This window comes from Vigna angularis, chromosome 11, assembly GCF_016808095.1.
Source record: "Vigna angularis cultivar LongXiaoDou No.4 chromosome 11, ASM1680809v1, whole genome shotgun sequence".
In the NCBI taxonomy this organism is placed as follows: Eukaryota; Viridiplantae; Streptophyta; class Magnoliopsida; order Fabales; family Fabaceae; genus Vigna; species Vigna angularis.
In genome coordinates this window covers 6624683-6768861 of record NC_068980.1, presented here as the reverse complement: position 1 = coordinate 6768861, position 144179 = coordinate 6624683, and the positions used below count along the sequence as shown (strand labels likewise).

The following is a 144179-nucleotide window of genomic DNA, read 5'->3' as shown; positions in this document are numbered from 1 at the left end:
TATGCAAATACTTTTAACAGAGTGAATGTAATATAATGACTTATTGAATAATGTCATAGTTAAATTTATTAAACATATTGATGGACATGTTGATAAAAAATAAAATAAATTTATAAATATACTAGCTTATAAGTAAGTACAATTTTGTCTTTTAAACTAATAGTAAAAAATTGACTTAAATTTAAAGTTTATAATTTATGATAATAATTATTTAAAATATATTATAATAATATTTATTATTTGTTAGATTTATTGTGTCACATTTATTAAAGATGATGTTGAGATAAAGTGAGGCAAAATTTTGTTATTCTATATCTATTTTTAAAGAAAAATTCATTTTCATTTTCATTTTCATATTCAAACTTAACGAATATGAAACTTTTGTATTATCTTTCTTTTTACGAGAGTATCCAATATACACTCGTATACATGTGTTTCTTTTAACGATTTCAATATTAAATAATTAATTTTTATAAAATAATAAAAATGTCTTACAGAAACATAATATTATAAAATATTTAATATTAAATATTTAAAATTAAATTATAATTGTGTATCTTTCAAATTAAAGTATTATATAAAATTTTATGAGACCAAAATATTTATTAAATTTGCAAAGTTCATTAATTAAAATTGATAAAGTTTAAAAATATTTTTAAAAAGCTTACTAAAAGGACATCGATAATCAAATTTAAAAATGTTTTAAATGTTTCTTTCTTCTCGGATTGTTTAAATTGCAATTCTCTTCCTTTAATAATAAAAATTATAATATATCACATAAATGGAATTGAACTTTAAACTAATAATAATACTTGAAATTTAACATAGATATTTTGTCTTTTGAATATGTTGGATGATGATAAAATTTTTTAAGACAATAATATTAAATTATTATATTATAGTAAATATTTTTTATACAATTATAGTGATAGGATTACCCTTATGATAATGAATTATAAAATAAAAAATATATATAAAAACATCAAAATAATATTCCACAACAAATAAAAATATTAAAAAGAAGTCAAATATGTGTTTTATATACAATTTGATATATCACTAAATGAAATTACACAAAGAAAACCAAATATACAATTAAGAGTATGATAAGATAAAAAATATCCTATTAAGTAAATTTTTTAGATATCAAATTAGTCAAGTTATTAAGAGATAATAAAAATTGTTTTAGGAGAATGAAAAAAACTTTTTAAACGAGAAAAAAGAATAAGAGAATAAAAAAATAATTTTTATATTGTCTAATAAATAAATAATTTATACTATTAAACACGTAAATTAAGATTTAAACATTTTTATGTAAATAATTGATAAATAAAAATATTAAAAAAATATATAATTATTCAAATATTAGATATAAAACATATTTAATTTACATATATGATCACAGCACAAGAATTCTGATAGAATAAAGTATACTAATGTGAATTGATTTTATAATAAAATCAAACAATTAGTAAAGAGATAAAAAAATATGTAACTAAATGAAAAATATTATATATACTTATCTCGATATCATATTCAATTAAAAATTTAAATATTTATATTTATATCTATATTGTCAGAGCCCATTTAAAACACACTCATAATTCGTTTTAGTGGAGTTCACGTGTCAAGAGGAGAGCTCGACACTCAGATGACGGACGCCAGGTGTCAAGCGAAGAGATCCGGAAATCAAATAGTGGAAGGTAGGTGTTGGCAGATGAGCGGACGCTCGTTTTTGACGTTGGAAGGAAAACTTTGAGTTTTCAGAAATCCACGCCATTCTCTGCATGCAACCTCTCCTCCAAACTCTGGAACTTCGTTTTCTCCTCCTTCTCTCTAAAAGCTCTCCCTTCTCTCTACCAATTCTCACCCTTTCTCTTCTCCGATCTCCGTTCAGCCACCGTAGAAGTACTTCTAGCGTCAAGAGCTTTCAGATAAACAGTTCGGTTTGTGAAGCTGGGCTGGTAAGTCCTTCTCTTCACTCTGTCATTCGTTTTCTTAGACATGTAAACCCAGTTCTGGTTTCATGTGTTGATCACCATTCTCCAAATGAGTGGTTCTGAGAGTGTTTTGGTTTTACTTGGTGTAGTTTGAATTGTCGAGCGTTGACGGTAGAAGAACCTGTAGTGGTGAAATTGTATTTCTGCCTCTGGGAACGTTTGGTCACGCTCAGAGGTAAGGGAAGCTTATCTAATTTAATTTATATGTTGATGTGATGCATGAACGTTCGTTGATTTGATGATCGAAAATGAAAAATGATTGAACTATGTTCTGATGCATGAAATATATGAAATTTCTATGTTTGGATGGTATGAAGTATGAAAATGGACTACGATATGAATGTATAAAGTTATGAAACTATATGTTAAGAAATGAGTTTGAATATAAAGGAATTCTGAATAGGAAATTTCCCTATGATAGTGTACGTTCGTCACTGAGCGGTCATTGATCGTTCGGTAATTCAAGTAAACTTGGTTAGAATTGGATTCTTTCTTTTGGGAAGAATCCTAGTTGAGGACGAGCGTCTTCGTGTTGTAATACTATGCTTGAGCGTTCGGCCAATCATAGTTGTGTCTTGGTATTCTGTGATAAACTTAAGTATATATATATATATATATATATATATATATATATATATATATATATATATATATATATATATATATATATATATGTATTTGTATATTTTAGTTATTCTTAAACACTACTCAAATAGTATCTGATTATATTTATCAAGCCTATTCTCTATAAGTTTAGTAGCACTTGGTCTTATACCAAGTGTTCGTTCTAAGCAAGTGTTTGGTCTTACACCATGCACTCGTTCTAGTTCCTTAAGGCAACTTCATAATAAGAGCGTTCGTTCAAGCCCAATAGGGTTCGCTCACTATTGTGTTCAGTCTTTGACTGACATTCAGATGTTTATTGGTGTTTAGCTACTTCAAAGGCTAAGTATATTTATTAACGTTTGGTTTCATCATGTAAATTCTTATAAGTATTATTCTTTGAAGTATCTGTATTCATTGGTTTTGGCTTAGAGTTTTAGCAATTGACATCATCTTTGAAGTGTTCATTTTGATCTTCCAAGAGTCAGTTTATTTAATTGACTCACTTTGTAAGTAACGCTCGTTTTAGTAGATCTTGTTATATATGATCTTACTCGGTTTCTTTCTCAACCCGATGGTAACCCTCTTTGATCTTAATTCGTTCTGGAACTGGAGACCTATCGGTCTCACTCTAAGTGTTGGTCTCGTTCTGAGTTTAGCGATTGAACGTTTGGCATTTAGTACCCTTAGTGATCCTTGTACAACTGGTTAACTTGAGATGATTGATAATGAAAGATGAAGAGAATGTGATATGGATGAAATGTGTTGATTTATGGACGAGCGTTCCGGGGAGGAACGACTCATGAATGAATATTGGAATTGGTAAAGTATGAATGTGGGCATGCTAAGCTGGCGGTTCATCCTGATTTCCGTGAGTACTCGTCCTCATGTAGAGGAGGGTAGGTCATGTGTGGGAACGGCAGGAGGTCCTAGTCCTTAGGGTTACTTTGGACAGATAGGACTAACCTTGGGTGGTAGCTGTTGAGGGTATCCCAGTTACTACATCACCCGGGTGCACGAACGTCGTAGCTACACAGATTTCATACAGTCCGGACAGTCAGTCTAGTATTAAGCTTTGCATGAAACGTATGATGAAATTTATCTTGTGTGTTTGATTGTGTGAAATGTATGTTTATACTTGAATTAAATTACATAAGCTTACCCTATTTCCTGTCTTGTCATGTATTCCCGTTCGTTCGTCTTTGTCATTGCGATAATCACCCTGTGGGTGGGAGCAGAAGGAGAAGAGTTGCTGGAAGAAGCATTGGAAGAGGCGCTGGAGGAAGATAACTTAGTAGAGGTAGAAGTTAAGACCAAGCAGTAGAACCCTTTGATCAGAATTACTTATGACGTTCGGTTTTTATTTTTTAGTCTTTCTCTAAGGTCGTTCGGCCTTAACCGTACGCTCTGTTTAGTGTAAGATTGATCTGAGTTATTATTGAATATGATTATTCTACTATATAGTTTTAAACTGTATTTTTAGGATGTTACATATATCTTATGTGAATTTTTTATCAAAACAAAAATAAATTTAAAAAATATTTATGAAAACAAGTATATTAGTCATCTCTACATACTACCTTTTATTAAATTACCTATATGATATTTGAATGTGTGTCTGAATGGGAAAAATGTATTGAAAATCCTACTAAATATATAAGATTGAATTACAGTTTTGTATCCAGAAAGTGTTAATGAGATTGTAGAATAAGACCTATTATAAAAAGTTTGATAGGTGTAATTGCGCGTGAGTAAGTGGTAGGGATTAAACAGTTCCTTATAATTAAATATGAAATGAATGGAAATTTCTGTCACTTGTTTATGATTCAAAGTGACATAGATAATTTGTACTATTTTAGAAAATCATTAAAAGGAATTAATGTAATTATATAAGAATTTGAATGTGAAAGGTAAATTAAAGGAGGGATGGTGATATAGATAATGTGCATGTATGTATGATGATGGGGGCGGAGCAAAAGAGAGTGACGCGTAAGGTGAGAGACTCGTCAAAGAGATTCGTTTGGGAATTCCACGTGTCAGAAGAACAGAGAGTGGTGGACGAAGACCGAGCGAGCTAAGGTAAGGTTAGCTGACTCCGTGTTTAGTTGGTTTCTTCCAAAAAGTAAAACATAAAGGAATGGGTAACCCCCATTGCCTGCACCCACACACTCACTTCACACCGCACCACACCACACCGCACCGTAGAAAACTTCTCTCTCTCTCTCCCTCTCACTCTTTCGCTCTCGCTAGGGTTTTCTTCCAATCGCATCTCGAATCTCGATTTCGCTAAGTCATCGCGCAATTCTCCATGGAGGTAACACCGTTTCGATTACTCAGCTGTCTACTCTGAATTTTTCTCCTTTCTCTCTTTTTCTTTTCCCACGCCCTGTCCTTTTCGATTAGGGAATCTTTCTCTTCCGAGACTCTTTGATTTGATCTGATTCCCTAGGAGTGCTAGTTGATTTGTTTCGCTGTGTTCCGAATCCTGTAGCCTGGCGGCGTGGGTTGTCAATTCGATTGGGATTTTATGTCCACAGTTCTTGTTGTTGTATGTTTGTGTCGATTTCAGCGGGGTGTTGTTTTGTAGGGTGCTGGGATGGAAGGGAATAATATCAGTGATGACAGTAATAAGTCTGAGGCGCATTTGACTTCCGCCGCTGCTTTTGTGGAGGGTGGAATTCAGGACGCTTGTGATGATGCCTGCAGCATATGCCTTGAAGCCTTCTGTGACAGTGATCCTTCCACGGTATGGTGTCAGTTTAATTGTTATGGTCGTGATTACTGTTGACTGCTTGTAAACCCTAATGATCAGGCTATTCTTATACCCTTCTTGCAGGTTACCAGTTGCAAGCATGAGTTTCATCTTCAGTGCATTCTCGAATGGTATTGTTATTCGGTTTCGATAATTAATTCTTTTTGAGTCAATCATGGGGATTAATGTTGATTGGGCTGGGCTGGACTTCGGTGGTAATGATGGGTGTTTCACTTATTACTATTATTATTATTATTATTATTATCATTATCATTACTATTATTCTTGCTGTGAATCTCTATTGTTAAAGCCGCTGCTATGTTTCTTGATCAGTGATTTGGGTTCCTAAAGTAAGGAATTTGTATGACTGTATTTTCTGCTGATGTACTTGCAGAAGGGGCTTATTAATAGAGTATTTTGCGGATATGTTTGTCTATTTTGAAGGAAAATATGCGTCTGGTGCTCAATTTAAAATAAGCTGTCATTATCAGCTGAACGAGAGAGTGTCATGAATTATTGTTATTTCTCTGAAGTTGGAATGAAGCTTTCACTGTTGTGCAGGCTTGAAAATTCCAGCGCTCGAGTATGTCAATGCCAATGACTCTCGGGGCTTATATCAACAACCAATTTCATATTGTTCCTTCAAGTCATTATATCGCCATTGTTTGAGGCACTTTATTGATCTATGGTTAGTCAAGGTTCTTGGAAATATCAGATGAATTTTATGAACAATAAACCAGTAGGGCCTGAACTTGACTGGTTTACAATTTGATAACTTTTAACAGTGTCCAAGTGATAAAAGGAACTTATTAATACTGTCCCAGAGTAAAAACTCCAATCATTATACAGTTGTTACACGTAAGTACAAACTTGCTTAGCTACTAGATCAATTCGTTGTTGTCCAAGTGAAAATTTTCCGCTGAACAAAGGAAATGTTTTGGGCAGTCTTCCAGTCTGTTATATGAGTTACTGTTGACTATTGATGCTCTGATTTTTGAAGTCTGTAGATATGGACATTTATAGCATGCTCCTGTTAGGCTCACAAATATGTTATACACGTAATTTCATGTTTCTTCCATGCCTTGTGGTTTATTCTTTAATTTCATGTACATATCCTGGTGAAAAAGAAATGTCGGTATCAAGGGAAAAAAACATTGGCTAATCTGTGCCCGCAGCCACAATCAATTGTTACGTAAATCGCTTAACAATCTTTGGAGGAAGACTTTGTATTCAGCTCTAACTTTTATCTTTTAGGTGTCAAAGAAGCTCCCAGTGCCCCATGTGTTGGCAACCTATCAGTCTCAAAGATCCAACAAGGTTTGTAGTTTTCGTGATGTTCTTAAATTCTTGTTTATTTATTAATCTGCTTCTGTCATTATTTGTTTTAGAGATTTATTTACTTGCTTCTCTGCTTTTTTTATATTTGCAGCCAAGAATTACTTGAGGCAGTGGAAAGAGAGCGAAACTTTAGGATCAATCCACCTAGAAATGCCACAATATTTCATCATCCAACACTGGGGGATTTTGAGTTACAACATGTTTGTAGTCTACTTATGCTAGTTTTGAAAGTATTTTGAACTGTTATCATGCATTACGGTGATTTTTGGGTTCTCATGCAGTTGCCAGTTGGAGCTAGTGATGCTGATCTTGAAGAGCGTATAATCCAACACTTAGCTGCGGCAGCAGCAATGGGAAGAGCACGCCACATTGCTAGAAGGGAAGGGCAGAGAAACAGGTCATCAGCTCAAGGTCGCCCACACTTTTTAGTTTTTTCTACTCATCCTAATTCGCCTCCCATGGCTCCTACTTCTTCCTCTCCATCTCAGAGGGGAGATGATGAAGCAACTCCTACTATTGCTGTTGCCAATCTGTCTCCATCTCCTGCAACAGGAGAACAATCATCACAACTGACTTTAGTTGCTCCTGTTCAAGCAGAGCAGGTCTCTGCTTCAGGATCTGGATCTAGTGCTCTTGGTACAGAACATCAGGGATCATCGTACAACAATAGGTCATTTTCATTTTCGGTTTTGAATCTCTAGATTATTTTTAAATGTTTATAAATTCATAATTGCCTTGTATTCTATATTTAGAAGTTGTCAACTTTTGGGTCTGAAAATTCATACAGGAGATCTCCTAATCAGTCATCTCCAAGTAGTCAAGACAGAGCAGGCCCATCAGAATTGCAGTCATTTTCAGAGTCTCTGAAATCTAAACTGAATGCTGTGTCATCAAGGTAGTAGACTTTTGTATGTTGCATGTGGATCTGGTAAAGTACAATATTCTGCCATTATAATTTCTATTTTTTCTCGTATTTCAGGTACAAGGAGTCAATTTCCAAGAGTACCCGAGGGTGGAAGGAGAGATGGTTTTCTCGTAACAATGCTATGTCTGATATTGGATCTGATGTTAGGCGAGAAGTTAATGCAGGGATTGCAACTGTGTCCCGCATGATGGAACGGCTGGAGACCAGAGACAGTAATAGAAGCAATATTAATTCAGCTCCAAGTAATTTAGAGGATGATTCAGTTCAAGGACCTAATGATCAGGCTTTAACTGGCACTGAACGTCTTTTGGGAGACAATAACACAAAAGCTTCTTGTGCTGCAGGTTCTAGTTCGAGTTAAGCATACAGAAGGAATTGCAAAAACTGAGATTTGTTCTGTCTAAAAGGTTAGATTTTTATTAGACTAAAATTTATTTAATGTGAAGTACTGACTGAAGATACATGTTTTGATCGCACCTTATCAGAACTATTTTTTGTAAAGTAATTACAGTCTCACTCATTCTTCAAAGATTTTACTTGCATTTTCTTCTTGGCTTTCTGTATTTTTAATCTTGGTCTGCATTCTTTCCTATAAAAAAATATATGTTGTTATAACCCCTTGAGATTTTGCTTTTGAAGCTTTCTGAAGGAATCTAGATTTGAATTCTTGTTTTAGCTACGCATGGAAGAGATTTTGTTAGTTCATTTTTATGGAATTGAATTTCCCTCTCATTAGTCCTAATTATCATTGTGGCATGCACTGGTTGTTTACCTGATTGATTGTTTATAATGTCGTGCTGATGAATGTTTCTACGATATCAGGTAGAAATAGGATTGCCCATTGGGGATGTGAAATTCCATGGATGTGATGCATTGCCTATTGGCTGGCGCAGGCCAGGCAAGTGATAATCCATTGGCCTGCAGAAGAAGACCTACAATTATGATTTTGGAAATAAAGAACTTGAAAAGGCTGCAGTGGTCTCTTTCGTTTGAAACTTAGGAACCTATATATGATTGTATATTCACATTGTAAACTTATTTATAGATATTTTTCAGATAATCTTTTACATAAAGTGCTATGTCCTCATGTGTTCCCAAACTCAACGACAATTGGGGGCATTAAGTCATACTCTGAAATTTCTGTTTGATTGTGAAACACGATCAGTATAGACTTTGCATAATCGTTGTTAAAATAGCGAGCATTCTTGGTAGGATAGGCCGATTTAGTGAAAAACAGAATGGGTGTTTCTTTCTGCACTTCATAAAATTCTTGGAAGGTGTTTCAGAATTTTATGAAGTGCCGGCGTGAGGTAGGTTTTTGAGAAACGAGTTGCAAAATTCACAAATTCTCATTCAAATATCTAGCACCTTTTCTCTCATCTCTCACTCGCTCAAACGCAATTTCTCAAGAGTCACTATTTTGAAGTATTGTTTTGTTCCGCGTTTCGCCTCTCACAACTATCTGCTTTTCTTTCGATTGTCTGTCCCTGTGCCTAAGCTTCTCGTTCCTTGTGTTCTGGAAGTTCTTTTATGGTTATTTTATGCGTTTAATGCCTGATATCAGTATACATTTTCTATTGCAAATTAATCAGAAATAGCTATGTTTATGATTTTTCAAAAGTCTTATTGCTTAGAGTAAAAATAAGAAAGAAACAGTAAAATAAATTTAGTAAATTAAATTAGTTTATCTTTAAATTAAAAAATAGAGAAAGAGATTTTGCAATACAGTTAATTTAATTTATAGTGTAGTGCAGACTATTTTGTTTTACATCTTATTAGCATTTGTAGAAGTCTTGGAAAAAAATTATGAAATCTTTTATAATATGTTAGTAATTATTTTTCAGTTTATATTAATGAAATATACTAGTTTGTATGAAGATAGTTTTTTATAATAAAATATTTACACATATACATGATAAAAACGAATCTTTAATAATACGTTACATTTTTAATTTAACTTTCTGTAATAAAAAATATCTTTTTATTGCTTCATCCAATTGTTTCCTTAACTCATTTCTTCACCATATGATCTGTATGGTTGTCTGTAACGGAAGAAACACGGTCATCTGGTTTTACCTCTCCATCGTTGTCACTCCAGCATACAGGGTTTCAGATATTTTGTTTACTCTTTTAATCAAACATAGATAAAAGGAGGAGATTAGTTTACACGGAAAATTCATTAAAATTGTTTTTTTTAATGGATAGAAAGAGACGTATGCTGTCACATAAAAATGGAAATTATATGTGAAAATATTTAACTTAAAAAAGAGGTTTAGTTTACTTTTACTTTTTCTCAATTCTAACATAATGATATTTTTACCTCTATAAAAAGACCACTTAATATATTACTATTTTAATAATTTTCAATTTAAGATACTAGTATATATATATATATATATATATATATTACTAAAATAGGCTGACTGATGAATATCGAAAGAATATGGAGAAACTTGGAGGATCATTTATAATTATAATAACTTTGTAGTGCAAGGGCATTTTGGAGAATCCATGTTGCTCGTTGTATATTTTAAGGCGTAAAACCCATTCGGTCAAGTCTGAAGTTAGAAAGGACAAATAATTTTTAACAAATGGTTATGTCAAAGGAGTTTCATTTTTTTAATATTATTAGCTGAAAATAAATAAATATAAATTTAATCATTTTCATAAAATTCATTAAATTTATTATACGAGAATAGTCAACTAACAGATATTATACAAATATTCTTTAAACCATTGGATAGACTATCCTCTTATAGACATTTCATGTTATGAAGTAACTAAAGATAATGACTGATATTTTAACATACTTTTTATTTGATATATCCATAATTTGTGAAATTATTTTTATTTACTCTTTTAAAATTAATTTAGAATATAGTGGCACCGACAGTTTTGGATGAAATGTGAGAATTGGGATAGTGCACGTGCCAGATCACACCACACAACAAAAGATGTTGTCGTGTGTTAGTGGAAACAAAAGTGCTCTAAACCTCGCAAAATTCACTATTCGAGTATAAACATTATGACAAATAAACTAGCAAGTGACTATTGTTTAAATGTTCTTTATGCTATTCAAGAATATGCCAATTCACATTAAATATATAATACATATGTATTATGTATAACTTTTAAAATGAATAAACAAAAATATTATGGAGTCAAACTCACGTTTGCGAGTGTTTATTCCTCCCAACACGAATTCATTCAATACAAAGGAAAATACTCTAATAATTTGAAAATATAAATGAAGAAACAAAAAAAAAATAGACCATCTTCATTTATTTCATTTAAAGAAAAAGGAAAAGAGGTTGGGATCCACGAGTATTAATTTTCCACTTAATCTAGTACAATTTTAAAATACCTAAAATTTTCTTATTGTACTTTTTTATGTATTTGTTTTCTATAAAATTCAATAAACTTATCTGTCAATATTGATAATGAATTAGTCAATGATATTAAACTTATTCTAAAGTCATGTTTGGAATTGAAACACACACTACACATGTCCACTAGAATAATTTTTTAATTTAAGAATCGGGATGCTTGTGATAATATTTTAACGTTCAAGTCAAATATGCGTAAGTAAATGATAAATATAGTATTTAATAAATTAAACGGTGAACAATATTACTTATAATATCTTTATAAGATTTTTCCTAGATAAATCTAGATTACATAAATCAAGATGGTAATTTTAAGATTTTGTTAACTTGATTTATTCATTTAATTTTTCATTAATCATATTAACTTTATTCAGAAAAACTTTAATTAATCATATTAATTTTATTAAGAAAAACTGATATAATCTAAGTATACATCGTTATAACTTTTGATTGTATTGAGATAATATCGTATTCAACTACCATAATAATTTTGGTACTGCATAATAATACAAGTTATATTTTTTAAGTGATTTATAAGAATAATGAATCATTTATAGACACTTAAGTCTATTTAGATTATTAATGTAAAAAAGAGTAACTGGGTTATTAGAGAAAATAAATGATTACATAAGAGAAAGCAATAGCATGGGAAGCCAAGTGGGCACCACCAACATTAACTACACTCTAACAATTTCTTCTTCTTCTTTAGTACGTAAATATCTTGCCCCCTCCAACACACCATAACTTAACTAGTACCTTTTTTTTCTCCTCATCAAATTTTCCAACAACACTGTTTAATGTCAATGTTCCAGCTGGCTAGTGGACCCCATTATAATGCTGTCCGATTCTTCCCTTTCCAACCAATACAGAATCGCCACGTGCTCACCCGCTTCCCAATGCAACCGACACATTCACTTGCGCTAATTTGCTATGCGCTAAATTCTGCCGCCAACTCTTCCATTCCAATTTCACTGCCTTTCGTAATAAGAAAAAAAGAAAAATCACGAGTTCGATCAGAATAAAACCACCGGATTAAAGAAATAAACACTTTTAAACTCATCCCAAACATGGCACAGTTTGTGTGATTAGCGTACAAGTTATTATGCTTCGGGTTATTTATCCACCAGACCGAAAACCAACAAAGGAATCGTACAGTTGCTGCTGCTCCTAGTGAAGTGGTGGTCGGGTTACTCTCAACCGCATTCCGGCCATGGGTCGCCGCATCTATGGCGTCTCCGACCTCCGTGTCTTCTACACCGTTGCCTGCATTCTGTGTGTTTTCCCTCAGGCATTAACGGCGCGAGACTCTTCTCCCTCGTCACCGACGGCTCAGATTAACTCCAACTCAATCTTAGTTGCTCTTCTGGACTCGCATTACACAGAACTTGCAGAGCTTGTGGAAAAAGCCATGCTGTTGCAGAAACTAGAGGAAGCCGTGGCGGCAAACAACATAACAATCTTCGCTCCGACCAACGAAGCTTTGGACCGGAATCTCGACTCTGATTTCAAGCGCTTCCTTCTCGAACCCGCCAACCTTCACTCCCTCCAAACGCTTCTCCTCTCCCACATCGTCCCCAGCCGAATCGGATCCCAAACCCTAATCCGCCACGTCACCACTCTCTCCAACCACCAAATCCGTCTCTCCGAAAACCTCACCACCGTCGACCAGGCCCGTGTTACCCACCCGGATGCCATAACCCGACCCGACGGTGTCATACACGCCATCGACCGCCTCCTCTTCCCCCGCTCCGTCGAGGACGACTTCAACCGCCGCCGCACTCTCCGTTCCATCTCTGCCGTCAAGCCCGAGGGAGCCCCGGAGGTCGACCCGAGAACCCACCGTCTCAAAAAGCCTCCCCCACCGGTGAAACCTGGCTCCCCGCCGGCTCTTCCGATCTACGACGCCATGTCTCCGGGACCTTCCCTGGCTCCGGCGCCGGCGCCGGGGCCGGGTGGACCGCACCATCACTTCAATGGCGAGAAGCAGGTGAAGGATTTCATCCACACGCTCCTCCACTATGGTGGATACAACGAGATGGCGGACATTCTCGTGAATCTAACGTCGTTGGCCGTTGAAATGGGTCGTTTAGTGTCTGAGGGTTACATTCTCACCGTTTTGGCTCCGAACGACGAAGCCATGGCGAAGTTAACGACGGAGCAGTTGAGTGAACCGGGTGCGCCGGAGCGGATAATGTATTATCACATTATACCGGAGTATCAGACTGAAGAGAGCATGTACAATGCAGTTCGAAGGTTTGGGAAGGTTCGTTACGATACTCTGCGGTTGCCGCATAAGGTGGTGGCGCAGGAGGCTGATGGGTCCGTTAAATTCGGGCACGGGGACGGGTCGGCGTATTTGTTTGACCCGGATATTTACACGGATGGTCGGATCTCGGTTCAGGGGATTGACGGGGTTTTGTTTCCGACGGAAGAGGAGGAGGAGTCGGAGCGGGTTAAAACCACTACCCGTTCGGGTCAACCCGCTGCAAAAGTTGTTTTCAAGCACAGGAGAGGTACGGTCCACTGTTGCCTTTGTTGTTTTTTTTCTTGTGCTTTTCTCTGGATTAGGAAAAAGGGAAGAGGTGATAGCGATGTCTTTGGCTGTCTGGATTTCTTTATTTTTTGTTTTTCTTTTTAAAGTGTTTTCTTTTATTGTGTGGCTGCTTTTGGTTAACTACATTGATTGGCTCACGTCGTTGTTATTTTTAGTTTTTGCTGTAGAATTGAATTCGGAAAATCCTGTTGAAGTTATGATTTGGGTTTAGTTTTGGCCTTGTGGGATCTAGGTGGGACTGGAAGAGTTGAAATTTGTTCTGTATTAGGTTGGTTTCTTTTGGGGTAGAAAACTAAATGAAGACATGTTTGTCTGGGATATCTTCAATTAGACATTTCGTGTCGGGTTTGTGATTACATGTTTGGTTCCAGCCAATATGATTCAATTCACGTTAGATATCATTTAGAAGCATGGTTTAATTCCAGCTAATATGATTTTAGGTAACTGATTATATAATTTTGGGATATGAAGTTGAAGCAACTTTAAGGAACTTTGGTGTTGCATAAAAATAACCGAGTTTTACTACTAATTTGTTATTAGAATGATAACATCCATAAATAAATCACGTCATATCAAAATCAATTCTATTAAAAATCTACTTTTCAAACACTCCCAAATTGTTTGATATGATAAATGAGGAATTGATGATTCTTGTTAGACAAATGCAGGGAATGGGAATGGGAACTACTTCACGTTATGATGGGAGGACTGTATTATTTGCTTGTTGTTACATTTCATACCATGCCAAACTTCTTTATTTTTGCCTTCTATCGTTAGATATTTACATGTGTGAGGTGAAGTTTCCTAAAGGTGAAACAGACGTTTTTTTAGGAGAAATTAAGGTTTTTTTGTCTTGACTTTAAATAAGAAAAGGGTTGAGAAACCCAGTGGCGGGGTTAGTGAATGTATTAGAGTTTTCTGAGTTGCCTTTGATGTGACTTTTTAGAGTAGAGTAAAACGTAGCTGTTGCTGATGAAGATTTAGGCCTACCAAATAGTAAATGTGAAATATGCACAAAATTGGTTTGCCTAGCTTTTGCATCTTCCCAGTCAAGTCAATGGCCATGTGCTACGACCATGTATATTTTCATATCTTTCCTTTTAAGCAAATAATGCTTGTGACTCTCTGAGCACGACCTACATCCTTAACATATCAAAATGTAAATTCTATAGTCAAATGATTCTTTTGTTTTTGTGGGGGTAAGTTATTTATACACATCTCTTTTCACATGCTAATCTAAATAAAGCAACTGTTTGTCCAAGGTTTGGTTCTTTTTGTCGAAACTGATTTCGTGAAATGTCATGTGCAGGAAAATTACTTGAAGCAGCATGCTGGATGCTTGGAACCTTTGGACAACATTCTAGATTCACCTCTTGTCAATGAAGAAGCCCACATTTTTCTGGCTTTCTCTAATCCTGAAAAAAATGATGTGAGATTTCAACTAGATAATTATCTTATTAATAGGATCTTATTCAGTGGAATGGTGACAGCATATATAATTTTACAAATGAGTTTTCTTTCTACCATATGTCTATTTACACACTGCTTGCACATGCTTTGATGCAGATCCAGTGGAAATCCGTTCAATGTAAAAAGTCAAAAATGAAGGCCATCTTTTGGTTGAATGGGATGTTGGCAGCTGCTTTGGGTGTGATTTTCCCACATTTTTGTCCATTATTTTCTTTTGTGCTTTTGAGTCCTTGAAGTCTTCATACCATATAGTGCATATATGTACTTAGATTCAGCTTCAATTTCATAGGTGGTTGGTTTGTTGTGTTGCTGGGATGAGAAGGTTTTCTGCAAATAATCAGGGAATTTTTCTTTAAGACATGTGCCCATTCAATAAGTAGTTTTACTGAAGAAATGGAAATGCAATAATAAAATGATTCTTTACTGTAATCTGACATTCCTTGCCTGCGAACTTATATTTTTCTGTTCTCACTTTCTTCCTTTTCTATCTGTATGAGCAAGACCATGATATATATATATATATATATATATATATATATATATATATATATATATATATATATATATATATATATATATATATATATATATATATATATATATATATGTGTGTGTGTGTGTGTGTGTGTGTGTGTGTGTGTGTGTGTGTGTGTGTGTGTGTGTGTGTGTGTGTGTGTGTGTGTGTGTGTGTGTGTGTGTTGTAAATAGTTTTGGCAAACCATTTTTTCTAATCCAATAAGTTATCATACTTAATCACCATTACCCTCGTGTTAAAATAACAGCTATCCAAAAGACAAAAGTGATTCTTCGAAGTTTCAAAGGGACTCAAAAGTTTAATTGGTTGACGGCATAATAATAAGAAGATGATGACATAATTCTTTATAGATTAAAATTAGTTTATGTTCAGGTTAATTTATAAAAGTTTTGTTATTTAAATATTTTATGGTGTGTTTACTTTGGAAGAATAATTTGGGAGAGAGTGAGTAGATGAATTTATTGTTGTTTTTTAGTGGATTTGGAGGTAAGTGACAGTGAAAATTAGTGTAAAATAAAAATAATTGTTTAATTGATAAAAATTAAAGATTATTAAAATCTCTCTAGTTATAAAGTAATATAAAATGATAATTGTTCATGTTATATTCATGAATAAAAATGTTTATAAAGAAGAAAAATTAAAAATTAATTTTAAAGATATAAAAAAATTGTAATAGTGTAGTGATCGTTGGTGGGCAAAGGCATAAGGGAGAGGAGGATTGTTCTAGGTTAAATAAAATTTTACTACTGGTGGATGCACTAATGTAGGGTAAAAGAAGTTTTGTACATTAGGTTTAAATAATATTTTTAGTGGGTTTGATAAAATTTTTTACCTTATTTTATAAACATTCATAAAACCATGGATGCAATTAGGCTTTTGCGGTTGGTTATCACTTCTTTCTCCCATGTTGTCGCTACCATGTCTCTTTTATATGTTACTCTTTTTTTCCAAGCCTCAATTGCCCATTTCTTCTCTTCTCTTTTGTTAACGCCTCCACCACCAACCTTGGAACCAAACACCAAAACGCCAAGCTAGGCTGCATCCTCCACCTTCGTTAGTGTCCACCATGAACCTTAGAACCTCCACCTTCGTCAAAGATCATGGCGCCTCCACCATCATGCTTGCAACCCAAACTTTACACCCACTTTAGAACCGAATACAACATCCAACATCCACACCAAAATGCCATGGAATCGAATACAATGCTCAAGAATTGAATACACCTATTTTGAAAATTGGGGAACCGAATAAAGAGAAATGGGAACTAGATACATGTTTATGTGTTTTTCTTCCTAAGCCTGGAACCAAATACACCTCAAAAAAATTTCATCTTCAACCAATGTTCTTCGTCTTCTTCATCTTCAAACATGGAATAATGCACAATGGCCAGCTCAATGTGTTTTTCGTATTACCAATGCACTTGTAATTGGTTCTCTACTGGTTAGAATCGAATATGTCAATGTGTGGAATTATAAAATAACTAGAGGACAAATGAGAGTTTATACCCTCCATCCCTCCAAATCTCACCACATTCACAGGTGATGGAAACCTTCTCCATCACACAATTTCCTGCAAATCAGTCATTGTATTTCTTTTAAAATGAACACAAATTTCACCTCAATTCGTCACTCTCAAAATTCGTTAACATTAAAGATGGAATTTAATTTATGAATAATTTTACTTTAGTTATAGGAAAAATTAATTCATTTTATCTTTTATTTTCTTTCTCTTGAAGACATTATTAAATAAGACTTTAAGTAGCATATGATACTTAAGATGTCTTTAGTAGAGAAAAATGTATGTAATGCCACTTGACACCAAGTTAATCCTAGCTAGAACACAATATTTTTTAGCTATAACATAGACGTATGTCTAAGCTAGCTCTACTAAGCTTACTAGTACTCACGATATGTAACACATGAAGTATAAAAATTGATTATGATCGTATAGAGGTATAGTAATTTTTTTTAACGAATAAGAAACTTTATGTACTTTATAAGATTAGAAAACTTATAAGAAGAGATGAACTTACAAGGACATAAAGATCCTTAACGGTCTTTTTGGTACCTATTATTAAGGGGAAAGCACAAAGGACTAGAGATATGAGGTCAAACAAGAAGAAATAAAAAAAGGAAAGAATGAAGGAACTGAAACTAACAATGTAAATTAAATATATAGATTTTTTTTGGATCCACATTAATAACAAAAAAAAAGTATTGAATTATAGTATAAATGGATATTTTCTTTAGTTGGTATCAAATTTGTTAAAAAAAGGCCTAACATTTTTATTCTTGAGCATCATTATATTAAGAGAGAAATAAATAAGGATACATAAACAATATAACATGGAAAGTTCAAATGCGCTTAAGCCTTTGATCATTGACCCTAAGTATACCTGCAATCTCTAGAACAAGAATTTAATTACACCTAACAACACTCTACTACAAAATTATAAGAAATGTCAAACACTAGCTCAGGTTGTCTTAAACTTGGGGCAAGAAACAACATAGACTTATAATTCATTATATAGTCACCAACATTCACTCCCTTTCTTATTCTAAGAGATATGAAATTTTTACAAAATGCATTATTTTCATCATACACAACAAACTCCACCATAATTAAAATAGACGCATTTTTATTGTCTACATTAGTAATCATACTTCACCATAAGAAAGTATCATCACTTAGAAATTAAATCATTCTAAGAATTTCAATACACCCTATATCAACGTTAACTAATACACGTGCATCATTCCCATACATCCTGCATTAATTTATCCAATATCTCTGTAAAATTACCACAATAAAATCTCATTTTAACATTGTCCAATCAAATACCGTCACGTATTAGAGTCCTCCAATCTCATATATGACCAACTAAGAGCTGTCACTTTATCTCTTTCTTCCTCAAACAAATATGAAAACACAACTCGCCTTCACTCCACAACTGTTGTCGAACCTCACGGTGCACGCCACAAAAGTCATATCCATGAGCTTAAACTATGTTTTCGATGTGACTTAAAAAATATTATATTTACATTAATACTCATTATCATATCTTACTTATCCATTTAAAAACTCAGACAAAAAGAAAATTTATTGTTCAAATTTACTCACAACTTGCACTTCAAAAAGCCATGCAATTTTTTACATCAACATTTTAAAATGTTAGCTACACAACATTAACTATACATATTTTCATTTATTTTATAATTTCTAATGAACATATAATAAATTCATGTTATCATCACTCAAATTTATATTAAAACATATTTTTCTTTTTTATCAAATTCCCCTACGACAAGCATATGATTTGTTCTTTTTTTGGTAGAAAAGGGCTACAAAATACTATGTCATGTTTTTCCTTTTAATGGTAAAAAACTTTCAAAGTTATTATTAATTTAATAAGTAATTATGAAAGAATATATATATAATTAGAATTTTTCTCCTAAACCCTAAACCTTAAACCCTAAACCATAACTCTTAACCCATAAACCCTACACCCTAAACCCTAAATCATAACCCTAACCCCTAATACATAAACCCTAAACCCTCATCAATAAACCCTAATCCCTAAACATTAAATCCTAAGCCCTAAACCATAAACCCTAAACCATAAGCCATAAACCATAAACCCTAAACTTTAAACCTTAGACCCTCATCCCTAAACCCTCATCCCTAAACCATAAACCCTAAACCCTGAACCCTAAACCATAAACCCTAAACCCTACACACTAAACCCTAAACACTAAACCATACACCATAAACCCTAAACTTTAAACCTTAACCCTAAACCATAAACCATAAACCCTAAACACTAAACCCTAAACCATAAACCATAAACCCTAAACCCTAAACCTTAAACCATAAATCCTAAATCCTAAACCATAAACCATAAACCCTAAACACTAAACCATAAACCCTAAACACTAAACCCTAAACCATAAACCCTAATCCCTAAACCCTAAACTCTGAACCCTAGACCCAAAACATTAAACCCTAAACCCTAGATTTTAAGCTTAATTCAATCCCACTGACTTTTAAGATAATGTTTACATCATGTTTATATATTATGAAATTTTCTTATCTAGTTATTATGAAACTTCAAACACATGTCCCCCACGTCAAAACATATGGAGCGTGAAATTATACAATGATAGGTGGTCTAGTAGCGATTCGATAACAAATGAAAGAATATATTCAATAATTAAGAAGCTTCGCTAGGATAGACTCTAACTCATGATTTGATACTAAGTTAAGAAAGAAACTTTTAAGCTTCACTCAATCCTACAAAACCGACTAAAATCCAAATTTTAACAAGTTGCATTAAGTTGGTTTTAAGGTGTATAACAACAATGTTGTATTTTATTTTTATATCATTTGTACGTTACATATAAAACTTTTTTAATCTACTCAGCATCATTGTTATTATACGTTTAAAAAAAAACTCAATAAAGATGATGTATTTCATGCATTACCAAAATATAAGAATAAATTTTATATGAATACGAGAAAATTCATTTTTGCATGTAAATTTAGGAACAAAAAATATACTTAATAATTTTTTAAAAATATCTTTTTATATAATAAATGAAAAATATGCCATTAATATATTAAATAACGTTTTAAATTATAACATAATGACTGAATGTACGAATGAATACTTGTTACTTAAATTCTTATACTTGTTATATTAAACATCTATTTTGCATAAAGGTAAATACCTGTTTTATGTTTTGTTTATCCAATCTCTCCAGAAATTTTTACAATCGCCACAAATATTCCAATAGAATATAAAGTTACAACTTTTGGTATTACACAATACTGATCAAATTGATAGATGTCAGGTTAAGGATTTACTTCACACACCTAAAAAAATATTAATTTTCGCAATTTTTAATAAATTTCTTAATTTTTAATAATGCCTTAAAATATCACTCACAACAATCAATCTTCTGTCTTTATAATAAAATGATAATTTCTTTTTTCAACTTATTTTGTCGTGTAATAAAATATCAATTTTATTTTTTCTATATTGTTTTTAATCTTAACTTTTGTATTTCAAACATATAAAAATATTTTCGTTTTATATAAATTACAATTCTATTACATTTTTTATAATTAAAAACAAAATTTAAATAAAAAACCTACTACTAAAAGTTTAAGGTAGCAGTATTTAATATGAATCTTAATCAATGAACTCACCTAGGATGACATGGTCTAGCCTAATCAAATTGATTGTTAGCAACAATTAATAATATCTATTTAAAGCACAAGAAAAAGTCAACTTACCATATGAAGATGGTAACGAATTCCTGTTGTTATAAGTTACTCATTCACTAGGGTATTGCAAAATTAATCTTCCCTTGTAAGTATTTAATATGTTCAGATGAGAGGAGGACTAAACATCTTAGGATGATAAATACACCTCTTTTTGTAGATATTGACTAAATTTATAAAAGATTTTGATAAGGAATTGTTGCATTGAATAAACATGAATATAAATATATATAAATAATATTGAGTTTTTAGATTGGGTATGAAAATGATATCAGGGTGACAAATAAATTTATCTTTGTGAATATTGTTTCAACACGTTTATGCTTTGATGAAATTTTTTTGCATTGACTAGACATGAGTATAAGTATGAGTAATATTTAACTTTTTTAATGAGTATGAAGATGAAAATGATGTACTTAGCTGCTCGTCTTCATTCTTATACCTACCATCATATTCATTTTTGTTTAAATTATTTAAATACTTATAATCTATTAAATAATTGTCATGAAATTAATTTAGATCTCAAAGATTTTTTTTTTCTTATACAACATTTATGCAATTAGGTTCAAATGATGTATCTCATTATTTTGTCTCATATTTGAATATTTATATTCTTTTAGTTATTATATATTTTTTTCACATGAGAATGTTTAAGTTCTGAATTTAAGTGTTCAATGACATAAATATTATATTTATTAAGTACGATACAAAACTTATATTTTTATTCTCTTGTTATTAATTTTTTTCATTTGAGGAATTTTTTTGTTTCATTAAAATAATTTTTTTATCTCTCAACAGTTCGACTAGGTTGATATTTGAATTTTTTTTTTTAATTTTTGTGTTTCATATTACCATATCTTTAATTATATATTTGTTTTGTTTTGTGTGATTTCACTTCATAGTCTAACAATTTTTTTTTTCTAAGACACATTTGATCATTGTTTTTAATATTTTTATTTGTTACTTATTTTTATCATGTAGAATACTGTTTTGATATTTTTATATAATTATTTTTATTGTCTAAATCATTATTATAAGTTTAATTTTATCAATATAAATTGTATAAATAAATTTTATTTACTATAATATAATAATTTAATGTAATTGTCATTAATTATTTTTATCATCATCCAAAGTTTAAAAGATGAAAAATCTGTCAAATTTCAATTATTATTAGTTTAATATTTGTTCTTTGTATGATTTTGATCAAGTGATATATTATAATTCTTATTAAGTATAGAAAAAAGAAATTTAATTAGAATTCAAAAAATTGAAGTAAAAAAACATTAACTTTTTAATTTGAATATTTTTTCCTTTTATATATTTTTTTAAATATTTTTAAATTTTTTCAACTTAATGTTTCTAAATTTAATAAATGTTGACCAATTCTCATAAAAAAAAATTGTATTCTAATATAAAATATATATAATTATAATTCTTTTCAAAATATTTAATGTTGAAGAAATGAAAATACACTCCTTTTTCTATTACATATTTGATAATATTAGGTACCTTTGACATAATTTTTTTATTTATATTACTAGGCAGAGATAAGGATGTGACAAAAATTTTATACTGAGAAAGATAAAGACGATTTTTTTCTTTCCAATAATGAATACGAGATAGCGAAACTCATTCCTTGTTTTATCATTCTTAGATGAGACCTTAATATACAAAATTTATATTATTTTTTATTATCTTTTTTCCTAACTTATTTTTAGTTCAAATACTAATTTTTTTATTTTTTATAATTATGTGACTTTGATTTAATCAATATGATATTATGATATAATTATAATTTTTTTAATATTTGAATATTGATGAAAAAAGTATGTATGCTTTTAATATTAAATCAGTTATAATATTATGTCACTACAAAAATAATATATTTTAGCAGAGGTTATTTTTCGGCGGTTTTGAAAACCCCAAAACTTTTCGACGATTTATAACTAAAACCGTCGCTAAAGTCTTTTTTTTAATTTTTAAAATAAGTTTTAATCCCTAAATATCTATTCACCCTCCCCGTGCCTTCATCATTTATCTTATTTTCCTAATTTTTCTCCAAACCCTATTTCCTCGCACATAGTCATTTTCCCAACCCATTCCCTGCACCATCTTCGTATTGTTCTTCTCTTACTTGGGCTGAGCATTGTGTTCGTCGTCGAGGCATCGTGGTGTTCTGGCGTGTTCTCCCTGGGAAATTAAACTATAGATTCGTTCATGCGGCTTAGAATCCTGGCGAGAAATCTTTCTGATTCGTTTGTCTCCTATATCTTATTCTCGAAATTTTAATTTTGCTTTCTTCCTTCTTCCATCTACTGCTGTTTACTACTTTCATATTTGTTTGGTCTCTTTAAAAGTGTGTGTTATTTACTTGTATAATTTTACCTACCTCAACCGCATGTCTTTCCTGCCTTGGCTTTCCCTTGGAACCCCACCCTCCCTCGCGCGCTTCTCTTAGAGATTGGGAGACCATTAAATCCAACGATTCCTTGCTTGGACTCATGTGCAGACAGTTGGAATGGCAGTGGCGAGGGATGCGAAGGAAGGAGAGGAATCCGATGGTCTGAGAGGCGTTCTACTTTTTCGAGGAATAGATCCTCCAAGACACAAAAAGCGCCATAGAAGAAAACGGAGGCGATGCCAAAGTTGTTCTGATTTAGGGTTTATCTTCTCGCACAATCCAAAGTTGCGCTCACCACCACTGGTTTAAATTCTACACCTTCTCGAAAAGCCCTTGAAGCATTGGCGACGTCTTCGTCGTGGTCTCTCTTGCTCACACTAGAGTCACTCTTTGTTCTCTATCGCTCGTACCGCGTTGTGTGTCAAAAGGGATTGGATTTGGTCGTTGACTTCTGAACGCGGTGAGAAATCGAAGGTTGGAGTGAGTTTTGATTAATGTCGGTTTTTGTTTGTTGTTATATTGACCCAACTTTGCTCTTTGTTCTTTAAAGTTTAAAATTTGCAATTTCAGAAACCCTAGGTTGGTTTGTTCGAATCAGTTCGAGGTCCAATCGCCCTCTGCACCAGGTAATTATGAATTGGTTATAATTGGGTTAGTTTTAATTGGATGTATAATATTACGAGAGCACATGTTGTTAATCCCATCAATATTTTTCAAATGGAGTGCCCCTTTGGACTCGTGACATTGAGGAGGAGATAGTTCCTCTCTGCAGGTAAGTTCAACTTCTTCTCCAGTTCTGGAATTTACACACCAGCTAATTACATGAAAAGTGATAAAAAAAATGTATTTGATACAGAGAGCTTTATTTATTTGTGTTCCTCTAAAAATCAGGTTTTGTGCTTCGCCCTGGATAACAACTCTTTAAATATTTTGACAATAGATGTAAGCTTTATAGTGATGTAACTCCTTAGTATTTCGTTCAACATAGTAAAAACTGAAATAAAATATTATAATACTCACATTTTGAATTCCCACCTGATCCATGTATGGCCGTTTACAGGATATGTGATGGATGCACAAGGAAGTCGTTGCCATGCAAAACTTTGACTAGCTTTGCATCCTAATCTGGGGCTACAAATATCATAATTAGCTCCTAATCTGGGGTCTACAAATTCTTTGACCAGCTTTGCATCCAGAAGTGGTTTGGCCTGATCAAAGCACAACTTGGTTAGTATCTGTCTTTCTAAAGTTATTAGCATATGCAACATATACTTTTGTAATCCGGTCTTCCCTAATTAAGAATCTTAGTTGAAAGTAGTGCAGAAGATTGTTGAGAAGGTGAAGAAGCCAAGGATTTGAGTAGAGAAAGTGAAATATTGGAGGAAAGGGAGGTTGCTAAAAAGCTTGCCAAGATAAAAGAGAGTAAGCTTTCTTAAGAGCATGGTGACAGTAATTTCTGGTCCATGAAACATTTCCCATAACTAAAATATTGATGGAAGCTGTTCTGGACTTTTTTTAATTCAAGTAAAATTGTCTTGCTATTTGGGAAACTTAGAAACTAGGCATGTTGCTATATAGTAGAACAATGGTTGAAATTTATGAGAACTTGTCACATACAGGGGCTTTTTCTTATCTCTAGATTTTACTTCATTGCTGAAATTGTTGGAAACTGTAACTGAATGACGTTGTATAGGTGGCAAGTCTTCTGTCCTACTCGATGTCAAGCCTTGGGATGATGAGAGCGGCATGAAGAAGTTGGGAGAGGTTGTCCGCAGTATTGAGATGCCTGGTTTATTGTGGAGCACTTATGTTCAAAGTTTCATAAACTTTTCTCCCTCAAAGTTTCATAAACTTTTCTCTCATTCATTCTCAAAATTAACTATCCTTTTGCTACTTTCTTTACTTTTTTCCTATAAATTTGTCAAACTCTGCATAACCAGAAGAAGGTCAGAACATAGAACTTCACCAATTTTCTGGTTTAATATGTACTACATTTGGATTTGCCTTCGAAGTTTTCATTTTCCAACAAAGTGTTGTCATGCCTTTTATACTTTGAGAATGTGTATTCAGAATTTTCAAACATGTCAAGTTCTAACTTATATTTTAGTGTAACTGTTACTCAGACACAAGACTATTCAACTTTTATATAAACTTTATGCTGATTTTACTATTTTTGAGCTCACAAGAAATTAGTTTTGTGTGGTTTTCCATGTGCTAATACAAGTTCAATTTGCTATAGCACAAGTTGATGTTGGTCTTTCCTTGATTATGAATTGCAAGTTAGGAAGTATGTTGAGAAGATTGGTTTGTGTTTACATGATAAAGAAAAGAGGATTCTGCAGTGCAAAGAGAAGCATTGGGCGAATGCAAACAATCTTTTATTATTATTATTGCTGTTTTGTTATTATTATTATTATTTTTGGTTGAATGTAGGGTATCCTTTAGCGAAGAGTCAACAACTAATTCTTTGAGGTACTAAGATTTATTTAAGAGCCGACAACCGGCATCTCCCATCAGTAGTATTCCTTACATCCATTTATTATTTTTATGTTATCTATGATAAAAATTATGCTTATCTGTTCTTATTCAAATTACATCAGGAAAGGCGTATGGTTTTGGGATTTTGATCATCAACAAGAATATCCTATTCAAATTACATTATGCTTATTTATTTTTGTTTGACCATTCTAATATCTGACATGAGTAAAACTTGTAGCAAATCTTGACTGAATATCCTATTCATTTAGTTCTTTTGTTGGACCAGATTTGCTGAGATTTCGTCCAGTGATGATTCTGGTGAAAACAGCCCTGACATTTCTGATCACAAAGAGAAAGTGGAAGAAGTTGATACTGTTGTAAATGATCATAATAGCTCAAATATCCTTATTGAGTCAGGTATACCCTTAAAATTGTGGGTGAAAAATCTTATGTGTTTTTTCAAGCAATTATATAAACCTCGTCCCTGTATTTTGCATATCATTTCTAAGGCTATACCAAACTAGCCCAGATGCTTTAATAGTTGGTTGGTTGGATGGTTGTGTTCAACTTTAGTTTTCCTTTTGATCACCTGGCCACTTGGAATTGATAAGTTGCTTGCTCTTATATATTTTTATATTATCATTGAGTTTGTATTTTATATTCCTTAATTCACAGATACAGAAAGAAACTGTAGTTTTTGACCTTGATAAGGAGGATGATGCACCGGGACATCCACTCAACCAGGAAAATAATGAGTATGTGTCTCAATCTACTTCAGTCAGTGCATCTACTAAAGTTAAGTCCAGTAATCGTGGTTCCCTTGTCCAGGCTACTATATCCACATTATTCAAGAAAGTGAATGAAAAGGTAAGCTTTTGAAACTACTAGCTTCGAAGAACAATGTTAAATTGTTTGTTCATCCCTTATTCATTTTATAAGTATATAACATTTGAATGCGTGCATTAGTCCCCCAGTTAATAAAATGGAAGAAAGTTAGGGCGTGGAAAAGGATAAAATGGAAGAACATTAGAAATTTTAGTCATTTCTTCTGGGTTGTACTGTTACCTGTGTTTTTTTTTTATATACCAGTGCACACATTTTCTCTGCATTGTTTGGCATGTTTTACGTGATTCATCCTAGGTCTTTTTTGATTAATATATCCTAGGCATTGTTTGGCATGGTTTTAGTCATTTGATTAATGTTCCCATGTGTGAACCTTTGTCAACATATCCTCACATCTATGATCTGATCCATGCAACAAACATCGAATCACTTATAAAGGATGCCTCTGCCAAAAACAGGTATTTTCATTCTAAAGTGCTAATTTGAATTCACAGACTTGGCTTTCTTCTACATTTTTGGGGTCATGATGATGTGATTGAATTTTTGTTTATGAATTTTAAATTTCAATTGATGCTTTCAAACATCTGTTAACATGAATAATTGGATAAAGCGTTAGCAAAAACTTGCTACTACCTTAATTGACGTGTAGCTTGTTAGTTTCATCATAGTTTTGTACCAAAGTCAAGAATGCATGTGTATACAGTCATGGTTTTACTACTTAATAAACAAAAGATTATAGTCAAATGTAGTTCTAAGTTGCAGATACTAACAAAAAAAGTGAGAACATTTGTCATATTGTATCATCCTTGCAAACACAACTGTTCACATAAGATGAACTCACTCTGATTGCTTCATGATTTCATTGCAGATGTAACCTTATTGATTTGATGGTGGAATTGGATCGAATTTTACTCCCAGAAGGAACTGTGGTGGTGAGGGATACCCCTGAAGTAATTGAAAGAGTAGCTCGTGTTGCACATGAAATAAAGTGGAAGCCCTCTATATAATAAAGAACTCAAATCACACGACAGGAAAAACATTCTAAATGCAACCAAGACCCTTGGAGGCTCTAATGCTCATCCCACTAACATAGTTGCGTAGTTTAGGTAAAATTTCATTCTCACCGTTTCGGTGGATGAGGATTTTAAGGTTACATAGTTGCGTAGTTTAGGTAAAATTTCATTCTCACCCTAAACATTCTAAATTGCATTTTTTAAGATATATAGTTTTATGTACAAATAATGTATTAAATCTTATTATACAAATTTAATGTATGAAATGAATTTTGTTTGTTCAATTGAATCTGTTTGTTATGAGAGTATAATGATTATAGATTGATGGAATGTCATAATACAGAAAAATAGATTGAATGAATATAAATATATAGATTTTTTTTTAAAAATGATTTTCCGGTGGTTCTGGAAAACCCCAGGTAAATATCGGTGTTTTGTGAAAACCTCTGCAAGTAACGGCGGTTTTGGAAACCTCAATAATTACTGGCGGTTTTTGTGAAAACCCCTGCTAGTACCGGCGGTTTTCAAAACCGCCGGTAATTGTGACGTTGTTTTTTCCGGTGGTTTTTTTAACCGCGGGAAACAGATTTAGGGGGGGTTAAAACCCCCCGATAACGTAAAAAATAACCCCTGGTAAAATTAGACATTTGTATAGTGTGTTCTCTTTATTATGAATTTAATTTTTTATAAAAATATTATTTAATTAATATTTTGAACAGTAAAAAACGTGTATAAAAGATTAAAAAGATGAAAATATATTTGTAATCTTCTTTCAAATTACACAACCTATACAATCTATAATACTATTTCAAGTAACATAATTTTGGTTTAGATTGTGTAATTAATTATTGTTATAGTGCTACGGGGGAGTGTGAGAAGAAAATATAGAGTGAGAGAAAGAAAAGCAAATTGTCTTAAAACGCCAATGGCAATAGTACAATGGTAATTTTAACGAGTGTAGCCCAAGCGAATATCAAAGTCAAAAGCATTGAGAAAAGAAATTGGGCCACTTCACTAGCCCAACCCAATGTTAATTCCTCATGCATCTTTCAACCAAAAACAGAAACCTCAAAAGAAGTAATTGAAGTCCCAGGTTTATGTTCATTTCTATTTTTATCAGTACTTTATATAACATTAACCACCTCATGTTTATTAATATAATATTATAAGAAAAAGGTTCTCAGAATAAATCTCCTTAATCTAGACTTAACCAGCCCATATGACAAACCAGAAAGAAATGAACACAAATATTTCACTTAATATTGGTAACAAAATTCTTTACATATGAATAATACTGGTTTAGTCCAACTAATAATAATTATATACATCTTAATCTTTTATGTATATATATTTAACATATTTATAATTTTGTGTTATTATTAATATAATATGTTTTTACACTTGAGACATATATAAAAAGTAAAATAAAAAATAATGAATGTGAAGAAGTTGCAAAGACAGGTGAAAGAAAGAGAAGAATCGATATATTCCCTTATGTTGGAGGGATAGTGTTACCTAGAATGAGCTTGTACCCTAAGACACATCTAGTTGTTAAGGGCTCCCAAGGGAATCATTTGCCCTCTTGTGGGAGAAGTTTCTATTGTTTATGAAAGAATGAAAAGTCATGTGGTAAGAAGAGATGACACAAAGGCAACAATTAATGAGGCTCATCAAATAAATATTCCCTTCATTCTTTCAGTCTCTCTTCAAAATCCTTAAAGCATGTTTAGTCTTATTTCATACCCAATTATCAACACCAAGAATCTCACTTTCCTGCCATTCCTCACATGGAACATTTTCTTTCCATCCACACTTTTCAAACTTCCTCTAACCAAAAATATCACCAAAATATGAACCATAAGTAGATACCATGTTTTCTGTCTTTAGTAATAATCACCATTGCCACATTTCCTAATAACCTCAATTTCACAATAATTTAGGTGGAAACATTCCTGATATTATATACCCTTTAAACTATAACCTACTAAATAAAGAAAATGTACTTAATATCACATTAAATATTAATAAAGAATTAAGTAATAAGAAAAACAAAATCTATAACCATTAATTTTTAAAACTTCATGTTGGAACTTGTCTCCAAGTGTCTTATATATAGATAATTGGTCGTCAATCTTCTTAATATATTATAGTGAGAATCTAAATATGAAAAAAAAGAAATTATAAACATCATAGTTTTTAAGAATTTGTGTTAGAAGTAGTATTATGTTTTTTATATGAATAATTTATTCTTTGACGATCAATCTCTCCAATATATTAAGTAAAAAGAAATCAGAAGAAGTTGAAGGCTATTTATGAGTAATTAATTACCGATTTTACTTTGGATTAATTTGAGTGAAGCTTTGATTATCCTGTGCAGGCATCCCTCTTAATATCTTGAATTCAGGACCATTGATATGTGAATAGGACAAAGTCAGAGTTGTTAAGTACAGTGACAGAACTGACAAGTTAGAAACTTGAAATCAACAACACAGAAAATTAAGCAGAAGTGATTAAGAGTAGATGATTAATGCTAAGTAACTAGAAACTTGATTTTATGGAAATGGTAGTAAGTTATGTGAGTTACATGAAACAAAAATTTATGGTGAAAATGATTATGTTTATGGTGTAAAGTTAAGTAGGGAAAATCGATTTGAAAAGACACGAAGCGTGTTTTGAGGAAGAATGCCATGATGTATGGCATCTTTTTGACAAAATGATGTGGCTTGATTTATTATTCTACGATTTTTTAGGCTGTTTGTACATTTTTGTGGCAACTATTTCAAGAAATTATACAAAAGAGCTGTACTTTTCTGTCTCACCCTAAACTTTGCTTCCATCTCTTTCGGATTTTACTAAAAAAGTTAAATTATATATTTTCTTTTAGTCTCGCCTTTATTTTTTTTCTTTAATTTTCTTTTCCATTTTTTTCTTTTAATTTACTATTTTCTTTTGTTGGTTACATTTTTTAATTTTAGTTATTATAAATTGATGTTTGTTCATGTATTGTACTCTTGTGAGGATATGCAGAAAGTCCATACTGTGAAAATCATTAAAAGGGTTGAAATGTTCGAATAATTGATAGTATTAAATATTATTAAATCAAGATTACTCCTAAATGTTTTTTATTAGTTAATAAATCATGATTAAAAGTTAGTCAATCATAAATTTATCTCAAAATTTATAAATATAAGAAAGATAAAAAAATATAAAAAAAAATCATTTCAATTAACTTTTAGAAAACTTAAAAGCAGACTTTTTTTCAGTTTTTAAAATAAAAACTTATAACGTTTGAGTGGTTCTACTTTCATATTTTTTTGCCATTCATGATGTTATATTCTTTGTAATATATCTCATCTTACTTCCATATTATTTTCATTATTTAAAAAATATAATTTTATCTTTATAAAATGTTTTAATACATTAAAAGAATACAATCATATACATCCTAAATAATAAAAAAAAACAAAGAGCAAAGATTCTCTACAAATTAACCCTCACATTTTGGTTGTAGTGGAAGAAAGATATTCTTAACACCCAAAGTAGAAGAATCTGAAAAACTCAAGATATTAGTATAAATATAAACAAGTTGGATACGATTTATTGCAATTGGAAGAACATGTAAGTCAAGATATCAAAATACATTCCTCCTAGTTGGTTTGCTTAAGATATTTAACAAAAGTTAAGGTATTTGTTATCGCACTACAAGAATAATTGATATTACCGACGATCCTAATTCATCGGTAATGTATTAAATTCGTCAATAATTTTCGTTTACCGACGGTCAAAATATTGTCGGTAAAAACGTAACTTTTACCGACGGATATTTTAGCCGTCGGTAATTATCGAAGGCTTTTGACCTTCGATAAAGCCGTCGGTAATTATCAAAGGTTTCTGGCCTTCAGTAAATCCGTCGGTAATTACCGCGATCTGGTTCATCTTCTTCTTCTTCTTCCTTCCTCCTTGTGTGTCATTTTTTTTTCGTTTTTATGAACTCCGCCACCAAAAAAGCATCATGGCAGTAACAAAATTTCCAAAGAATCAAACAACCAATTTATTTTCAATAGTTAAAATCATAGGAAATCATGGAGAGTTTCTCTGCAATTCTCATATTTGTAAGAGAAATGTTCCTAATCGCAAAAATCAACTTTGCAATGGATCACCGGAAAAGTTGAGCTTGTCGGATAGGCTGAAAAGTGGACAATGGTGGATTGCAACAGAGCAGCGGTGGTGGAAAGCAGCGGTGGTGGAGAGCAGCAGTGGTAGAGAGCAACGGTGGTAGAGAGCAGTGATAGGAAGAAGTATTACACTAAGATGGAGAGAAATGAGAAGGAGAAATGAGTGTTTGCCACATATATTGGCACTGGATGTGAAACTGGGGCCGAAAATTTTTCGTTTTTTTACCAACGGTCAGAAGCCTTCGATAAATCTGTCGGTAATGTCGTCAAGCGAAATAATGAGCGGGAAAATTCCCGCTCTTTTTATCGACGGCGAAAAGCCTTTGGTAAATCCGTCGGTAGTGTGCATACCACTTATTGACGACCAAAAACCTTCGGTAAATTCGTCGGTAATGTGCATGTCACTTACCGACGATCTTACCGAAAAATTTTGACCGTCGATAAAAAAGATAAAAAAACCGTCGATAATTTTGTCAAAATTAAAATATATCGACGGATATTTATCCGTCGATAAAAATCCATCGATAAAATTCTGTCGGTAAAATATAATAAATTTTGGACAAAGAAAAATAAAACTTTACCAGTTCTCTTATTTTAAGTCTTTATATACTAATATTTTCTATTTTTATTTAAAATTGTGATTTTTGTTGTCTAATTAGATTGAATATGATAATTTGTCTATGATTATCTAGTAGTTTCTATATAATATGCAGATAAACAATAAAAGTCATGTATGATAAGCATAAGTCTGACTATCGAAAAAGAATCCCAATGATTCGGATCAAATTCTTACACATCTATTAAAAAATTACATAAAACCCATTGGAATTAGTATACTCTCTTAATTAATCCCCTAGCTTAGTTATTTCCTCTTTTAATTTTATTTTATAATTGTTACTCAATTTTCTTATAGGACAGAGATATATTAATGAAACATGAGTAGAAAAGAGTACTTCAACCCTAATACTCGATCTAAATTAATCTTTGCTTGATTATTTATACGGAAACAATATTTTTTATGTTATATATTTGATATTGTTTACATATTAATATTTAATTTCATACTTAAAATGTATATATTAAAGATATGTTAGATATATGAAATTGATTAAAAAATAAAATAAATTCACAGTAAGCATAAATCTTAATTTATAAGCTAGTTGTATTTATAATTGTATGTGAATGAATTAGACTTAAACTTTAAATGTTTTTTATTAAAACAAATATGACCTATTTATTTTTGCGATAGGATTATTTTAGGACATAGTCATTGGTAACGTCTTATCGAAATGGTATAAGGCACGTTACGGACAAAAGGAACAAGAAAATGCTCTTTAGATTCTGTATAATTTTTACAAAGATCATACCTAAGGTCACAATCATGGGAAGAAACTCTTAAATTTTATTTTGAAGGTATTTTATTTATAATTAGGTACAAAACAAAGACCTAATTTTCGTGTCTATGAATGAGATTGCATATGATGCTTCACAGAATACTTCCATGAAGTATATCCATCTTCCAATGCCTACAAGCTAGTTGGCCCTTCCACTATATCTACATTAACTATTTCCTTCTCTAATCTTTCAACCATTCAAATAACTTTCTGATATTTCAATCCACTACAATCGTTGCTCCTTCCCCACCAAGATAAGGAAGAATTTAAGAATGTTTTTGTTTTAAATTATTTCCCCCAAAAATCTTTCTTTCATTCTTGTTTCCTTAATTGTTTTCTTAGTGACAAACCTTTATTCCTCAAAGAAGTATTTTGAGTTTTGCGTCTCTCAATTATGTTGACCACTTTTTGAAAAAATTGTTGTTCCTCTCCTTATGGCCTCCATTTCACATACTTTGCTACTAAATTCCTATTCCATATAAAAAGTTCCTTTTCAACCAGTACCCTCAGTAGAGTTAAATTCAAAAGTTATAACACTTTCACACCCTCGCCTACCCCTATATGCTTTTCAATTGGAAAAAAATATATATTATCAATTTTAGAAAAATCAGAGAAAATAATGAATTACGCTAAAGTAAAAAAGAATATAAGAATAAAACATCATATTATTTTGTTTGAGTAAAGAGATTCGACATCTGACAGTCCAGTTGTCGAGATAACATCTCTTATTGAAGGGGGGAAAATGCATTATTCCAGAATCAAAGCTTCAGCGTGTTCGCATCACACCTACAAAATCGCACTATTCTAATCAGAAGACAAAAATATTAGAATAATATAAACTAAAAGCTTACCTATTAAGCAGTCCCATGTAAGTTGTAAAAATGGTATATAATTGTTTGGAATTCAAGTATTAATCTATGTTCCATAATAAATGAAAATAAGAAAGTCGAACATCATAAAATAAATTCATAAACTCAATGCATAATATCATCAAATTCATATATTAGGTCATCCCAAATGGATAAATTCTTTGAGATTAATATATGTATCGTTTTAATACAAGTTTGGTTTAGGTCTTGAAACAATAAAATCATATATCACTGTTGATATGTACCTCAACAGATGCTAGCCTTTACAAATTATTAGTTTCTAAAAAATCAATTACTGCAGTATAAATGAACCCAATATATAAAATCCTAACATGACTAGTATTCTGTAGTTAGGCTTATTGAATAATACTCTCTTACAAGTGTTTCCAAAATATAATAATTTATAAGTGGATATACTAAACATAAATTGCTCTCATATAGACACTTATGTTGAATAATATTACAAACATATATACTCCGAATAAATTAGGCTAACGAAAACTGTACCAAAATATTGTAAAGTGTTATTGTTATTCTTTTTTGTTAATCATAATTTTTAATGACCTACAATGTTGGGCTTCCTTATTTAATATGCTTTTAATTTTAAGAAAATTTAGCCTAACTATTTAATTAATATGTTTGACTTCACCTATGCTTGATGTGAGTAAGGAGAAAGCCGCTTAATTAGAAAATATTATTTACAAACAATTCCAAAATAAATCATAGGAGAACGGAAAGAAAAAGTAAATAAGGATAGGAGTGAATTAGAGAAAAGAAACATTTCCGATGACATGGTGTAGAATTATATTTATTAAATTTGAGTATTTTCATACATATGATTTTTTAATACCAGTATTAGTAATAAGATATTTAAATTTTTTGATTACACAATAAGATATAGAATAAAAAGGTTTTTACAACATTAAATAGTGCCCTAATTTCATACAAGTATAAAGTTTTCTACCCCTTTCTCCGAATGGTTTAATGAACTACTGCAGCTTACTCGTCCAGTTTCTGTTCATCAGCTTCTGCTAGAATAGTTCAATAAAATAGTTGGAGTTAATACAAATAAGGTCCTTGTATAACTAGAATAAAGTTAATTTTATATATGCCTTAAAATTAATATAAAAAAATAAAAAATTTATGGATGTATGCAGTTAGCAAACATTCCTGTTTTAAACACGCCTTGGATGTTTCAAATATGGTGTCTGAAATGAAACTGTATAAACAAGACCTGACCAAGGTAGTGGTGGAAACGCAGTGTACGTACACAGAGGAAGTTATTTGAGTGAAAAGAAAAGTAGAGAAAATGCAAAACACTAGGTTGAAATTAGAAATCAGCGGAAACCTGAAGAATTAAGTGAGGAAAAATGAAAATCCCACGTGTAAGAAGTTCACAGGAAAAAACATGAATATGTACAGTAAAATGTCTATTCACTTTTCTGTTGAGAAAAAAAGAAAAAGATGTCAATTCACTTTGCAAAATAGTACAGCGCAATAGAAAATCCGAGACACAAAAATGGAGAAAAGCCAATTTACAATCCTTGCTATTTCCACGGTCCTTCGACGTCATTATTATTGTTACTAAGCTTTGTTGACTTACTGTGTAATTAACACTCAGAATTATGTGATTTAGACTTGAAACCCGTGGAGGGTCAGAAATCAGAATAGACATATTGAAAAAAAAAAAAAGTGGTAAGAAAACAAGCATTTGTCAGACTATCTATGTATGTAACTAACTAACTATCTTATCTATCTTTCAGATGCATAGATTTGAATGACAAATTCTAAACATGTCTCTGATCGATGTAAGCTTTCTCATACTTACATGAGTAGTAGTAGTAAGTAACTACCATTGTGTTGTAATAAGAGATGCATTAATATCTCGCCCCCCTCGTCCGCTACAGAAAGGCAGAGAGGTTAGAGAGAATGGGTCACTCCCACCCACTCATTTTCTCAATCATAACACATCCATCCCCACACACCTTCTTTCCCCACTCTCTGCTTCTCTGTCTTTCACAAACGCGCACATAAAAACACACACCAAATATTTTTCACACTTCCCATAATCCATCTTTTCTTCATTATTCTAAACTGTCACTAATCCCACTCCACTTCACTGGTTTTTCCCGACCAGAATAGTCCCATCTTAACCATTCACATTTTTCTACACTTTCTCTCTCTCTCTCTCTCTTTCTCTCTCTATCCGCATTAAAAAAACAATAATAACAAAGTTTCTTTTCTTTATTTAACCTTTATGATTCTCTGTCTTATATTCTTCTGGGTCTTCTGTAAATCCTTGATCTAGCTTGTTCGCTTTGTTTCAGTCAAGGAATTCTCCTCTTTGATCTGCCTATAAATCTACTAAGCAAACACCAAGGACAGTCACAATTTCTTTTTTAAAAAAATGTCAATGGACATGATGGCAACCGAACGTGTTTGTTATGTTCACTGCAACTTCTGCAACACCACTCTAGCGGTACAGTTCTGAATTCTTTCTTCTCTCCTCTTTCTATCTATCTTTCTATCTCTTGTTCTCTTTCTTTCTTTCTCTTTTTTCCCTGAATTCTTTTAAGCTTGTTTCTTGTTATTATACCATGTGTTTCACCAGCTAATAATTTGTCAATACGAGTTTTGTTTATCTCTTGAATCGAGATCAAGAAACCAAAGAATTCAAGAACGGTCACTTCCCCAAGGACTTGAAATCCATCGTTGAAGTGAATTTTTCTACTGGAATGTACTTTAGATCAACGATTAATTGTCTCTCATCTTATATTTTATGGGAAACCGTGACTGGGTTTTTCTTTATAACCTCTATTTATACTAAAAAGTTCGGCTGTGGTGTTAATTTGGTTAGAGGTCAGCACTCTCATGAGTAATGGCAGAAGACAATTATTAAGCTCGAAAGCCAGAAACTTTCAATAATTTTAAGCAAGCATACTGATTTCGAAAGGTAAAAGACGATTCGTGAGCCTGAGTGAGATGTTTTACAAACAAAACGCACACACCCATAAGAAATTTGAGGGCTGTGAAAAGGTAGGGCTACTCCCAGGTATTAGGGTTCTTGTAATATACGGAGCCCTTTCCCCTCTTTTTGTTCGTTTCATTTAATTTTTCGTGAGGATATATATAGCATCGTATGATCTCACATGCTATATATGTTATGTTGTGTAAAAAGTCAACCGTTGTCTTAATTTATCAGTTCTTTTTATTTCTTGTTTTCTCTGGGAAGTACTGATAAACAGCTCATAAAATGAAATCTATACAAATCTGTGTGGTGATTTGTCTTTCCTCAGTCTACTTGGATTGATTCCTTTTCACTGAGGAGTGATGAGGTTGAAGGTGGTGTATTCTGTTCATCATGATTTGCCAGTGAAGCGTCATTTTTTGATGATCAAGGTTTTTTCACAATTTCAGACTTGTTGCTACCTTTTAAGTACTGAGACAGTGTCCTCTCTTTCTTTCTACAAGAACTTGTGGCGATTATGACGTCCAGACAAATCCATTTACGCACCAGAAAATGCCATGCTCTCTCTCTCTCTCTCACACTCTCTTTATTTTCCTTTACCTTTCTTTCCTTTCATCATAATATCTCTGTTGAGTTACTCCTTTTGAGAAAGCATTATCTTTCTTTCTTTCTCTCCTCCGATCTTGACACTGCACAAGGAGCAGTAAATTTAATCTGCTTCATGATGGTGATCACTTTTCTTTAGTCATATCTGTTTGGTAGCAGTAGTGGTTAACGGTGTTTGTGTTTTAATTTCATTTTCATGGTTTCCGTTCCAGTCATGTCATTTTCATCTTTCTCTTTCTCTTTCTCTCTTTCCTCCTCGATCACTATGAGCTACAATGTCTATCTTTTTTCATCTTACCTTGCAGTGTCAGCCAAAAAGTGAATGGAGACATTGTGAGAGTGCTAACTTTTAAATTTGCCATGTCAGTTCCTCAGCTTCCTGCTAACATGTAGTATTCAATATGCTAGCTGCGCTCACTTGCTCTCTCTCATAATGAAAGAGAAAGAAAACATTACTTCTCTCTCTTTCTCTCTCTCAACCTCACCAACCAATTTGTTTTCTTATTGCAATGCTGGTGCTTGGAACCACCTTTCCATTGAATGTGATAGCTTCAATTCTCTAACATATATATAAATACTTTAACATCGACAAGTGTGAAGCTCTGATATTAATTCGGTTATGGCGATGGTCCAAACAATTATGTACGAAACAATTTAAAACATTGAGAATTCCAATTCATCTGATTTACCCTTTTTCATTTCCCTTGTGTTTGTATATGAGAGACGCATTAAGATTACATATTCAGCTTACTTAGTTTCTAGGGAATGCCCAGTGAAATTGAAAGTGATGATATTTGTTTGCTTTTCCATCCGAAAATGGGTTTTGGCAGGTCAGTGTTCCATGCAGCAGTATGCTCACCATTGTTACGGTTAGATGTGGACACTGTGCCAATCTGCTATCAGTTAACATGGGAGCATCACTTCAACCTTTTCCTTCTCAAGAAACTCAGGTATAATTTCAAACCCTCCTGCATCTTTCATAATCATTTCAATCTTCTTCATTTTGCACTCTTTTTGCTGAGTAACTTCTGGACTTCATACTTTTGTTTGTGTGTGTGTGTGTATGTTTCGCTTAGCATCTTTCTACCGTTGCTAAGTTACAGAGACAGCACCTGAGCGTTCAAGAAGCATGCAGCAAGGAACTGGGATCATCTTCAAAATGCAAATCATTTGAGTCCGTAGACCATGAGCAACCTAGGATTCCTCCAATTCGTCGTGAGTCACGCTCGTTAATTCTTGTTTAGTTTTTGGCATACATATAACTACAAGTTAATTTGAATGAAGAACACGGGTCCTATAGCCATAGGCCAGCCTGAACTTTTCCGTTATACTCTGAGAAGGTATGAGAACACAATGATTCAAACTACGTTATTCCACGACTGGCACATGTTAATTAATGAAACCAAGCAGAACAATATGTGCCATCATTGAGGCCACATTGTTAAACTCAGTTTTTTCATGAGAGTGGGCGTCCATCTTTCTGAGTATCAAGTTTTTTGTGGTACAAAGATACCCAATTTGGCCTATATTTTCTTCATCTCTATTTAAGTGTCCCCAACCAGATGGTGACCTTTCGCAACAAATTGACCCATCCTTAATTGAATGCAATCATGTTGTGCCCTAGCTACATACTACACGTACTACTATGAAAATTCATTCTACATCTTACAGTAAATACTTCTTTATAGTGATGTTTATTATAATCACTTAATTAATCAACCAGGTATGTGACTTAATACAAATTTAACACACACACACACACACCTATTGATTTGATTAATCATAATTAAACTGAGCCTTGGTAACAATTTTGACCTCGTCCTACGTACCTGATGATGATATAATTGATATTGATAGTGGTACTTCAGTAAGAAACTTTTTGGAGAATTGAATTTGCCACTGCGCCAGTTTGTCCAACTATGGGGCCAGCTCTTGTTAAAAGTTACCAGATTTTGGTTCTTAGAAGATCTCATTTAGTGTTAACTATAATATTTAATTGCTAATCTGTGGTGAATATGTACTTAATTACAGTCTATGCAATTTTTTTGAGTATGATAAACTAAATTAATTCATTATCAATACAGCTCCAGAGAAGAGACAGCGTGTTCCTTCGGCTTATAACCGGTTCATTAAGTAAGTGATCTATCAATTTACAATGAACTATTCCTTACATTTCACATCTTCTCTTGTATCTATACTTATATTTAGTATATAGAAATTGGTTAATGTTTAAAATTAAAAGAAAAATAGTTGAATGGAAATGAGAATGACGATTCATTATTCAAATGATTGGTTAGTGATGGACATTTGGACGAAATCACATAAATACATACATTTGTGAATAAATTACATATAGTATTATGAAGAGTTATATACACATGTAAATTCTTATGACTAATAAAATTTTAGAGAATGTTTTTACATAATAATAAAAAAAAAAACTTGGGACCCTAATAACCAGAACAACATGAATGATATAGCCGGTTTTAAAACACTGTCACTGTGCAATATCTGACATATATTTCTATCTTTTTCCTTTTCATTTATCTTTAAAGATACCCTACAAATAAATAAAAAAAGTGGTCTATATATTAAATTATTCTTTTAAACTTCTTAATATTCACTATTTTTTTTCCTTTATGATAAACATGTAAGATATTGGGAATCATGTAAAACTAAGTGCATCTTTTAAAGTAATAATTTTTTTTATCAACTTTTTAAAACAAAGGTACGAAAATTTCTTAAAAATGGAAAAATAAAGAAACTGAAGGGAGAAACTTCATTTTTTTTTAAAAATGTTATGGTTTAACAATCAGTGCATGCCATTGTTTTATAGCTCAAGAAAAATGAAAAAAAAATACTATGCATGTAGGGAAAGAGAAATTTAACAAGTTATACTTTTAAATTTGTTAAACTATCTTTTTTTCTTTTAAAAAAAAGTTGAAATTGTATTAATACATCATATATCCTATTATTTTCTTAAAAAAATATTTATATAGGAAATTATAACTTGAATTTGTTAAATTACTTAAAGTTATATATAATCAGCTATAACATTTTTTTTCAAAATATTTACAATCACATCATATAAACCACAATATTTACATATATGTGTGCATTAGATATGTACTAGTGATGGTTTTCATAACATTGTGGTTGTTCCCTTGAATACAAGTGCAATATATATGTAGATATATAAATAACTCTTATTGCAGAGAGGAAATACAAAGAATTAAGGCCAGTAATCCAGATATCAGCCACAGAGAAGCTTTTAGCACGGCTGCAAAAAACGTGAGTTTAAGCTTTATCACTATTTTCCTTTTCTATTTTTGCATATGCATTCTGGTATATGAATGCACGCAAGTTTTGTTTCTGTTCTTTCCCTCTCACATGTGATGATTGCACAATAAAAAATGAGTTTGTCGTTTACGTTAACATGGTGAAGATTGAAACCCAATGCCCTCTCAATTATTGTAGAAACATTACCAATAAAGCCAATGCCTTCTTTCTCTTTGTGGCTATTGCTTTATATCAAACTTTGCTGTAGTAATGGCATATGATCATGTCCTTCCACTGCTTCATACAACGAGGGTTGCTCTTGTTTAAACAATTAATACACTGATAAATTCGAACATGCATGTAGAGCTCAGAAAATAGTTTGTTGAGAAAGACCAAATGACAAATAAAGAAACTGTTGCTACATAAATAAAGATCATAAATGAAATTCTATGGTTAGAATTATGCAGAATCTCGTGCACCAGTCGTTTAATAACATAATTTCAGTGTAACTTGTCAGTGTGTGATTTCTGCATATAGTCAGAATAAATTAAATATTAATTCTTAGAGTTCACTAGTTAGTTGAAGTAAATGAATTTAAGTTAATTTTGTTACCAGTTTAGTTGAAGTAAATATTAGTTCTAATTAATCAGATTAGTTTGACTGTCATCATATTGACTTATTTCTAACCTTATCTACAAAGATAAGTTGTTCCTAAATAACAGTACAGATGTTAATACAATCTCTTTACATCATCAATATGTTCAGTTCACAAAACTTACTTATTTTAATATAAGTTCAGTGTTTTCAAGAATGATAAAGTTAGATGAAAAAAATGGTAAGTGAGAATAGCTGAAACATGAGAACCAATGTATGATGATGTTTTTTTTTTCCTGTCCCTTTTGAAGACTCTCGATTCTTCACTCTCTCTGCCTTTTCCTTCTGTTTCACTGACATGTCTTGTATCCTGGACTTTCCTAATTCAAGTCTACAGTATAGATGTAGATATATAGTATATAACATAAAAAGATTGTCAAAAAACCCTTTATCCTTCTTAAACTGGTAGCGTTTTTTAATACCATTTGATAACTGAGAAATAGAATGGGGGCAAGTGATCTGAGATGAGAGGTTGATATCTGTGAGAAGTTTTAGCTGTTGAGAAGATATTATTGCAGGAAAAATGCTGCAAAAACATGTCATGTAGGACAAATATTTGGTTATGGAAAAATTATCTTTCCCCAAAAAAATATAAATAAAATGGCTTGGCCAAGTCTATCAGAAAGAAGCATATGATGATATTATTTTATGCAGGTATCTTTAACCTGACTTTGTTGAAAGTTTTTTATTTTCAATATGTGTAAAAATAAGTTTTACAAAGAAAAGGGCACAAGAATATGATGTAAATATATATATATATATATATATATATATATATATATATATATATATATATATATATATATATATATATATATATATATATATATATATATATATATATATATATATATATATATATATATATTTCTTGAAGTTCTGAAGAGATATGGACTATTGTGGTGTCATTAGTTTTTTATTTGTGAACCTCTTTGGTTTTTAAACTTTCTTTGACTAATTAGTAACATTACAGTCAATAGTTCAGTTCTAACTTTAACTTTATAAAGGTTAAAGCTAAAATGACTAACATCCAACCATCTTTTTCTTATTGATATACATTGATTGTGCAGCTTATGTTTTTTTTTTTTTAATTTTCCTTTGGCCATATAAAACTTTTATATGTGCTTTATAGTATCTAATTAATATATTTGAAAATAGAAAAATTCTTAAAAAGTGGTCCTGTTCAAACTCGTTATTTTTCCTATTCTTTTCTCTTCTTCTATTTACGTATATTCTACCCTTCTATTTTTTTTTTCATATGACATATAAAATCTACTATATTTTTTTCATCTTCTTCATTTTCTTTGTCTCTCTTTCTGTTCCTCATCTCACTCATTGCACATCTCATTACACAACAATGTACAAAGTATCAATATTTTTAAAATTTTATTGAAATGAATTGATAGAACTTTTTTTTCCATTGTCATTATTCTATTATAAATTTCTTTATGAAAAGATTTATGATTTTTGTTATTAATTATTATTCATACCTAAATTTTTCTTTTCAATCAGTTAATGGTGCAAGAAAATTTTATACCCAAATAGTCAAACACTTATTTTCATTCTTCCACTTAATTTAGTATGTACAAAACTATGAAGAAATTAATAGGGTAACATGGGAGAAAATAGTTGAGAAATAGAAAATTGAACGTGTTTAATAGAGGGGAAATGAGACAAGATAGAAATGAAAAATATGAAATCCATATTAATTTTTTTACAAAACAACAAAGAAATTAAGAGTGAACAAGAGATGCAATAAAAATAATGAACTAATGTTCCTAGTTTTTATAGGGATACCTTACAATGATGCACCCTCCAACTGACTTCTGGATAAATCATTATTTTGCAGTGTTTTGTAGAGTATGCACACATTCATACACTGTAATTGACTTCTTCTGGATAAAACCATCATTTTGCACGGCTTTTGTAGGGCACAAATACATTATTTGGCGTGTCGACTTAGAAAAACATACAATTTCTCTTTTAGACAGATTAACTTAACTACTGTATGAGATCACGTTTGAATGTTTGATAGGTGAAACATAGCAGAATTTATCAAACCACTTGCTTAAACCAGAACACATGTAATTAAAATCAGCACCACAGGTTTGTTTTGTATGCATGTGTTCTTTCCTTTGTTAATGATGGTATTAGTCTAATTAACACTTCCAATATCTGATATGCATTAATATGTAGACCACAAACATAAAGCCACATGAAAATGAGACTTGAATTGAAGTTGTTGAGAGATTAATAACATGTTTGGTTTCACTTTTCAATCAATGTGTGTGATTTGTAAAAGCTTATGTTTACATTAGGTGTACACTTTCTAGGTCTTATTACATACTATATATGGTTTGAAGAAATATACCTTAAATTTGTTTTGTCTTTCTGATTGTCTTGTCTTATATATGTATATATGTATATGCAGTGGGCACATTTCCCTCACATTCACTTTGGGTTAAAGCTGGATGGCAATAAGCAAGCAAAGTTGGACCAGGGAGATGCTACTCAAAAGTCTAACGGATTTTACTGATTATATATAAATGGAAGTTTATGATTATCAGCTGTTTTTTTCTGTGTTTGACCTAAATCAGTGAAAAAAGAGGTTGATGAAATTTGCCAATGATACAACTGGAATGGAGACTCTAGAGAAAATTGACCTCAGCATCAGCCTCTTACCCATATATGTTTAATATCATATACTATAACGTTTGTGTTGCCCTTTTTCTATATGATTGCTATTCTTGTGATTGCATTAATTACTGTGTTGAACTTAGGCAATTATTAAGAAAACAAACATTGTAAGTTTAATTCTGCTATAATAACGCGTCCTTTTGTTTTGTAATAATCTATTATCTTTCTCTTTTGGGTGATTGCGTCTCTGCATATGAAAGGACGATTGCAACATTTTATTCTTTTGATGATAAGCGATCGATGAGTGTATCGTCCAAGAGGACCACTTCAACAGTGCTTTTCATCTTTGAGATGTTGCAATTTGACCCTTTCTTTCGGAATATCGTGCTTCATCCATAGGAACACTCTTTTATCCATCGTGTTATTTCATCACGGTTTTCCTTTTTTTTCTCTTCTTTTTTAGACTCTTGTTCATACAATCTTGGAGTTTTGCGCTCTGGGGCTATCTGAACATCACGATTCTTTCTACCACCACCATCTAAAAAAAATACATGCAATTTTTTATTTATTTATCTTTGATTGATGCTTTTGTTGTTCTTCCTGGACCGTCTTGTTCAGTTAATGCAGTGCAGCCTTCTGAAAGGAACACCATACAGTGCAGGGGTTGCATGCATGTCTTACTCTGCCACCTTCTCAGAACAGTTTTTTCTCTCTTTTTTATTTATTTAATATTTCTATGAAAAGGAACTATGCAGAAGAGAGTGATTAACGAAAACCCCAGTTTCCCGATTAAACCCTAAATTCACAGCATCAACAATGTTTCATAAGAAAGCAATGGCAACACTATTAACTGAAGTGAAAACTTCATAAGAGACCATGATTTCATCCAAGAATAGAATCTTATTTATTTTTATACTTTGGTATAAATATTTAGGTTTATTTGATTTTTCCAGTTGTGTTTTGTGGGGCATGATTTTCATGATTTTTCTCCTTTGGCTTTGTACTCACTCAAGCTTTCTTTTCTAACAAAACAAAAATACCAAGATTTTTAAAATTTCCTTTTAGTTATATATATATAAATATTTATCATATAAATTTGTTTCAACAACAGAAGTATATTATATTCTAAGTTAAATTTAACGGCTATAAATTTCATTGCGTTTTGTGGAAGCATGTTACTTATTGGTCTATTTGGTGATATAAATTTTTTTGTATATACTATTGTACAAAATTTTACTATCCTTGTCGATAAAAAAATTCTTTAAAACATTTCTCTGGATATACTTTTTCACTGGTTAAACTTTTTGGAGCGCCTTATATCTTAATTAATATTTTTTTTTCTCATAATTTTATAACTTTTAGAAAATTTTATCTATGAAGAGAAAGTGCGTGAAAATGGTTTAGCCCTTCTCCTATTTAGTAACAATATACTTGAATACAAACTAAATTAATTATTTTCAAAAAGATGATTTAATAAAAAAAATTCACATGAAGATTTTGTTTTTGTAAACTATTATCAATTATATTTAACGAAAAAGATGTTTAAGGTTATATATATATATATATATATATATATATATATATATATATATATATATATATATATATAATGATTTGATTTTTTTTATCTTAAGTGTGAAAAGTATACAAATTTTATCGTTTCATTAAAGATCCTTCGAGAAATGTTAGCAATACATTCTCTAATTTATGAATATAGTCATTAGTTAAAGTTTATTAGAAAAAAATACAAATTTAAAAGAGAAAAAAACTCATTAAGTGAAAAATAAATTCTATTAAAGTCTGTAATTTCTAATCAATTTCATTCGACAATAGAAATATGATAAGAAAAGTACGTTTCCAATATTTCTTAAGGCTAGTTATCAATTTATATAACTTAATACAAATTGCAATAACAAAAATTAAAAAAAAAAAGAGTTCGGATATTATATTAAAAATCAGTGCAATATAAATCAAACAAAATTCTCTTATATATAAAAAGATTTATCAAATAAGTAATTACATAATTATGCACATGAACTACAATTTGTTTATTATTATGTATTTTGTCTTCGTGAAGTTGTAAAATTATTTTAACATATAATTAATGTATAGTTTGAACTATACTTTGGGTTGTATCGTATGAGATATCTTATTTTTAATTTTTCATTAATTTTTATGGTTCATTATTTATCTTGAGTAGTGTTTTAATTTGTGAATCACGCAGAATTAATGTATAGTTTTTTATTTAAACTTCATAATGTATAACCATTTCATAATATATAGATTATATTATAATTAACATATATAAATATTTCGTAACATAAATTCTATTTCATGTTTTTTTTAGATACTATATATTGTAATATAATACCATTTTAATCATCAAACTTTTTTTAGAAAATATTGAAATTCAATTTAGAACTAATTATATTAAAAACGATGAAATAAAAAAATATTAAAAAATACTTCAGTGAATAAAAAGCTCCTCAAACCCTTGATGTTTAGCTTTTTCATTTGAAGATGCCTGTAAAAATCAAAGCTCCTAATTATTAGTGAAAGTAAAATAGCGTCTACATTCATAAACTCACTGTTTCAAAAAATTTAAAAATAAAAATCCTATTCAAACTAAAATAAATTGATTGAATTAGTTTATATTAAACTTTTTGTTAAAACAAACTCTTACATTAGATAAAATAAGATATGGACATAGATTTATATATACATAAAATATCTTCGTTATTAAGAAGTTTTTTTGAAGTGATATTAAACACAAATTCATGTTAGAATGGACATTTTATCAGTATAAAAATTTATCTGTGTTGAATTTCTTTACACTTTTAAAATCCAAAAATATACAATAAAAATGAAAAGAAAAGTGATATAATTGAATGTTGAGTAAGTATTATGAGATTGAATTATTTAAGATAAGTTATGAATGTTGTAGGTAAAGATTGTTGTGAGAAATGTTGACAAGACATATATGTTTAACAGAGTGGGGTGAGTGGGATATTGTGTTGTGTATGTTTTGTACGGTCAAAACGCGCATGCTTTGCTTTGTGCAAAATCCGACTATTTTGTGATGCCCTCAATCTTTTGGGCTCATCACTGTCTCCGAATCATCACACTGCGATCCTTCATTCAAGGGATCATCGTCATCATCCACACCTTCATTTTCACAAATCTTGCTGTCATTTTATATCTACCATCAACTCATTCTACATCTAAGACTTTCAGTGTGGCTAATAATTTAAAGGTAAGTTTATAAATAAAATTTATACATATTAATAAAGAAATATATTTTAAGTTTAAGTTAATCATATAAAAATTGTTTGTAAAGTGAGATTTAACTTTATTTATACATTGTAAATTTGTTTTATTTTAGAGTTGATGTAGTATATCTAATATATCTTATATATTTTGAGTGAAACTAGACTGACAATTTAATATAAGGTGACATTATGTTTTAGATGGTTTTGTAACTATTTAAAAAAAATTAAAATCTAATTTAATTTTATAAAATTTACATATTTATATTTATTTATATAGGATTAAATATTTTTGTGTTCATTTAACTTTTAAATGAAAATTAAAATGAGTCTCTTTTCGAAATTTTAAATTAATTTAGTCTCTTATCTTTACAATAACATGAAATTAGTTCTTTTAATCAAATTTTTGTTAAATTTATTTAGAGTTTCAAACACAATTTTTAACTAGTATAGAAAAAAATATATGTCAATAAACAATTCAAATGTTTCATGAAATGCATTTAAAATGTCAAATAAATTTAACAAAATTTGATTAAAAGGACTAAATTCACACATTAATAAAATTTAAAAAAAAAACTAATTTTAATTTTACTAAAAATTAAGAAACAAAAACATATTTAATTTTTTATATAAAATAAATTTGGATTATTTTTGCCCAATAAATAATAAATTTCTCTAAAATTAGTTTATAACGATTTTGATATCATTTTAAAAAATAAATTTAAATTTAATTTAATTAAAAAGACTGAATTATAAAAAAGTTTGCTCTTTAATTTATATATTGATACATCGTCTGGAATTTTGAAGAGGAGAATTTAGGATTAAAAAGAGAAGAATTTGGTTAATTAGATTTGAATTTGAAAGGTAGTTGAGATGAGGGAAAGAAGAATATAGAAAAGGGGGAAGTGCGGAAGAGGAGATAGGTTGTCCGGTGGGATAAGGTTAAAAGTACAGAATCTGAAACGTCAAATCAGATAAGTTGGTGAGTTAATTGGATGCATGTGTGGGATGGATCTTGTCTGAAACTAAGATGCCTGACTTGACTTTACCTTCGTTTACAGAAAACAATAAATCAATGTTTCTGACCCAATTCCCACTGTCATTTCACCTATCGCCCTTCCTATTTTCACTCCGGGCCCCAACAACCTTCTCTATTCCCAATCTATATTTATTAAATTCCAATTATTACTTTCAAATATTCAATTTTTACTTTTTCTTTTTTTCTTTTTTTATAAATACAAAAGTTAACGTTTTTTAATAATTACCCTATCTCTTTCTTTGCGTCTTTACTACTTAATCTTTCTAAAACACATCAAATCTATTTTTCTTTTACGGATTTCTCCTAACTCACTCTACTGCAATATAATAGATTATGTATTTGTATTTACATATATGAAGACTTTATTAATTATACTTTTAATATAATAGATCATATCGTCAATATTTTCTTTTTATAATTATGCATTTCTAGATTATAATCTAATAGATAATTAAAATAACATTATTAAAATAAAGGATAAATAAAATATATTTTATTTCATTTTCCTTTTTACTCGTATCACTCAATTTTTAATCATGTTATTTTTTTATTCTCTTTTTCTTTCTTTTTTTCACTCTTACTTTTCATAGTCTAATCCAAAATATAAAGGTTCTCATAAAAATCCTTCTCTGGTAAATAAACAGCAAAGCAGTTTACATCATTTGATGCCCTTGGGTGTTCCATAAATAATATTCATTTTAGTCTCTTATATGAAATACTTCTTCAAAAATTATACAGATCAATATTAAAATGTAAGCCTGTTTAGTATTTAAGATTATCGATTTCATAAAAAAAAAATTATTACTCTCAAAGATGTTAATTATAGAGGATGATGCCCGTATTTAAACATGATGACATTTTTTGTTGTATTAAATAGGACTAAGATAGTTAGAAATTGTTTTAATATTTAAGTTACCCAAATATAACTATTTTTTTCATCTATATTTGAGTTCGAAGTAGCATTTTTATTCTAGTTAAATATTATCACTTTGTCTGGAAGATGTGAAGATATCAAAGTCTGCGAGTACAGTATACAAGTGTCAACAAAGACAAATAAATAAATAAAAATATCGAAAGCTTTCTATAAATGTAAATAAGCATAGTAAAAGGACCATAAAACTTTTGGATGGTATATGTATAAAGGATAAGGAGAAGAAGTACTTGTGTAGCAACTCCTGCTAAAGGGTAGAGCATGTTTACAACTAAGAACCACGTAATGCTGATCAATTAGCAGAATTTGAAAAACCAGTGGTCCTGGTTATGCGTAAGGCTGCCTCAAGTACTATGGTACAACAACAATCAAAGGGATCTGGCACGTCTTACACTAAATTGAGAACCAAGGAAGCGTGGTCCATCCTGCTCAGAACTAACAACTGTCAGACATGATTGCGGGATTACTCCAATCCATTGTAGTTCATTTCTTCCAAATATATCTATAATATTTCAATATCAGAATCAAATGCAAAAACTTAGTTTCTACCAATTGCATTTTCTTATGTTCTTTTCAACCTGGAATTGTAGGGTTTTTTTTTTTAATACAAAGACCATTACCATTTTAAGTCCTTAGTAATTATCTAGTAACACATGACATGAGGTTCCACCGTCACATTACTAAGGGAAATATTTAAATGAGGTACAGCTAATATTTAAACACATTTTGTGAACTCGGAAAATTTGTCCTTTGTACTTGTGCTATCCAAATGTAATGATGTATCAAGAACTTCCAACTATTGCAAGAAAAGACCAAGCCCGTTAAAAATAATTTCTTTCCAAGACAACTGTTACAAATGTGAATTTCTGACAGACGACGGTCTGGTCACCATAACAGAAAATAGAAAATCAATTTGCTGAGGCAAACCTGAATAATCAATCAGTCTCCACTAAAAGAGAAAAATAGGAACAAAGAATATAGTAAGGCGTAATATTAATTCACAGAATTTGGTCTAACTCTCTTTAGAATAGATATTCTCTTTACAAGGTTAAACAGCTGTAAACACTATGCTTTCATCTCTCAGGTATGTCCCTCTCCTCTTAAATGTTACTATGTTATAGTCTTCCTTCCTTAGTACTGCCTGAAGTTTTAAAGTTTCCATTGCTTGCCTACTGAAACTCCAGTTAGTCTAAAACTTCTAAATAGTAAATAACAAAAGAATGCTACCTTGTTAAGTATACTTGTAAGACTAAAGAAAAGGAGCGGTCCATTACTTACGCACCCCAATTGTGGGGTGTGAAGAGGCTCGGATGTACATAATCTTAATTTGATGCGCAGAGACTATTTCCGCACCTAAATCCTCGGACCACAGCCACATTGCAATAATCTTACCTTTGAGCCAAAATTTACCCGCTGTATTCGTGTAAGACTCTGGCGGCAATAATGTTAATAAATTGTATCTAGCTTCAATAAGCTATTCAAGCTATATGCTACGCTCATTATGTTGATACTTCAAAACTTCTTCGGTAGAAAAGAACATAGGCAGCTGAAGACTTTATCTTCTCCTTGCTGATGGGATTAACATGGCTATCATCAAAGTCATACCACTGATCACCACCTCTCTACATGAAATACAGAAAAGCAGATACAACGGATGAACATTAACAATTGCCATGAGAGCGTTTTTTTAAACAATTTACACATAATAAAAACCTTCCAAAATTTCATAATGAGATCATATTGATGTCAATCATATCCAATCAACATTTCACCATCTACAACTGGTAAGCTATTGTATAAAGGTCCAGAAATCAATCCATAATCATGACAGTAATGAAGAAAGCCGTCTGAGTTCTCAAATCATTTCTGATGTTTAGAGACTATAATGTGCTCTATACTTCTAAAAACTCAACATTTCAAATATTTCAAAACCAATTCTCATATCCCAAATTATAAGCTTAAAAAACAAAGAAAATAAGTATTAAAAAAAACAGCACTTACATGGACAAATGCAGTATAGTGCCCACCTCCCATGCTTCCATAATGGTTACTAACAGCATAAAGTGTGTAATGGTAAGACTCACCATTCACGTGGCTAATATAAGCTGTCAAGTCAAGATTATCAACAGGAAAGTCAACACATGTCTCTAGCTTGTTTTTCAAGTACCGACTGTATTGAAACCTCTTAAGATGAATGACCAAAATTTCAGGCAGTCTCCAAAGATCTAACTTCTTACTAGCTTGACGATGTTTTTTACAGCCAGGACAGTACCTAACATTACAGAAAACTGTTACTTAGATAATAGCCAATCGAGAAGATAAGTAATTTAAAAGAAGAATGGGTGTGTTCCAAGTGATAACACGTGCATAGAACTTCACAGATCAGAATAGCTGTATGAAATATTGGCACAGCAGTATTTTCTGATGGGAAACACAGTTTAGCAAAAATATTTTCCTCGCCGTGTTTATAAGATTAAAATTAGGAAAATTGACAGCTGCTCTAACTTGTACTAATTGACGGAGAAAAACACGGAGAAAAGATTAACATTGAGATTTAAGATAGATGCAAACAAATATTTAAATAGAAATTCAAATTCATTACAAAACGAGTCTGTCCCTGATCAGTCTTTAATAAGAAACTATTTAGGGTTTGAACTTTAATGGCACTAAGTATCCAACCCTGATCTGCAAATAGGATAATTTAGTGATGGTTATGATGAATTTATGGCAGTTATGAGCTGAATAAATATGCTGAGCTAATGCAAGACCCGAACTAAAATTATTTGGAAAAGCTTAAAACATAGTAATCTAGTTTAAATATCTTCCACATTGGACAGATTAACATGCTTGCCAATCAACGAGTGTACACTTTCTTAAAGGCAATAAAAACTGGCTAACTAACCACATGTCTTCTGGTCCAAGAGGTTCTTCTTGTAAGAATGCTTCAAGACACTTGTATAGAGAAACTGACTCCTGAGATCTCTTTGCTAAAAAACCAGACTTGAAAACCTCAGGCAAGGAACTACAAAATTGTGTATCATATTTCTTAATATGTTCTTCTGACCAACACACAAGCACGTGCAGTAGCCTCAACTCTCCACTTATTGCTAGAGGCTCATTCATTAGTATCTTGGAATTCTTTATAGCTCCCTTTTCATCTGTATGGTAAAACTCCATTCCTCCATCTGAAAAAGTGTCTAACTCATTCAAATTTGAACCTAAACTAGTGGTTGTGACCTCCATTTCTGCAACTTCAGTTTCCTTAGACATGGCACAGTTTTCTAAGGCCTCTTCAATTGGATTTTGAAATGGATGGAACCATTTTAGATACAAATTGCGGAGATCAGATCCATTTGTAACATTACACAGCCTAGCTACAACAGGAATTCCAAAGGCCTTGCAATTTAGAGTTCGCTTCCCATAGACAAACTGCCTGAAAAAATAATATCAAATAGAAACTTTATTACAAAGGAAATCACAAGAGTCAATAAAGAAGCTCATGTAAAACAAGTATATGGATGCGAGCAAGTCTGTGACAGTGAGTTCTAAATACATACTGAATCCAAGCAGCATGTTGTAGTGATTACGAGACTAGGAAAAAAATTATGAAATCATTCAGCCCATATGTTACTGCGTATTCTTTTATTCTTACTAAAGAAAATCAATCTTATTACAACATTGACTTACTCCTCCATCTGCTGGTTTATGAAGACAACCAAAGGCGTGTCGGCATTATTTTTATAAAATCGGTAAGCAACTAATTTGTCAGCATCTCTTATTAAGGATAATGAATCGGTAGGATCTTCAAGAAATCGTATAATGCAATTGTTGTATACCTGTACCAAAGCAATTGCATCAGACATGTGGCTTTCTACAGGATTAAAATGTATCAAGAAACCAAAAATGAAAGGGAAGTGACTTCAAATGAGTTAAACAAATATCAAAGAAAATAAACCTCCGCTACTAATAAGGTCTCATCAATCCCCAAAGAGCATGCAATGCTAAGAGCCCGGGTTAGGTCTTCAAATCTTCCATTTTTTGGAACAGAAATAGTATATGGTGATAATGAAGACATTTTATCACCACTGTCACTAACAACAGTTATAGTCATTGTCCGCATTGTTGTTGAAGGTAGAGGTAATGACAAGTACATGAACGGATCAAATGTCACAGAGACCTTCCTACAAATAGGACAAACTAATGTTGATTTATACTGACCCTGCATAAAATGATAGATGCAATCCATAAGGTAAAGAGAGTTACCATAGGAAGAAAAAAATATTAAAATAGCTCTCATGAACATGAAAAGGACACCAAATTTCATCTTCAACCGAATTAGAAAAAAAATAGCATGCTAACTGGCACGAGAGCTATCACTCAATCTAGGAGGATTTTTTATTATTCTAACCCCTTTCACAAATAACTGATATTGTGAACCACTGGTCTATTTGGACAAACTTCTCCATAAGCACTTTTAGGAGAGGAAAATAAGAACAAAAAACTGAAATAAACTTCTCCATTGGCCAAAATTAGCTTATGCACAACTTAAAAAACAAGAATTTAGAGAAGTTGAATAAGAGAACTTTTACAAATTAGTTATGTTGAAAATTCCACATCAACTAGAAGTAAGGACAATTTATCTTATATAAGTGAATACAAACCTTATTTTACAAGCCAATTTTGTAAAGTTAAGTTAAAATTAAAGTTAAGTTAAAATTAAAGTCCACTTTTTAATATGGTATCAAAGCTAGTTAGAAACCATCTTAATGAGATTTATTATTTATTTGACCTATCGGACCACCCATATATATCTAATCCCAAACTTGAAATGTCCATAATTTAGTGTGAAGGAGTATGTTGAAAATATCACGTCAACTAAAGATAAAGTCAATTTACAATATATAAGGGGGTACAAATCTCACCTTACAAGTCAATTTTGTAGAATTGAATTAAGTTTAAATTCACTTCTTAATATGGTATCAAAGTCATTTAAAGTCTATTCTAACGAGATTTGTTATTTGTTTAGCATATCGTACCACCACAAATATCTAGTTCGACACTCAAGATGTAGATGCCTCGGCATAAGGAGTGTGTTGAAGATCGCATATCGATTAGAAATAAAGACAACTTATAGTATATAAGTGGGTATAAACCTTACGTTACAAGTCAGTTTTGTAGGGTTCAGTTACACTTGTTAAAAAGTGGACTTTAAGCTTAACTCAACATCACCAAATTGAATTGACTTGAGGTGAGATTTGCATTCACTCAACACACCCCTCACGTCGAGACATACATCTCGAGCGTGGAACTAGACATTAATGGATGACCTAATAGCAGCCTGATAGTAGGTGGAATAATAGACTCAACAAACAACAAATTTCACTATGATAGGCTTTAACTCATAGCTCTAACACCATGTTAAGAACTAGACTTTAAGTCTAACTTAACCTCTCAAAACTAACTTACTGGGTAAGGTTTGCACCTACTTAGATACTGTAAATTGACCTTATCTTTAGTAATTTGGAACTTCCAACAAGACTTAAAATTAACTTCTTAACAAATCTAAGCTATTTTCATTTTTTGTTCTTATTTGTCTCTTCTAAAAGTATTTATGGAGAAGTTTGTCCAAACCAACCTAATTAAATTTGTTTGACTATTAACATTATCAACCAACTGTGGAAAGTCCACTGATAAATTGTTCATGGCTCCTTCATCTCACATGAAACCATTATCTTCATAAATGTCACCGGGCCCCCATTTCCCACAAAGAAATTAACTCTTTTTCACCAAACCAACTCAATTATTTCATATAATCTTTAACACAATAAGTGTGTAATTTTTTTAAAACAGAAGTTCTTTGAAATTAGATTTTCTGCCCAAATAATGGTACGTCTGAATTCATAAAAATTATCTTTGCAATATTATAGACACGGATCAGGCTGTAATTTCCAGAACTTGCGAATTTGGCATGACAAACACACATAAGATCTGTTACCTATAGTTATAACTAATTGGTTAAAACAGTAGTCTGAACTCTTTAACTAATTGCTTTTATTATTACACTCGTAAATGCTCAAGTAAATCACTAATTTTCCATCAAAGTTTCTAAAAATAACTACTTAACTATTAAGAAACTGAGTTCTTCACAACATGTGGGTGTATGTAATTAATTCTACATTGCATACAATGAGATGAATACATACTTGGCATACATCAACGATGACAGAATCATTGCGAGCCAAATGATTATGCCAATATTCATCAGCAACCTCTTCATCTGGTCGACCATCTCCATCCTTTACTTCAACATAAGGCTTACATTTAACACGATTCAGATCTTCGTGAAGACCATCCAACAAAAAAGCAAGAAGTTCCTATTAAGACGCATGGATATAGTTGACAATGTTAGGGAACACGAGACACCAACCTTTTAAAGCCAAAAGTGTTAGCAAAAAAGAGAACGAAAGGGCCAAATGCACACACTTGAGAATCATGCTGATTAAACCCACTGAACTGGGGGGCAAATCTAGCAAGTTTTGATTTGAATACTCTTGGTGCCACAGGGCTTGCTCCAGGTGCCCATAACTTCCTGAGTAAATCTCCAAAGGCCAAAGCTATCTCACCCTGGCAAAGAAGCATATATCAAGAAAATAAAATAATAGAATACAACACAGGTATTGAAGTTTCCATATCCCAACCAATGGCAACATAAAAAAAATTTAGATATCAAAATATTAAATTATGAGTTGGGTGAGACGAATTATTACATACATTCATGCCCAAAGGGTTTTCATGATTGATTTCTCTAACATAATCTTCCAGAAAATAATCAACGAGCTTTGGTGTATGTGCTAAGCATTGGAGGGAACTGTTCATGAAGCAAGTGTTTCCCAGGTTTTGTAATCCAGTTAATCCCAAGGAACCAGCTTCACCGGAGCCTAAAGAGAAGGTCAAAGAATTGGCATGCGTACAATCAGAATTCGCATTGTCAATAGATCCATTCATCTTCAGTGAAGCATTGCCAGAAAAATTTGCCATCTCGTCTTTTTTCCCATCCTTAGATCTAATTGAGTCTGACAACCCATAAACTTGCAACTCCAAAAGAATCTGTATATCAAGCATAGTTAACATTAATAAGGCTCATAAGGAAATCTAATCAACAACGAAAACAATAGTCTTATCTCAATGGAAGCTAATTTCATACAACCAATATTTCAGAAGTTCAAGTCACTTACGATATATTTAGTAGGACTCATGAGGAGACACTCAATCTAGACATAGTAAATGATAACTCAAACAATCACAGAAATTTAAGTTATCTTCAGCAAAGACAACAACAATAATAGCCTCTATCCCATTCGACAACATCAACTATATGTGGATCACACAATGGGACTTGGTTAAAAACCAATTTCTTAGGAACAACTTTCGAGAAATTATTGAAGAAGCTATCGTTATCTTTACGTTCCACAAAATTATGCTTTTTTCCCAAATCATTCAACCCTAAGGTTCTTGCATCGACAAGCCTAGGGAAAAGAATCAAATCTCAGCAAGAAAATTCAGAGGACAAAAACTTCTTAAATATAAAAACCTTGTGAAAATATAGGAGAAAAGATTTGTGTGTAAGAAAAATCTCAAAGGGAAAATAGGTTTTTTCTTCAGAAGACCACTAAGCATTTGCTTGTGGCTGAAACTAATATCTGAATGCAAAAGCACACAACTTATATTGCACACAAAATAAATAGCACAGGAAGTATAGCAGTAATGATATCATGTCCCAAACTATATAGTAATACCTGATATTGACCGAACCATATAAACGTGATAACATTTTACCAAAATTATAAAAGTCATATAATAAAAACAAATAAAGGACCCCAAACATGAAACACATTGCACTTGACGTAGAAGAGAGACAAACTGAGGCAACGACTCAAGAGTTAGCTCATCATGAGTTGAACTAAAAACATGTCAATTCAACTCGGCTTACTTTTTTGTGAACCAAAAATTTTGTAACAAAACTTAACTCATCACGATTTGGTGGGTTAAAAAAATTGACTCACTTAAACATGTTTTGTTCTCTCAACTTATTTCATATATTTATTACAATGCAATCAAAGTAGATTGACTCAACCCACCTATTTATGACACTACAATCAAGGTATTCACCTATTTCACCAAATATTAACCACAATTAAGAAGTGATATTATAAAGATAGTAAATGAAAAACAAAATGTTAACTTATATAATTAAACAAACAAATTAATTAAGCATCTAAACCATTCAAACATGGTTGAACAACATTCTAGTCTTGACAAATACCAAAGTGATAACCTACACATTTAAAAGTATAAAGTAATTATAATGAAAAAAAAAATTAAAGAGTTGTTGTTTGTGAGTTTTGATTTGGGTCAACCCACCTCTAACTCGACTAGAACCCATTTAACAAGCAAGTTAAGTAAGTCGAGTTCAATTTGGCCCACATTTTAAAAAAGAAAAGAAAAACTATTTTTTCCAACCCAATCTAACTCCAACCCAATCTAACTAAAACCCATAATGAGCCACATTAACTCACCAATTTGAATTGACTTTGACACCCCTAAGTATAGTGTTAGTCTAGACATCCCCCCATTTTTTCCATAGAGTTCAAAATATCCATTAAAGCATCTAACGGTCTTAATATGCAAAAACCATAATCTTTTAGGCCCTGTTCTTTTGAGTGGATTTGAGAGGATGGATTTGAGGGGATTTGAGAGGATTTGAATATAATTTTTTTTGTCGTTTATTTGAGTGAATTTGAAGGTAAATAAAAGTGAATTTGGAAATATTTTTTTTTAATTTGTCATGTCCATACAATTCTATACTAATTCTCACAAATTTTATTTCCAAATTCACCCTCATTTACCTCCAAATTCACTCAAATAAACGACAAAAAAAATTATCTTCAAATCCCCTCAAATCCATCCTCTCAAATCCACTAAAAAGAACAGGGCCTTAAGTATGCCAAGTAGCTAAGAAGTTATGGCACACAACATACATACACTCATCCCTAACACAAGAAAAATGGAATAGCTTGTGATCAAAGTATAATCTACAACTGTGAAAATAAAATACAAGGACATCCAAGCATAAACAAACCAACTTTAAACAACATATAATACTACAAACCTCCTGATCAGACTGCCTTTGACAGTCAACTGGGATCTGATTTTTGTCATTCATAAAAAACGTTATCTGGCCTGAATAGTCCCAAATGCATAACTGTACAATAACATGTTACAAAAATGTCAATTTCAAGGGTAGAAATGCATCTGCGTGTAAAACACTGGAAAGGGATTCACTTAATAACATTTTCTAGGAAAAAATGATAAAGTTAATGTGATATCCTCATAACCATGCATATCGAATTTTAAATGAATTGAGTATACCCATGTATGTAATTTTACAACGAAAATGGACTTGATCTATTTAATGTCAACTCTTAATCCAAGTGTTGGATTAATAGAATTTAGAGTGTATAAAGATCTATTAGGAGTAACTATACAAAACTTACTCTTAGAGTAAGTAGATTCCTTCACACACATAACTATATAGCTGTAAAAGAAATTTTCTATTACCATCTCTGAATCCACACTGAACATTTTGCAGGCTCTTTTAAAAAGCTCAAGTGCGTTGTCCTGAAAAGAAGGTAATAAATGGGAACAACAAATTAGAATTTGAATAATAAAAAGATAATGAACATATAAGTATCACAATTTCTTAATGATTTTTTATTATAAAAGCACTTGTATTAAATCAAATTATTGTTGTGTGTATGCATACATACATACACACATACATACATACATATATATATATATATATATATATATATATATATATATATATATATATATATATATATATAAATATATAAATGGAGGTGTCGTGTTACACTAAGAATAACTTTATGATGAGCCCAAGGCCCCTAATAAGAATGGAGGGGAGTTTCTTAAGAGAATTACAAGGAGCATGACTATAAGGGATACCTCCTCCACACCCTCTTCTCTTAATTTATGTAAAAGGGTTGAAAACTAGATATAGTATTAATTCCCTTATGCAAAATACACACATAGTAATGTATTTATAACAAAAAATCATAAAAAAAATATGGGCTAGGCCCATTTCATGATTAATACATGTTGAATATAGAGAAAAACTAGGTACAGGATTAAATTTCCTTGTGTCTAAAATACACATAGGGTAATTTATTTATAATAAAGAATTATACAAGTATATGGCAACAAAACATAAATATGATAAATAGAAGATATTGTTAAAAACAATATCAAACAATATCAAAGTCTACATTTTCCTAATTAACATAAAACACAATATATCTAACAATACAAATGTTAGGTTCCTAGGTTGGAAACCTAACTATCAATGCTCACAGTAATCAAAAGAACAATGAAAGAATGGGTTTCTGTATTGATATTGAGAACAAAGTACACTGATAGCGCTAATGGAGGACTAATCCCCCTCTTAGCCCTAGCGGAGGCATAATCCCCCTCTTCTGGCCAAAGTCCAGATTTACAAAATAATACTCAAAAACTCCCTTCTAACAATGAATAGAACTCTATTTATATAAGATCTCCCATCCTGCCTTTCCCAACTGCTCTCTCATTTTCCCGCCTTTCTTAACTGCTCTCTCATTTCCTCTTCCTTCTATCCTCTTACCTTAGATCCTATCAACAAATGACATTATATTTAACAATATCTCATAATATTTAATAATATCTAACAATATATAACACTCTCCCTCGAGCTGGTGCATATAAATTGTATGTACAAAGCTTATTACAAATCCATTATAGGTCTTCGTAAAAACTTAGTAAAAATATCTATTAATTAACCATTTGAGTTAACAAACTTAGTCTTGATGTCTCTCAATAGAATCTTTTCTCAAAAAAAAAACACAATCAATCTCAATGTCTTTGATCTTTTCGATGAAAGACGGGATTATAGCTAATGTGAAGAGCAGTTTGTTTGTTACATATAAGTGTCATTTAAGTGACATCTCCAAAGTACAATTCTTTTAAGTGACTATTTAAGCCAAATAAATTCACAAGTGGATGAGGCCATAACTCTATATTTTACTTTTGCACTACATTCAACCACAACATTTTGTTTCTTGCTCTTCCAAGATATCAAGTTATCACCAATGAAGATACAATATCTAAAAGTGGATCTTCTATTAGAAAGAGGTCTTGCCCAATCAACATCTAAATAACAAATAATTTTAGTGTGATTATTGTGATCATATAGCAAACCTTTTCCAAAATATCCTTTAATGTACTTCAATATACATATGAGGAATTAAGAAATATACTCACCACATTGACTGCAAAGGAAATGTCAAGACGAGTAGTAGTAAGACAGTTCAACTTTCCAACTAATCTTTTGTACTTATCAGGATCTGAAAGAAGCTACACCTGATTAAGTAGGAATTTGGTATTGGGATCATGGGTGTGTCAACAGATCTTGAGTTCATAAACCCAATTTCCTCCAAAATATCCAATACGTATTGTTGGATTGTGTAACCTCAATCCTCAAGAAATATTTGATTTTGCCAAGATCTTTTGCTTGAAAGAAGTGACAAGGATGTTGTTTCGTCTGTGAGATGCCATGGTGGTCATTGTCCATAAAAACAATGTCATCAACATATACTATTAAATGGATGGCGACAAGCCATGATTGATGAAATGCATGCACTTGAACGCAGTAATACTTTGGAGCTTGTCCCTCTTCCTCTTGGTAAGAAGCTTGTGGATTGTAGATGGATCTATGCCATTAAGGTTGGTCCCACTAGTGAAGTAGATCATCTCAAAGCTCGTCTAGTAGCTAAGGGATACACTCAGGTTTATGGCCCAACCAGTATTGTTCATCTTTTCCTTGCTATGGTTGTCATTTGTCAATGGCCTCTTGTCCAATTGGGTATTAAAAATACCTCTTTTCACGTTGATATGGAAGAGGAGATTTACATTAAGCAACCGCCTAGGTTTGTTGTTCAGATAGAGTCTGGTTTTGGTTTTGTAAATTAAATTTTTCACTCTATGGCTTGAAGCAAAGATCTTGTTTTCTAACTCATAACATGCAAAGATGTCTTGTTGCATGGAATAAGTAGTTCCAAGGTCGTTCCAAATTTAACGGCATTGGAGTAATACATATAATTTCTATCGATTTTTGTAGTTATGGGTCTTTGTAGCCTTGTAATAATTTTCCAGTCATCATGATCCCAATTTAGAAATTAGGATTACCCCAAGATATGGACTTAACTTCAATATGGTTTAGCCTACTCGTACCCTTCTAATAAATTGAGCCTATTGGAAATAATTTTGACCATTAAGACAGCTATCATCAAGCAAATGTGGAACAGCAGCATTACTTGGTGGAGTTGTCATGCCAAAACACAAGAGATTCCTTAGCTTTAAAATAACATTTTAAAGAAAAAACACAAACATTGCCGTGAGCAATGTTTTTTTCAAAGGAAAGGCACCCAACCCAAGGAGAAAAAGCAAAGCGGGGCAAGTCTAGGACTGACACATAAAGGAGACTGTGGCAAAGAAAGTGGCAACAAAAACACATGGCACGTGAAGCCCACTTGCACATGCAAGTGCTTGACTACTTCAATGGTGATACTCTCTAGTTGTTAACAGATCAAAGGATGGTGAATCCATAGGTGTGATCATCAGACTAATTTTAGGCTGCAATGGCAGTGACGGCAATGGAAAAGGAGGGGACAAAGATAGTGGTCATGAAACACAAGTTGGGTGCACTTCAAGCAACCTAAAAGAGGGAACTGCAACTAAGACGACAATGAAGGAATGTGGAAGTAAGAGCCCCCAATGTCGAGAGCTCTAATACCAACTTGAAAGAGATTAAATTGTATGAGAGAAAAGATTGTTTTAGAAAAAAATGATTGATGTATTCAAGAGAAGAAAAGGATCCTATTTATTATAAAAAAAAGGCAATGAAAATTGTATTACCCCAATGATGTACCGGAACATTTGCATTAAATAGTAAGGTGTGTGCAATTTCAATTAAATGTCAATTTTTCTTTTCACAATTCCACTTTGTTGGTGTGTGAAGACACATGGATTGATGCAAAATTCCTTCAGGATACAAAGGAAGAAAGTTCAATAGAGGAATATTCTTAGTCATTGTCACTTAAGAATTTAAAATATTTTTCCAAATTAGTTCTTGATCTCATTGAAGAAATACATGAAGATAGATAAAAAGTTCAGACTAATATATATTAAATATACACAAGTATATCTAAAATATTCATCAATAAACATAACAAAATATGCTAAATGGATAGGACTCCAAATTTTTAAGTGAATGGTAGAAAAAAAAAAGGAGTTACATTTTTTCTCAATTTGCTTAGGAAAAGAGGATCAGACATATTTGCCAAGTTTACAAGATTCCCCTTCTAAAACCTAAATTTGTATGAGACTAGGAACCATTATTTGAATTTTTGCCAAACTTAGGTGACTCAAATGATCATGCAAAAGCTTTGGAGGTGATGGAGCAAAACAGGACACAGAGGGAATGGTTTTTTGCCAGTACAGGTCTAGTGATTAATGTTCATCACTCAGGCGACAGGTGACACATTCTTGTATGTCAAAAAAATCATAATCAAATGTAAGCAGTGAGTCAAACTTATAAGGACAATTAGGGATATATAGAACATAATTTAAATTTAAGAAGAAAAAGAAACTTGACCTACTTTAATAAAGTGCCAGTATAAAGAACACCTGTTTTTGAAAAAAGTGATGCTATTCTAGGGTAACAAACAGACCAACTTCCCTCATTTCCACTCATCTCTATCGTCTTCTTCCCTTTCATGGTCCTTTTCACTATAGCAACACAACATAAAAGAAATTGGAGAGGGAAAAAAACAAGCAGAGAGAGAAAGAGACCTTTTTGCTTATTCGTACTCCAAATGAATTTGTTTCCCTCTGAACAGAAAGTCTGAGTTGTAAAGGATATACATCTGACATATCACTGTCAGTGGCTGAAAAGCCTTTGTCATCCTTCGCTACATTTTTTGAATCACTATGCCTACATGAAATACCAAAGCATGTGATGATGCGGATATAGACAATATAAATATTCTAGATGTCAGAAAACTTTCATCGATAGCATCATGAAAGATGAACTATTTTATTTTCAAATCCACATTTAAAACAAAAACTTGCTCGCTATAGATCTACTTATCATGGAACATGCAATGCAAGTAACCACTTGATATTCTGTACAAAATAAATAGCCAATAAAACAGAGACAAAAGGAGTAATATGACTAAAAATTACGAATCAATGGATTGAATTATGAATCATTTATACGTAGTTACTTTTAAGTTTAGGCTACATGTACCATATATAACATGGTCCCATCAAGGAGGACTTGTTCAGCATATAACGACCAAGAAAGCAACTTTGATCAAAAAGTCATGGGGTGAGCTATTGATACGGTAATTTCTAATGGTTACCATACAACAGCTATGATAGAAGATTAAATACCACTAGAGCTCTCCTCCATAAAATCCATTGTTAAAAGTGACAAGTCTGGTAAACAAAGCTTTCTTCATGTGGCACAAATAGCACCTTCAAAAAGAAGTCCTTAACTAATATAAAAAGTATGCTTAGACATGTTCAAAGGTTATGGACAACACTCTGCAAGGTGCAAACCAGCTTCCCAAGAACTTGTAAACACTCACAGAAATTCCAACTATCTTGCATCAAATCTAGCACATCTTCTGGTGAAAAAAAAAAGCAATTTGCTCAAATAATTAATGGACTTGTATACAGGAAACTCAAGCATAAAAAAGAGGTAGAACTCATTTGCCACAGAAATAGAAAAATCAATGATGACTATGTCCAAACTTGAAATTCTTTAAGTTCAGCAGGCAACGTTATTATTTGACTGTGTAATATGGAGTGACAAAAACTTTTAAAACAATTAAGCATAAATACACAGCACAAAGCTGTGCCATAAATGTTCAGAGCTAGAAGAATTCCACACAATACAAAGCACAACCCCTGCTATCTAAATTTCAAAAAGGTATGAAATCCAAACCTAGGTTGAAGTAGAAAAAAGAAGTTGCATCAGTGCACATTCTAACCTAAACATCATACATTTGAAGCCACCTATCTATCTTCACTCACCACTTCAGTGCCTGCAACCACATATCTCCAGATACCAAAGCAAAATCCCGTCCAGATACACCAACTTCGCCATTTTCACGAATGTGCTGCAAATCCTCCTCCCTCCGAAGACTGAACGCAAGATCCGAGCTGAAGATGGTATTGATAATCTTCATGGGACCAGCATAGGACGAACCAGGAAAAGAGGCATACGCAATTCCCTTCTTCTTATCCGAATCCGCAGGCATTGAATCCTGAGCATCCTTCCACCACCTGAAACACACGGAATCAACCACCGACGCTCTTCACACATTCAATCTCAATCAAACAATGCAGACAGGCTCGGATCACAGCAAAATCCGTACGAGGCACAACAAAATCAACAAGCTATCCAGTTCGATTATTCGAGGAAAAACATTAAAAATACATAAAACCGATAAAATGGAATTCAGCTTCGCCTCGATCGGTCCAACCCTAAACGTGCATTGTTAGTTCCGTTGCTTTGGATTACGGAGACTCACAGTGAGGAAATGCACTCACAGATTTAGGGAAAGTTAAATAAGGCGCTAATTGAATTGAAGTGAGAAATGAGTGGAATCTTGAAAGGGAAGACCTGTGAGGAACGAAATAGACTCGCTGGTCCTTGTGTGAGTGTGGTCGCTGAGAGTTATCGGAGCTATCTTCGGAGGCACAGTCCATTGCAGAGAGAGATTTAGAATTCGCTTCCAAATTGTGCAGATTATTTATAAAGCCAGAGAAAGCAGAAAATGAGAGAATTGCAGAGAAAGAAGTAACAAGTGGAGCTTTTGTGGAAAGGGAAGAGAAGACAAGGATGCAAATGATAATACTATTACTGGATAGGGAGGGAAAAATATATTCTATTTCGTAAATTTTTAACTTATTTACTGCCCGTCGTTTTTTTTTTTGTCAGAAAATGTTTGAACAATTAATATTTATTAATTTTTCCAATTAAATTTTATAACATCAACTCATTTATAATTTAAATAAAACTATCGTTTTCACAATAAACAATTACTAATAATCATTTCTCTTATATAACCACAAATGAGGCATTGATTTATAAGATTTTTTAAAAATAAATTCTCACATAAAATCTTTTTTGGCTTATTAATTTCCTCATTGTTAATAATTGAATATGTATTTTGTTAATAAAACTTAACATAATTATTTCAGTTATAGGTCGAAGTTTACTATTTATTGTTTAATATTTATTGTTTAATGTATGTTCTAAAAATTTAAGTTTTTGTTTTTGTTATTATTTATCTTAAATATTCATTTAGGTGTTGGAAAGATGATTTGAGGAATATATTTTTATGTTAAAATTAGTAAAGATTTGATTATTTAAGTAATTAATAAATATTAAATACAAATATCTACCTTATGATAACCTAATTACGATTTAAATATTAGTAATCACACTTTATTCTAAACTAATTAGTTTTAGTGTTAATTTTATGGTATTAGAATCATTTGACCCATCAGTAAGTAATAGATAGTGATCCTATCTCTCATATAAATTTAATCAATCGGTGATGTAGTAAATAATAATTTAAGTTGATTTTATTTAAAATTATCATACTTCACATGTTAAAATTTGTGTCAATTGTTTTAATTTAAATGTATAACATGTTAAAATTAAATTAGTTTTAAAATAAAAATTACTCAAATTTTAATGTATATCAGATATAAAATTTTACACATGAGACTTTAAGCATAAAAATAATTTTTTACTGAAGAATTTATAAAAGATATTAATGGCTAGTTTTGCACTAGAAATATTCCTTGGAAAATAATTTATGGTTACTTTGAATTCACTGAAAAACATAATGAATTAAAATAGAACAAACTATAAAGAAAATTATAAAATTATTTTAAGAATAATTTAATTGAAACGAAGACAAACAAATATACTTTGTCATTAATAAATGAAAACAATACATTATTATTTAATTTTGTTCATATTTTGTTAGCAGATGGATGGAGTTGAATCTACAATTTTTTATCTTTTTCTCCAAACTTGTTAAATTAATCATATAATTTTCAAATCTCACTGAAGAGAGTTAAACTCATATTTTCACTAATCTTTTCTTTCAACTTTACCAGTAAACTATCTCATAACTTTTATATCTTATACTTAAAATATATGAAAAAAATTAACACTTTTTCAATATAAAATAAATTAAAGAACAGTTAGCACATTAAAAAAATCATTCTAATTATGAAAATTATTTTGTATGATTAGTGAAAAAGACGTCCACATTATTGATTAGGAACCATTTTAAGTGCAATTTTGTAATAAAATAGTTACTATAGAAACAACAATTTCATTTTACACAATAATCAGTTAAATACATAAAATTATACATGGTATAAAGGTAAAATTTTAATTAATTTCTTTCAATATTTTATTTACTAATTAATAAAGCTTAATGTATAATAATAAAATTTATTTAATTGGATAAGTATTCAATTATGAGTCCAGGAAATAAGAGTTATTATAATACGACCCTAATTAACATGGGAACTAAATTAGTAATTTGAATGTCATGAATCTGAATAGGTTCAGCTAAGGTGTTATCATGCATAAAATTTAATAAATATATTATACAAAATATTAAGTTCACTTAGGATGTTATCATGCATAAAATTTAATAAATATTTAAAATAGAAAGTAAAGTTTTGAAAAGAAAACAGATCCGAAAAATCCTCTGGCACGAGGCTATGACACATAAAATGATGTTGTGGGCCTGATGAAAACCCTAACGGTAGCAGCTCGCACTATTTTATTACTGTAAAGTTGGTGCTTCACTCACCTGTTCGCGTGACGAACCAATCTCATGTGCTGATCAACTTTTCATCACGTGCCTCTTATGTTATTAGTGTCATATTCCTGTAACAATGTTTAATTATCTAGCACTTTGAAAATAAATGTTTTCCTCTTGGTCTTTCAACCTTGATGTTAACGGTTCAATGCATTCATCAACTGTTACTATCAATCTAAATATTTTTAAAAAAATTGTTTTATTTATAAATTAAATTATATATTTCATTTTTCTTTATATTTATAAAAGTTATGACAAAGTAATGATTCATTAATATCAAAAGGGCATATTAACATCTAATATATACACTAAAAAGAAAACAAAAACGATAAATTTATAAGTTACCTGAAGTTATAAGAAGAGAAAAAAAAACGTGTATCTCTCAATCATATATCTCTCAATCATATTAAAAATAAATAAACAATCTAATAAAGCTTTCATATAGCAATTTTTTTCATAATATTTATAAGGTTTAATTACACATTTAATAATCGTATAATTAGTATGAGTCAAACATTATAATTCATTAATTCAGAAATTTATTTTGGTTACGTAATAAAAGATTTTAAAATATATTGTGGATTGCACAAATTGGAAATATATTTTAAATTATATAGTTTATAATATATTATAAAATTAAAATACATGTTTTTTATTATATATTCAAAAACTTGATTGAAATTGTATAATACAAAATACATACATTCATGGATTGTCTAATTGCATAATCCAAAAATGTATTTTAAATTTGTAATGCAAATATTTAAAATAAAATCTTATTTCAAATTATATAATATGAAATATACTTTTATATTATTTAACCCAAAATATATTTTAAGATTAAAATGCACTATATAATGTTTTATACAAAATATGTTTACAAATCTAAAATATGAATATTTTAGACTATTCCAACCTTTCATGGAAACACATGAATAAAATATAAAGGTGGTTATAAATTGAATTTTTAAAATCCACTATAAATTCAATCAAATGTATAATTTATATTTGAAATTTATTTTAACTATATCAACTTGAATTTTTTTATTCTGTCAGAACCAATAAAATCTACGCATGTATTGTTTAGTGGAATTCACGTGTCAAGAGGGAGGCTCGACACCCAGATGGCGGATGCCAGGTGTCAAGCGAAGAGATCCGGAAATCAGTTAGTGGAAAGCAGGTGTCGACAGATGAGGGGACATCCGTTTTGAAGTGTGAAGCAAAACTTGGATTTTCAAAAAATCTACCCCACTCTCTGCATGCACCCTCTTTTCAGATTTCTGAAGAATCCCATTCTCTCCTCCTTCTCTCTACATCCTCTTCATCTTCTCTCTAAGAACACACTCACTTTCCCTTCTCCGATCTCCGTTCAGCCACCGTAGAAGCACTCCCGGCGTCAAGAGCTTCAGTTTGAACCGATCAGTTTCGAGTTCTGAACTGGTAAGTTCTTTTCTAGTTAGTCGTTCGTTCTTTGGTACATGCAAACCAAGTTCTGGTTGCATGGGTTCATATTCTCATTCTGAACCATTTTGGTTTGTTGTTTAATTTTAGTTCGAAGAGTTGTTGAGCGTTGAGAGTAGAAGGATTTGTAGTCAGAACGAACTGTACTTCTGTCTCTAGGATGTTCGTTCACGCTCTGAGGTAAGGGAAGCTTATCTAATTTAATTGTATGTTCGTTTGTACGTTCGTTGATAATGAATGCATGTTGCTGAGTGGTTGAATGTATATAAAGTATGGATGCTGATATGCTTGTTTATATGGAATATGATAAATTACTATGATATGGATTGTATGAAGCATGAAAAATTTATTATGATACGAATTTATAAAGTTATGAAATTATGTATTGAGAAATGAGTGGAAGATAAATGAGTCCTGGATATGAAATTTCCCTATGATAATGTACGTTTGTCATTGAACGGTCATTGACCGTTCGGTAATACTAGTAACCTTGGTTAGACTTGGATTCTTTCATTTGGGAAGAATTTTAGTTAGGACGATCGTCTTTATTTCGAAATATTGTGCATGAGCAATCGTTCTTAGTGATGCTTGGTCTTACACCAAGTGATCGTCTGAATGATGCTTGGTCTTACACCAAGCGATCGTTCTGAGTGATGCTTGGTCTTACACCAAGCGATCGTCTGAGTGATGCTTGGTCTTACACCAAGCGATCATTCTGAGTGATGCTTGGTCTTACACCAAGCGATCGTCTGAATGGTGTTTGGTCTTACATCAAACGATCGTTCTTATTCCTTTTATAATATATCTTGATGAAAATAACGTTTGTCCAACTTCAATAGAGTTTTCTCTTTACCGTGTTCGGTCATTAACTGGAAATCGGTTTATTAATGTGAATGCTTTTAAGTATTTTTCTCTGAAGGTCTTGAAGTGTATACATCCATTTAGTTCCGGCTTAGAGCTTTAGTATTTGGCATGGTTCTTTCGGTGTTCGGTTAGAACTCTCAAGGGTCAGTTCATCTAATTGGCTCACTGATCAAGTAACAATCGTTCTAAGTTGTTTCTGTTATATATGATTACACTCGGGTTCTTTCTCAAACAAATAGTAGTCACCTCTGTCTTATTCTATTCTGGAACCGGAGATTTCTCTGTCTCGTTCCAAGTGTTCGTCCTCGTTCTGAGTGAGGATTGAACGTTCGGTATCGGGTATCCGTAAGAATCTTTGAGTAAAGATGAAATTTAACTTATTGGTAATGAACGGTGAATTTGAGAAGATTGATAATGAAAGATGAAGAAAATATGAGATGAATGGAATGTTGTGGATTTGTACGAGCATTCCAGGGAGGAACGACTCAGGAATGAGAATTGAGACTTGTAAAGTATGAGTGTGGTTATGCTAGTGCTGGCAGTTCATCCTGATGTTTCGTGGGTACTCGTCCTCACGTAGAGGAGGGTAGGTCATGTGTGGAAACGGTAGGACGTCAAGTCCTTAGGGGTACTTTGGATAAATAGGACTAACCTTGGGTGGCAGCTGATGAGGGTATTCCAGTTACTACATCACCAGGGTGCACGAACGCCTGTAGCTACACAGATTTCATACAATCCGGACAGTCAGTCTAGTAATAGGCTTTGTATGTTATGTATGTTGAAATTACCTTGTATGTTGAATTGGTTGAGATGTATGTTTTTGCATGAATTAAATTACATAAGCTTACACTGTGTTTTTCTTGTCATGTCTTGTTTTGTATGTCTGTCCTTGTCATTGCAATGATCATCCGCGTGGATGTGAGCAGAAGGCGACGAGCTGGTGGAAGAAGCGCTGAAAGAAAAAAATTTGGTAGAGGTAGAAGTGAAGACCGAACAATAGGACGTTCGATCAGTAGTTTAGTATAGAAAGGTGATCGTTCGATCACCTCCCCTTTTGTTTTCATTTTGATCGTTCGGTATGAATTTTGTAAACCGTTCGGTTAAACTTTCTTAACATGTTTAGTCACTTTTATAACTCTGTTATGTAAGGCCGTTCGGCCATGAGCGTTTGCTCCTTTTTAGTGTAAGACTGAACTGAAAATATTATTATATGTAATTATTCTATTATATAGTTTATTGCTGTATTTTTGGGATGTTACATATTCCAATTTAAATTTTAGATTAAATCTAATTGAATTCGTTTTGTTAATTAAAATCATTTCAATTAAATCACTATAATATATTATTATTAAGTTCATTAAACATGGACTAAGCCAAATCAACTCAATCGAAGTTAACTTATGTTGATTTGGATTTAGTCCGTCTCACTTTTAGATGAGTCAAAGTTGACTTGAGTCAAGATGGACTTCAACCATCTTTTTCCTTAATTCGAACCCATTTTTGACTCATCTCAACCTTACAAACTTGTCTCGACCTTTATATGGGTTCACTTGTCTCGACCTCCAACATGAGCCTACTTAACTTGACTTCGACGTGACTTTTAGCTTTTACCAGTTCGACTCGACTTTTGATCCGAATCGACTCAACTCGACCTTTGATACATGCCAACTCAACCTTTGACACAGGCCAACTCGACCTTTGACACAGGCCAACTCGACTCGACCTTTGGCACGGGTTAACTTAGATCGACCTTTAGCCCGAAGTGACTCGTTTGAACTTTGGTCTTAGTAAACTTGGCTCGACCTTTGATGTTAACAACTCAACTCCACTTTCAGCCTGAGTTGACTCAAATCCATTTTTGGCTTAAGTCGATTCAACTCAACGTTCGACCTAAGCTAACTTGAATCCATTCTTTGACTTAGGTTGACTCCTCTTTACCTTTATATTGGATTTATTCATATCGATTCTTTGATCCAATCGACTTGGTTTGACCAAGGTCGACTTAGCTCTATGTTCGGTCAAGATTGACTCATCTTAGTTATTCAGGTTAGATCGAGTCACCTTGACCTTTTATACCTGGTTAACTTGTCTTGATTATTCAATATGGATCAACTTGGCTCAAATTTCGATCTAAAATGACTTGGCTCGACCTTTGGTTGGGATCGACTCGACTCGATCTTCAAATTATATTGACTCGGCTAAACCTTTGATATGGGTCAAATCAACTTGACCTTTATATCGGGTCAACTCGACTTGAATCTTTAATCCAAACTGATTCAACTCGACCTTTGACCCAAACAACTTGGTTAGACTTTTTGTTGATGTTGACTTGATTCAACTTTCGACCTGGACCTATTCGACTCGACCTCTGACCTATATCAACTCATCTTGACCTTTAAACTAGGATAACTCATATCAATTCTTCGACCTAGGTCAAGTGAGCTCGACCTTTAGCCACTTGGTTCGGGCTGACTTAGCCTGACCTTCGACCCATACCAACTTGGCTTGATCTTTCAATTTTGTTTAGCTTAGCTTGACCATTGACCTGACATACTCAACTCGACCTAAGCCAATTTGGTTCGACCTTCGTCTTGGACTGCTACGGCTCAACCTACAACTCAAACTGACTCTACTTAACCTTAGACTTAGGTTGATTTGGCTCAACATTATACCTGAATCGATTTGGTTTGATGTAGTCCTCCATCGCCTTGGGTCAACTTAGACACACCTTAATTTTAGATTTTTAAAATCCAAAAATTAATCCTATATGAGCCTCGTCCAAATCCAATTAAGAAATTGTATTTAAAATCCAAAATATATTAGATTTGAATTTGAAAAAAAAAATCTATTTAAATAGACTTAAAAACAATATAAAATTTTGGATTACTATAAGTTAGATTTCACAATTTAAATATTTTGGCGAGGTAGAAGAAGAAAAAACCTTTTCTTGGTCTAGTGTGCATAGAAATCCAATTTTGGTGAAGTCCCTATAATTCAAAGGCCCGTTTTTCTTCGCACTATGGAAGCTTTTGATAATGAGAATTTATAGTTAAGAATTTAGAGAAGAAAAAAAATTAGATAATAAATATAAACATTTTTTCTTCAAATAAAGCTTTAACAATAAATAATTAATGGGTTAATTGTTTGAAGGATGTTGTTGGAAACTTCAATATGAATCGATTAATATGAACTCTAATTAGTAAAGTAGTCATTGTCTGAGTGATGATATGTGTTAAAGGAAAAGTTTCATATGACTTTGATACAATTACTAAAGGTCAGCTTAAATCCGAGTTGAAGCCTTTTCATTATACAATCATTTTTATATTACTCATATATCACTTTTGCACTTAAGCAAACCATTTTATTTCGTGGTGGAATTACATTTTATATCTCATAAGAATGGTTAAACAATAATACCTGTGCTTTTTCTTCTTCTTTTTTGTCTATAACAATAATTACATTTCTTGAGTATTGTTTTTTCCGTATTTTTACAATATATCTACCAAACATGGTATTTTCAAATATAACTCAAATATCATATAAATTTATTATCCACAGATCATTTAGATAGTTGTCAAAGTAGCTCCGTAGCCAGCCACTTCAGATATTAGACAGAAAAGATCCCAAACCGATCTTTAAATTAAAGGTGATGCAAGTTAATGGCTTGTTCTTTTCGTTTTTTAGTGTCATCTCCACGGTGTAGGTGCCCTGTAAACATAACAGACAAGGAATTGATCTCACGTATCGTCATAATGTTCCAAATTCAAGAAAGTAGAAAAGGTTTACATCCCCATAATCTGTTATAATAGAAAAATCATGCTTGAAACAAAAACAGGAGTGCGTGAAAATTCCACTTCAACAAAACTAGGTAATAAAATTGATGAAAAGCCAAGTCCAACATCAAGAAGACAATATCAAGCCCAGTGATAAATAGGGTATAATGCAAACTTGACTAAGATACCATATACACAAAGAAAAAGTAGATAAATCTCACCACTTCCTTCAAGAATGAGTTCATTCCATATAAGGTTAATATAAGATCTGAACCCAATCATATAAAAAATTGACATCCCTTTCTATCCAAAATCTTAAGACAATAAATTAATAGATTTTCACGTTCATATGTTGTACTACTTTCTCATTTTTATCTAATATAAAACTTTAACTTACACTTGAATTCTCAACCACTTTTGTCTTTATATATTATTATCTCGACCATTTCTACCTAACACATGACTCCTAACTCTATACTTGAGTTCCTCACAGTCTTTAAACAAACCTTGCACACATAAAGACACCAACTCCAAGAAGTCTCCTTTTTACTGGATTGATTTTACCTGTCAGAGTTTAAATGACTGTTGAAATTCCATAAATTATAAAAGACTCGGAAGCTTATTAGATAGGACAGAATTACACAATAATAGATCATCAGATATCTTTAATCTAATTGAAATATAATCACATGTTAAATTTTTCAGCGTATGTAAACCTACATGTAAGGGCACATCGAATACTTAGCACTAAAGAGTGCAAAATGTGTGTGGAAGAGAGGAGAGACCAAGAACATGCATTGCTGCTAAACAATCCATAATATTATCTCTGTTGCTCAACAGAACATTAATCCTTGTCTTACTCTGTAATTACTAAGTTATATGTTAAGGACCTCTTCAAAGATGTCAATGGAGACTTCATTCATGATAGGGTAAGGTTTTTTATAGGTTTCATAGCTAGAAGCTTGTATTTGGAAAATTGAAACTAACCGGTGGGGCAAATGCAGGCAACTTTTGGGTGTGAGCAACCACAAAATTGCCAGTAGCAACAGGGCAAGATACTTGCTCACAAAAATCATGGATTTCCTTATGGACAACAAATCCGAAGTATGAAACTGTAATTTCCCACTTTCCTCCATAAATAGCTTCACCTGCATTCAGCGAATCTATTCATAATGGACTAAAAATAGTTACAGTAATAAACCATCAACTTCATAGCAATAATACTAAATAGTCTCCTAAGTATCAACATGTTTTTCAAATTAGTTTAGTAAAGTATATCAATTTAGGGATTGAACTAATGGATATTAAATACATATTACTTCATTGTTTTAAGGATTATATAAGCTAATCCTTGAGAAACCTTTTGTCTTTTGCAGAAATACTTGAGAAACTGCATTGATGGTTTACTCATAATTAAGTAACATATTAAAATGCTACAGAAGAAAGAAATAAGGCTACTGACATGGTCCCTGCTTGAGAGAAAAATCGAAGTTGAAGGAAAACATAATGAAATAAAGAAACAGAAGATAGGGATTACCAGTAGCAGCAGAAATTTTGAAGGTTACAGGCCTAGCACGAACAACAGGGTCTGGTGTGATTTCAACTCCAGACACCTTCACGACATAGTTCACATCAGCTGCATAAATTTTCAATGGAAAATTAAACACAAAAAGAAAATCACTCAAGTTCAACGAGACCATATCATGAGTAACTGGGCGCAATTAGCTGTGAATTCATTATGCATAACCTGTGCATGGAATCGAAGACAGAACAGAAGTTATCAACAAATTGGGTCCGACTACAATTTAATCCCAAAAATAAAGTGTAAAATTTTAATATGGGGGATCAATGTGATGAGCGAAAAAAATCAGAATTGAGGGGTACAATTTGAAAGAGAATAAAAGGGAGGGAGAGGAAGTACCGCAGTATCCAAAGGTAGTAGCTTGAGCGTTGGTAAATGAAAGGGTAAGGATGAATAAGCATAAAAGAAAGTTGAGCTTTGGGTGAAGCTGAAACTCCATGGAAAATGTTTTTGAAAGATATGGAATAAGTAACAGGATGCACGTCTTTCTCATACGACCTGTTTGGTTGGATATAAATTGGAAGGGGAGAATGGATACACAGTGAAAATAATATTAGCTAATTGATAGAAGTTGAAATAAGGTGGAATGCATTATAATTTTGTATTTTACTTTTTAAGAAAGCTAATTTTTCATTTTCCAATAAAAAAATATTTTATTTTTCATGTTTTTTTATTGTTTAATTAGCCTCTCAATCATTTCATTCAGCGCTTCGTTTACTTTGATTAGGTTTGTTTTTAATAGTTTAAGTATTAGAAATTTAGGATCTTAATTACTCGTTGATCTAAATTAAAGCTTAAATGAATTTTCTGAATAATCGGCTAGTAATTTTGTTCAAATGAAATTCATCTTCTTATATTTATCGTAAAAGTTGGCTTTTAAATTGTTTTGAAGTTAATTTGACTTTCTTATATTGGATGGAAAAGGAAATTCAAATGCATTAAGTAAACGTGAATGTTTGTGTAAAGGAGTGAAAGGAAGCTTATCACATAAAATAAAATCATATACTTGAAATTAAAAAAAAGAAGATCAAATTAGTAAAAAGACAGTTGCTATTTGAATCAATGAGACATTATATGAAAAGAGATTTATTTTTTCTAGAAAATTTATAATGCTTTTTTTTTTCAAATGCAATGCGAAATAACAAATAATAGATAAACTATGTAGGTAAACAATAATTTAAAAAAAAAGTTATTTTTGTTTGTTTCAATTAAGTTAAACTTTTAAAAAATTAATTCAATCAAGTCATTTCGTACTGTATAAACAAAAATTAAAGACACATCAATGTTAATTTGTATACTTATTTTAATATTTGTAAACTTTTTTAGTTTTGTTTATTTTTTAAAATTTTTAAAAATATATTTTTGTAACTTTTATTGTTGTTTACAAGTAGCATGATACGCGATAATGTTAATGTCACCTAACAATAGAGTATAATGTTAAGTGTTATTTATATTGTATTCATTTTAATATATATATTTTATTCAATTCAATCTCATTTTATTTTTAATGAAGCATTGTTGTATTTTTTAAAATTAAAAATAAATTTATTACTTTTGTTAATATTATGTTGATATTTATATTAAAATTTATTTTTTATTAAATATTTTTAATATTAATTTTAAACAAACTTTAATGATATTATTATATTTTATTTAAATAAATTTCTTTTATTTTCATGTATGGGTTGAACCAAAGGACAGGAAAATTTTAATTATTTTCATGTGCTTCTTCTTCACATGTGCGGTAAATAATTAATATCGATTGTATGTGTTTGATCTAACTTACTTTTTACATTTAAAATATATTAAACATATTTCATTCTTTTATATATGTCTTTATTTATATGTGACTATATATGTATACAATGAATTTTAAAAAGTAACCTAATAAAATGCTCTTTATTTCTTATCTTCTATTATTCATATCGCCAAGTACAAATTGATTATTTACACTATTTTACAATTAAAAATAAATTACAATCTACCATAAACATGTATTTAATTCTAATAAAAATATTGGTTCATGAATTCATACATTATCACAATTAAGGTGAAGTTTGCATAAGAACTTTAGTTTGGATCCAAAATTAATTTGGATAAGAGATCAAAATACGGAAGAGACTCTGTTTACCCATATCAACATCACATAGTTAATCTGTATACATTTTTTTAGAAAGTGTTTATTGAGTTTTACATGTGTGACTAGATGAATCCTTAACAAACATGTATTTTCAATATAAGGAAACAAAAATAATAATAAAAAAATTATGTACTTAATATAAAAAAACACCAACATAAAAAGGTTATCGCATATTATAATTTTTATACCAGATTTGTTTTTGTATATTTACTCGTGTTAAATATGATTATCAGTATTTGTGTTTTATATAAATAATTGTTTAAAAATATTAATGATGTTTTTTTAAAATATTGATAAATTCGCACTAGTACAAAAATGGTTTTTTATACCTATTAAAAAAGGCTTTTTATACTTATTTTGGAGTAGGTATAGAAGGAGGGGTATAGAAAATTTACAATATTTTATACCTACTATTAAATTGGTGTAGAAAGTTTTACTTTTTATACCTATGTTGCATAATAAGTATAAAAGTCTTATATTTAGTTAGAGAAAAATTTTCTTTTTATACCTACTGGTGCTGTAATAGGTGTAAAAAACAATACTTTTTATACCTGTTGTGGCTTTGACTGGTGTTAAAAGTAATGTTTTTTTTAAATATTTTATTTGTATGTACTACTATCCATATCCAGAGTTGCATAAGATTCAATCCCAGAATACAGTTTAAATAATCAATAACAAGTAAAATAATCAATATTGTTTTCATTAACAACTCAAAATGTAATATTTATTTAACAAAGTTCCTAACTATATTTACCTAACATACTTACTTAACATATTACACATAAAATAGTTCCTAAACTCAAAATGTAATATTGAAACATCCAATCATTTACAAATGGTTAAAAGAAATGTAGCCCACTGCTCTCGAACATCCTTTATGACATGTTGTTCCATTGGAGACGTGTCATCAAATATCTACACAATGAATAGTTTGAGTAAAGTTATAACATTAATGGCTTAAGATCTTATTTACAAAACAATTAAACGAATTATTGATTTTTTAATCTGTAGTGTAATTTTAAAGGAGTTATTCCTTGTATATACTTCTTTTAGTTTTTTATATTTCAGCATCGCAATTAAAATTTTCTTCCTTCCTATTAATTACATGAAGGATAAAATTATAAAGATCATATTATTTTGAAACTAAAAGAAATGACAGATAAAAAGTAGCATTTTTATCAAAATAAAAAGGAGAATTAAAAAGAAATGTTACGTGCCTAGTGCCAAAATCAGAGAATTAAATAAAGCAAACCTTGATTTAATTTATGAAACCAAATCAATTGAAAATGATATTTGAAAAAAATCACTTAAATGCACATACAGTTTATCAATATTTTATTGAAAAATTGGAATAAAAATTTCCTTGTTTTTTTCTTCAACCGATCTCAAAATTCAATTTTAATTCCTACAAAATTATAATTACATTTTTCATTGATAATAAACTTAAGACATGCATAAAGCAATAGTGAACTTAAGCCATGTATACAGAATGACTCACGCCAATGAAATAGTGAACTTCTTAAATTTCTGCATATTCTTTTAAAAGTTATAACAGAATGAGTAAACTTGTTAACATTTGGCTAAAAGTTAAATTTGTTTTTTCATTAATGGAAAAGTTACATTTTTAACGTTGACTGAATGTATTTAAAGAACAAAACTTGATTATCCAAATCAAGCTAAATTGATGATTAACAGAATAAAATAAAGTTGTATTTGAAATAGGATGAGTATAGATAAATATATACATGTATATATGTGCGATAAAGTAACCATATTTTGGCCATTGTAGATGCATATATATGACATACTAACCTGGTGATGAAGATTTTTAGTCTTGTCTACTAGAAGCTCTATCTTTTCCCCTCTGTCCAGAACCTACATTAAAGTACGAGCATATTCATGCAGAAAATACATTTTATTCATTTTCCAACTAGAATTTATATCTAAAGCAAATTAGAAAAGCCATTTAAGAAAGATGACTTTTATTGTAGAGAGCAATTTATGGTGTGGAGGGATACTAGAACTAGATGTTTATGAAGGAACATTACTGATATTGCTTCTTTGATTAGATGAAAAACCAGTTAGAGCCAACAATGTTGTGTCAGGAAAAGAAAATATTTTTCATGTTAAAGAAACTTGATGAATGGTTTTGTTTGTGCTGACATGAAACCTTATGAAATTTGATCCTATATATGAAGAACTGAAATGTTTTCATAGCAGTGTAAGCAAAATGACTGACCTCAAGAGCCCTGTTCTTGGCAAATGCTTCAGGATCAGCAGACAATCCAGCAGTGTCCCATCCATAGTCCCCTGGGAATTCTCCATTCAAATAAGAGGGAGTCTGAGCTGAAAAGGGTCCCAAGTATTTCACTCTGTCTGGACCATACCACAATTCATTTCTCTGCTCACTCATCAACACAGATAACACTACATATTAGTCACACAACACAACCCAAAAAAACCAAAACCAGTAAGAAAAAATATGAAAAGCACAAACAAACAAACACTTGAAATTTTGTATTCTCAACTTTCTTCACTTTTACTAACTCCTTCAACAAACAAACAAACCAACATAAACAAGGAGGAACTTATGAACTCAAAGGTTCACGTCTAAACATAACTAAGATCCAATCACATTTCCAAGATTAATTTCAAGAGGTTTTCATCACATAATTCAGATTCCAAACTAGATTCAAAGTGTTGTATAAGAGAGTAGCAATTCTACCTTATATCAACTAAACAAAGGTCTATCCATCAAAGGAAGAAATCTGAAATTTGGATCTAGAAAGGATGAAGAACCAAGGAGAATAAGGTTGTTCTGAATGGTAACCAAATTCCATCTAGCTAATGTAATAGTCAATGATTGAAAGGCCACGGTTTTATCACCGTGAGAGTTAATGAATGAGAATAAGAGAAGAGTTGTCCTACCAGCACAAAGCAACATATAAACAATCATTTTGGGAACAAAAACAACAACCTTAACGTGATAATTGAGAAGCCATACTTAAATCTAATTCATGTACATGTCTTATTCTTAATTTCTTATCTTCAACTATCTACCATTTACCACTGTGAAAGTCTGGTCCAACTTTATTTTATAACTTTAAGGAACCATTAGTACACCAAGAGGAAACAGACAGACTTGACAGCAAGGATGCGAGAAATCGACTTTGGTCATGCTTTCAATGAATAATGAAAAGAAAAGACAACAAAAGGAGGAATGGCTAACTCTGGCCCCATTCGGTGGAATGAAAGAGTAACCCAATTATTTTATATTTCCAGTAGCATTTTAATAATTTCCTGGTTCATGAAGATGCACTGATGGGCACATCATGGTTCATGAGTCACACCAAAATCTGATCAAAGTTATGTAGCTATTAGGGAAAAATTTACAACTGAAACTGCTTCCACCAATATAAGCAAGCCCAACACATTTGTTTAGAAAACTATTTTACCAAGAAGCATGGCTTACAGGATAATAAAATAAGATGGCTCAAAATAAATATGGTGAAATGGTTAATTTCAACAGAAAACATTTTAGAAGTTCAGAAGTGACAACCACAGTAGCAGGTTTAAATCTACACAAAGAGCGAAACACAATCAAACCTACACAAATAAAACAAAAACACATTCACACACACAACAAGAATTTTAGAGTTGGTTCAGGCCCTTGAATAAAAGAGTACAGCCAGAGAAACGTGGAAACTCGAGAGGCAATTCCAATTTTAGCCTCTGGATTGTCCAGCTCTTCAACGAGTGCCGCAATGATCTTGGCAACCTCAACGGAGCAGGAGGTAGGAGTATACTTAATACAACTTCCAACCTTCTTAAACCACAACACAATGCCTCAATCGAACTTTGGAAAGAATGAAACACAGCTTGCCGAACCACAAATGTCCCAATTAAAACCAAAACGCAGATTAGGGTTCTTGTGGTTTACGATTTTAGGGATTACTAGGGAATGAAGGAAGAGAAGGATTACTTACCAAATGAAGGAACTGTTGAACGCGTCACCTTAAGCAACCACAACAACGAACTTCGTGACCTCAATGCACCAAACCACACCGAGAAGGCTGAACGAGAAGGCAGAACGAGAAAACCGATAGAGAAGGCCGAACACAAACACTTCGTCAACAAACACCAATGTTTCGTCAACAAATTATGAGAGGCCAAAAGAGAAGAAGGTTCTTCGTTGAGGGAGAAGAAGAAAACGAAGTGAGTAGAATGGGGGACGATCAAACCGTACTTTTCCAGAAGCCGGAGCCCTAGAAATCATAACATTGAGCGCTTGGTGACTTGGTGACGATCAGAGAATGAGAACGGGAATTGGAGGCGGTTGGAGCGAAAGGAATGAGATTCACGGCTTATGGAGGAGGCAGAGTGGGAAGAGGAAAGAATTTGGCTTTTCTGTCTAATTGTCGAAATCTAATCTTTTTCCAAACTTCTATACCGATTTTAGCATTCATCAGGTATAGAAATTTTTTTTTAAAGTTATTCCTATACCGGTTTTAGCTTTAATTAGGTATAAAAAAATTTCTTTAAATTATTTCTGTACCGGTTATAAGTTGAACCGGTTTAAAACCATCTTTTTTGTTTTTTTATATCTAATCTAAACATAACTGGTGTAAAAAAGTTTACCTTATTTATAATAATGTCATCGTATCATTTTTTATACCTAGTAAATTTGAACAAGTATAAAAAATAGCTATAAAAAGTGTATTTTGCACTAGTGTCGATTAAATTAAGTGTTTTTTTGGTTGTATGTGATTTATTTTAAAAGTATATTAATGAATATTTATCTCGCAAATAAGTTCACCATCCACATGGTTGTGAATCAATGTATACTTTAAATATATATATATATATATATATATATATATATATATATATATATATATATATATATATATATATATATATATATATATATATATAGAGATACAGAAATCAAAGGAAGGATAATTTTTGGAGATTTAAAATCTTCCAGAAGTTCAGAAATAGCATAAAAATGAATAAATGAAAACCAAGTAAATCACATAACATATTTTATCAATATATTATCACATAAAAATTATCATTTAATATTTATGTTTGGTATATATAAAATTATTATTTATATTATTATTAGTATTATTATTATAAATATAATTTGTGTATATATATATATATATTAACATATATCATGATTATGATATTTTTTGTCATCGTTATTTTAATGGTTTAAAATTTGACTGTAGTTTTTATATTATAGAAAAGTAGATTAAAAAAAATGCTAAAAGAGTGTAATGTTTTCAAAGTCTGTAAATTAACGAGTTAGACAAACTTATTTTATTAAAGCTCACTAATATATGAGTGAGGTCAAATTTACATAAGAAATTATCAATTCGTGGTTATCTGAAGTAGTTAAAGAAGATACCTATATTTATCTCTTATTAATAAATTAACCTGAAATTGATTAGGAGACTTAATTTAATTAGAGAGAAAAGTTGACCACGTGTGCTTAAAATTATTTATTCACAGTAAGTCTAAACTTAACTTTAGAACTATTTATTTAATTAAAAAACTCAAATATTTAACAAAAAAAATTGAATAGTTTAGTAGTACATCCCCTTCACGGGTATGTACTTAGGGTTGGCCAATTGTGTCGCCAGCCTGGCCTGCATGCAAGTGTGAAATTGAGGGAGTTTTTTAAATTGATTTTAAGCTCGCAAATTGATCTTATATAAAATTGGCTAAAGGAGAGAAAAATATGAAAATTAATATTAATAAATATTCGATGTAGTTATTTGAAAGTATAACTATCATCTTGACCCACTATAAAGTACGTAGCTGTCAACTCTATTTAGACTTGGAAATAGTTCTCAACAACCTTCTCAAAGATTAAGAATAAAACATATGAAATATTTGTAGTTTAAATATATTTTGCTAGAACTATTAGTGAAAAATAAAATCATCATAAATATTAAAAAACTGTTTTTTATTAAACAATAAACATATTGATAATACGTTTTTAATGTAAATTAGTTTCTAAAAAGAGTGCACAGGTAAAAAAAAAAAAACTCAGTTTTTTTTTGCTTTACTCTTACACTTACTCCTCTGACTAAAAACTGAATTAAATAAGAAACCGTTTGGATTAGCGTCCCGTTATGTTATTACTTATTTTTAATTGACCTTTGAAGGGTGACGTTGACGCACGTTGAAACTGTTCCACAGTTCTGTTATCTGTTCTATGTGTCTCGACGTTTTCTCTCTCTCCTCAAGACCAAAGATAACAGGAATCGGCAGATTCGTTTTCATAATAAAGAGTCCGTTGTTCCCGTTTGGCAAACAGCTACAAAGCGAATGGAATTTGACGGTGTTACATCTCCTCTAAACTCCGTTATCCTAAACCAACATCTCCATGGATCCCTTCGTCCACAAGCTCCGTCGCCACCTTCGCGCATGGCTTCACCGATCTCGCTCCGGTAATCACAATTCTCACTCCACACTCCTTCCTCTCAATCACTTCTCTCTCAATTTCATCGAATTTCAATCCAATTATCAAATTGAACTCCACGCTCGAAGTTCTCCATCGCTGTGTCGAATTGTTCAGGTGCGGTGTTTTTCGTGCGGAGAATTTCGTATAAAGATGTTCGAAGAGCAACGGCTGGCTTCCACAGAGTTGTATATAGCAATTCCGATGTTTCTGCGTATGCTGCCAGGTTTGAAGACAGTGGCGGCGTTTGTTTGGTGAGAGAAGTGAAAGGCTTCGATGAAAGAAGCGATCATTTTTACAGACACGTGCAGTTCTTGGGACGCTTGCGACATCGCCACCTTCTCTCGCTCAGAGGTTTTTCCGTCGGGCGCAATCGCAAGAGGTTCGTCCAGTATGCTCTGTTTCGCATTTCAGAGGGATTTATGAAAACAAATTTAGAAGGTCTTTGATTGCGATCATGTCATGTTTCTTGATATTTGGAAAATTAGAATCACTTAAAATTAACGTTGCAGCTGAAATTATAGACAAGGACTGTTTTTTAATAAATCTTGAAAAACGTTATATATTTTATCTTCTTGATTTAATTTTTCAATATGTAATTGTTGAATTATATTGTGTGAGAAGTGGACGTGGATCACTGTTTGTTACAGTTAGTCTTCACGGTAGTGTGGGTAGGTAAAGCAATTTTGTGATTACTTTTTTTCTTGTATCTCTTCAGGTTGCTCATATTTGACAATATAGAAAATGGAAGCTTGAAGGATCATCTAAACGGTAAATTTAGAAAGCTGAAAAAAATGATTTAGAGGAGCTTCTCAATTACATGTTTTTTTATTTTGTTTCAATGATTGGGTGTTGGCAGACCCTTTGAAGACTCCCTTAGATTGGAGGACGAGGTTGCAGATAGCCAATGGCGTTGTGGCTGCACTGGTATGTTCTGCCAATTAAAGCATGTCAGAAACCAGAATAGCCTAATATTTTCAGCATGAAACAGCGATCTTATTAATTTTCCGTGGCAATTAATTTGAAGAGCCTGAAATTCTTATGTCTTGTTGAGTTTTTAAATTGATTGTGGATACGGGAAAACTCTTGATAACTTAGATAGTCATATAGCAAAGTGAATATTGGAAACTCGCTCACTTGGTTCCATACACGAGGGAAGAAGTTAGCTTCTGTGTGGATTCAATTGGCGATCGGTGTTGTTTAGTATTTATGACGTGGGACTCCTGATTATTGACACAGTTAACAAGGTTAAATCAACACAGGTGAACAGGTAAAACATACGAGGGATCGTAATAGAATCATAGAATCATGTTGAAGATACTCATGATCCCATAACTTCGGGACAAGAAATACATTTTTCTAAATCTTTTTGTTAGGAAATGGCACATATTAGAGGTTAGATCTGTATTAAAAACATAGGACTCTTCTGATTGGTAACACTCTGACACTGTGGCACCTTTCCAAGGTTGAAGAATTATAAGCTTTGCTACGATCACGAAATTCTTTGTTTCATAAGTAGGAAGTTGCACAAATGGTGTTTTCACTTCTACCTGGACTTACAGTGTAACGGCTAAGAAAGTTATGCTTAACGAGTCATACGTACTGAAGTCGAGTAGGGTGATGGTTATACTCTCTTTTGGTGCTTTAATCTAAAGCCTTGAAGGAAAGAGTGAAGAAATAGGAAGTAGAGATCGACAGCTAGGAGAGAGGATAAAATAAAGGTAAAGCTTGGGGAAGTATAGACAGGGTAATACTGTGCAAGAACATTGTGGTTTCAACAATAATTGTTTGTTGATTTCTTTTTTAATATTTAACTGAAAGATTAAGAGTCTCTTTTCAAGCATGGTTATCTGATTTTTGTCCATGTGGAAGCAGGAATATTTGTTTCTCTTCAGTGAACCACCCGTATGTCATGTCTCTATCACCTCAAGCAATATTATGTTAGATGAGAACTTCACAGCCAAGGTAAGGAAATAGTTCCCTTTCTCACTGTAAACTCTTGCCTCTTCAAATTATATATCGTTTCAGATTGACATGCCGAGGGCTAATCGTATTAAATTAGATTGACTTCTGCAATTACAGTTATCTGACTTTGGCCTTCTTCCATCGGGTGGAAATTCTGATACGATGCCATATTCAGAAGGTCACTTCTTGTAAACTAGTCTTATAAGTTTCAAGAAAATCAAATTTGAAAGTGCTTACATTTTGTTACCACACATATTTGCTTACCATCCTCGTTTATTTCAGACTGCTTGAAGCAGAAAAGTTGTAGGATTATATTCCAACTTGGAGTACTCATACTAGAATTGGTCACCGGACAGTCTTCAGAGATGGAAGGTTCCGATTTAATTGAATGGATCCAAGAATCACGATTTTACAATTCCATTGATAAGATGATAGACCCTGATCTTGGTAACAACTATGACTGTACGGAGCTTAAAAGTCTTCTCGCTGTGGCAAAACTATGTATAAAATCATGGGATGAGCCCTCATTTACAATTCCTCAGTTATTCCGGCATCTCCAGAGGAAGATTCATATTACTCATCAATAGAATTGTTACCTGTTTTCTTTGAAAACCTTTTAGTTTCTTCGGAGAATATTTAGCACTCCCTTTTGTAAGTACTTTCACTTTTCGGGTTTTTCGGGTTGCTTTTGACAAGTGTGATGATTTTCATTTGAAATTACATCAGGAGAAAAATGTTAGTTGTCTATTTTTCTTAACACTCTGTTTGTAGTGTGAAATTCAATGCAGCTCTAATTTTAAATTATAAAATAAAGGAAAGGAAGTTTAGATTCCTTCAAGACAAGTTCTTTTTACAAATAATTAAATTATTAAATAAATAATCATAATAGCAAATATAACAAAATTAAGAACAATGAAATATTGTTAATTAATTTAAAATGAAAACATCACGTATAAAAAGAAAATTCCATTAATCTGACAATAAAAACGAATTAAGTAGTTTTATAACCACTTAATACATTAATTAAAAAAATATTTAGAAATAAGTGATTATTTTTTATTGCTTTTTAATATGTTCATTACCTCCTATTTTTATTTCATTATTATTAACCAGATGAAAAAAAAAATCCTTCTAAAATTTTCTTTATGTTTCTTCGTCAATGATGGAGCACAATGTCCACTATAACTAATAATACATGTTACCATAAGTAGTTACGTGGTTGCACCTTTTTTCTTTTTAAGATCATGTCCTTAAATTCGTATTTTTCTGATTTTAAATTACTCGTTCCTTCATATTACATAATATAAGTATAATTTTTAAGAGAATATAAATAAAATTATTTTTTTATGTCTGATTAACCTATTCTCCAATTCATTATATATATATATATATACATATATATATATATATATATATATATATATATATATATATATATATATATATATAATTCCTAAATTTTAACCAAGCACCCTAAAAAATTAAATTAAAAAAACTATATTCATTATTTTTATTAATATTAAAATAATATATTTTATAAATGATTTAAAAATACTAAAGCCATAGAATTAAAATTCAATATGACTTCAAATTCGTTGATTGTTTTATAATGCTATTATTTTGATTTTTGATTTTCATGTTGATATAAATAAATTATTTAATTGTTATAAATGATTTAATAATACTAATACTATAAATTAAAAGTCAGTAAGACTATAAAGGAGTTTTTTTTTTTTTTAAATTATGTTAGTTGTTTTGCATGTGAAACCGATAATTTATATTGTTTGTAATATTAAAAATTGAATTAAAACATGTTGATATCTAAATCTAATGTAATAAGCATATGAAAATTTAAAAGTAACACAAGAGTTTCTTACATGGCGATAAATGAAAAGAATGGAAGAGACAGCAGTGCAGGCAGAGTAGATAAAAAAAAATTGTATTTAGATGCCTTCTGTAAAATAATTTGTCGAAGAATAAATGGTAAGGTGTTTGGTTGTCAAAATCGATGGATCAAACACAAATTATGTTTAAAAATGATAATCAAGATCATCACACTACTCTGCTATGCTCCTGTGGCTCATTCATTACTGCTGAGCGCACTGTACTCTCTGAGCACCGCCATGCATGTCCTCATCCTCCTCGTACGCCTCCTGCGAAGTTTGTTGCCTCCTCCTTGACTCTTCCTCCATGTTCACATCATGAAGTGTAGTCTCTTCACACTCGTCCAGCTCCATGTCTGTCAACTTTTGTGATGAAGTCTTTGCTGGCAAAACAGTCTCTATGGACTTCACCTGATCAAGGCTCAGAGAATCAGGAAATTCCACAGTGAAATGAATGTAAAGCCTCCCCTTCATGAACGGCCTCTGGTACATTGGCATTCCCTCATCGTTTATAGCCTTGTATGAATCTACATGCAAGAAATAACATATTCCATGTCAAAAACATCCAAGTTTCAATCATCAAGTACAACTAAGAATCACAATTTGCATACCAGGCTTGACAACCTCCCCAGGGTTTGATTTGATAAGGAGTTGTCGACCATCCAAGTGAGCCAGCACAAACTGGAAACCACATAGAGCCTCAGTGAGAGACAAAGTATGCTCGACAAAAAGGTCTTCAGCCTTTCTTTTGAACTTTGGATGTTCCTTCTGTTGCAAGACAAATACAATATCCCCAGTGATTGTATCAGGCTGCAAAACACAAAGCTCAATGTCAGCTTAAGTCCCATAATCCAGTTCATTGTCTGTATACAAAATTTTATACTCAATAGCTATACGTACTGCTTCATCAGCTTCACCAGGGAATGTAATCTTCTGTCCATTCTGCATTCCTTTCTCCACAACAACTTCAAGTACTTTCTTCTCCTGAACAACCTTCTCTCCCTTGCATTGAGTGCATCGGTCTCTGTCACTGATGGTCTCTCCGGTGCCCTTACACTCATTGCAAACATGTTGCACTTGCTGAATCATAGAAGGACGAAGGTGCCTGATCGACAACTTCATACCACTACCCTGGCAACCAGCACAAGTCATTGAAGCCCCAGACTTTGAACCCTTCCTGCAACCAATTAGAAACCGATTACGTAAAGGTAGACAAAAAAACTAATAACTTGCCCTTAAATATATTAAACCTAAAAGCACGACACATACCCATTGCATTTTGAGCACAACACATTTCGTGAGAGAGAGAGTTTCTTAGACGTTCCAAGATAAAGATCCTCCAGAGAGACCTTCAGAGGGTGAACCACATCTTCTCCCCGTCTCTGTCTCCTTCCTCTACTGCTACCACCTGTTCACACTCCACAGTCAAAAACTCCACTTAAGACTCTTCACACAATTATCAATTGAAGGAAACCCCTCCCAACAATAAACAAGGAAACAAACCATACCCCCACCAAACGGATTTCCACCAAAGAACGAACTGAAGATATCAAAGGGGTCGTGGCCACCGCCGCCGCCACCCATTCCCTCTTTAAGAGCATCTTCACCGTAAGTATCGTAAACCTCACGTTTCTCAGGGTCACTCAGAACCTCATAGGCTTGAGCAAGCTCTTTGAACTACACAAAAAAGAAGTACACGAATTAATCACCACAACATCCAATTCTCAACATCACAAAATAGAAAAACAACACCATCCATTCACAATCCAAACACATCCTCCAACCCTCATCCATCCCTCTAATTCCCCTAACCCTAAATTACTGATCAGAAAAACTCATCACCTCATATCACATCACAATTGATTAATTCCATGATCAATTAATCAATCAATAACCATTCAAATCGTCATTCGTAATAATCAAAACAAATACGGAATTATGTCTACATATCATAAACATCAACGACTGTTACCTTCTCGGGATCACCGCCTTTGTCGGGGTGATTTTTTATGGCGGCTTTCTTGTAAGCCTTTTTCAAATCCTCCTGCGACGCATTCTTGGCAACGCCAAGGATTTCATAGTACCTAGTGCTGTCGCTTTTCTTGGGCGCTCTCCCAAACATCTTGTTCTTCTACCTTAGAATCCTTAACCCTAGTTTTCACCGCGTGTTGTGGCTGCACTAGATCTCCAAAGAATGCAAGGCAAGAAGAAATAAACCCAACGAGCAAATGTTATTCACTAATTACCCGTCTCGGCATGTTTATATAGTATCCATACTTGATTGTTAAATGGCCACCATCCAACTTCAAATATTCTTAGGTTGCGCAGAAGGATCTAGAATTTTTATTCGCCAAGTTTTTGTGAGTAATTGTGGACCGTTGGATCCATCTGAAGCTTTGACGGATCTAGGTTTTTCTTCTAGATCCTTCTTTAGCGAAGATGGAAGGTTTTTTTATCTTTTATTTTATTTTTTAATTACTTTATTATTTAAATCATTTGCTTTGCCACCTCCTGGTGCCAGACTTGACTTCTTTAGGTCCCATTCCTTGATAAGACCTATGTCATTGTCATTGAAGAAATGCTGTCCTTAATTTTGATTTGTTTGTTCTAAGATCGTTTATCACATGAATAAAATTTTCACCTTTGGTAAAAGAGAAATTTTAGAATTTTGGGAATGTTAATGTTGGAAAAATATGTTTCTCAAGTTTGATTTGCTTGTTAGAATTTAACTTTTCAACAAGTAGAGCTTTTGGTGATGGTTTTTGGCCAAATTTTCTACCAAAAACAGCCTTAGGGAGATTGGAAATTGACTTTGTTGAGTAAAAGGATTATGAAAAAAAAAATCATATTACTTTTATTAAATCATTTTAATAATGAGACGAATTTGTGATCTTTGGTGAATATTCTTGAAAATAAATTTTCATCAAATCAAAATTTAACCATTCAAAATAATCATAATTATCTGTGTTTATGATTACAAAAAATATGATTTTTGGGTATAGAATTTTTTTCTGTCTATCAAAAGGAGTCTTAGGGGCGATTGGTATTAGAAATTTTTTTATTTCATAATATTTTGAAGTTAGGAAAATAATTTTCTATAGTTAGTTTACATTTGTTTAATTTACTTTTTAATAGAAAATAGTAATCATGAGGACCTAAAAATTATTTAAAAATGAAAGTTGACTTTTAAAGTATTAAATTATATATAAAATATTTAATTAATTGAGTTTTATTTTGTAAAAGTTACTATTTTTTTATAAGAAAAATGTTATCTTTTTTGTGATTTTTTTATAAGATTGTAATTCGTATACTCATAAAAGTTTTAAAGAATAATATTATTACAGGTAATCTGAATTTTCATTTAAGTATTTTTTGTATTTTTTAGACATCTTTTAAAATAATGCATATATACATGTTGTATGGTTGAATGTGACTCAATCAAGCTCATGAATTTCTTTTCGTATATAATATTATAATGTATTTAAATAATTGTTGAGTTTTTGTAAGTTACATGTGATATGTGTTAGAATCACACAATAAAATATTTGCACATGGACGAACACAGAAAAATGAAATGATTTACTTAATAAAAACTGTACTTTTTAAAAAAAAATTATAAATTAAATTTCAAAAAAAAAACTTTTAAAGTTGTCTTAATAATACTAAACTGGTATCAAATAGTCATATTCGCATTATTATGAATTATCTAAGATTTTATTAGTAGATATTTCCTTATTTCCTTAAATCCCACCATCCACCAGAGTTACACTAGTGTACCAAATTGTGATTTTTAGAACGCAAACATCATACGTTAGATTGGTTTACCCTGACTATAATCAATTTTTTTCACAATTGATGTATCACTAAACATCTTTAAAGATCATACATATATGTAACTTTCATTTTATATGTATTTTGTAGAATTACAAAATTATAAAAATACATATTTGACTAATAATCTATACATAAGCGAAACATATAAAAAAGTATAAAAATACAAATATGTAACTTTCATTTTTTTTCCAAAATTATTGAATAAAATATTTTTTTTACTTGTTTTGAAAATTATTTTATATGTATTTTGTTGAATTAAAAAAATGTTTAAAATAATACAAAATAAAATAAAAACTAAAGTGTAACATCCAAAAATACAATCTAAAACTATATGATAGAATAATCACATTGAATAATATTACAGATCGGTCTTACATTAAAAAGGGAAGTACATTTGTGGCCGAACGGCCTTACAAAGAAAGACAAGAAATTTAAAGTTGTACAGGGTGCAATTCTGACCGAATGGTTTACAAAAGAATTATACCGAACGGTCCTGCAAAAGAAAAGGGAAAAGGTGATCGAGCGATCACCTTACTATCCGACTATACTACTGACCGAACGGTTCTACTGTTCGGTCTTAACTTCTACCTCGACTAAGTTTTCTTCTTCCAACGCCTCTTCCAACAGCTCGTCTCCTTCTGCTCACATCCACATGGATGATCATTGCAACATAAGGACAACCGAACGTACAAAACAGACAAGACAGGAAACATAGGGTAAGCTTATGTAATTTAATTCATGTATAAACATATATTTCACACAATCAACCAAACAAGATAATTCATCATTCGTTCATGCAAAGCCTAATACTAGACTGACTGTCTGGACTGTATGAAATCTGTGTAGCTACGACGTTCGTGCACCCAGGTGATGTAGTAACTCAGATACCCTCAACAGCTGCCACCCGAGGTTAGTCCTATCTGTCCAAATTAACCATAAGGACTAGGACCTCCTGTCGTTCCCACACATGACTTACCCTCCTCTACGTGAGGACGAGTAATCACGGAACATCGGGATGAACCGCCAACTTAACATGCCCACATTCATACTTTACAAATTCCAATATACATTCATGAGCTATTCCTCCCCGGAACGCTCGTCCATAATCCAAAACATTTCATCCATATCATTTTCTATTCATTTTTTATTATTAATCATCTCAATTAAACCCTTCGTACAAAGATCACTAAGGATACCAAATATCGAACGTTAAACATCAACCCTGAACCAGACCGAATGCTTGGAGTGAGACCAAAGGTTTCCAGTTCCAGAATAGATCAAAGCCGAGAGAGAATTGCTATCGGGATTTGAAAGAGACAGAATTCAATAATATTTCTCAAGATTTAAAAGGATCGAACGTTATTTACAAGGTGAGTCAATTTGATGAACTGACCCATGAGCGTTTAAACTGAACAGCTTAAAGCCTAGACCGAGTACTAAGACTCTAGGCAGAAACCAATGGAGACAGACACCACAAGACATTCAAATAATAGTACTTAGAAGACTCATATGAAGAAATCGAACGCTTATAAATACTTAGCTTACTTATAAATTTATCCTTAAGAAAACGGAATACTAGTCAAAGACCAAGCACGATAGAGGTGAACACCATTGAGGTTGGACGAACGCTATTTTCATCCAGATAAATTATAGAAAAGAGACTGAGCGCTTGGTGTAAGACCCAGCACTAAATAGTACGAACGTTTGGTGAAAGACCGATGAGTAGATAGTACGATCGCTTGGTGAAAGACCTAGCACTAAATCGTACGAACGCTTGGAATATAAGATATTATTTAATTAATATTCAAGAACGAACGACTATACTACTACCTATGGACATACTTAAATTTATATCAAAATGCCAAGAAAAGAATATCCTTGGTGGAACGCCTGTACACAAACTGTACTAGACGAAGACGCTCGTCCTCAACATAAACTCCTTCCAAATGAGAGAGTTCAGTTCTAAACGAGTTCCCGAGAAAACCGAACGGTTAGAGACCATTCAGTAACGAACATACATTATCTTAGGGAATTTTCATACTTAGAAATCATTTATCTCAATTCAATTTCTCAACATTTATCTACATAATTTCATACATCCACATCATAGTAAATTCACATACTTCATACATCAGAACATAGCACAATCATGTTTCATTTTAATTCAGCAACTCAACGAACGTTCATGCAATACAAGCAACATACAAATTAAATTATATAAGATTCCCTTACCTCTAAGCGTGACCGAACGTTCACAAAGGCAGAATACAGTTCACACCACTACAAGTTCTTCTACCCTCAACGCTCGACAATCCAAACTACACCAAGTGAAAACCCAACACTATCAGAACCACTCATTATGAGAAGGGTGATCAACACATGAAACTAGAACTTGGTTTGCATGTCCAGAAAAACGCACGACTGAGTGAAGAGAAGAACTTACCAGCTCAGTTTTACAAACCGAACGGTTTAACTTGAAGCTCTTGACGCCAGAAGTGCTTTTGCGGTGCCTGAGTGGTGATCGAAGAAGAGAAAGGGTGAGATTTTGTAAAGAGAAGGAAGAGCTTTTAGAGATAAGGAGGAGAAATGGAGTTTCGGAAATCAGAGAGGAAGATGGTTGCATGCAGAGAATTGCGTAAACTTTTGAAACTCAGATTTTGCTTCTACCAACCAAAACCGAACGTCCAATTCCTTACAGCCACCTGCTTTCCACTCTCTGAAATTCTAACTCTCTTCTCGACACTTGGTTTCCACTAAAAAGGATTTTGGGATGCGTTTTTAATGGGTATGACATAAAGCAAAGTATTTAAATAAATAAGTATTTGTGAGTCAAAATACGATTGATAAATAAAATAACAAAAATATAAGTTAATACATAAATTAAATTAAATAACATATAAAGAATAAAATAGGTAACTTAAGATAAATTAAATAATATAATAAATGAATATTGTATTGTGTAAATGTTTGATTATTGTATGACTCTTTGTTTAACCTAAAATCGGATAGTCCATACATAAATATCAAAACAATCATTCAAAAATCAATTAATTACGTTATACATATTTTATCTTTAAACAATTTAAAGAAAATTAGTTTACAACAAAACACGATTAGTATAAATTAAATCATGAATAGATAGTTAATAATTCAAAATTTATCCTAAAATCTATAAATATTGAAGTAAAAAAGTGATGACTTATATATTAATTACTGAATTAGTTAAATCTTTAATGACTTTGTCATAAGAGTCTACAGATAATTTTCCAATTAAACCAAACAAGAAAAAGGGTGACAAAGATGAACATTAAAACAAATTAAATTTGGAAAACTAATTTGTGTGTAATTAGAAATAATGCATAATTTAAATAACTAAAATATAAATAAACAAAGAGAATAATGAATCTTCAAACACACTGTTTAACTTTATAAAATATAGCCATTTGCATTATCTCAATAAGTTGATTAACTAAACAAGATTAATATGGTCTACATATGGTGGGAATAGTGCATTAACACTTTTCCGTGAATCACTCCATTGACAGCTAGACGTAGTCGTTTTGCGTGCTGCTATCGTCCCGGTGCACGTTAGACCACACCTATCCTAAATCCTGATTCTGTTCTCGTGCTCCCTCTCGTCTTTTTTAAAACCAATATTAGTTATCATTTAATATCATTAAAATATTAGCATATACTATCCAAAGTTTCATTCACTTAATATCATTATAATTATAATTTTTTATCATAATTATTACATTCTACATTCATTCACGGTTCATCTCTATCCAACACAATTATTTTTTTCTCTTCTTTTGTTTTACCTTCTTTGTCTACTTTCTTTGCTTTTATTATTATTAATTTCTATTGAACATCACTGCGGAGTGATAGAGAACCAACTTCACATGGAACTCTTCTGAATAGGCACTGAGTTTGCGTGAGCGAGAACTCGGCATTTGACTCAGTGACGGTTCGCCACATTCTCGTGTTTGATGGTGAATTTTATCTCTGTGATAATCTCTCTTGCTTGACTTTAAGGTGAATTGTGTTGCAAAGCTTCTATCTCTGGATCTGAGTTTTTCTTGCTTGGAATTCTAGGTTTTAATGCCATTAAATTGAATTGTTGCGAAGTTACCAAATCTATCGCGCATTTATTTATGTCTCACGAAATTCATTCTTCAAGCAACCAAGTTTACTTTAATTGAGTGCAATTATCAACCTCCCTGGTTATCATTGCTCATCTAATTTTCTTTGTTTGCCATAGAATCTCTATCTCTGTAGTATCTGTAGTTTTCAATTTTCGTGGTCGTTGTTACTTCAGTTTTAGTGCACTAGTTCAAGCTTCGTGCTTTCATCTTTCCCATGAGTTGAAAAGACATTTTCGTCAAGTTGATAAGCAATTCTATTTACTTTTTGTGTGTGTATGTGTTTAAAACACTCTAACAGACTTCGCCACTCGGATTAACGCGTTATTCAAGCACACTTTTTATTGAAATTTAGCATGCACACATAAACCTAACGTTGTAGTCTGGTACAAGCTGCATTTCTTAATATCACTTGGCTATCCAGGCCTTCACATGACAACGAAAAAAACATTTGTTCAGATTTGCAGTTTATGGCTGATCCTCCATGGCATCAAATGTTGCTTTTTCAACGGAGCTATTCCATGTAATTCCCTTTTTCATTCTATAAATGGTCTTGGATTTATACGAGGTCAATGTCTTGATCAAGTGGTGTTAGTCATGAAGCCAAACTAGAAATAAAAGAGTAAACACTGGTAATTTCAAAAGGTGCATTTTCATCAAGTAATATGTAGTAACTCTGTTGTGGCACATTTCGAGGTACTTTTTTCAGGCCTCACTGCTCATGTTTGCTTAGAAGTGAAACTCTTTTCCCATAGATGTAACCAATTCAGTAAAGTACTAGTATTTTGAAAATGAGCTTAGAAATTGGACCAATCATAATAACCAATATAGACTATAAAAGTCATAAGAAGGCATATTACTGTGACATATTTGAATTAGTTGTCATTTTTAAATAAACCTTGTATGTTAAGCTTGCTCACTTTGATGCTTTGTGCTGGTCTTGACTTTTTTGTTTCCATAGCTCTTAGGCCAGTGAAGATTGTGAATACTAAACTACTTTTGCAATGACTTTGCCATATATTTCTTTTCCAGGTTTGTGCTAGATTGAGATAAATTGCACTGGAAATGGGTGTATCAGGGAAGTGGATTAGAGCATTGATTGGTCTAAAGAAATCAGAAAAGCCAGAGTCTTCTCAGAAGGACGGAAATGTAAGTTTCTTTCTCATAACATTTCATTCTCGTAATCGGGGGTTTTAGTATTTCTTTCCATATTCTGGTGGTGCGAAAATAACCATCAGATGTGGTGTTTTTAACTGAGGTTCTGTATCACCATGTACTTATTTGAATCCACACTACCACAAAAGAAAAGCAAGAGTTTTGTTGCTTGGGTTCCATCTTAAGTGGGAAAATCTTGTTTTTGTGTTTGTGAGTGTTATTCTCAGAGGGCGTTTAGTAGAGTTGTTTTTATTCTTCATCGGCATGGTTCACCTTGATTAACTAGTTTTGTTATTGGTATTTTCAATGTTAGTATGTACTCAAGGAATTTTCCTCCTGGAAACTATACAAACTGAGTTTTGTAAAATTTAAAATAAGGTCCACTAGAGATGAGGGGGAATACCGCATCCCCCAAATCCGATGGCAAGCGAATATTATTGCTGGCACATAGGAGAGTTATTGGAACGTCTTGCATTGCCTGTGTCAGTAACTAGGGCTCAGTTTAAATACCTATAGCATAATTTCACTTTATACCAGTTGGTTTTTAGAGGAGATATGCCATCCTCCAAACCTGATGGCAAACCAATGTTAATACCTTAGCATGTGAGAGATTTGTTGGAAAGTGTCACATGACTTGTCTCAATTACTGGGGTGCGATTTAAATACCTATAGGACAACATAATGTCAATAAGATTTAAGATGAAATCTTTAAGAGCCACCCAAGGGGTGGCATCTTTACCATATGAGATATCCAAAATAAGTTCTTCTGGTTCCATTCCTTTATAAAATATCACTCATTATATATTGTTAAATAACTGTATTTTTTAACTTTTTAACTGTTAGAAGGTTGGCAAGTTACATCATCAACGAAGGCAAGTGGTTGAATTTGATAATGGTAAACTTCCAAACGAATTGGATTGTGAAGCTACTCCACCTATTGGAGATGATAATGTCCATGCAAACCTTGATGCCAATTATTCGTCTTCTGCTTCCCAACAAGCACCTGATGCTGTACATGATCAACAGATGAGGGAGGAATGGGCTGCAATACACATTCAAACAGCGTTTCGAGGATTTCTGGTAAATTTCATATTAAATTTGTCTTAATTTACATTAGCTGGATGAAAATCTTTTATTACAATAAATTATATAAACTGAATTTGTTATTATATTTTTCAATGTGACCTTAGGGCAGTGTTTATGTGATGCTGTTTAATCGTGCCCATCCCCCAATTCAGGAATCTATCTTTTTCTCAAAAATTATTTTGGCATAGAAGAATCAGATATTGTCACGATTGACAATACTTGTCTAACTTTAGGTGTCAGTTGTTTCTGGAATTTAATTGATCTTTCTTTGAGATGCACTTTGGATTTTTTTTTATTGTCTTTTTCTTTTATTTACTTTTGTATTTGTTTGAGAGTTGTTAAAAATCAAAATTCAGCAGTTTTATTGTCAACATCAACAGCTTTGACCTACCTGGAAAATTATGTTTTATGTATCAGGCCAGAAGAGCATTACGAGCCTTGAAAGGTGTGGTAAGGCTTCAGGCCCTAGTAAGAGGCCATGCAGTGAGAAAACAAGCAGCAATAACACTCCGTTGTATGCAAGCTTTGGTGAGGGTTCAAGCTCGTGTTCGGGCAAGGCGTGTTTGCATGGCATTGGAAACTCAAGCATCACAACAGAAACTTCAGCAAAACATTGCAAATGAAGCTCGAGTTCGAGAAATAGAAGTAAGGACTAAGGAGTACTGTTCTGAAACTGTCATTACCCTTTTTTAGTTGTGCAGTTCACCTTTTTCACTATTATTTTATTGTTATCCATTTTCCTGGGGGATGGGTATTAAGAAATTAAGCGTGAATTTGAGATGGCTGTTTGATTTTCCTCCTTGCTACTTGTCACTTGGATCTAATTGCAATAAATGTATGCTTAATGTAGTTTTTTGGATCCATCAATTGGTATTTTCTGAGCAACCTTTCATTCTATATTTAGTTTCACTTTACTGTGACTACATGATTTCCTGTTTCTTATTTACCAATTTATTCACAATAATTATCATAAGGCTCATACTTAAGCAGGATTGGTACAAACTATGTGCCTATAGTTAAATGTAGTGAGCTGGTTTAATTTCTTTTAGACGTTTCTGATGGGTATATCAGGATAAGAAACATAGGACTTGGAAAAGGGTAAAAAATTAATAATCCACAGAAGATGTGAATTGGAGACTGGAGAGTGTATTTTCGAAACTGTAAACAAGAGGGCATTGCTCTCATCCATTTTCCATTCTTTCAATATTATTTCCTTGTTTTTCTGCAGCACCTCTGATAATGTTGTATCATATGTAATGTGATTAAATTGCAGTTTCTTATCAAAATTTTCTGTTTGAGGGACATTGTGATGTACTAATGGTGATTAATAACTCAACTTTTAAAAAATTTACATATAGGAAGGATGGTGTGATAGTGTAGGATCTGTTGAAGATATTCAGGCTAAGATATTGAAGAGACAGGAGGCAGCAGCAAAACGTGAGAGAGCCATGGCATATGCTCTATCTCATCAGGTGAATTTACAGTAGCATATTTTTTAATTATGACTGTAGTCAATATTATACATTAGTTCATTTTTTCTGCAGTCTGCGTGATAAGAAATATACGAAATTTAATTTACAGGAAGGTGTCGTTTTCCCTTCTAGCTATTCTCCATCAGGAGAGATCAGAAGTTAATTTCTACTTCCTATTCTATTATTGTGAACTCCATCTCAATCAGTTGTTTTGAACTGTCCACCTTAAACACACGTTTGTATATAGAATCATAGAAAAGAGTAGTAACAGCTTTGGAATTGTTTTTCCCAAAAAGAAATAAAAAAAATACTAGACCAATTCAAACATTATTCAATCAAGCCACTTAGTTTTGTCGCTAGTAATGATTTACATTGATAGTGTACATACTAACATAGTAATATGTATGGTAGTGAACTTCTAGAAGTAGTACGAAGTCAGAATTTTTGTCCAACGATTTCCTTAATCACATGATCCGTGGTTTTTCGTTGGTTATAGTTTCCATTTTCCTTTGATACATCGTTTTGGTCCACAGGCTTGGTGTAAGATTTTTCAAATTTTCCCCTTGGCAGTGGCAGGCAGGATCAAGACAACAGCCAGTTTCCTCTGGATTTGAACCAGACAAAAGTAGCTGGGGTTGGAATTGGTTAGAAAGATGGATGGCTGTCCGGCCTTGGGAGAACCGCTTTGTTGACATTAATGTGAAGGATGGGGTAACTGTGCATGAAAATGAAGCTAAGGATGGTAAAAGTGGAACCACACCTCAGTTGACCTCTGCTAACAAGAAACCATTCTCATCAAACACTCATCCAAACCCGGCAAATCATGGAACTGGTCCCACTATTTCTGATGAGTGTGATTCATCACCTAGTAAGTCTGCTGGTTTGCTAGAATCATCAAAAACACAATCCGTTAAGCCAACTTCTAAGGGTAATGTTGAAAATACTGCTGAAGAAGTGAACTCAAAACTTAGAATTGGATCAAGATCTCACAGTAATCCAAAGGAGAGAACAACACAGGTAGATAAGCAGGCAAAAAAACGATTATCTCTGCCTAACAACGGTGAGTATTCTATTTATGATCATTTTATTGCTTTTTGTAGACTGGGGTTCTGACACCTGTTTCACGAGGTTGGGACAATTGTTAAGTGAACTATAATATAGATATACTAACCCAATCGATGCATTCCACTTTCAGCTAGTTTGAGTTTGAGATTGACAACTAAATTTCAAGTTAGCCAACTGCATTCACTCATTACAGAGGTTGGCCATTATTGTAGAGGACCCTAAGCCTTAAAATTAAACTGATAACATGCATCCCAGTTGCAAGAGCAATGCTATTTTTACGAGTTTTTTTCATGAAGGGTTTTACGGAAGTAAAGATGATCAATCACTTGAAGAGTTATGTTGAGGCTTAAAATAAGGTTTCTAAATAACTTCGTGCCAATTTGATCCTTATGGCAATGTTGTGGAGAAGTTTTCCTAAACTTCAGCATTCTTAATTTGCAAATAAATTTTGGCCAGCACTGGTAGAAACCCCTTCCTCTGTATTCAGCATGGTTTGAATTATCCATTCTAAAATGTTAGTCTCTGGAATAACACCTCTGATGTTTCGTAAACCCCCTATGAAATTAATTTGCAATTTTGATTAGGAGTTTTATGCAATAATCTTTATTTCTAAGATTAGTGTGTTGTCGAAAGCCCAGTAAGGAATCTGAGAATCCAGCTGTCTGGATTATGTTAGTATAGAACGAGTCTTTGCTAAATATTATTTCTTATCTATGCTAAGCAGGGGGTGGTGCAGGATCTCAAATAGTCAAACACCCGATTAGTGGTACTAACGTGAAAGGGTCGCTAAGCACACAAAAGTCTAGTAGGGATAAGCCTAAGCTCAATGGAAGAAGGGATGTGAATACAAAATCAGATCCATAGCTAAATGGAAAAGAGGATGTGATCTTAAGCAGATGTGAATGTAGTTTCGAGAATCTCGAAAAAGGGAAATCACTCTTTTCTCCATTGATATATACCGTGCATATATAGTGGGTGCATATAATCGGAAGCGGTGAGGGCTTTGTTCTTAGTTCATCCTTGAAGACAGTGATGTGGTTTTGCAGTTTTGAGATTGGCTTGGGTTGTGATAGGAATAAGATTTGCCTGGTTGATAAAAGTTTGCTTTTTATTTATGGAGTATTTGTTGTGGTCAGAATGTATGTGATAACATGATGTATTTATATAAAAAATGTACACTTTTCAGTGTGCGATAACTCTTTTAGGCATTGTATTGTTGTTGCCTGTTGTTCTTTGATGAGCCTATTTTACCTACTCAATATTTCGTAGATTTTATTTCTTGTTAATTCGTTATGAAATTTGGGTTAGAATTGATTAAATTCCAGACAATCATGTTGAATAGTAGATCGAGTGAAGAAGGTACATGACGTTCCCGTTTATTTATGTGAATATATGTATGTATATAAATCAATTCATACATTTGTAATATTAATTTATCTTGATGATTATATCTATCAAGTTTCACATTATTTACAAATTTTATAACTAATTTGTTTATTAAAAAAAAGTCATACTTTTAAATAGACTTGAATAAATTTTAAGTATATGATAAATTTAGATGTTTTTAATTGAGTTTTTATTCAATTTTTTAAACTATTAAATCGTTAAAATTTTATATTTTTCATTTGAACTTTTACTGTTAAATTTTTGTAATTAACTGATGTTACTCATTATCTTACTTATCTTATTATTAAAGAGCTCTGAGATCCTGGTTAATATATAAATGATAGTTGCAATCAATGTGAATGTAAAAAAAAGACAAAGAAAATAAGTGAAAGGTAATAGTGATTTTTAATAAATAATACTCAATTATTTTATTATTTAAAATGTTATATAATAAATAGAATTTTTATTAATCAAGTTTTATTTTATAAAGATTATTATTTTTTAAAAATTATTTATATTTTTTTGTTTTCTTTTTAGATCTTTGATATTATTTTTCATTTGTTTGATGATAAGAGATCTTAGGAGAGATTTTTGTAGAGAATTCAATACATTTAATTGATTAAAAAGTCAAAAGAGAGTAAGTTCAATTGTTGCTTATTTTTTTTAGTTAGTATAGTATTTTGAGTTACATGTGTGTGACTCAAAATAGACAAAAGTGAATATTTGTTTGTTTATGATCAATGACGTTTTCTTTTTGTAGTTAAAACATTCTGGGAGAATTAGAGTTGTAGGAGTAACATTTGACTTAGAGGTTTTTACTTTAAATAAGAAAAACTAATCTATCTATAATAATTGCATGGTTATTTTTTAAATTGATAAGTTGAGTATGATTAAAGCTTTGAATTGAGATTTATTGTTTGAATAATTGATATTGTTATCTATGGAGCTAGTTTGAATTGATTAATCTATTTTATAGTTATTTTGAATTAAAATAAGACATTTTAAACTAAAAGGAACTAATATTTCATAGATGATCAAATTGGACAACCATCGTCAAATTTCGAAGTTAAAAATGTGATATAACATCAGCGGTACCACAAAACAACTGAATGTCTTCTATGTAGAAACCATGACAATGAGCTCCAATGGTTAAAGTTGTCAGGTGCTACCCTGTGATCACTATACACTCAAAAGTTAGTAGTTCCAGTGGTGTAGGCATTGGCGTCACTAAGCTCCAGGATTTTGGCGTTGGCGCCACTTTGATTTTGGTTTTAGGCTCTATTGTTAAAATCATGAATAGATAATTCTTGAAATATGGATTTTCAGTTTGACAATTAAGATTAATAATTAGAAATTTGTGGTTAGAAAAAATATATCTTATTGTTTTGATAATTAATTGAAATGTTATAATTGAATATTAGACTAATGCAAAGAAAAATAAATGGTAAATTAATTAATATGTAATGTGTGATGTTTTATTGTATGGATAGAGATATTGTAGAGATTTCCAAAAAGAATATACTACATTGATGAAATATTAGAATGTATTGAATGATGAGTATAGAAAGAGATTATCAACTATGCTGGAATCATACTCATAAAGAATATGTCAAGTTATAAGAGATGAAAGAGATTTTATATTTGAAATTTAGTGATTGACTAAATTTACAAATATATAATTTAGGTTGGAAATATTATAATTGAATATTATCTTAATGAAAAATAAATGATAAATGAATTAATACCTAATGTGTAATGTTTGATAGGATGATGGATGTAACATCCCAATATATATACTGTAAATTATAATAAAGAGAAGCAACATGCATGATAAAGTAGTACAGTTATCCATCTAAAACATAAAGTGATACCTTTACGGTCATCCAAAAACAACTATAAATTTAAAATTTTATACTCAGACTAAAGTCTACTCAAAACTATATACAAGCTCTACTGAAATAAAGCATCTACTCAGCAGCATCACCTCCATCCAGTGCTTGTTCCAGGGAAACATCTTCTCCCGCTGCTCACATCCAAAGGATGGTCATCGCAGAAGAAAACAGCCGAATCATACAAAACACAAGCATACAACAGGGTAAGCTATTTTAAAACAGAATTAATCATACATCAATCAATTAAAGTCATACAAACATATTATTCATTCACATCACTTAAATCTTTCACACATAACACCACACTGACTTTGACTGACCGGACTTAGAATGATTGCCGAGCTATGGCGGGTCGTGCACTCGTGGTGGCTTCTACTGCTTTGCAAAGCCGTTGACAATGGGTTTCACCCTACCACACTCACGAGGTTAGTCCGTTATCACTCACCTTGGGCCATACTGGAAGCACCCAAGACTAGGACCTCCTGCTACTCCTCACGACATGAATCAATCCTCTCTACTTGAGAATGAAAACCATTGGAGTTTCAGGATAACCCCCAAGACTAAGCTCCTGCATCCATTCTAAACTTACTTGAATCTCAACTAGAGATTTCACTTTGAATCACAACATAGGGCACCACCATGTCTCCTCTCCTTGAGGATCATGGAATTACTTCCATTAATCACACTTGAACTTTACACTTTTGATTACAACATACCACAATCACCACATATATTACATGATACAACTTCAACTTACTTCATACAACACTCATTGATTCATATCAAACAACATAAGAGTACACAAGACTTGAACTAGAACGTACCTCTCGCATAGCGCACACCTTCGCATAGCGAGGCTATAAGCTTCTCGCACAGCGACCTAACTCGCCTTGCGAAAACCTTAGACAGAGACCAACTACTCTGGATCTCTCGCATAGCGACTAAACTTGCTATGCGAATAAAAATGTGAAATACATCAGACCCCAACCCCTCGCATAGCGTCCCAATTCGCTACGTAAGAACCTCATCCAGAGACTTGACCCCCCAAACACTTGCAGAGCGAGACCCACTCGTTGATCGAATAAAATGAATAATAGTTCCAGACTCTGGCCAGTCGCATAGCGATTAGATTCGCTATGCGGATGTACAAACATAGAGCAACCCTCTCACTTCACTCGCATAGCGCACCCATTCGTTATGCGAGTGCATTGGCAGAGAGCACCTCGCCAAGGTAACTCGCTATGCGAATCCATTCGCACAGCGAGTCTGCATAATCTACAGAACAAAATTCTACAGAATTATGCAACTCAACCACTCCTTACCAATTTTACTCAACTTGACCAACTTCTAACACTCCTAATTTGATGTATATACTTAATTGGACTAGACTAAATGATTCTACACCTTCCTAACCCCAATCTAAAGTATTTATGCACCAAACTCTACTCTAAAATCTCCAATTCCTGAACTTAGAGACTCAAAACCAATTCTACCACTTTGAACCTGTTCTTGACCATTTTGATGATTCCAACCAGTCACATATGACCTGTCTAAACTACCCCAACAGCCTCTAACAGTCCTTGACCATTACTACTCAAATTCACTACCTCACTTCCTCTAAAACACTCTAAACACACTCAAATCACCTCACACTTTACTTCATCAACACTACAACATATTACAGCCAATAACAATCACCAATTTGCACACATTACAACATTTAGATTCATCCAAAACAACTCATCAATCACATTTCACAGTTTCCACCATTTTAACATTTAGGAACATACATTCACAAGCTGAATTTCTAACTATACAGCACTTTAATCACATAATTCCTCACATACAGCACAAATTGATAATTAAAAGCACAACCTAGCTTCCCTTACCTTAGAGATAAACAGCCCCAAACACAGAAATGTTCCAACCGTACCTTGCATTGCAAGAAAACTCAATAGAAACCTACAACTCACCAATGGTGATAGATGTCAACACTCAATTTCGTCCGGGTTGATTAAATAAAATTCATTTTTCAAAGTATCAAAAAAAAAATAAATGAAAGTAGATAATAACAAAAATTAAAAAAAAAAAAGGATGGAAAAGAGAGAGAACGAAAGAAACCGTTCGTCCTCCACTGAAACCGTTCGTCCTTCACTGAACCGTTCGTCCTCTTTCGCTCGACCGTTCGTTCATGCCGTTCGGTCATCAATGAGCGTTCGGCCAATTGACGTTCGACTCCTTCAACTTAACCATTCGGCCAGTGTTCAAGCTTGCGAGCGTTCGTCCTCTTTGATCTAGTGTTCGTCCCCTTCACCCTCCGTGCAACCGCTCGTCCATCAAGCGTTCGTCCATTCTTATTTACCGATCGTTTAGCGCTTGATCATATTTTGTTAGTGAACGTTCGGTCATTTCATGGGAACGTTCGGTCTCCATGTGTTTCTCTTCAGCATTGGTACTGATTGTGTGTAATTTGAACGTTCGGCTCAGCCTGTTCAGAAAATGGTGATCGATCTTATAGCTTACAGACTGTGCTGTATTTTGAAGTGGTCTGAGGACGCTCCTACTCTTCTACCGCCAGTCTGGCGTTCGGTTTTGAGCGTTCAGGCCTGGTGTTCAGCAGATAGCGTTGTCATGTTATGTGAACGTTCATTCTTGGCTACTGTTTGCGTTCGGCATGTATCAGTTGTTTCACCTTGTGAGCGCTCGGTTTCCTCAGGATTAACGTTCAATCATTTACGCATTAGTGGCGTTCGGTCTTGTCTTTTGTTTACCATAAGCGAGCGTCCATAGGCAGCTTTTGGTTTTGTTGGTGCATGATCTCCTGTCGTTCGTTGAAATATAATTCAATCCTTTGTTCAGAAAATAACGTTCGGCCTTGTTGTGTTTATTTTGGGACGTTCGTTTTTTTGGCATATTGACCGAACGTCCAAAACTGGCTATGCATTTTAAATTGGTGCGTCAGTGAAGATTCCCACCGTCGACTGCCAAAAATGTCTGCCATGTGAAAGCTGCAGAAGGCATGGATCTTTGGAATTTAAAAGAGGGGGTGAAGCAGAGAATATTCCTGGCTAACACTTCCGTTTGTCTTCCACGAGCTCCCACATGACGCATCTGGAACGGCTGCCCTTGAACTCTGTAATATCAGACTCCACTATCTCCACCTCCCGCTGCCGCTACCCACGACTAACAGTCTGACAAGCCACTCGCAGTATGGGTTTATGCGTAAAAAAGGGAGAAGAAGAGAATCACTTTGCTGGCACTCCCACCTGAGTTTGTCTCCCACGAGTGCCCATCTGGCTCTTCTGTACTGATTCTGTTTGGCCTCTGAAAACGCAGGAAACACCTGGGGGCTCCCACTTACCTTCGACACTCACTGACTAACTCCCTACCGAACTCCTCTGATCATCCTCACCAAACCAGACGGAACCTCGAGCATCATCATCTTGATCACCCCCATCTTCATCACATTCCCCATCTAACCCAACACTACAGTGGCGGTCACCGCATACCATCACCCATCCTCTTCCCTTTCCACACTTATCATCCTCACAAAAAGCCAGACACAACCTCCAGTATCCTCACCTCTGCATATTCACCCACTGTCACAGCCGCCCATTGACTTCACGGGGTCATCCCATAACACTACTACCAACACTTCATACCGGCGGGACCTCACCGTCATTTCCATCTCCGCTCCTTCACCACGTCATCGTTACGCCTCTGACCACTCTTCATTCATCTCCCATAACCAACCCCACAGCCATACACCCTTGTTCTTCATTCTCACGGATACCATCGCATTCAGGGGGGAAGAGTTCTGCTGAACTGGGGGGGGGGGGGGGAAGAGGTATTACCAGTGTGCCACAGCAGCAAAAAGGAGAAGGGCACAACACTTGAAAGAGGCTACGGAGAGCGGAGGAAACAAAAGGAAGCTTCAAGAGGTGTGTGTTTAAATTGTGACTGTATCCATTGTTGAAATGCTTCAAAAGTACGTAAGTTATTGAGCTATGATATTGAAATGCATGCCAAAGATTATCTTGTGTGTTGATGTTACTGTAAATTAATGTTACACTGAGTTCATGTTATCCTCCTTCCCGCGCCCGATATTATGTCGCTCTTTGTAAGATTCTGCATAATCTCTCAACCAATACGTTCATATTAAACCTTACCCATAACAACAACTTGATCTCATAATATTGCCAAATACCTTCATGCTACCATCAACCATCACGCGGCCATCCATAACCAACGTCTGCAACTAGAAGACATCTATAATCATTTAGAAGGTTTCCAGAGGCGGAGAAAAGTGGAAGCTAAGGAACAAATCACCCTTTTCGGAACCAGATTAACCCAAAAAAAAAAAACACTGAGCGGGAAGCCATCTTTTCAATCACCACCTCTGACCACCGCCAGTCACCATGACCATTTCACTCATTAGCCATTATCATCTTTCCATCACCATTGTTCTCTGTCAGCCACCGGCTATCACCACCAGCCACTGTGAGTGCCACCAACGTCCCATTCAAACTCTCATTTTTGTTCCTTCCTCTGTGAATGCGAGCTGAGCCCCGTGAAACTCCCTATCACCATCTTCCTCCACAACATCAGCAACAACAACACCCCTCACACTTAATCATCATCCTCCATTTGAACTTCACACGGCCAAACACCCATCCTCCATATTCCTACACAGCCAGTAACTCACGGCCACTACTTATCTTCACCAATCATCATCTATCCCAGCCAGCAAACCACTCTGTCATCACTGTTTCTCGGCTGACCCTACAGCGCGAGCCATTTTCATTGACTCACCATCTCCAGGTTCCTGTAACCAACTCACTACCACCGTGAATCACCACTCCCTCGTCAGTCTTTTCTTCGCTGTCATTTTATCCCCGGGAAGCTACCTTCCAACCCCCCACCTTTACCAGATCACCACGCACCTCCACGGGACTACCAAGAACCCATCTTTGGGTCACAGCCGTCATCATCTCAAGCCCCTCAGCCACCATTGCCATTCTCAATATTACTGCCTAACTCCTTCATCACCATTGCACCACTTTATACTCCCCACCGTGACCAGTCTAAAGCCTTCCAACCAAAACCCCTTATTCTTATTCTTCTTCTCTCGCGCCGCAACCAAACACGCCCTAATGTCCAGCTCATCTGCAACCCAAACCCACTCCGCCTTCACCTCACCACCGCAAGCCACCGTGAAGCTTCCATCACGCACCACCACGTTAAAACTCTGCATGTAGCCGTCTCCATCGCAGCCTCATCCACCAACCATCACCAATCTTCATTCTCATCTTTCCCTCATCTTCTTCCGCGAGTCCGCTGCCACCACTGCTGCTGCTACTCCGAAGTTGTTGTCGTTCTCATCCTCATCTCTGCATGCAACCGCCGCTGTCATCACCACTCATCTCCGCGACCTATGTAGCTGACACCATCGTAACTCATTCTCCTCTATGTACCGCGCTTTCTAGGACCTTACCTGCACTCAGCTTCATCGTCATCATCTTTGGTATATCATCTCACCCGGCACCGCCGCACTATCACCTTGCCTCACTACTCCCAGCCAATATACTCTTCAACCCCTCTGCTCCTCTCATCCGGAACCATTCCAACCATTTCTTTTTCACAACTCACTCACCGCTTCCATTACATCTTCCCATCACCATCCTTATTCTCTCGAAAAATCATCATCTTCACATCATCTTCATCTTGCTGTTCATTCATCTGGAACATCTGGTGACCACGGATAGAGGAAGGCACTGGCTCTCCCGCGACGCCCTTCCAGCCACCTTTTCCTTCCACTACCACTTTTCACAAGACCAGGGAACCAAGCTTTCAAGCCTCCCTTCATCTCCAACGCTCAAGGCTACTAGAAGCACACATCATATCCAACATCCATCTTTTCATCCCTACGACCACTGCTACTAGTAACTGCCCATCCTCCATACTCACCCTCACGGTCCATAAATAAATGCACGTTAAGCCTTTTTCGAATGTTCGTCTTTCAGTTAGTTTCCAATCGTCCGTCCCTATTTCCCCAACGAACGCTCGTCCAAACGAACGCTCGCCCAAACGAGCGCTCGTCATTCAGCCAGTTTCCCAGCGTCCGTTCGGCCTCCTCTTGGACGTATCATTTGGTGACCATTCCACAACGAACGTCCGTCCCCTAATTCCCCAACGAACGCTCGCCCATGCGAGCGCTCGTCATTCAACCCGTTTCCTAGCGTCCGTTCGCGAATGCTCCAACGAACGCTCGTCATTCAACCCATTTCTCAGCATCCGTCCTTCATCGCCCAACGAACGCTCATCCCAACGAGCGCTCGTCATTTAACCTCCTTTCCCAGCGTTCGCTCATTATCTCCACCAACGAACGCTCATCATCCAAGCTCCCTTTCTCAACGTACGTTCGTCAACTCTCCCTAACGAGCGCTCGTCTTCCCAATGGACGTTCGTCCTCAGCGGATCTCCAACTTTTTCAATGAACGTTCGTCTTCCCTAACGAACGTTCGACTCCTTGTACAGTAACCATCACCCCTTTATTTTATTTATGTATAGTAACTTGTTTATGTTGTTTTTGTATAAAAAAAATTATTATAAAAATTGTAAATAATAAAAAATATATATAAAACGTTAAAAAACATTTAATGTAATAAATCGGTATGAGTACTCGTGCGATCGTACGCATCAGCCTAGTACTTATTGCCCAAATATAAAATAAATAAAAAGCCGTGTGAGTGCTCGTGCGATCGTACGCATCAGCCTAGTACTCATTACGCAAAACAATAAAAAGAGAAAGCCGTGTGAGTGCTCGTGCGATCGTACGCATCAGCCTAGTACTCATTACGCAAAACAATAAAAAGAGAAAGCCGTATGAGTGCTCGTGCGATCGTACGCATCAGCCTAGTACTCATTACGCAAAACAATAAAAAGAGAAAGCCGTGTGAGTGCTCGTGCGATCGTACGCATCAGCCTAGTACTCATTACGCAAAACAATAAAAAGAGAAAGCCGTGTGAGTGCTCGTGCGATCGTACGCATCAGCCTAGTACTCATTACGCAAAACAATAAAAAGAGAAAGCCGTGTGAGTGCTCGTGCGATCGTACGCATCAGCCTAGTACTCATTACGCAAAAAAATATAAATATTACAACAAAAATACCAAAAAATATAAAAATCCTCAAAAACTAAAAACATCTACTTTTCGAACAACAATCAATATCGCCTTGCCAGAACTACGTGATCCTTGATTCTCCATCAAAAGTGGAGATACGTAGGAGCAAGGCCAGTCCTTGTCAGGCTCACTCTCCCAAAAATCCAAATTATTTTCCAAACAATTTTTCAAACAAATTCTCAAGCAGTTTCCAAAAGAACTACGTAACCCTGATTTCTCACATGAGAATACGTAGGAGCAAGGTCAATCCTTGTCGGGCCCAAAAAACTAAAAAATATTGTTTGTTTCTTCAGTGTTCTATTGTAAGGGAAAGTTAAACATTTTGAAAACCACATCCATATTCACGCATTTAGTTAAAGGTACTGCCTTAGGGCAGGCGTTGTAGGGTGCTAATACCTTCCCTACACGTAACCGACTCCCGAACCAAGAATCTGGTTCAAATTGACCATGCCTTATCATTTTATGGTTTTTCCGTAGTTTTCCAGAATAAACTATGGTGGCGACTCCAAAATCTCTTTTCAAAACCCGTTTTCTTTTTATGGATCGTCGTCCCGTCGCGATTCCGGTTGCGACAGATGGCGACTCCACTGGGGACTGCCAGAGAGTCAGGCCATTTAATTAGATGTGCGAATTTAATGTGGTTTTTCTTTGTGTTTTTCTTTCCTTTCTTTTTCTTTATCTTTGTTTGATACTTGTCATAATTGTATATGTGTTTGTTTTGATTACATTGAACCCTAGGATAGAAAACATGTTATATCTGCCTGGGAATTTTCTGGTTGTTTTGCAGGTGAGGGTTTGGGGTGTACAATTGCATTCTCCCTTCACACACACACATCATATGCATATCATGAGTGAGGCCCTATACCCGGGTCTGAGCGCAACTTAGAAATAGAGGGGTTGTGTAGCGGTGTCACTCTGGGATGTACTTCCTGTTTGGCTATCGTGAGAACCCCAGCCAGAGTCTGTTCTTTTCATTTGTGTCTCCACATCTAGTTGATTACTCTGACTGTTGTGGAGAAACAGTGAAAAGAGCCATAGCTCTGGTGGCCTGATTTAAGCATTAGGAAGCTATCCTTGTGAGTGCATATATTTGGCCTTAGAACTTTTGTCATCCAACCTTTGATAAGGCACAAAAGGGAGAAATGTGTATTCTTATAACCCTCATGTTTGCTTAATAAAAATCACGCACCTTGTACATATCATCATATCTCTTTTTCTTTCTTTCTTTTGCTTTTTCCTTTTTCTTCGCTCATTGTTTTTCTTCATAGTCTTGTCACATTTTGTGGATTCTAGTCAAAAATTATAAAGTTGTGATTAAGGCCCTTAAGCTAAAAATGGAAATTAACATGGAATTTGAGTCAAGGCGTATAAGAATTTGGTGAGTTTGTCAGAGGGAAAGAATTTGGGAAAATATTAAATGCATGTCTTGAGGCCAAAGCTCTATACAACTAAATCGGGCAATATACCCATGTCCCGTCCTGGCTGAAGTTTATGGGACCCTTAATCATTGTTACGAACTTAAAGAGGGAAAGATGTTATGTTGTCTACCAGTGGTGTATTTGTGGTTCATTTCCCGTGAGACTGGAGACGCCTTAAATTCCCTGTACCCCATGGACGAATTATTGTAGTATGTAATCGATTACAAGGACATTGTAAACGATTACCCGAGAGAAAATTGGATTTTGTACAAAAAGTCCATCACAGGTACTCAGTCAGGTGAACATGGGTCACCATTGGAAAAAGAAGTGACTTTTAGGCACTTTTGCGCTTGTCTTAGGCTGTTCCTTGTGAACCACATGTGAAAAGAGTAAATGAATGGGCGCAACTTTGTGCAAGTTTAAATGAAGAACAAGTTAAATGGTGTGTCCCTTGGGAGCATAGATCGCAGATTACATATCATTGCGGGAGGTATCCTAATGTACCCCTCATGGGTATTAGGTGTTGTATTAATTGCAATCTTGTGTTAGCGCAAAAAATAATTTGAGTATCCTGAGAGGATCGCTAACACCTGCATCTCTCGCCACATCGCATATCATATGAGGAATGAATCTTTGCTGAAATGTTTCATCAAGTTAAAGACACATGGGGGAAATGTTGTTCGCTTCAAAGAAAGGCCCAAGATCATGGACTGTTAGTGGAAGTTTCCCTTAGCCAATGAATCACAGAAAGGGTTAAGACAATCAAGTTGTAATGCAGATTAATTTCCCCTACCCAAATTATGAGAAGAAATTTCAAAATGATGAGCAGTGGATAGAAGCAGCAATGACAAAACTAGAAGGAATGTCGGCGTTTAGCTAAGAGGGAACATAAAAGATTGGTGAGTCAGATGAAGAAAGAATATGTCGTTGAATAAGGACAAGCTAAAAGAATTGGAAGAGAAGTCTCTCACAGCTAGCTTCCCTTGCCAATGAGGCCATTAAAGACGTCCCTAAGTTCTTAGCTGATATTGAGTTTGTAATGTCAATCATCAACCCGCTTGAGGGGACTGAAACTTTCCTCAATTGCTGCAAGAAATTGATCAGACAAATGAAGAATGTGATGACTAAAGCCTGCGATGGTTGACCAAGAATTCCTATGTCTCGCATTTTGGGAACTTCTGAATGATGAATCACCTTATTGACTCTGTTTCGTGTTAATTTCCAAATTATACTGGGGCAAATATTTTCACAGCTTTATAGTTTCTGACTAGAGAATTTGAACTATGTTTTCTTTTCTTTTTCTTTTTTTCTTTTTTCTTAATTTGTTTCACAAAAAAAAATACAGTTAAACATCTAAGATACCCTAAAGGACACGAACCAGTGGCAAAATCATGGAGAACCAAGTAGAAGTTCAAGAGGGAATGAAAGCCGATATCCAACAGCTGAAGGAACAAATGAGACAAGTCCTAAAGACCCTGGATGCCTTACAAGATCCTGGATGTTTATGCACGCAACGATCACAACAAGGAGCTCCAGAAGCACGAACTTTCCCTTCCTATGGTCTTCCCCCGAATTATACTCCACCCTCAGGAGTGGACTCGAGACATCTTGACACTCAAAAGGCCGAAGGTAATGCAGTTGAAGTAGAAGACGAGCCTGGGGCAACCACTTTCACAATTCCTGGGCAGACGATCCAACCAGGTATTGAGAGCACGATAATGAAAAAACAACTTGAGACGAAGTCTCCATCTTCTGTCATTACACCAGCAGATTTTAAGGATGATAAGAGCATATTAGAAGTCCTTGAAAAGAGGTTGAGAGCCATAGAGGGTGAAGGAAGTTTTGAATTTGGAGATGCTAAAAAACTATGTTTAGTTCCTGATGTGGTGATACCTCCAAAGTTCAAGCTGCCAGAGTTCGAGAAATATCGGGGAAATACTTGCCCGAGGGGCCATATAAGCATGTACTGCAGGAAAATGGCAGCTTATGCCCTCGATGAAAAACTTTTGATTCATTTCTTCCAAGAAAGTTTAACTGACGAGGCTCTAACTTGGTACATGCACTTAGATACTACTCACATCTACTCATGGAAGCATCTGGTTGAGACATTCCTAAGGCAGTATGGATATGATAAAGATTTGACACCTGACAGAGCACAATTGCAGAACATGGTGAAGAAAGAATCTGAATCATTCAGAGAATATGCCCAAAGGTGGAGAGAGATAGCTGCTCAAGTAGAACCGCGTCTGAGCGACAAGGAGATGACTACCACGTTTTTGAGTACTCTGCAACCACCATTTTATGAGCACATGTTAAACATCTCAATTTCCTCAAGTTTTACTGACATAGTAATAATTGGAGAGAGGGTTGAGAGTGGCATAAGAAGTGGAAAAATTGCACTAGGCCCAGAGCTAGTAGCCAGTTTAAACGATTATGGTCCTGGACATGAGAAGGATAAGAAGCGAAGAGCTAATTCCCATTTTACTGCCTATCCTCAAATGTCACATTCCTATGGGTCCAGTCGAGCCATTGAGCGAAGAAATTACAATCGTGATAAGAGGGTCGCCAACTTCACTCCTATCCCCATGACCTATACAGAGCTACTACCAGATCTTCTCCGCAGAAACCTCATAAAGATTTGTCCAACCAGGCCTATACGACCTCCGTATCCAAGGAGCTATGACGTAAATGCCAGGTGTGATTATCATGGAGGGGCGTGTGGACATTCAATAGAGGCATGCAAGGCTCTGAAACGTAAAGTGCAATCTTTGATTGATTCAGGATGTTTAAAGTTTGAAGAAAGTTAATCCAGCACTGTGGCAAGGCGTGAGTTCACATCTACAAATGCCATGGACAAGTGAAGAGGACTCTCGGATTATTTAGGAAAGCATAAGTTATTGTAAAAGTTGGAACTGATGTTGTTTTGCTCGAGCTTTAATTTGTCTCACTATGAGGTTTACGCTCATTGATATCACGCTTTCATCTATGAACTGTTAATGTAAACTTTCATTACTTGGTATCTCCGAGGTTTACTGGAAATCATGTCCTAATAGGGTGTCGAAAAAAAAAAATAAAAAAACAAAAAAACAAAAACAAATGAAAATCATGAGTCGCTTGTCTTTATTGCAAATTACCAAACTCCTGTTTTTCGAAAATAGCAAATTTGAAAATCAAAAACAAGGTTACAGTGTCAGATTTTCCCCAATTTATTGCGAGGCATGTTTTCCATCTTTACATTTGTGTCAGCGTGTATTTCATCATGTTTTCCATCAAAGGCTTATCTTGAGCCCATTTCTTCGTTGTTTCATGCAAATAATTTTGAGTTTTACTCCGGTTCTCATCTTTCGAAGTTAATTTTTCTTATCTTCCTTCATTGTAAATTTTTTTTTAGGTCCTCTTCTTCTTTGTTTTAAAGGTTTATTCGATTAGAATTTTTTTCTTTGGACCAAATAAAAGGAAAAAGCATAAAAATCCATTTTATTTCATCATCAGAGCGAGATTTACAGTAAGGTCGGAGAGTTGATTTTGAACAAGGATATCATTTTGAATATACTCATACGATCTTAACATTTGATAAATAAAATAAAAATGCATAAAAAAGAGAAAAAAAGCAAATATAACAAAAAAGTGCAAGATCACAAATTCAAATAAATAAAAAAGCAGAAAATAAAGCAAAAGCAAATAAACAATGTTCGGGGTTCGATCACTGGTGATCGTTAATTTTACAGACCATGAAAATAAAAAAAAAAAAGGAAATTCAGTGAAAAAAATCCCGAGCTGGTTGCGGTGGTCTGAGGGAGAGTGATGCGGGTTGTCGCGGCCCGTCAAATTTGATGTGCACGAATTAATGCAGTATATTCTAGGAAGTGACTCCTAGGTCGTCTCTCAAGGACCAAATATCGGTTAAGTCTTAGATCTAACACGAAGGGGGGGGGTTTGTGAAAGTTTTTGGATGCAGAAAAATAAAATTTAAAATTGGAAATTAAATAAAACTGAAGTAAAATAAAATTAAAGTGGACTGGAAATTAAATTAAACAACTGAATTTAAACATACTGAAATAAATTTTAATGACGGTAAAAACAAGCGGTAAAAGACGGTAAAAATGGAAAAGGGAAAATTACACAGTGTTTGAAATTAAAATACTGGAACTGTAAACATGCATAAAACGTAACAGTAGACGGTAAAATAAAGAGAGTTTAGAAAATGGTAAATTCATAAAACGATAATTTCAGAAAATGATAAATGAAAATAAATTTCAACGAACATCAATTAAGAAATGCAACTGAATTGGAAAATACAATTAAAATTCAATTCTGGAAACTGGAAATTGAATCAAACACAAAACCTCCCCCAAAAGGGGAGGAGAAACTCAGAACATAACTCTTAACTCTACTCCTAAACTAATGTAAAATCTAATGCATTCTACTTCTCTGCTGCTCCATTTTATAGCCCAATTAAGCTACTCCCGTGAGCCTCTCCTTTTGCCTTCCCGTGAGAAAATAGGGTGAGGGCCCTCCATTCTGTCATCTTTTACACCTTGGATTCTTCTACTTCCATCAAGCCGTGATTATGGCTGCTGGATATGCAGCATCCGTGCCTTCCTCTATGCTTCCAAGCTGCTGGATGTGGAGTATTTCCTTTACTGGACCAGCTCTTTCTTCTTCAAACTCAGCTGCTCCAACACGTTCTCATTCCAGCTCTTTGCTCACGGTTGCTGGATGATTCTCTTCTATGGATGCTTCACCTTCTTCCAAGGCCATGTATTGGCTTCTCTTTGCTAGTGCTCTTCCATGTCCATGTGAAGTGTGAATGCTGGATGGTTTGCTGCTGTAATCTGGATGTGTGGACAGCTGCATCTTTGCTCCCAAACAGCCGTGAACAACGCATCACTTTCTCCTTCTCTTTCATTTAAAATCCAACACCATGGGTGCCACTTCTTTTGCTTCTTTCTTCAAGGTGGCTGGAGTGCATGCTGCTATGAAACCCACCAAGCTTCTTCATATGGTTCTCCTTCTTTGAAGCTACCCATGGGCTATCTCCTGCTTGCTTTTCTCCAACGTTGCTGGCTTCTTCTGGTGTTGGTGGTGCTAGACGTTGCTGGACCTCCTTGCTGCCATGAGGTGTGAATGAAGCTTGCAGCTGTGAAGTGTTGTTGCTTCCAGCCGTGAGATGCTTTCATCCAAGCTACTGGACTAAGGTTGTTGGACGTGAGATGTTGCCATGGGCACTGGATGGGAGTTGCTGGACCAGCTGGGAGCGTGAAGATGTTAGACTACGGCTTCAATCTGCTGCCATGGTGGATGTCTTTCCTCCCAGCCAGCAACGTGTTGCTGCTGCTTGGTAGAGACTGCTCCAGCTCTATCCAGGCCGAGACACTTCCCTTAACATGTGCATTCACTTCTTCCAACTTTGCTTTGGACGTAAGCTGCTGGATGTTATTGTTGCTGCATTTGAAGTTACTAAATGCTTGCTGAAATGAAATTCCATATGGGGTCTTGTGTAACCGTGAGCTCTTTGTTGTGGTCCCCTCCTTCCACTTAAAATGATGCTTGCTAAAAATAATTGGCCGTGTGACATGTGCTACGTGAATTAGCATAAACACTTCTCCAATTTCCTTATGCAATGTGCTATCATCACCTTCTTTACCATTGAGAGGACGTGTGGGACATGGTGTTTCCCATGTACATTCTTTATTTATTTAACATCACTCTTTCTTACCAAATGCTGCAGCACGAGCCCATCAAGCCCTCATTCAATAAAAATTAAAATCTCACTTTCACACACATTAAAGCACCGTTCACTTGTAAAGCAAGTGTTAAAAATCAGCATGCCCCCTACAAGAACCCGTGATGAATTAATAATTGAATGAGTGCAGCTGCCCTTTCTTTTCTATTCGGTAGATGAAACCTCCTTGCAGCAACTAAAGAAGCTCAACAAAATGAATTAAGATCCTCCCTCCAAAACAGATCAACAAGTCTTTCACTAAAAATATATCAATGCTTCAGTAAAATAACACCGTATACAAATGAATGTCCTTCCAAATGTCCCAAAATATTTACAGAATTTTCCTTGCACTCAATAATGTAAGTAATTAGTCTCAGATAATTCAAATTAAGTAAAATAAGAATTTCTGATCAAACTAAGCACATTTAGTGAAAACGGGAAAATACTGAACAATTAAGCACAATTCCCTAATTAAATTTAGCATAATAAACTAAGTGCAGTGAAGAAAATAATGATTCATCAAAATAGACCACACTTAGTCTTTTGCACTCCTGGGCAAAATTAAGACGCAAATCAAGGAATGGTTCAAGGACTTTTGGGGAGGGTGACACAAAACTCAGCAGACAGAAAAATAAAAATTAGCAAGAAAACAAATAAAATTTACACAGTTCTCAAGAATTCTGGACAAATAAAAGAAGTAGAAATTATCCAACACAAAATCAAGAATAGCAGATACTTATAGAAATCATCCACGCAATTCAATACATAGCAAAATGATTAATCAGTTCAAGAGGTGATTCAAAAATAACAAAACCTCACAGATGCACTCACAGTGTTTCTCTCAAGTGTCTAGGGTAAATAATAATATCAGCTCGATGTACTCAAGAAAACAAACACAAGTAGACTTGGCAAGCTTCTAATTATCAATACTTAAAACATATGCATGTTTAGATCAAAAGGTCTTTACTGGGTTGTAATGGGGCCAAGGACAGGGGAGGATAAATTTGGATAAGTAGCTATAGCTCAGAAGAAATAGAGGTGCACTAGGGGAAAAAATGTAAACACAGTGAAATCTCACTCAAACCTCTAATTCAATCCTCTTCTCGACTCCATTATTCACAAAATTATTTTTCAATTTTTCTCTTTTTCTCATCATTTTTTTTTTATCCTGTCTTTTTTTTTCTTTTTTTATCACACAACAGGATATAAATTTTCATTTCAAAACATGATGAGGAACCAACTAGCCAATTCATCAGAATTCCCAAGGAGACCACACTTATTCACAAAATACTTCTATAGCTCCAGACTTTCCTAAGGTTAAGGTAATAATTTGTTTTTCACTTAGGATCAGTGTATGAGCTTCAACACAAATAAATATATACAGTATAGGCTCAAAGGGGTTATCAAAGGATAATAACAAGGTAGGCTTATTTGGCTAAAGAGGCTCAAGAACAAAAATGCCTTTATCACTTCCAAAAATGCATATAAATCAAGTATATCAAAAAGAATCAAGCCAAGGCATATGTGCAAGCAATCAAGAGACATATCACACACAAGAAAGAAAATTAAGTGGCTCAAATCTCACATAGGGTATTCGTCACAATCAAATCAACCTCTCAAACGTATAATCATCTTTCCAAGCAAAGAAAAAGCAAGGATTACAATCTATAAGTAGTAAGTAAGTGAAGGAAAAATCTACAACTTAGATAATCCAGAAATCAAGAGAAAAATGTAAAATTTATTGAACTCAAGAACACTAAAAACAACTTAAAACAGAAAAAAAATTTAACACTCAAAAACAAAAAATTTAACACACCAAATACAAATTAACAGAAACTAACAGAAAAATCAGAATTTCTTCCCAGTAGACCACACTTAAATCACACAATGTCCTCAGTGTGTCACAATCATCAGATTATCAATTTCAGAGCAGTGAAATAAGATAAACAAGTGTAATAAAAAGTAGGAAAAATGGGAAGAAATTTTTCAGTAACATCCATCAGTAGATGTTATCAGTGACATCCATGAGCAGATGTCTAAATCACCTAGCACCCATCAGTAGATGCTAATTAATTTTTTTTTTTTTTTTTTGAAAAAGGAGATGACTGGCACTGTGACAACAGTCTCGGTGGCAACGACCGGAACTGTTGCTACAGTGGAAACAATTTGCCTATAAATAGGCCAATCTCAACGTCGAGCAACATTTTCTGACCTAGTCTCTCTCTCTAATCCTCCCTTCTCTCTCTTCTCCTCTCTTCTCCTCTCTTCTCCTCTCTTCTCCGAGCATCTGGAGCTACGCGGAGCCTCTGCCACCGCGCCTTCTGAAGAGTCTGAGAACCTCGAGGAGCCTCTGCAAGCCCTACTACTCCAGGTAAGTCCTCTGCACCTGGATCTCCGTTTCTTTCTGCTTGCTTTACATTTTTTTTCTTCTCTGCTTTCCTCTTTTCTGCTTCCCTTTCTTTTTACTTGCCCCTTATTATTATTTTTTTTTCTTGCCTGCTCTCCCTCTCCCTTTTCTTGCTTTCCATTTTTTTTCTCTTCTGATTATTTTCTATTTCCTGCTTCTATCATCTCCTTTTCAATTTTTTTTTTAAACATAAAACACTTAAACACATAAAACACAACTGTCTTAAAACTTAAGGGGTATATCGGCTGGAAACCAGACGTTAATCTCCCTTCGATTGAAGGTATGGCAGAGACAATCGGGTAGAACAACGCCACGTACCCCACTTAAAACTAAATAAACACAGAAACATAATATACAAGAACAATATGGACAAGAACAACCGGACAACAGGACGTAGATCCGTTTAGGACCCCTTTGCAAGGACCGTGAAACAGATCAAAGACAAGACACAGAAACATCAAATACAGACTGGACAAAATAAATCTAAAAGGAAACAAGAACAAATAAAGAAAACAGAGAACTAATCTAATTTTTTTATGCTTCTTGTTTTTCCTTTTATTTTTTATTTTTTTATGTTTTTTTTTTTTTTTTTTTATGTTTTTGTTCTTTTTATTTTTATATATATTTTTTATTTAGAAAATATGATGAGTGAGATGGAAATCGAGAGATACACGAGTCAGCGGTGGCGCCCAACAGATGATCAGGTCAAGATGATGACCAACATCTTCAACTATGGGGTCACTCATCCAAGCCGAGCGCAAGTCGTCGAGATCACGTCTCGACTAAGGACCTACGGAGATGCCAGCGAATACAACGTGCACTGCTGGTTCAACAACCACGGCAATCGGGTCAGGCGCTGGCAAGCGGAGATAGACCCCACTGGCACTCAGTTTTCACAACTGCCGCTGTATATGTACGGTAAGAACTCTCATCAGATCTCAATTTTATTGATTTTTTTTTTTTATTATTATTAACAAGAATTTTTTTTTTTTTTTGTTTGAAAGAAAATGGCTGGGTGGTAATGAGGGCACCGAGGCTGCTGGACCTCTTCCCCATTCCTATCATAATCGATCCAGAAACAGAGATTCCTCCGCCTCCGCTCGTGACTTTTCGTACCAGAGCTCCCTCAACGGAGCTCTCCCTAAGACCACCACAACCAGCTCGAGAGTTCTTTCATTTTTAAAGCTTTATGTTATTTTTTTTTTTTATTATGTTTTTTTTTTTTTTTATGTTTTTGTTGGCCGAGTGTGGCCAGAATATTAATGAGGCATGTAATCTGAACAATTATTATTATTTATGTTTTTGAATTTTTTATGTTGTTTTTTTTTTATTATTAAGGTTTGTAATATTAACGATCGTTGAAGATCGAACCCCGAACAACTATATTTATGTTTTATGTATTTTATTATATTTGTTGTTGCATTTTTTTTTTTATTATTAATAAAAACACTTAAATTAGCATCTCTGCTCAAACTATATACCTCTGCCCCATTACTACAACTTTACTCTCTCATTTATTTTTTTTTTTTTTTATAACAAAAAACTAAATAAATAAAAACAGAACACATATTAACGAAACAAAAGACCTAATACTGAATCAAAATATCAAACCAAATAAAACACATATTTCAAAAACAGCAAACAAACACATACATTAACAAAATAAGAGACCTAAAACAGAACACAATTTTTTTTTTTTTAAAAATTTTTTTTTTTTAAAAAAAAATAATAATAATAATAATAATAATAATTCGAAAACTAAAAAGAAAAGGAAAAACAAACTTAAAACAAAAATCAGAATCTTCCTGAGACCACACTTAAACTACACTGTCCTAAATGTTTTCTAAGCATAAGATCATAAACTAAAACAACAAACAAATAAAGGACAAGTGCACTAAAAATATGAAAGCGGGGAAGAAAGAAAAAGAAAACTTCCCTGGTCAGGGTGGCAATTGCCAATTTTGGACTTGTAGGGAGAGGTTTTCCACTTCATGATCCATCACGGAAGTTTTGAGGAGGAACTGCTTCATCCTCCAGATTTGATCAAGGAGTGAAATATCCTCCACCGCCGGATCTAAACAACAATTGTTGTTTCTGAGCGGATTCAGTAGGTGCCTTTTGATCTTCGAACTGCTGTATGTACTGGCACCTTTGTCTTCCAACGTGGGTGCATGCTGATCAAATTTATATGTACCTCCTGCAATATGGTTAGTGCAAAATGGCACTACAGCAATTTCATGCAGGGGTATAACATCCAATCCCAATGTAATAGGCTGAACCTCAGATATATCCTCAGAACATGAATCAATTTCAAAATTACATGCATTACCAAACACAGACTCAGATTCATGTTCAGAGGGAGAATTAAAAACATGCTCAGCAATAATACAATTATCAGCGTACCAATCAACAGTACAATCAACAGAATAATCAATTTGTGGTATGCTTACCTCCACTTCCTTGAAGATTGATAGAGTGTGGGAAGATGAAGGTGGTCTACCTGGTTCAAAACTACTGCTTATTCTTGCCTGGTCTTCAAAATATTCAGCATTCTCCTCAGATGCAAGAGTGGCCATCTGCCCGACCTGATCGCTCAGATTCTTCATGGCAGCTTGAGTTTCCTGCTTGATTTGCTCGAACTGAATGCTCTTCATGGTTATCTGCTCCATTAACTCCTTCAATGTGGGTTCAGAAGTAGAAGGTTGAGGAGCTAATTGGACAGGAGCATCAAACTGCTGATTCTCGTATTGCTGGACTGGCGGAGGCATAAAATTATTCTGGAATGGTGGTTCTGGATATTTCTGTGGAGCTTCATACCATCCCAAACCGGGGTCATTCCATCGAGAATTGTTGTTGTAACTCTGTTGTACAGGGGGAAATTTCTTCAAGAACAAATGCTTCAGATTCTCCCATTTGATAACGCATTCTCGAGGAAGACGAGTTTTCCAATCCTTTGCTGCTCCTTTTAACGAGTGCGAAAATGCCCTTAAGAAAACTTGATCATCTGTGACATTTGGAGGTTTCATTGCAGAACAAATTCTATAGAAATTCTCCAAATGTTCATGTGGGCATTCGCCTGCAAAACCATGAAACTGGGGCAGCATTTTTATCATTCCAATGTTAAGAAAGTGATGATCACCATCCCTATTTGGTGGAACTGGCTCCCAAGGAGAGCTCTCATAAATTGGAGGGTGGGCCATATTTTTCTCAACATAGAGGTCAGCAGAATTAAAATCAGAGTACCATGCAGAAGGAGACTCATAATTAGAGGCATTGACAGAATAAACACTATTCACATAATCAAAATAGGTAGACATGGAAAAATAAAAATAAAACAAATAAAAACTAAATACTAAAAATTACGAAACAGATAAATCACAACACATTTATACATGTTACACGCACACAAAAGACAGAACATAATTTTTTTATTTTTTTATTTTTTTTTATTTAACAGATAAAACACATGCGACACACATACAGAACATCACATCACAACACAAAATAAAACACAACACAATTAAACATGCTTCAGACACAAACAAAACAGAACAAAATTAAAAACCTTTTTTTTTTTTAAAAAAATTTTTTTTTTTTAATTGACAAACATAATACAAAACACAACACAATAAAAATATAAAAGACAAAACATATATTACAACCACGTAATAAAACAAAAACAGTAAAAATCTAAAACAAGAACCTGGACTGAAGTGACAACGCCGCCAAAATTTGCTGAAGGTGTCGTTGTCGCCTACAAAAATATACAAGACAAAACACACAAAACAAACATATTAATAGAACAAAAATTTACACAAAAAAAATCTAAAACCAAACCGTCATTGGTCCCCGGCAGCGGCGCCAAAATTTGATGCGGGTTGTCGCGGCCCGTCAAATTTGATGTGCACGAATTAATGCAGTATATTCTAGGAAGTGACTCCTAGGTCGTCTCTCAAGGACCAAATATCGGTTAAGTCTTAGATCTAACACGAAGGGGGGGGGGTTTGTGAAAGTTTTTGGATGCAGAAAAATAAAATTTAAAATTGGAAATTAAATAAAACTGAAGTAAAATAAAATTAAAGTGGACTGGAAATTAAATTAAACAACTGAATTTAAACATACTGAAATAAATTTTAATGACGGTAAAAACAAGCGGTAAAAGACGGTAAAAATGGAAAAGGGAAAATTACACAGTGTTTGAAATTAAAATACTGGAACTGTAAACATGCATAAAACGTAACAGTAGACGGTAAAATAAAGAGAGTTTAGAAAATGGTAAATTCATAAAACGATAATTTCAGAAAATGATAAATGAAAATAAATTTCAACGAACATCAATTAAGAAATGCAACTGAATTGGAAAATACAATTAAAATTCAATTCTGGAAACTGGAAATTGAATCAAACACAAAACCTCCCCCAAAAGGGGAGGAGAAACTCAGAACATAACTCTTAACTCTACTCCTAAACTAATGTAAAATCTAATGCATTCTACTTCTCTGCTGCTCCATTTTATAGCCCAATTAAGCTACTCCCGTGAGCCTCTCCTTTTGCCTTCCCGTGAGAAAATAGGGTGAGGGCCCTCCATTCTGTCATCTTTTACACCTTGGATTCTTCTACTTCCATCAAGCCGTGATTATGGCTGCTGGATATGCAGCATCCGTGCCTTCCTCTATGCTTCCAAGCTGCTGGATGTGGAGTATTTCCTTTACTGGACCAGCTCTTTCTTCTTCAAACTCAGCTGCTCCAACACGTTCTCATTCCAGCTCTTTGCTCACGGTTGCTGGATGATTCTCTTCTATGGATGCTTCACCTTCTTCCAAGGCCATGTATTGGCTTCTCTTTGCTAGTGCTCTTCCATGTCCATGTGAAGTGTGAATGCTGGATGGTTTGCTGCTGTAATCTGGATGTGTGGACAGCTGCATCTTTGCTCCCAAACAGCCGTGAACAACGCATCACTTTCTCCTTCTCTTTCATTTAAAATCCAACACCATGGGTGCCACTTCTTTTGCTTCTTTCTTCAAGGTGGCTGGAGTGCATGCTGCTATGAAACCCACCAAGCTTCTTCATATGGTTCTCCTTCTTTGAAGCTACCCATGGGCTATCTCCTGCTTGCTTTTCTCCAACGTTGCTGGCTTCTTCTGGTGTTGGTGGTGCTAGACGTTGCTGGACCTCCTTGCTGCCATGAGGTGTGAATGAAGCTTGCAGCTGTGAAGTGTTGTTGCTTCCAGCCGTGAGATGCTTTCATCCAAGCTACTGGACTAAGGTTGTTGGACGTGAGATGTTGCCATGGGCACTGGATGGGAGTTGCTGGACCAGCTGGGAGCGTGAAGATGTTAGACTGCGGCTTCAATCTGCTGCCATGGTGGATGTCTTTCCTCCCAGCCAGCAACGTGCTGCTGCTGCTTGGTAGAGACTGCTCCAGCTCTATCCAGGCCGAGACACTTCCCTTAACATGTGCATTCACTTCTTCCAACTTTGCTTTGGACGTAAGCTGCTGGATGTTATTGTTGCTGCATTTGAAGTTACTAAATGCTTGCTGAAATGAAATTCCATATGGGGTCTTGTGTAACCGTGAGCTCTTTGTTGTGGTCCCCTCCTTCCACTTAAAATGATGCTTGCTAAAAATAATTGGCCGTGTGACATGTGCTACGTGAATTAGCATAAACACTTCTCCAATTTCCTTATGCAATGTGCTATCATCACCTTCTTTACCATTGAGAGGACGTGTGGGACATGGTGTTTCCCATGTACATTCTTTATTTATTTAACATCACTCTTTCTTACCAAATGCTGCAGCACGAGCCCATCAAGCCCTCATTCAATAAAAATTAAAATCTCACTTTCACACACATTAAAGCACCGTTCACTTGTAAAGCAAGTGTTAAAAATCAGCATGCCCCCTACAAGAACCCGTGATGAATTAATAATTGAATGAGTGCAGCTGCCCTTTCTTTTCTATTCGGTAGATGAAACCTCCTTGCAGCAACTAAAGAAGCTCAACAAAATGAATTAAGATCCTCCCTCCAAAACAGATCAACAAGTCTTTCACTAAAAATATATCAATGCTTCAGTAAAATAACACCGTATACAAATGAATGTCCTTCCAAATGTCCCAAAATATTTACAGAATTTTCCTTGCACTCAATAATGTAAGTAATTAGTCTCAGATAATTCAAATTAAGTAAAATAAGAATTTCTGATCAAACTAAGCACATTTAGTGAAAACGGGAAAATACTGAACAATTAAGCACAATTCCCTAATTAAATTTAGCATAATAAACTAAGTGCAGTGAAGAAAATAATGATTCATCAGAGAGCTCCGTCGAGGGAGCTCTGGTTCGGAAGGTGAGATGCATGGGTGGAGCGATTTGTCGTCCGTCCCTGTCGTCGTCAATGATGATCGGAACGGGGAACAAGTCCAGCAGCCTCGGCGCCCTCATGATCACCCAGTCGTATTCTTTCCAAAAAAAAAAAACAAAAAAATTTCAATAATAAGATGAAGAGGAAAATTTTCAAAAAAAAAAAGATGGAGGTGATCAGGGTACTTACCATACATGTATAGCGGCAGTTGTGAAAACTGAGTGCCAGTAGGGTCTATCTCCGCTTGCCAGCGCCTGACCCGATTGCCGTGGTTGTTAAACCAGCAGTGCACATTGTATTCAGTGGCATCTGCGAAAGCCTTTAGTCGAGATGCAATCTCGACGACTTGGGCTCTACTGGGATGTGTGACCCCGTAATTGTAGATATGGGTCATCATTTGGACCTGATCGTCAGTAGGTCTCCACCGCTGACTGGTGTACCTCTCCATCTCCATCTCGTTCATCTTTCCTCTCTAAGTTTTCTAAAACAAAAAAAAAATAATAAAAAATAAAAAGAACAAAAACATAACAAAAGCATAAAACAAAAAGTTTTTTCAGTGTTTTCTTTATGTGTTTTTGTTTCCTTTTAAGTTTATTTTGTCCGGTCGATCTTTGTTATTTCAGTGTCTGGTCTCGGATCTGTTTCACGGTCCTTGCAAAAGGGTCCTAAACGGATCTATGTCCTTTTGTCCTTGTCCATTTGTTCATGTCCGGTTCATTCAAATAAATTCTCTTTTTAAGTTTTCTATTTTTATGGGGTACGTGGCGTTGTTCTACCCGATTGTCTCTGTCATACCTTCAAACGAAGGGAGATAAACGTCTGGTTTCCAGCCTATATACCCCTTAAGTTTAGGACAATTGTGTTTTTAAGTGTTTTAAGTTTTTAAAATTAAAAGAGAAAAGGGAAAAGAGGACTCAGAAAGAAATGCAGAGAAAGGCGAGAAAGAAATAAAAGCAGACAAAGCAGAAAGTAGAAGAAAATAAAGAGCTTGCAGGAAAGGAAAGCAGAAAAAAAAAATCGAAAGGTGACAAGAAAGAAGAGCAAGAACAGAAAGCGTAAAGGAAAAAAGAACACATAAAGCATCAAGAGAGGGAAGAAAAGAAGGAAGGAACAGAAAACTTAAGAGAAGAAAAGCACGAATGAAGAGAGATTTAGAGTACAGAGGACTTACCTGGAAGTGGAGGGCTTGCAGAAGCTTGTCGGAAGACTCAGACGCCTTCGAAGGCACGCGGGGACAGAGGCTCCTAGCAGATCCAGACGCTCAAAGAGGAAGTGAGAAAAAGAAGGATAGACAGAGAGTAAAATCAGAAAATGTCGCCCAACGCGGAGGAACTCTCGACTTATAGCTGAGCAAATCCACTGTGGCTACAGTTCCGGTCGCTACAACCGTCTGGTGTCGGTCCCGGTCTTTCTGAGTTCAAAAAAAAAAATAATAAAAAAGTAAAAATTAAAAAATTGAAAATCTGAAAACGGGTAGGGTTTTGTTGGGTCAATCCGGCCCAATTCAAGACTTCTTGGATGATCCGATTTCACCAAAAAAAAATAATAAAACAAAAAAAATCAAAAATATGATAAATGAAAAATTTTCAAAAAAAATATATATATAAGTGGGGTGATGTAAAATTTGAAGTGTTCAAATTTGTTTTTCATTTACATGATAAAGGACATTTTCAGGTTCATTGGGCCTCATTACCATGTTAGCTTTCTTTGAACCCAATTCTTCTGAAATATAAATTTGAGTGAAGAATTATTTTGGCATGTTTGTAATTTCACATCACATCATTTTGTTTGTTTTTATTTCTTCTTCTACATTTTGAATAAATCTAAGAACAAAAAATATTGAAAAAGGAACAGTGCTCGAGCCCATTAGGCCCAATGGCCTTCGTGGTTTTTCTCTCGAGTATACTTCTTTTGGAAATATGTCAAAAATATTTTGTTTTCACATTTTTGCTGTCGAATGATGTTTTGTACTTTTGTTCAATTTGTCTTGTGTGATTTTCGTTGAATTTGTAGTAAAAGAAAAAAAAAATCTGAGAATGAAAGATGAACAGTTTTTGAGCCCATTAGGCCCTTTCGACATATGTGGTTTCTCTTGAACCAGTGCATCTGAATTTCTGGAAAAAAAATAAAAAAAAATGCATGTTTATGTAGATTTTGTGTTTTTCAATTCATAATTTCCCTTTTCATTTGTGTGAACAAGTATTTGTGCAAAAAAAATAAAGTTAAGGAATTCTGACCCTTGTCTAAAGATTTTGTCATGGTTGTAACAAGAATAGTGTTGGACTCATTGAGTCTGGTGGTGTTACAAAATTTTCTCTAGTTCATGTCTTGTGAAATCTTCCCATAACAAAAAATGTTTTTTTCTTTTAGCTTGTTCCATAAACTTTGAAAATCGCCAAAAAAAAAAAAAGGGTTTCCTTCGTCATCTTCTTGTGACAAGTTCACACGGCTCAGGTCATCTGATCCATTGGGTCAATGTGCTTGGTAAGTCCAACTTCCTTCTATGTTACTTCTCCTCAGGGCCGATCCGGTCTGGATTTTCCCGTGTCAGAAAGTAACCAAAAAAAAAACATTTTTCAAATATTTTTCTAAATCAAGTTTACTCATATCAATTTTTGCATCGCTCACCAAGCCTAGTTTCTGCACTGGTTCCCAAGCCCTTGTGCAATTGGGCTCTTTGGGTAGCTTAGATAGGTCAAATTTGACTTGCTAAGAACATAAAACTGGACTAGAACATGTTAAAAATGGTAGAATTAGATTTGGGCCCCTAGGTTGAGAGATTTTCAGTTTTCAAGTATAAATCAACGCATAAACACTTTAAAAAGATGTTATAAAGGGTTAGAATCAGTTATACATGTTTAATTCAACATATACTTTGAATTGGAGGTCTTAGAAGTTGGCCAAGAGGCCTAGAAATGGTAAGGGTTGGTGTGAGTGTGTGATTCTGCAGAATTTGCATTCTGCAGATGATGCAGAGTCGCTATGCGAGTTGTCTCGCATAACGAGACCCTGTAGAGGGTGCTCACTGTCTGGGTAATTCGTTGTGCGAGTTGGTGCGTTGTGCGAATGACCAGAGGGTGTTGCTCTCTGTTTGTGGATTCGCCTAGCGAATCCTGTCGCTATGCGACTGGTGGTAGTCTGGAACCACTACCCATTTAATTCGAAAGGCGAAGTGGGGTGCATAGCGAGAGCTTTAAGGGGGTTGGTCTCTGTCTAGGCTCTCGCATAGAGACATGGGTGTGCTATGCGAGAGGTTGAAAGTCTGATGCATGCTGCGAGATAATTCACATGGCGAATTAAGGGGTGTGCTGTGCGAGACTGTCCTGTCTCGCCTTGCGAATAGGGTGCGTTGTGCGAACCCTTTGAGTTCAGTCTTCTCTTTTGCTCTCTTTTTGGTTGAAACAAGTGTGTGGAATGTTTGAAATGCATAGTATGATGTGGTAATGTGATTATATTGGAAGTATGCGAGTGTATGAGACACGTTTGGTGATTGAAAGTATGTGATTTTAAAAGTATGGTTGATAGACGTAATTCCATGGATCTCTAAGGAGGTTACATGGTGGTGCCCTATAGTATTGGACGTAATTCCATGATCTTCAAGGAGAAGATTCATGGTGGTGCCCTTAGTGTTTAGAATGATTTGCATGGTATCTCAGTCTTGGGGGTTATCCTGAAACTACAATGGTCGATCATTTTCAAGTAGAGAGGATTGAATCATGTGGTGAGTAGTAGCAGGAGGTCCTAGTCTTTGGTGCTTCCAGTATGGCCCAAGGTGAGTGATAACAGACTAATCTCGTGAGTATGGTAGGGTGAAACCCATTGGCAATGGCTTTGTAAAGCAGTAGAGGCCACCACGAGTGCATAACCCGCCATAGCTCGGCAATCATTCTAAGTCTGGACGAGTCAAGTTTAAGTGCAACAAGTCAGGTGTGTGTAGTGTATCCGTCTTTACTTGCATGTTGCATGTGACTGCTATAACATGATTTTTATATCTAGCTCACCCTTGCTTCTGTGTTTGTATGTTGCTTGGGTATGCTTTTCTTTTTCAATGATCATCCACTTGGATGTGAGTAGAGATGGATGAGGTGCCTCTAGAGCAGGCTTTGGAGGACGACGGGGCTGTTGCTTAGTTTCATTAGGACTTTAAGTGGTTCCTTATCTATTGAAATACTCTATTTGCGTTTAAGTTTTAAATTATGACTTATTTTGGGATGACTGTAAGTTTAACAACTTTATTTACAGTCTACTCTAATTGTTCTCTTTTATATAAATGTAAACTTACTATGTTATATGCTTCTATATAATCTGGAATGTTACACTATTAGACTTTATAATAAGTCATGATCTTTAAAATGTTCCGAATCTGTTTCTCACCCTTATTCTAAAAAATTATCTGATAAAATATTTAAGAATTTGTTTTACATATGTTTTCTTAATTTTTATATTCTTTCATTTTATTCAATCATATACGTGATATTTATAATTTAGTCAAACTTAACTGAAGTTTCAAATAAAGATTATCTACAGATTAATGTTATGTTGGAATTTTTAATACATTAATTAATTAATTTTTATCATTTTAATGTGAATTTGTCTATTGATGTGAATATGACTCATAAATTTATCTAATGAACGACTCATTTAATATTTTATCATACTCATTTAATGAATTTCAAATATTATTATTCATAAATAATCAAATTCAATGAATATTACAGAAACTAAATCAAGAAAAAGGAGATATTAAAAAATCCAATAGAAAAAACGTAAGAGAAGGTTAATCCATCCACAAAATTATAACAAAAAGCCTGTTTTGAAGTTTCCAATCATTTTTTTATACTTTACAAGTAGTGTACTGCGCTAAGATAGCAAAATATTTAAGCACGTGTATAAAAAATAAACAAAAAAAGTTCAATTGAATAATTAATACTAAATAAGAAAATAATAATCTAAAAATTGAAAAATAGTGTTTCAAAATACTGTGACAAAAACCAAAGAACGTTAGAAAAAAAGAAAAAAAGATTGGGCCATCATGGCATGGAAGTGAAATACCAGAACATTCTAGGAAGAACCGAGAGCATCCGCTTATGATATTGTGACATTTCAATTAAGCGTTTCAAATATTATCAATTGAAAAAACCTGCAATAATTTCCTCTGTTACGCTAACACCCTTTCTTCAAAGTAAGCATCCCAATCCTTTTCTTTCGATTTTTCTGTTTAGGTTTTTAGCACTTTCAGCTCCTTTTGATTTTCATTCATTTTTGCTGTTCTTTATCTCTTGATTTCTTTATAATTTTTCTCCTCTTAATAGCGCGTGTTTCGACGGGTCCAGCGTTTTAAAATCTGTGTCAGAAAATTTGGTAAATGTTATGTTAGCTGCTCTATTTGGTGTAATTTAATGACCTGTGAAGTTACAGAGTGTTACGGTACTTGCATAGAACAGAGCAGCCAGCTAAGAATTAGTTACTTGTACTGAAGGGCAGACGCGTGTGAACTACAGTTGTCTGCATCTTACTTCGTTGGATGCTAGATGACAACATCTGATAGATAGACAGCCACAAGGAACATCATGAATTACGGAAGTGTCAATTTTGTTGATGTCTTTAACTTTTGAAGATTAGGATGTATTGTTTTGTTGTGAACTTGTGACAAAAGCACTGCGTTGAACCGGGCAATCAGGGTTCATTGTTGATTCAACTTGTAAGAGAGTCCCTCGGAGGTGTTTGTCAAATTGTTTCAGACAGATTTGGTGGTTATTTTGTAGATACCTTCATAGTTGCATGTATATGGTTTTCTAACACAATATCTTATATCTTGTTATGATTTTGTTTATGCTAGATTTATTAGGTGATATTTTTGCTTTGGGAAAATTAGTGAATTGAATAACCTTTTTTGTTGGTCCCCCACAAACTTGAAGGATGTCAGAACCACCATTTAGACCACGAGAGAAACTTATTGAGAAGCAAAAGCATTTCCAGAGTGTCCATAAGCACACGTATTTGAAAGGACCATATGACAAGATTACCTCTGTTGCAATACCACTCGCATTGGCAGCATCTTCATTGTATCTGATTGTAAGTTTGTTTGTTATCACTTTTCAGAAATCTTCATATAATCTGTATTGACTTTGCAGATTGAATATTTCAATAGCATTCAATGAGTCTCCTCTTATTTCTGGTGCAATACATTTTTAACATTTTGCACTTTTTATCAGGGAAGAGGGATCTACAACATGTCACATGGAATAGGGAAGAAAGAATGACTTACACTTTCTGATTGATTTCTGTGCTTATATGTCTGGTGCCTTGATAAATTTCTGTAATTTTCAGACTTTGATCACCAAAGGAAGTTCAAAACTTGGAATGAATAGTGTTCTCTATTTGGTTGATGTAACGATGTAATGGTGATTCAGTACTTGTGTGTAATAACTGGATGTTCATGTTCCTTTTTGAGTCATTTTCACCAGCTATATCTCAAATAACATGAACAAAATACTTGAGATATGCGATCATAAAAAAGAGAGAAGAAAGCACATTTTTTCCTATAGAATAATACCAAAAAGTATGAATATTGTGGAATTAAAAGTAAATATGGAAATTGTTTTGAAATGGAAGATTCGTTGTCTTATTTGAACTTTCATTTTTAGTTTTTTAGTGATTTTTCTTATTTAAAATTTCAAACACGTGAGGAGTTTATATTTATTACCTCTGTTGCAATACCACTCGCATTGGCAGCATCTTCATTGTATCTGATTATAAGTTTGTTTGTTATCACTTTTCAGAAATCTTCATATAATCTGTATTGACTTTGCAGATTGAATATTTCAATAGCATTCAATGAGTCTCCTCTTATTTCTGGTGCAATACATTTTTAACATTTTGCACTTTTTATCAGGGAAGAGGGATCTACAACATGTCACATGGAATAGGGAAGAAAGAATGACTTACACTTTCTGATTGATTTCTGTGCTTATATGTCTGGTGCCTTGATAAATTTCTGTAATTTTCAGACTTTGATCACCAAAGGAAGTTCAAAACTTGGAATGAATAGTGTTCTCTATTTGGTTGATGTAACGATGTAATGGTGATTCAGTACTTGTGTGTAATAACTGGATGTTCATGTTCCTTTTTGTGTCATTTTCACCAGCTATATCTCAAATAACATGAACAAAATACTTGAGATATGCGATCATAAAAAAGAGAGAAGAAAGCACATTTTTTCCTATAGAATAATACCAAAAAGTATGAATATTGTGGAATTAAAAGTAAATATGGAAATTGTTTTGAAATGGAAGATTCGTTGTCTTATTTGAACTTTCATTTTTAGTTTTTTAGTGATTTTTCTTATTTAAAATTTCAAACACGTGAGGAGTTTATATTTTTTCTTTCTGCATATTTCCTTGTTGTATCAATCAACATAGCCCGTTTGAATTATTACCAGATGGCCTATAGCATAGTTTGTTATCAGGATTTTAATATATATCCCTATTTTAATGAGGTACTTTAATATATCCATGTTAGAAAAAAATATGAATGTGATTTCAAATGTGCTTAATATTGGAAGTTAGAGTGTATTTGTATTATGATTTGAAATATTGTAAACGGGAAATCCATTAAAATAAAAATATTATTTAAGAACTTTATTTTCATAATATATATATTAATATAAAAACAAAAATATGATTAAAATATTAATATAATGAGTTGTAAAATTGATGCTTTGTTTTATCAGGTTATCAAATAATTATTATTCAAAAGGTTTAATAGGTTCGGATGTTCCTATATTTACGAGTTCGTTTCAATTGGGTCCTCCAATTTTAGAAGTGATCAATTGGGTCCCTAATTTGATCAATTTGATTCAATAATAGCCTTTCCATTAAATGTAGTTAACGACGTTAACTTTTTTAACATGTGGCAAGCTGAGGCATCCAGGTGGCACTGATTGAAGTACAAATCCCTGTGTTCTGTGTTTGTCCTTGTATTTGAAGGTCAAATCCCTATGTTTTTTAAATATTTTTATAAATCCATGACCAAATTGTAATATTTGACGTTTATTCATAAATCTTTTTTCTCACTGTTTTCTCTGTTCCAAAAAACTGAACAAATAAAATAATGTTCCAAAAAACTGAACAAATAAAATAAAAACTATCTTCTCCATAGGGTTGACCATAGACGAATCCATCGTTAGCCAAAGTAACCGACCGAGGCATCGGCACAGAAGATTCCTCATCGCACTTCGCGAATATCAAGGGAGTGGGGACCACCTCGTTGGGGTCGAGGAGCTCCACCCAGAGCGGGGAGGAGAGGAACCAACCCTTGTGGGTTTCGGTCGTGATGACACGCGAAAAGACGGGTTTGCCCTTGTAGTAGAGGTCCACGATGGATAGAAACTCCGGCGGCAACTGCGGTGGGTTCGGGTGGGGAGGAGGGGAGTATTGGATGGAGGGAAAAGAGTCGGAAAAGACAGAGCGGTGGGCAGCGGGGAAGGTATCGATGAGGGAAGAGGCGTGGGGTTGGTTGAGAGAGGGCCAGGAGGCAGCACAGATGGTCCGCCAGAGGTTGTGATCGGTGCAGAGACGGCGGAGGTGGAGGGTGGCGGAGGATGCGGAGGCGAGGGTGGGGCCGTCGAGGCGATTAAGGATGTGGGATCGAATGATGTCAGGGTGGAGAGTGGTGATGTCAGAAGAAGAAAAAGAAGAAGCGGCGTCCATGGATGGCATGAGAAGAGAAAGTAAGAATAGTGAGAAAATAGAAATTTTGAAAGAGTTGGTTGGGGTTGCATTGAGAAGGATAAGGATTATAGATACGATGGGATAAGGATGCTTACAGACGAATCCATTGTCAATAATTTAAAAATGTTAAAATTTCACCTATACAGCTCAAACAGTACCATCAAGATGACTCATCTTGTCACATATTAAAAAAGTTAACATCGTTAACTGCATTTAATGGAAAGGTTATTATTGAATCTTGACCAAATTAAGGACCCAATTGATCACTTCCAAAATTGGAGGACCCAATTGAAACGAACCCGCAAATATAGGGACCTCCGAAGCTATTAAACCTATTCAAAATTTATCGCCCAGTGAGTCGTTTGGTCCAGGGTAACATTTAGACAGTATATACTTTAAAATTATTTTTGTAATAATGGTTCAAATATTTGTATCTAGATATATATAAATAACCTTATTTTAATTTAAAAGATTATTATAAAAATAATATAACATTTTCTTCAATTTTATAAAACTTTAAATTAATTATAATATAAATGTCAAATTTTAATAATCAAGTACAATTTACAATAATCAAATTTTTTTATTTTATTATAAAACTCAAACTCAATACAATAAATCAATAATCATATATAATATTTAATTATTTAATTTTTTTTTCCTTTAATTTTCTATTGCCATTAAAAAAAACCATTAACTATTAACCAATCTAATTTAAATTGTTTTAATGATATCTATAGTTATATCATTATATATATTTAAAGTAACAAATATATTACCATTATCTTCACTAGTGAAAACACATATCTTATGCGTACATGTGTGTTATTTTTTTTATAATAACAAAATTATTGTTATTATAAAGTTGAAGTTAAAGACAACATATTTTCATGTTAAAGACATTTTCTATTGACATATTTTCATGCTTCAACTTTATTTTCATACATTATAAAGATGAAGTTGAAGTAAATATATTTTCATACTATACCGGACTGAGTTAGAGATGTTAAAGGTTTAAAGTTGAACTAAAGGTCCTTAATTTGTGTGAGCTTGATGCTTAAGGTATAAAATCAAGTTAGAGATAATTATCAAATAAAATATTCAGTGATATGTACACTTACACTTCTTAACCTAAGATTCAATCATAGGGATGTGACTTTGTTTACCCAAATACGATAGTTGTTTTCATATAACAAATTACATTATATATTACAATTCAAGTTGTGACTAATTTTATAGAGTGTCGAAAGAATTCTTATATAAAAGAATTGTATCAAAAGTTTGACTACATGAGTGTGAAAAGCACGTTCATACACTAGGGCAACAAAGGATAATGACTAAGATTATGTTTTATGTTAAACTACATTTAAAGAACCATAATATATCAAACTGTAGTAAAAAAAAAAACCCTTTTGACTATGGTTCAAAATCGTAGCCTATTAGTCTATTATATAATAGGCTATGGTTAACAAAGTAACAATAACCTATATGCATCTAAATGGACTATGTATTGTTAAAAATGTAGTCTTTAGCACGTCAAACTAACCAATAAGCTAATATTCCTATATATAATCGTAGCCTATAATGATTTTTAAAAAGAGATAAGCTACGGTTGTCTTTAAACTTGTAGTTTATTATTATTCTTAAAACAGTGTAAACAAGTACAAAAGAATAGGATACGATTTTTTTAATAGTCGTAACTTATACTTCATATTATAAACTATGATTTTGGATGGAAACATAATCTATAGCTGACATATAGGCTATGATTATTACGAGAATAGTAGTTTATATCCCTTTTTTATAAGTAAACTACTTAGTTAAAATTATTGTACATTTTTACTATATATTTGACAAAAACATTCCTTCTACAAATTGTATAATTTTTTTTACTCTTCGTCCATATTAAAAAATTATGTGTGATGAATTAATCAAATATTGATATATCCATACGGATATGCACTATGAATATATCTCATTCAAGAATATATTTTTCTTTTAGTTCATTGAACATATTAAATTACACAAAATTTTACAGTATTTTACATTGATCTTTAAGTTACATTAAACGATTATCAACCATAATAAAATATGCACTCGAACATTAATATAAAATACAATTAACAAAAATATATGAAATTTAAGAAATATATATTAAAATATATAAACACTATAATAAACTATTAAAACGGTTATTCATCTTCTTAAATTATTCAATTAAATCAAAATTAAATACATATAAATTATTATTATTTTCTACTCTTATATTAATTTTAATATATATATATATATATATATATATATATATATATATATATATATATATATATATATATATATATATATATTATAAAAATGAGGTAGTACATGGTTTTCGTATTGAATCTCGAAAGAAAAATTAAAGCTCACTCAATATAAATAATTTCAAACAAACTAAATTATGCATGTAATTAATCAAATATAAAAATAAATAAAAAATTCAACATATTAAGAATAAAAAAATATTAAACAACATATTAACAAGAACCTGGGAGTGTTTTGAACGTAGCTATAACTCGAAAAATCAGAACTGCAACAATGGGAGTGCGGCAACAATGTAAGCAACCCAGACTCTCCAAAACGCGTCATGGTGTCATTGCAACGTACCCGAACTTCAATGGTGACACTCCAGAAAGCGTCATTGTGCTAGAGTTACCTATTTGTATGACCAAAAACTATTTTATCAAGACCATCGCTAGACAAGCCCAATACACATGTCTACCCACAAAAGAAGATATAAGATAAAGAAAAATAGTTTTATAAAAGAAAACAGGTATAAGTAATAAAATGTTTTATATATAAATATTTTGAACCTTTATATATAAATATAAATGCCAACATGAAATAATTAAAGATTAAATTTTATTGAATCTATTAGTATGATTATGCGATAAAATAGTAACGCTATTATTAATGATAAATATGTTTCTAGTTTGGATAGTTACATGTGAGGACTTAATCCAACCGGCCATGTCTCGCAGAGGATCACCTTGTTTTCTTGGTAAGTAATAACCACAAGCTCCCCCTCCTTAAAACCTTGTCTTTTTATGACTTTCAGTTTTTCTAAGTGCTTAAATCTTTTCATTTCTAAAATCGGTTTCAAAATTTAGCTATGGTATGCCAATTTCTACTAAACTTTTTTATTTTAAAATATGAAAGAATTTGGAATAAAATTATTATTTCATCAGATGTCTCATGCATGTCGGAAAATTGAAAAGTGTTCATGCAACATAATCTAATTACCACATGAAAATTAGTTAAAAAATATGTAAATTCTTAGATATATGTAATCACACATCCAAATATGTATTATTTACTTAATCACACTTAGATTGGCCAACTTGGTCTTACAATCAGCCTTGTTATCCATGATTTGCGTTTAGTTATTATTATTTGTGTTGTCATATCTTTGTCAACAACATTGCCTGCTATATTATGGTGGTGAAGAATCTGACATTTTTGAAAATTTGAGTTTCTTTGGAGCTGTCTGTCATTATTATTTCCACTCTTTTCTCTAATTGTAACGCAAACTAAATTTCTAACCAGCTAAACTCTTGGTAAACCAGAAAATGCTCAACTTATACCTATTAAGCCTCTGAATAACGAGACAGAAATGTTACATGCTATCTAGAATCTGCAGTCTGATGTTGTTAATATGTCCAGAGAGTGAGGTCTGTTTCACAATCAACCTCGTCCCAATCAAATCTCTTCATAGAAGGTGGAGTAATGAGAAGACCCTCAGCCATGCTATCTAACAAACCTGGCATGTTATAAACTGCCTCTTCGTCGAAAAACACTGATTCGTTGGACTCCTCAACATTAGTCACAGTCTTGGCAAAATCAACAACACCCTCCACCGAACAAGGGTTAGTTTCTATTTCAACCCTTGTAAAGGACGAAGAAGGGTTGGCCGGTAAAAAAACCTCGGAAACTTGTGCTGCAGCCGCTCTAATATCTGCAGCTGAAGATGACTTTGCAACTGGAAGAAGAGAAACCGAATCAGGGAAATTGAATGCTGCAGAGGTGCCCTTAAGTGCTAGGGCAGCCACGTCATGTGCCCTAGCTGCCATTTCTGGTGCGGAGTATGTTCCGAGCCATATCCTTGATTTCGTGTTGGGTTCACGAACTTCACACACCCATCTGTTACCGTTTCTCTGACGAACTCCTCTATACACCGGATGCCGTGTTTCTCGAAACTTCTTTCTCCCAGCTTTCCTCTTGTGAGAACTCAACTCTGGTTTTTGTGCGGGGAATGATGAATTATCCGACGGAGAATTCGGGTTGCAAAGTTGGCTTTGAGAAGAAGTGGATGATGGTGATGAAGAGAAAGAGTAGTCATCATTGTTCATGGTTACATCCATGGTGATGAAGAATGAAACAGTTGACGTGTGTTTAATATGGCAACCGTTGATGAACGATGAGTACGAGGTGAAAAGGAATACTGTTGTTATATATAGACCAAGAAGAGTAGTACAATTTCATGTCTTTTGAACCAAACATGTATATAAATCGAGAAAGATAACAGAACTAGGTCGCAAGGAACACGTGCTACACATTTAACGAATCAAATTCCGTCACTTGGTTAATGGCAAAGATTGGAAGTTAACAGAAAAAAGACATAATTGGCCTTGAATTTTAAGTCTAAAATTTGGTTTATTTTGGAAAGAATTTAAATGTTAATTGACATTTATATGACAGAACATTTAGTTATAGTCTCGTATCCGACAATGATAGGGGAGTGTACAAAGGGCAGCATGACAAACGTTGCAACTTTTTATTCTTTAAAATAATTTGTTGAGACATAAAATTAAGTATAGTTTAGTAGAATAGTTTAAGCTCTGAAATCCCATTTCCCATACTAGCCTGCAAAGCTCAGTTTCCATACTGACTCGCAAGGCCCAGATTCCACAAAAAAAATCCCAATTTCCCCAATGGCTCACAAAGCCTATTTTCCATTTCGGCCCGCAAGGGTCCAGTTTCCAGGCTGGTCCTCATAGCCCAATTTTCAAACAAAAAAAAAACAATAAAAAAAAAACAACCAAAAAAAAAAAAAAAAAAGAATCTGTTTTTCAACTAGCATCATCATTTTCATTTCATATACTTTTCTTCATGCATAAAAAAAAAATACGCAAAGTTTGAGTCAATTATTTTCGGTGCAAATCATCCATTTTATGAGATTTAAAAAAAAATAATAAATAAATAAGTATAATGGATGTCATAATCTCCTAGAGTCAAATGATTAAATCACATATTCTTAAGAGATATTTGTGTGTGCATCGCTTGAAAACATCATCCTTTAGCCCTCGTTATACCAAGAGATTGGCCTAATCATGTTCTTGAGCCCAAATAATAAACACCAAGTTTTACACTGGGGCAGATTTTCCATTACCTCCACTGCTTTCATTTGGGAGATCCTGGAATCCGTAAAAAAAAAAATAAATAAAAAAAAGGATGAAAAAATGACTCTTATTGAGATCATTTAGTCTTGTCTCTTAATTAATCTTTTGAAAATAAAACAACCAAAATTTGAAATGATGTGTGGCCATCTTTCTTCATCCAAAAAAAAAATATATACATCCTTTGATACCAAATTTGAGCCAATAAGAAATTTCTTTTCAAATTTTACCTGAACAAGAGTTACCATCACAGTAGAAGTCGACTCAAGTTGCAAGAAGAACACACTTAGTGATCAAATGAAGCGAACTCCTCAAAAGTGAAGCAAAAATACAAAGAATCACAAAGTGATGGCAAGCAAAGAATGAAATTTGAGAAAGGGCAAAGTAGTCAAAACAGTTTTGACGAATAACTGATACAAAGTATAGATGGTAACCCTTGTTTTACAAAAAAAAAATACCCACAAAAATTTATTTGAGCCTTTATATCCTTTCTTTCAACACCCTTTAGCCCAAGCCACATTACCAGCCCAATAAAAGTCCACACAGATTGAATGATGGTTGCTTAATTTTTCATGAAGCTTAATTTTGAAACAAGACAAAAATGACCAACAATGCAAAAAAAAATGAAAAATGATGAAAAATAAATGTCCTCGGATGAAGGGAACTCCTTTTTGATCAAGACTATACAAGGGAAAATCAAACCGTTTGGGGCAATCTTTTCAAGCCAATCCTTTCCATATCCATCACAAATTCCTGAACACATTCAAATCCCATTCAAACTCTTCCCCCGGGTCCCAAACTTGGGGCAACTTTGTTAGTCTCAGATTTGTTCCATCTGAACCCTTGTTGGGCCTCTCAGATTTGTCCGTACTGAAATTCATAGATCCACCCTCAAAACAGGGGCAGGCACTTTGGGGTTTTGTATGATTTTGAGTCCATCTTATCATTCGTAAACCCAAAGTGGGGGGCAACTTCTTTTGGAACCTCGCTTAATTGACTCATACCCAAAACCAAGGCAACTTTGTGACTTTCAAATGTTTCGACCCATTCAGAGTATTGAGCAACTTTGTTAAATCTCAAAAATTTTCATTTGAACATTCAAAGCTCATACAAAGACTGGGGCATCCCTTGTTGGGCCTTGCATGATTTTGGTTCGCCCCGAACTTCAAAGATCTAAAAACCACCAAAATTGGGGCAATTTGCAAATCCCACATGATTTTCTCATTCCCTGATTCCTGACCTATTCCCTCACAATTCACAGATACATTTGTCCATACCAATACTTTTACCATGTTCCAGAGTAGCTTCTGGATATCTACTACTTCACAATGGCCTTTGTAGCCGTTTTAAGGAGTAAGAGGCTCGAATGGCCCACCCGGTACTCTCCAAATCCTTCCAATCATCCTCCACATATTTTTCCAACCCCTGATATCAAGCATGTACACACTAGTATCTCGTCAAGAAATGTGTAGCACACAAGCTTCATTTTGCACAGTTGACTTTAGAATTTGGACATCCATTGAAAGGAAATTGGAAGTCTAGATCGTCATAAATTGGATGATTTCAAAGGAAGCAAATTGACTCAGTAAAAAAAAATGTCATAGTTTCATAATCTTCCAATACATCATGTACATATTTTCATCAACTTTGAATTTTGCCTCCATGTATATTCATCAAATTTTTCTTCCTTCAAAAAGACAAAAAAAATGCATCAAAGTTTTCCCTTCCATGTATATTACATCAATTTTTCTTCTTCAAAAAAGACAAAAAAAATGCATCAAAGTTTTCCTCTCTAATTTCAAAATTTCATCAAATTTTTCTTCTTCAAAAAGACAAAAAAATCAACATATATCAAAGTTTTCTTCTCAAAATTTCAAAATTTACATCAATCATGTTTCTCTTGCACATTGAGGATTCAAAATCCATATACTTGTACAAAAATGCAACACCTTGTTTCTTAATTTCAAAATCAAAATCAAAATAAAAAAAAAGGTTCTCAAAATTTCAACAAATTCAAAAATTTCAATTTTCAAAACAATCAACCAATTTTACTTTTTGTCATTGGTATCTCGGCCCTCTGTAAGACAATGGTCGAGCCCAATTTTGCTTTCTGTCATTGGTATCTCGGCCCTCTGTAAGACAATGGTCGAGCCCAATTTTACTTTTTGCCATTGGTATCTCGGCCCTCTGTAAGACAATGGTCGAGCCCAATTTTGCTTTTTGCCATTGGTATCTCGGCCCTCTGTAAGACAATGGTCGAGCCCAATTTTTGCTTTCTGTCATTGGTATCTCGGCCCTCTGTAAGACAATGGTCGAGCCCAATTTTACTTTTTGCCATTGGTATCTCGGCCCTCTGTAAGACAATGGTCGAGCCCAATTTTACTTTTTGCCATTGGTATCTCGGCCCTCTGTAAGACAATGGTCGAGCCCAATTTTGCTTTCTGTCATTGGTATCTCGCGCCTTCTGTAAGACAATGGTCGAGCCCAATTTTGCTTTCTGTCATTGGTATCTCGCGCCCTCTGTAAGACAATGGTCGAGCCCAATTTTGCTTTTTGCCATTGGTATCTCGGCCCTCTGTAAGACAATGGTCGAGCCCATTTTTACTTTTTCAAACGACCCTCTGCATGGCAATGGTCAGTACATATTTTTAATTTTCTCAAATGACTCTCTGCATGGCAATGGTCAAACCAATCAAATTCAAATTTCTCATTTCATTTAATTTTGTTCATTTTATTTATGCACTCAAAAAAAAAAAAAAAAAATCCCCTGTTTGTTCATGGTTCCTTTTCATTGAAGATTCTCTATTTTTCCTTGTGTATTTTGAAATCCGAACGAAATTAATATTTCTATCTTTACTTATCTTTTACTCTATAATATGAAAACTTTGTTTGTCATATAATCTAGTAAAATCTAAGTAAAGAGGGGCAGCTGTCAACACTCAATTTCGTCCGGGTTGATTAAATAAAATTCATTTTTCAAAATATAAAAAAAAAATAAATGAAAGTAGATAATAACAAAAATTAAAAAAAAAAAAAGGATGGAAAAGAGAGAGAACGAAAGAAACCGTTCGTTCTCCACTGAAACCGTTCGTCCTTCACTGAACCGTTCGTCCTCTTTCGCTCGACCGTTCGTTCATGCCGTTCGGTCATCAATGAGCGTTCGGCCAATTGACGTTCGACTCCTTCAACTTAACCATTCGGCCAGTGTTCAAGCTTGCGAGCGTTCGTCCTCTTTGATCTAGTGTTCGTCCCCTTCACCCTCCGTGCAACCGCTCGTCCATCAAGCGTTCGTCCATTCTTATTT

At 33.4% G+C, this 144179-nt stretch overlaps 12 protein-coding genes and 1 long non-coding RNA gene across 37 annotated transcripts; 8 read left to right on the top strand and 5 right to left on the bottom strand.

Moving 5' to 3' along the window:
* Window positions 1-4706: 4706 nt before the first annotated feature.
* LOC108334141 (E3 ubiquitin-protein ligase RHF2A) lies at window positions 4707-8811 on the top strand. 5 transcript variants are annotated; one of them, XM_017569803.2, is made up of 10 exons: window positions 4707-4917; window positions 5191-5349; window positions 5440-5486; window positions 6610-6672; window positions 6785-6893; window positions 6975-7363; window positions 7481-7588; window positions 7673-7860; window positions 7963-8025; window positions 8441-8811. In XM_017569803.2, exons 1-9 carry the CDS (start codon window positions 4912-4914, stop codon window positions 7977-7979), a joined length of 1086 nt encoding a protein of 361 aa, XP_017425292.1. In that variant the 5' UTR covers window positions 4707-4911; the 3' UTR covers window positions 7980-8025; window positions 8441-8811. The 5 variants fall into 5 exon arrangements, with proteins under 5 accessions (XP_017425292.1, XP_017425291.1, XP_052726322.1 ...); XM_052870362.1 differs by lacking the exon at window positions 4707-4917 and adding an exon at window positions 5917-6043 and having other exon boundaries at window positions 6975-7104; window positions 7246-7363; window positions 7673-8025; XM_052870361.1 differs by lacking the exon at window positions 4707-4917 and adding an exon at window positions 5917-6043.
* Window positions 8812-11938: 3127 nt separating this feature from the next.
* Window positions 11939-15457, top strand: LOC108332357 (fasciclin-like arabinogalactan protein 15). The gene is made up of 3 exons (XM_017567583.2): window positions 11939-13517; window positions 14868-14987; window positions 15125-15457. The coding sequence occupies exons 1-2, from the start codon at window positions 12215-12217 to the stop codon at window positions 14939-14941; spliced, it is 1377 nt and encodes a 458-aa protein (XP_017423072.1). The 5' UTR covers window positions 11939-12214; the 3' UTR covers window positions 14942-14987; window positions 15125-15457.
* Window positions 15458-22979: 7522 nt separating this feature from the next.
* Window positions 22980-24668, top strand: LOC128194799 (uncharacterized). 7 transcript variants are annotated; one of them, XR_008246177.1, is made up of 5 exons: window positions 22980-23710; window positions 23821-23876; window positions 23974-24141; window positions 24435-24477; window positions 24569-24668. It is a non-coding gene; the product is annotated as an uncharacterized LOC128194799 (long non-coding RNA). The 7 variants fall into 7 exon arrangements; XR_008246171.1 differs by having other exon boundaries at window positions 22980-23876; XR_008246174.1 differs by having other exon boundaries at window positions 22980-23876; window positions 24559-24668.
* Window positions 24669-35962: 11294 nt separating this feature from the next.
* On the top strand, window positions 35963-44398 carry LOC108333258 (putative axial regulator YABBY 2). 4 transcript variants are annotated; one of them, XM_017568653.2, is made up of 6 exons: window positions 35963-36501; window positions 38427-38546; window positions 38700-38811; window positions 39681-39729; window positions 40812-40887; window positions 43961-44398. In XM_017568653.2, exons 1-6 carry the CDS (start codon window positions 36430-36432, stop codon window positions 44063-44065), a joined length of 534 nt encoding a protein of 177 aa, XP_017424142.1. In that variant the 5' UTR covers window positions 35963-36429; the 3' UTR covers window positions 44066-44398. The 4 variants fall into 4 exon arrangements, with proteins under 4 accessions (XP_017424142.1, XP_017424141.1, XP_017424140.1 ...); XM_017568652.2 differs by having other exon boundaries at window positions 35964-36501; window positions 38694-38811; XM_017568651.2 differs by having other exon boundaries at window positions 35973-36501; window positions 38673-38811.
* Window positions 44399-50365: 5967 nt separating this feature from the next.
* Window positions 50366-65433, bottom strand: LOC108334296 (ubiquitin carboxyl-terminal hydrolase 8). Of its 3 annotated transcripts, XM_017570055.2 has the most exons (13): window positions 65208-65433; window positions 64616-64867; window positions 63368-63509; window positions 59021-59080; window positions 58572-58664; window positions 56174-56509; window positions 55886-56026; window positions 55606-55776; window positions 53358-53621; window positions 53090-53238; window positions 52305-52835; window positions 51404-51674; window positions 50366-51024 (listed from the first exon to the last, which is right to left on the bottom strand). In XM_017570055.2, the coding sequence occupies exons 1-13, from the start codon at window positions 65291-65293 to the stop codon at window positions 50902-50904; spliced, it is 2619 nt and encodes an 872-aa protein (XP_017425544.1). In that variant the 5' UTR covers window positions 65294-65433; the 3' UTR covers window positions 50366-50901. The 3 variants fall into 3 exon arrangements, with proteins under 3 accessions (XP_017425544.1, XP_052726900.1, XP_052726901.1); XM_052870940.1 differs by lacking the exon at window positions 53358-53621; XM_052870941.1 differs by lacking the exons at window positions 63368-63509; window positions 64616-64867; window positions 65208-65433 and adding an exon at window positions 63175-63306.
* Window positions 65434-73165: 7732 nt separating this feature from the next.
* On the bottom strand, window positions 73166-75637 carry LOC108333569 (uncharacterized). 3 transcript variants are annotated; one of them, XM_052870808.1, is made up of 5 exons: window positions 75457-75637; window positions 75073-75171; window positions 74523-74683; window positions 74042-74099; window positions 73287-73470 (listed from the first exon to the last, which is right to left on the bottom strand). In XM_052870808.1, exons 1-4 carry the CDS (start codon window positions 75608-75610, stop codon window positions 74082-74084), a joined length of 432 nt encoding a protein of 143 aa, XP_052726768.1. In that variant the 5' UTR covers window positions 75611-75637; the 3' UTR covers window positions 73287-73470; window positions 74042-74081. The 3 variants fall into 3 exon arrangements, with proteins under 3 accessions (XP_017424522.2, XP_017424523.1, XP_052726768.1); XM_017569033.2 differs by lacking the exon at window positions 74042-74099 and having other exon boundaries at window positions 73166-73470; window positions 75457-75630; XM_017569034.2 differs by lacking the exon at window positions 74042-74099 and having other exon boundaries at window positions 73166-73470; window positions 75073-75282; window positions 75457-75629.
* Window positions 75638-83455: 7818 nt separating this feature from the next.
* LOC108333170 (probable receptor-like protein kinase At1g49730) lies at window positions 83456-86440 on the top strand. The gene is made up of 7 exons (XM_017568535.2): window positions 83456-83721; window positions 83850-84114; window positions 84451-84503; window positions 84592-84659; window positions 85608-85697; window positions 85815-85875; window positions 85980-86440. The coding sequence occupies exons 1-7, from the start codon at window positions 83658-83660 to the stop codon at window positions 86282-86284; spliced, it is 906 nt and encodes a 301-aa protein (XP_017424024.1). The 5' UTR covers window positions 83456-83657; the 3' UTR covers window positions 86285-86440.
* A 1180-nt stretch (window positions 86441-87620) lies between these two features.
* LOC108334469 (dnaJ protein homolog) lies at window positions 87621-89876 on the bottom strand. The gene is made up of 6 exons (XM_017570331.2): window positions 89553-89876; window positions 89089-89257; window positions 88850-88988; window positions 88481-88757; window positions 88192-88390; window positions 87621-88107 (listed from the first exon to the last, which is right to left on the bottom strand). The coding sequence occupies exons 1-6, from the start codon at window positions 89700-89702 to the stop codon at window positions 87785-87787; spliced, it is 1257 nt and encodes a 418-aa protein (XP_017425820.1). The 5' UTR covers window positions 89703-89876; the 3' UTR covers window positions 87621-87784.
* A 5315-nt stretch (window positions 89877-95191) lies between these two features.
* LOC108334375 (protein IQ-DOMAIN 5) lies at window positions 95192-101547 on the top strand. Of its 8 annotated transcripts, none has more exons than XM_017570181.2 (8): window positions 95192-95406; window positions 96016-96079; window positions 96589-96705; window positions 97555-97791; window positions 98215-98442; window positions 99156-99269; window positions 99840-100329; window positions 101056-101547. In XM_017570181.2, exons 3-8 carry the CDS (start codon window positions 96622-96624, stop codon window positions 101196-101198), a joined length of 1296 nt encoding a protein of 431 aa, XP_017425670.1. In that variant the 5' UTR covers window positions 95192-95406; window positions 96016-96079; window positions 96589-96621; the 3' UTR covers window positions 101199-101547. The 8 variants fall into 8 exon arrangements, with proteins under 8 accessions (XP_017425670.1, XP_052726810.1, XP_017425669.1 ...); XM_052870850.1 differs by having other exon boundaries at window positions 95192-95449; window positions 97558-97791; XM_017570180.2 differs by having other exon boundaries at window positions 95192-95449.
* Window positions 101548-113604: 12057 nt separating this feature from the next.
* On the top strand, window positions 113605-115020 carry LOC128194759 (uncharacterized). Its single transcript, XM_052870810.1, has one exon. It carries the CDS (start codon window positions 113605-113607, stop codon window positions 115018-115020), a length of 1416 nt encoding a protein of 471 aa, XP_052726770.1.
* Window positions 115021-131732: 16712 nt separating this feature from the next.
* On the top strand, window positions 131733-133833 carry LOC128193344 (uncharacterized). Its single transcript, XM_052870748.1, has 3 exons — window positions 131733-131890; window positions 132627-132783; window positions 132924-133833. Exons 2-3 carry the CDS (start codon window positions 132628-132630, stop codon window positions 132969-132971), a joined length of 204 nt encoding a protein of 67 aa, XP_052726708.1. The 5' UTR covers window positions 131733-131890; window position 132627; the 3' UTR covers window positions 132972-133833.
* Window positions 133834-134759: 926 nt separating this feature from the next.
* LOC128194757 (F-box protein At2g27310-like) lies at window positions 134760-135419 on the bottom strand. Its single transcript, XM_052870809.1, has one exon. The coding sequence runs from the start codon at window positions 135417-135419 to the stop codon at window positions 134760-134762; it is 660 nt and encodes a 219-aa protein (XP_052726769.1).
* A 3710-nt stretch (window positions 135420-139129) lies between these two features.
* Window positions 139130-139828, bottom strand: LOC128193304 (dehydration-responsive element-binding protein 1F-like). Its single transcript, XM_017556190.2, has one exon. The coding sequence runs from the start codon at window positions 139826-139828 to the stop codon at window positions 139130-139132; it is 699 nt and encodes a 232-aa protein (XP_017411679.2).
* Window positions 139829-144179: the final 4351 nt, after the last annotated feature.

Excerpts from the sequence above, each read along its gene's own strand:
- LOC108334141 (XM_052870360.1), top strand. The coding sequence starts at position 5,297 with ATGATGCCTGCAGCATATGCCTTGAAGCCTTCTGTGACAGTGATCCTT. Across the intron at positions 6,044-6,609 it reads AGGCACTTTATTGATCTATG|GTGTCAAAGAAGCTCCCAGT; the intron begins GTTAGTCAAGGT and ends TTTATCTTTTAG. Across the intron at positions 6,894-6,974 it reads GGGATTTTGAGTTACAACAT|TTGCCAGTTGGAGCTAGTGA; the intron begins GTTTGTAGTCTA and ends GTTCTCATGCAG.
- LOC108332357 (XM_017567583.2), top strand. The coding sequence starts at position 12,215 with ATGGGTCGCCGCATCTATGGCGTCTCCGACCTCCGTGTCTTCTACACC. Across the intron at positions 13,518-14,867 it reads TGTTTTCAAGCACAGGAGAG|GAAAATTACTTGAAGCAGCA; the intron begins GTACGGTCCACT and ends TGTCATGTGCAG.
- LOC108333258 (XM_017568651.2), top strand. The coding sequence starts at position 36,430 with ATGTCAATGGACATGATGGCAACCGAACGTGTTTGTTATGTTCACTGC. Across the intron at positions 38,547-38,672 it reads TTCCTTCTCAAGAAACTCAG|CATCTTTCTACCGTTGCTAA; the intron begins GTATAATTTCAA and ends TGTTTCGCTTAG. Across the intron at positions 40,888-43,960 it reads TTAGCACGGCTGCAAAAAAC|TGGGCACATTTCCCTCACAT; the intron begins GTGAGTTTAAGC and ends ATGTATATGCAG.
- LOC108334296 (XM_017570055.2), bottom strand. The coding sequence starts at position 65,293 with ATGGACTGTGCCTCCGAAGATAGCTCCGATAACTCTCAGCGACCACAC. Across the intron at positions 59,081-63,367 it reads GAGTACGAATAAGCAAAAAG|GACAACGCACTTGAGCTTTT; the intron begins GTCTCTTTCTCT and ends CCTTCTTTTCAG. Across the intron at positions 56,027-56,173 it reads AAAACCCTTTGGGCATGAAT|GGTGAGATAGCTTTGGCCTT; the intron begins GTATGTAATAAT and ends CTTCTTTGCCAG.
- LOC108333569 (XM_017569033.2), bottom strand. The coding sequence starts at position 75,610 with ATGAGAAAGACGTGCATCCTGTTACTTATTCCATATCTTTCAAAAACA. Across the intron at positions 75,172-75,456 it reads TACTACCTTTGGATACTGCG|CTGATGTGAACTATGTCGTG; the intron begins GTACTTCCTCTC and ends AAATTTATGCAG. Across the intron at positions 74,684-75,072 it reads CAAAATTTCTGCTGCTACTG|GTGAAGCTATTTATGGAGGA; the intron begins GTAATCCCTATC and ends CGCTGAATGCAG.
- LOC108333170 (XM_017568535.2), top strand. The coding sequence starts at position 83,658 with ATGGATCCCTTCGTCCACAAGCTCCGTCGCCACCTTCGCGCATGGCTT. Across the intron at positions 83,722-83,849 it reads GCTTCACCGATCTCGCTCCG|GTGCGGTGTTTTTCGTGCGG; the intron begins GTAATCACAATT and ends CGAATTGTTCAG. Across the intron at positions 84,504-84,591 it reads CTTGAAGGATCATCTAAACG|ACCCTTTGAAGACTCCCTTA; the intron begins GTAAATTTAGAA and ends GGGTGTTGGCAG.
- LOC108334469 (XM_017570331.2), bottom strand. The coding sequence starts at position 89,702 with ATGTTTGGGAGAGCGCCCAAGAAAAGCGACAGCACTAGGTACTATGAA. Across the intron at positions 89,258-89,552 it reads AAGGCGGTGATCCCGAGAAG|TTCAAAGAGCTTGCTCAAGC; the intron begins GTAACAGTCGTT and ends TTTTTTGTGTAG. Across the intron at positions 88,758-88,849 it reads TTGTGCTCAAAATGCAATGG|GAAGGGTTCAAAGTCTGGGG; the intron begins GTATGTGTCGTG and ends AATTGGTTGCAG.
- LOC108334375 (XM_017570182.2), top strand. The coding sequence starts at position 96,622 with ATGGGTGTATCAGGGAAGTGGATTAGAGCATTGATTGGTCTAAAGAAA. Across the intron at positions 97,792-98,214 it reads CAGCGTTTCGAGGATTTCTG|GCCAGAAGAGCATTACGAGC; the intron begins GTAAATTTCATA and ends TTTATGTATCAG. Across the intron at positions 99,270-99,839 it reads CATATGCTCTATCTCATCAG|TGGCAGGCAGGATCAAGACA; the intron begins GTGAATTTACAG and ends TCCCCTTGGCAG.
- LOC128194759 (XM_052870810.1), top strand. The coding sequence starts at position 113,605 with ATGGAGAACCAAGTAGAAGTTCAAGAGGGAATGAAAGCCGATATCCAA.
- LOC128193344 (XM_052870748.1), top strand. The coding sequence starts at position 132,628 with ATGTCAGAACCACCATTTAGACCACGAGAGAAACTTATTGAGAAGCAA. Across the intron at positions 132,784-132,923 it reads CATCTTCATTGTATCTGATT|GGAAGAGGGATCTACAACAT; the intron begins GTAAGTTTGTTT and ends ACTTTTTATCAG.
- LOC128194757 (XM_052870809.1), bottom strand. The coding sequence starts at position 135,419 with ATGGACGCCGCTTCTTCTTTTTCTTCTTCTGACATCACCACTCTCCAC.
- LOC128193304 (XM_017556190.2), bottom strand. The coding sequence starts at position 139,828 with ATGAACAATGATGACTACTCTTTCTCTTCATCACCATCATCCACTTCT.